Genomic DNA, 140,084 nt, shown 5'->3' on the forward strand with positions numbered 1-140,084 from the left:
GTAAGAAATTATTTATGTTTTATCAGGAAACTTATCTATCTGGCTGACAAAGTCAAATTTGTATGCATGAACAGACTTTGCTTTTGTCTTCATGGAGTAGTCCCTGAAGATATCCCGGTAGTAAGGACTAAGGGAAATACACAGAAAAGTTTGAATTTCCTAATATTCTAAGTATAGATATCATTAGCACTGTGAAGTAGCTATTTGGAAGGATTCATTTCATAAATATTTGTTAAATCTTTTCATTCATTCCATAGATATTTTTTTTAATATCTGCTTTGTGCCACGATCCTGAAAATAGGATTTTTTTTCAAGTTTAATTAATTTGCAGTGTTATAATTAGTTTCAGGTGTATAATATAGTAATTCAACAATTCTATAATTTACTCAGTGCTCATCACAGTAAGTGTACTCTTAATACCCTTCACTTTTTTCACACATCCACTCACCCATCTCCCTTTTGGCAACCATCAGTTGGTTCTCTATATTTGAATGTCTGGTTTTGGTTTCTTTTTCTCTTTGTTCCTTTGCTTTGTTTCTTTTTTTTTATAATAATATTTTTTTATTATATTATGTTAGTCACCATACAGTACATCCCTGGTTTTTGATGTAAAGTTCAATGATTCATTAGTTGTGTATAACACCCAGTGACCGTGAGATCATATGGTATTTGTCTTTCTCTGACTGACTTATTTCACTCAGCATTATACCCTCTAGCTCCATCTATGTTGTTGCAAATGGCAAGAGTTCATTCATTTTTATGGCTGAACAATATTGTGCTTATATTGTGTGTGTATATATATATATATATGCATGTGTGTGTGCATATGATCATATGATCAATATGATTTTTACTATATATATATATATATATCACCTCTTATTTATCCATTTATCCATTCACTTACCAATGGACACTTGGGTTGCTTCCATATCTTGGCTCTTGTAAGTAATGCTGAAATAAACAATAAGCATAAGGGTGTATATATCTTTTTGAATGAGTGTTTTTGTTTTCTTTGGGTAAACACCCAGTAGTGGGATTACTGGATCATATGGCAATCCTGTTTTTAATTTTTTGAAGAACTTCCATACTGTTTTCCACAGTAGCTGCATCAGCTTTTATTCCAACCAACAGTGCACAAGGGTTTTTCTCCATATTCTTGCCAACACTGTTGTTTCTTGCGTTTTTAATTTTAACCATTCTGACAGGTATGAGGTGATATTTCTTTGTAGTTTTGATTTGCATTTCCCTGATGATGAATGGTGTTGAGCATCTTTTAATATGTCCGTCGGCCATCTGTATGTATTCTTTGGAGAAATTTCTGTTCATGTTTGTTGCCCATTTTTTAATTGGATTATTTGGGTTTTTCTGGGGGGTGTTGAGTTGTATAAGTTCTTTATATATTTTTGATATTAATCCCTTATCAGATATATCATTTGCAAACATCTTGTCTCATTCAGTGGATTGTCTTTAGTTTTGTTGATGATTTTCTTTGCTGTGCAAAAGCTTTTTATTTTGTTATTGTCCCAATAGTATAATTTTTTTTGTTTCCCTTGCCAGAGGGGACATATTTAGAAAAATGTTTTTGTGGCTAATGTCAAAGAAGTTACTGCCTATGCTTTCTTTGAGGATTTTATAGTTTCAGGTCTCACATTTAGATCTTTAGTTCATTTTGAGTTTATTTTTGTGTATGGTGTAAAAAAGTGGTCCAGTTTCATTCTTTTGCCTATAGTTGTCCAGCTTTCGCAATATCATTTATAGAAGAGAATTTTTCCCTCATTTTAGATTCTTGCCTTCCTTTGTCATAGATTATTTGACTATAAAAACATGGGCTTATTTCCAGGCTCTCTATTCTGTTCTATAACTTTATGTGTCTGTTTTTGTGATTATTATACCTGTCTGTTTTGATTATTATACCTTTGAAGTATATCTTGAAATTTGGAATTGTGATGCCTCCAGTTTTGCTCTTCTTTCAAGATTGTTTTAGCTATTTGGAGTCTATTGTGGTTTCACACAAATTTTAGGATTATTTGTTCTTGGTTCTGTAAAATACATTTTTGTTATTTTGATAGGGATTGGATTAAATATGTAGATTGCTTCTGGTAATACAGACATTTTAACAACATTCCCCCAACCCGTGAGCATGGAATATCTTTCCATTTGTTTGTGTCATCTTTAAATTCTCTCACCAATGTTTTATAGTTTTTGGAGCATAGGTCTTTTACAAAACTCTTTAGTTAAGTTTTTTCCTAGGTATTGTATTATTTTTGGTACAATTGTAAATGGGATTGCTTTCTTAATTTCTGTTTTTGCTACTTCATTATTAGTGGGTATTTATGCAAAATATTTCTGTATATTAATTTTGAGTCCTATGATTTTGCTGAATTTGCTTATCAGCTCTAGTAGTTATTTGGTGATGGCTTTAGGGTTTTCTACATATAGTATCATGTTATCTGGAAATAGTGAAAGTTTTACTTCTTCCTTTCTAATTTGGATACCTTTGATTTCTTTTTCTTGTCTGATTGCTGTGGCTAGGACTTCCAGTACTAGTTAAATAAAAGTGGTAAGAGTGAACATCCTTCTCTTGTTCCTGATCTTAGAGGAAAAGCTTTCAGTTTTTCACCATTGAGTATGATGTTAGCTGTGGTTTTTTCACATATGGCCTTTATTTTGTTAAGATATATTCCCTCTAAACATACTTTGTTGAGAATTTTTATCATGAATGGATGTACTTTGTCATATGCTTTTTCTGCATCTGAGACAATTGTATGGTTTTATCCTTTGTCCTGTTGGTGTGATGTATCACACTTATTGATTTGTGAATATCGAGCTACTCTTGCATCCCTGGAATAAATCCCACTTGATCATGGGAAGTGATTTTTTAAATATATCATTGGATTTGGTTTGTGATTATTTGTTGAGGATTTTTACATCTATATTCATCAGAAATAGTAGCCTATTTCTTCTGTGTGTGTGTGTGTGTGTGTGTGTGTGTGTGTGTGTGTGTGTGTGGTGTCTTTATCTGGTTTGGGTATCTGAATAATGCTGGCTTTGTAGAATGAATTTGGAAGTTTTACATCCTCTTTTATTTTTTGGAATAGTTTCAAAATAGGTATTAATTAACTCTTTTGTAAATGTTTGGTAGAATTCACCTGTGAAGCCATCAGATCCTGGACTTTTTTTTTGTTGGGAGTTTTTTGAATAATGCTTTGTTTTACCACTAGTAATCAGTCTGTTCAAATTTTCTATTTTTTCCTGATTCAGTTTTGGAAAGTCATATGTTTCTAGAAATTTATCCATTTCTTCTAGGTTGTCCAATTTGTTGGCATATAATTTTTCATAATATTCTCTTAGAATTCTTCATATTTCTGTGATTGTTTTCTATTTCTCCTCCTCTGTTTCTGATTCTATTTATTTGAGTTCTCTCTCCCTCTCTTTCTCTCTCTCTCTCTCTCAAGTGTGATAAAGGTTTATCAATTTTCTTGATCTTTGCAAAGAACCAACTCCTGGCTTTAATGATCCATTCTAGTGTGTGTGTGTGTGTGTGTGTGTGTCTGTCTGTCTGTCTGTTTAATTTATTTCTGCTCTGATCTTTATCAACCCCTTCCTTCTACTAGCTTTAGGGTTTGTCCTTTTTCTGAATCATTTAGGTATAACATTAAGTTGTTTATTTGAGATTTTTCTTGCTTTTTGAGGTCGGCCTGTATTGTTATAATCTTCTTTCTTAGAACAGCTTTTGATGCATCTGAAAGATTTTGGACCGTTGTGTTTTCCTTTTCATTTATGTCAATGTATTTTTTAACTTTCTCTTTGATTTCTTGGTTGACTCATTGATTGTTTAGTAGCATGTTATTTAGCCTCCATGTATTTGTGTTCTTTCCAGATTTTTTCTTGTGATTGATTCCTAGTTTCATACTGTTGTGGTTGGAAAAGATGTATGATATGATTTCAATCTTTTTGAATTCACTGAGAGTAGTTTATGGCCTATTGTGTGATATATGCTGGAGAATGTTCCACATGCACTTGAAAAGAATGTGTATTCTGCTATTTTCTGATAGAATGTTCTGAATATATCTGGTTTAATGTGTTATTCAAAACCACTGTGTCCCTGTTGATATTTTGTCTGAATGATTTATTTATTGATATAAGTGGGGTATTAAAGTCCTCTACTGTTATTGCATTACTATCAATTTCTTCCTGTATATCTGTAAATAGTTGCTTTATGTATTTGGTGCTCCCATGTTGGATGCATAAATATTTACAATTGTTACAGCCTCTTGTTGGATTATTCCTTTTATGATTTGAAGTTTCTTCTTTGTCTCTTGTTACAGTCTTTTTTTTTCCCAAGTCTATTTTGTTTAATATAAGTATTGTTACCCAGACTTTCTTTTTGCTTCCATTTGCATGATATCTTTTCACTTTCAATCTGCAGGAGCCTTTAGGTCTAAAATGAGTCTCTTGTAGGCAGCATATAGATAGGTCTTCTTCTTTTATCTCTCAGTCACCCTACAGCTTTTGATTGGAGTGTTAAGTCCATTTACATTCAAAGTTAATATTGGTAGGTATGTATTTATTACCATTTTGTTACTTGTTATTGATTTGTTTGTTTTTTTTTGTAGTTCTTCTCTGTTCCTTTCTTCTCTTCTCCCTTTCCTTGTGGTTTGATGGCTTTCTTTAATGATATGTTTGGATTTCTTTCTCTATTTTATGCACATCTATTACAGGTTTTTGACTTGTGATTATCATTAGGTTTATTTTTTTTTATTTTTTTTTAAAGATTTTATTTATTTATTTGATAGAGATAGAGACAGCCAGCGAGAGAGGGAACACGAGCAGGGGGAGTGGGAGAGGAAGAAGCAGGCTCACAGTGGAGGAGCCCGATGTGGGGCTCGATCCCAGAACGCCGGGATCACACCCTGAGCCGAAGGCAGACGCTTAACCGCTGTGCCACCCAGGTGCCCCTATCATTAGGTTTATATATAACATCCCATGCACATAACGATCTATATAAGGTTAGTGGTTGCTTATATTTAAGCACATTCTAAAAGCACTAAATGTTTACTTCCACCACCCAATTTTATGTATATGCTGTCATACTTTATATACTTTTATTCTGTGAATCCCTTGAGTAATTTTTATAGGTATAATTGATTTTATTGTTCGTATGCTTTAATCTCCATACAGGTTTTATAAGTGATTAATCTACTACTTTTATTATGTTTGTATTTACCTGTGAAATTTTCCCCTTTCCTGACTTTCTTACTACTGATTGTGGCCTTTTCTTTCCACTCAGTGAATTCCTTTTCATGTTTCCTGGAAGGCTGGTTCAGTGGTGATATACTCCTTTAATTTTTGTTTGGGAAACTCTGTATCTCTCCTTCTATTCTGAATAATAAACTTGGTAGATAGAGTATTCTTGATTGTAGGTTTTTCCCTTTTGCTGAATATATCATGACACTTTCTTCTGGCCTGAAAAATTTTTGCTGAAAAATTCGCTGCTGAAAAATTTGTGGCTCGCCTTATAGGATTTCCCTTGTATGTAGCTATTTTCTTTTCTCTCCCTGCTTTTAAAATTCTTTCTTTATCACTACTTTTTGCCATTTTAATTTCTATGTATCTTGGTGTGGATTTCCTTGGGCTGATTTTGTTGGGGGCTCGCTGTGCATCCTGGATCTGGATATCTCTTTCCTCCCCTAGATCAGGGAAGTTTTCAACTATTATTTCTTCAAATAAATTCTCTGCCCCCTTTTCGCTTTATTCTCCTCCTGGGATCCTTATAATACAAATCTTATTATGCTTAATGGCATCACTGAATTTCCCTAACCTATTCTCATTTTTTATTATTCTTTTTCCTTTTTGCTATTCAGCTTGGTTGCCTTCCATTACCCTGTCTTTCAGTTCACCAATCTTTCTTGTTTTAAAGATTTTATTCATTTATTTGTCAGAGAGAGAGAGAGCAAACACAAGCAGGGGGGTGGCAGGCAGAGGGAGAAGCAGGCTGCCTACTGAACAGGGAGCTCAGTGTGGGATTCGATCCCAGGACCCTGAAATCCTGACCTGAGCTGAAGGCAGACACTTCATGGACTGAGCCACCCAGGTGCCCCACTGATCCATTCTTCTGATTCCTCTAGTCCACTATTTATTCTCTGTAGCGTATTTTTAATTTCAGTTATTGAGTTCTTCATCTCTGATTGGTTCTTTTTGATAGAAATCTTCTATCTCTTTGTTTAAGGTTTACTGAGATGCTCCACTCCTTTCTCAAGTCCAGCGAGTATTATTATGACCATAATCTTTTCATGTACTAAGAAAATCAGCTATGTGTCCTGATCTTGAAAGCAGTGGCTGTATGAAGAAGTCTTGTGGTGCCCTGTAATGTAATATCCCTTGTTTACCAGAACCTGACACTCAGGGGTATCTCCTATATGGTTGTGTGTACCCTACTGTTGTGACTGATCCACGTTTGTCTTTAGTCCAGTCATCTGCAATAGCCCCCTTTGCCTGTTGCAGGCAGGGTTTGGTTGCAGTGATGTTAAGGGGCCAGCCTGGAGCCTTCTTGGTTTGTAGTCGGATCAGACCTCAACCTGTTTGCCAGGGCTGTGGGTACATCAAACTACAAGACACTCCTGCATTGTCTTCTGAGAGACTTTTGTTTGTGGGCAAGGCCTGCAGTCAGACCAGATAGACATCTGTCTGTTGTTGTTCCCAGTCTGTCTGTTGGGGTTACAGTGACCCCAATAACAGGGTTTTCTCCTTGTGCTGCCCCCTGTGAGGTTTTTGTTGGTGGATGGGGCTGGCTGTCAGATTAGTTGTCTGTCCCCTGACCACTGCTGGGGCTACAATCAAATTGTTGTGTTAATCTTCCCCTCTCCCCAGGGCAAGAGTCATTTTAGAGTGGTGCTGGCTGCTGCTGGGGCTGGTTGCAGAAAGAAATATGTCAGGAGCTTCTTTGGAGGGACTTCTGATGAGTGGAGTGGGTTGGATGGGCTGGATCCAAAGGAGAATATGGCTCAGAACTTTTTTCTGCAGGTGTCTGGTTATTGAGGCTAAGGCTGGGAGAGAGAAATGGTGCCCCCCAGGTCTTTTTTCTTTGGAATTATCTCCTAAAAAATCCCTGTTCCTCCAACATACATTCTGAGATTCGTAAACAAATCTTTTTCCCATGTACAGCAGGCATTTTTAAACTGCTGCTTCTATGCTCTATCTGGGCAGGGATTTTGTTTTACTCGGTCTTTAAGGGCGGAGACTCAGTTTCGTATCACTCTCTGGCTTTCCCAAAGCTAAGCCCACTGATTTTTAAAGTACCCAGAGTTAAGCACCTCTGGTTGTAAAAACCTCATGGAGTTCAGCCCCACTGGTTTTTAAGGTCAAATGTTATGGGGACTCATCTTCCCAGTGGGGGTCCCTGGTGCTGGGGATGCCTGCTGTGGGGTCTATTCCTCTCCTTTTTCTGTGCTTGTCTTGTCCTTCCTGATTGTGCTTAGTCTTGCCAGGAGTTTAATTTCCAACTGCGTCTCTGCCCTTCCTACTCTTTTCAGTGTGAACTCCTCCCTGTGATTAACCATGGAGAGTCTGTTCTACCAGTCTCCAGATTGTTTTCCGGGTGAGTTGCACTGAAGTAGCTGTTATCCTGGTGTATGTTGCACTGAAGTAGCTGTTATCCTGGTGTATCGATGGAATGAGGTGAGCTTAGGGTCCTCCTATTCCACCATCTTCCCAGGATTCTCCTGAAAATAAGGTAATTCCTGAATTTTTACTGAGAAAGCAGGTTCGGTGCCAAACAATGCATTTAACCTTGAAAATAATATTGCACAATATCCAGTGTAAATTTAACTACTTTATAATCTAAATCTTCATCTTCTTGTATATTTATAACTGAATCTCTTCCTCATTTAGACTTTATCTTCCCAATAAAGCAAAGTATGCAAAATACATAGTGTGCATCATGGTCCATTAGGGATAGTATACTTAGCAATGACTATATTAGTTAAAAATTCTGGCATCTATGGAACACTGCCATTCTGTCATGAGTTGAGCTAAGTGTCTCACACATTTTTTACTTATCTCAACAGCCCAAGTCTGCAATTGTTCTGTTCTTATAAATGAAGCAACTAAAGCTAATACATGATAATAAGCTTGTCTAAGGTCCATAGGATGTATTATTGGGTGGTATTAGGACTTAAATAGATGTTTGCCCTCAAAGGTGGTTCAGTGCGGTGAGCCCTGATGGTCATCCACATTTCCTGCCACTGCTTACATCAAGGCAGCAATGAAAGCAGAGGCCTTTGCTTGTCTGGAGCTCCTTTTGTCACAACTTAGGGGTGATGGTGGCTGTTGGGTGGACTGACTCTCCAGTAGAGGAGAAAGAAAGCACTCCTATTGCACTCAAAGCACAATGGAAAATTTCATGGGAGAATCACCTCAAAGGAACACAACATACATGTAGAAGTCTTGTTTGTAATGGTAAACAACAGGCGTAGAGACTCCAGCTCCAACTGATCACTTCTTTTACTGACAATTTGTCTATAATTCCAAGTAATTAAAATTCAGCATAACCCCTTCCTTATTATCAATATCTTCTTTAAACAAAAATAATTTTCCTATCCCACTAGTGATTTTTTAAGAAACATCAGACAATTACAAAATAGTACATTTATCAATATTAAGTTTTATTAACAAAAAAAATTTACACAGAAGGCTAGAATTTAAGTTCAGAGATGTTGGTCCTTTTCATTAGTATGAATTAACAGCATGATGCAAATCACTAAATAGCATGCAATTATTTGGTAATGAGTTATAATCATAAGTCATCTCCCAAAGAGTAAATTAAGTATGCATTAGAAAAAGTAATCACTATTAATTGCATTAATCATTTCAATTAAAAGATAGAAAATTCGTTTTTATATGAAACTGGAATATTTTAGTTTCCATCTTTGGAAAGTTTCAGTTCTCTGAATTTTTCTTTTTTCAATTCTCTGGATTTTTAAAAAAATAAAGAAAAAATGAACATATGGATATTTATATACATTTTATTTCTACAATGTTTGAAGACTAACTGAAGCGATTTTTGTGGCCGTTATTAGTCTCATGTGAAGTTGTAGAACCTAGAAAATTAATTCAATATTTCCGGAAAAAAATATAAAATCTTTTTCTGTAACCATACAATTGTTCGTAAGATATATCTCTCACATTTTAACATTTACATCTGTATGATGAATGACATCCAAATTTCCACAGTACAATTTTATGACAAACTGATGGTTAATTTTGTGTATCAGCTTGACTAGACAATGGGATGGTCCCTGATATCTGATAAGACATTTTCTGAGTGTGTCTTGAGAGTCTTTCCAGAGGAGACTGGTATATGAGTTGGTGAACTGAGTAAAGCCGAGTGCTGTCCCTCCTGTAGCCCTGAGTGTTTAAATAGAATAAAAAAGTGGAGGAAGGGAGGAGTTGGTCTCCTTGTCTGAAGGTTGAGCTGGGATAAAGATCTGCCTTCAGCACTCCTGGCTCTCAGGCCTTCAGATTCGGACTGGGATCCACACCTTTGGCTCTCCAGCTTTCAGGGCTTTGAACTATACCACTAGATTTTCTGGGTCTCCCACCGGCAGACAGCAAGCAGGTCTTGGGACTTCTCAGCTTCCATAATCTAATATCTATGTGTTCCGAATTGGTTCTTTAGTATGACTAGATTAAAAGGCATGATGATCATGGCATGATATGGCAATAGTGACATGGGAAATATCTGCACAGGATACTCCTAATATATCACTTATCAGAAGCAAGGTGACTCTATATATGATACTTTAGAACATTTAGTAACAAATATAATGATGTTGGTTGATTTCTCCTAATGTTTTGAACAAAGTGGAGAAAGAAAAGGATGAGCTCAGGGATTCAAGTTTCTAGCTCAAGTGCCATATAAATGACCTGAAGGCCTATGTGTACCCTGAAGGAAACCCTTATCTGCAGGACTAAAGTGGTGAAAATCCAAATGCAGAATCCCATCTGTGATTGGTTGAATTATATGTAATCTGAATTTTTAGCCTTGCAAAGTATCTACTATTAAAGAAAGAGCATTGATTGGAAAAGAATGGGATTGGGGTGCCTGGGTGGCTCAGTTGGTTAAGCATCTGCCTTGGGCTCAGGTCGCGATCTCAGGGTCCTTGGATCGAGCCCCACATCAGGCTACCTGCTCAGTGAGGAGTCTGCTTCTCCCTCTCCCTCTGTCTCTGTCTCTCTTTCTCTGGCTTTTACTCTCTCTCTCAAATAAATAAACAGGGGGAAAAAAAGAAAGTAGAGAGAAAAAGAAAGAAAGAAAGAAAGAAAGAAAGAAAGAAAGAAAGAAAGAAAGAAAGAAGAAAGTAAAGAAAGAAAGGAAGGAAGGAAGAAAGAAATCATATAAACTGCAGGAAGACCCTAATGACGCTGAAGACGTTGAGACCTTAAATTTCAATGAGCCTTCTCTCTCAGGGGAAGTGGCCTCACTGCCACCAGTGGCAATGGCATCCCCACAGGCAGTGATATCAGATGTCTTTTCTGCCTCTGCCTGAAGTATCTGAGGGGATTAACCCTGTATTGCCTGAGGAAATGGTAATGGACTCTCCTGAGGCAGTTCCCTTGCAAGATAAGACTGGTTCTTCTCATGATGCACCCGACCCTGCCTCTCGACCCATAAGGAGGTGGGCTACACTCAAAAAGAGCTACTTGAGTTTAATTTACACAGACAGGAATCAAGAACATATGTAGAAATGGATATCAAAGGTGTGGGTTAATGGTAGAAGGACATATTGATAGGGGTTTACTAAACAAAGGTTCTGCATTTAATGGGCTAGCTTGGTGAGTTAGAAAGAGCTCTAAAATTTGTTTGGTTGCCTGAAACATGAACCAAAAGGTGGCCTATAGTGAAAGAATTGGAAATCCCCTGCAGTTTAATGTAGAGAAAGGGATGCAAAGGCCTAGGGAAATTGGAATATTAGAGTGGATTTTTCATTTAATACCTGCTCACTTACATTAGGAAGATCCGGAAGATAGGCCTTCTGTCACAATTGTGAGAAATTAGTGTGTGAGGGGTGCCCCAGCATCTTTGAAGAGCGCCATGATCCTTCTCTGTAGGTGAGATTTCAGAATGGGAACTCTAGCCACTCAATTGGAAAACCTAAATACAGGGAGGGTAATTTGATCCTGGGTTCAGGGGCCAAGAGGAGACACTAGGATGCCAAAGGCAGGATACAGGTGATGGACTGCAGAGTCAAAGCAAACCTACAGTGTTTGCTAGTTGATCGTTGTATTTCAAGAAGTGAATGAATATGATGCCTATTAAATTCTTACCTGATCTGTTTAAGCAGAAACATTCTAGCAGACACCAAAAGTCTATGCTGAATCATAAAAACAGATGACCCCTCAATTAATTCTCAAATTTCAGCCAATTTATAGACCCAGAACCCCTTGAATAAAGGAAAGGCTGGGTTCCTTTGAGAAACAACCCTGGTACACTGCAGAAAATTTATACTGTTAATCTTCTCAGTTTTCCCCAAAGGGACTCATAATCTTTTACCAGAGTAAATATATATTGGAGAAAAGGAAAAACAAAAACAAAAAAACAACAACACAGGACTTTAGGGGAATTCTGGACAGTGGCTTTTTTTCTTTTTTCTCTTTTCTTTCTTTCTTTCTTTCTTTCTTTCTTTCTTTCTTTCTTTCTTTCTTTCTTTCTTCTTCCTTCCTTCCTTCCTTCCTTCCTTCCTTCCTTCCTTCCTTCCTTCCTTCCTTCCTTCTTCCACTTCAGGAATTCATTCAATTTTTGAGTTCAGTTACATGACAGTTTTTAATTGATACAAAATTTACATAATGCTAAACTGACCACTTTAAAGGGAATAGTTCAGTGAATAAACCATAGTAAACTTACAGTGTTTGTGCAGCAAACATCAGATCTATTTAGTTCAAAATATTTCTATCACTCTGAAAAGAAACCCAACACCTCTTAGGCAGTTGCTCCCCCTTCCTCCCTTCCCCTTCTCTCAGTGACCAGTCTGCATCTGACTGTATGGATTTGCCTATTCTGAATATTTCATATAAATGGAATCACAAAGTATGTGATGTTTTGTGTCTAATTTCTTCCACTTAGCCTAGTTTTTTGAGTTTATCACATTATACCATATATCAGTACTTCATTTATTTATGGCTGAATAATAGTCTCTTATCTGTATAGAACACAATTTGTTATCCATTCATCCACTGGTGGGCATTGGGTTGTTTCTACCTTTTGGCTGTTCTTAATAGTATTTATTAGTTTTCTTTTCTTGTGGGCATATACCTAGGAATGGAATGACTGGGTCATATGGTATTCTGTTTAACTTTTTTTTTTTATTTCAGTATAGTTAACGCACAATGTTACATTAATTTCAGGTGTATAACACAATGACTCAACAAGTCTGTACATTGCACCATGCACAAGTGCAGTGACCATCTGTCACCACACAAGGCTCTTATAATAATACCACTGATATTTCTATGCTGTACGTTTCATCTCCATGACTTATTCATTCCATAAGTGGAAACCTGTATCCCTCCCCATTATCCATTTTACCCATCCCCACACCTCTTTCCCATCTGGCAACCACCAGTTTGTCCTCTGTACTTACAGGTCTGATTCTGCTTTTTAATCGTTTATTCATTTGTTAACATTTTGAGGAACCATCACCTGCTTTCTGCAGTGGTAGAATGTAGGACAGTTCCAATTTCTCCACACCCTCACCAACACTGGTTAGTTTCCATTGCTCTGAACTGGAGTAATCTTTCAATGCTAAGTCAGACTGCAATAGCTTTGCCTTGGCCATTACCTCCTGCTTCTGGAGGGCCCACGTGAAAGCCTAGAGTCCTCTCCATTTTTTTCTGAACATCTACTGCTGGGCATGCACATTGCATTCCCTACTTCCCTGGTATAAATCACCTGGTGGTGATTGCTTTGAGTCTTTATTCCTTCAAAAGACTTCTTTCTCTGCCTCTTTCTTCTCATGCTTGGATATACTTGGTTTTTGCATTTTGTATTGTTCCTTGACCTATGTGGGCAGGAATGGTATATGTCTATAAACATTTTGACAACCTGGGCTACTGCTTGGAAAGCTGCTCTAGTCTAAGGGAGTGGGGAGGAAAAAAAAAAAAGAAAAAGAAAAAGGTCAGTTTCTGTGCCTGTCCCTCAGGGAAATGCTGAAAGGTCAAAACACAACATTCTAAGTGTATGTGTTGTAAGAACCACAAAATTTTAAGAACAAGGTCCATATTAACCCCTGACACCAGTAAGCCACATCAGGAACATAGGTCGTCATACCTATAGCTACAGACACTACCACTGGCTGGAGAATGGGTAGGCAAGTGAACACAAATGCTACTACACTTTCTTATCAAAAATTACCACTACCACCACCACCACCCCACTTTCTTTTAATTAAGCAGTTCTTTGGTTGCAGCAAGTTTTGGATTCAATTCTAGAGTTCCAGAAAATTTATTCTAAAATTCTTCTTTGATGTGAAATCCTCTTTCATATCCTTAAAAATTTATTCTTTGCTTTCAAGTTTTAAAATTAACTGACTGAGCTGAATTCTTTTTTTTTTAAAGATTTTATTTATTTATTTGACAGAGAGAGAGACAGCCAGCGAGAGAGGGAACACAAGCAGGGGGAGTGGGAGAGGAAGAAGCAGGCTCCCATGGGAAGAGCCTGACGTGGGGCTTGATCCCAGAACTCCAGGATAACGCCCTGAGCCTAAGGCAGATGCTTAACGACTGAGACACCCAGGCGCCCCTGACTGAGCTGAATTCTTGTTACCCTGCCCCACAAGTCAGGTCTTTCTAGGTCTTGCCCATCTCAGTACATGGTAATTTTATTTTTCCTGTCTTATTTGGTTTTGGTTTGCCTTATCCTACTGGAATATAAGGTATATAAGATCAAGACTTCTGTTTAGTTCATTTCTATATGCCTTACATTAGAAAATATGAGAGGCATTCAATACATATTTGTCAAGTAGATGTAGAATTAAGTTTTCATCTTTTCACAAACTTTCACCTGAATTCTTCTGATGAATAAATCACTCTTCTTCACACTTTAGTTTATTTGCCTCTTATTGCATCTTATTACAAACTGCCTCATTCAGTTGTTGTGTATGTTTTTAAGTAACTATAGTACTAGTCTCCAAGTGCCTTGAGAATGAGATTTTGTTTACCTAACACAATACCTTACCAGGAATAGATGCTCAGCTATTATTAATAGCTTTTTAAATCTCCAGCTGGATTCTTTTAGAATCCAAGTGGGTTATTTATAGCAAAGCCATGAGTGGGCATTATCTAAATAGCACAGCTTGTCCTCCAGAATGTCTCTATTCTAGTCATTTAAAGTCAATCTATGTTCATTTATTACTAGATTCTTAATATTAGTAACTTTTACTACTTACTCTTCTCCCCTCATAAAATAGGTTCCAACAGAGTGCTATTATATTTATCAACTTTTGTCTATTACTACAGCTACATTGCTTGTGTACAATAATTATTGAAAATAATGAGGGGTCTGGGGGAAATGAAGCAAAAATTCATTTCAAGGGAACTAGAATATAAATGATCTTTTCCCTTTTTTACTTGTAGAGTTCTATTGTTCAGAAACACCACAGTCCTTTTTATGGGCTGAGAATAGAACTTTTATATTGATATTTAAACCTTTTTAGTCCTCTTTTTATTTTTGATGGCTTTTCAGTAGTAGACTGGTAATAAAGGAAAAACAAATGCAACTAAGACAAAAATGTAGTTAGGAGAAAATCAGAAGCAAACATTTAGGAGCACGTATTTTTATCTATCACATTATTATTAGTGGGATAAAAATGAAAACAAACATTTACAGTATGGAAATTGCCAATAAACATTGATGACTGATATGAGTCTTAAATGGTGTATTTTTTAAAAATTGAGTTGTTCGTTATATAATGTTAATTAAAAAGGGATCAAAATCTAATGTGTTTTGTCATACGTATTTTGTTTGAAAATTTCCAACACTTAATAAAATTGGAAGAAAATACATCAATAATTTTAACAGTACTTCAGGGACCCTGAAAATACAGATAACATTTATTTCATAATTTTACATTGTTAAATTGCCCAAATCATCCATAATGTATATTCCTTATTTTTATTCCTGTCCATTTTCTGTCCAGTGCTTTGTCCATAGCGAACACTCTAATACCAAGTGGGGCCCGGGATCTTTACATTCATTTTTTACTGGATCTTGTGCACTAAATGAAGACCACCCGAATGAGAACAGAGGCTATGTATGCAGAGCTCACTATTTAGCAAGCCATGCCACTTGCATTGAGCAGAACCTGAAAGGTAGAAGAAGAATGGGAAAGTTTTAGAATTAAAAAAAAAAAAAAGAAAGAAAGTTTCTGATGTGCTCTGATTGGAGGTCATTGACATAGGTAAACAGGGAGTGGGCTAAGTAGAAGCAACTTTTGGTTTAAGGAGTGTTTCGGGCTTCCTATGGTTGATCCTGAATTGGACATAGTGGCAAAAAATAGGAAAACTGGCAACTTTGGACCAAGGGCTGATCATCTTGGACTGGTTGCTACAGAGGTTATCGGTCAGATTTCCTATTATCACATATGATCTATCATTGTCCATTTGTGTGTATAGTGTCTCAATCTTTACAACTAAAGGTTCGTTTTATATCAGGTATGTTTTATGGCACAGATATAATGTACATTTTTATTTTTAAAGAAAAAATATTCAAAAGAACCAATATATGTACTTGTATGGGTTATTGATCTAATCTAGGTAATCCTGTATTAAAAATGTAAAGGCTGCTATAAGCCTTGTTATGCCCATGATTTATCTCTTTATTCATTCAATCTAGCAAATATTTTCTGAATATGTAAAGTGTGCCAGTTACTATGCTAGATGCTGGGGCTATATTGTTGAGAGAGATAGACATGAACCTGCTCTCACAGACCTGCATTTCTCATGACCCTTAAAGCCTGGCCTATATCCTTCACTGGTTCACCTGCTGGGATGTGTGCACTTTAAGGCAGGCCTAAGCTGGAAACAGTTATATGTCTAGTATTTGACATTGGCAGATTTAGTGGCCACGTGATTTTTAAATGAATATATGAAGTAGTATTTTTAAAATTCTCTAATTCAATGCAAGTTTTCAGGTCAAAACTGGCCACTGATGGAATCAGTGGGAGGTAACACCTGCTGCAGGACTTCTTAAGGTGCCAACTCTGATTTTCTTGCTGTGAAATGAACTTGTTTTTATGCTGTTCTACTATGATAGATAATGATAGATAAGAAAGCCAGAGTGAGGGGCACCTGGGTGGCTCAGACAGTTATGCATCTGCCTTCAGCTCGGGTCAGGATCCCAGGGTCCTCAAATGAAGCCCCACATTGGGCTCCTTGCTCAGTGGGGAGTCTGCTTATCCCTCTCCCTCTGCTTGCTGCTCCCCCTTCTTGTGTTCTCTCTTTCTCTCTCCCTCTGTCAAATAAATAAAATCTTTGGAAAAAAAAAAAGAGTGAGTAACTGAAATATTTTGGCTTCTAGTGTTATCAAATTTGAATTAAAATAATATTGGTTTTTAGTTTTACTAAGTTTTAATAGAAATGTTTCTTTAAAGATTTTATTTATTTATTTATTTATTCGATAGAGATAGAGACAGCCAGCGAGAGAGGGAACACAAGCAGGGGGAGTGGGAGAGGAAGAAGCAGGCTCATAGCGGAAGAGCCTGATGTGGGGCTCGATCCCATAATGCCGGGATCACGCCCTGAGCCGAAGGCAGACGCTTAACCGCTGTGCCACCCAGGCGCCCCTAATAGAAATGTTTCTTAAATTATGTTTTAAAAACATTTAATAAAGTAAATTAAAATATATTTTAATAAAATACAATGTTAAATACATATTCAAGAGTTACTTTCCTTCTCCTTATTAAAGTGCTTTTGGAGTAACTTAGAAAGGAGCAAGCACTGCATTGGAAAGAACGACCTTGAAGAGATGGCTTGGTAAGAGAAAGGTTCCTGCTTCTGTGTTTAGGAGCAGAAAGATCTGAGCTCAGGTCATGAGGTGGGACAACCCTGTACGCATCCTGTTCCTTCAAGTGGGTGTGAAACCCCCAGGACCATGGCTTTTTCCAGCACTAGTATGGCCGACGTCTGATGGAACCATCTTCATTAGTTATATTCATCAGGCAAGAAATAAATGCCCAGTCCTGGCCCTGCACACAGCCTGCTTCAGACCTAGATGGGAACTTAAGAGAGCTGGTGACTGGTGCTTCATTCTTGTCCTGCTTTGGTTTCTTCTCCTTTTTAAGAACCTGATGCTAAGTGGACTCGATGTAATCAGTAAATGACTGATGAGCTCTTTCCCCTTTTCTTAACTCCTGTACTAAAGCGTTGGCAATGATAAAAAATGATACTTATTAAAACGTAACACATATTTAAAAAGTAAAATTTCGAAACTTTTTGTAGCTAAACAAATTAATTAACACAATTTTTAAACATCAGAATGAAGAAAACTGCCCCCCCCCCGTCATCTGTAGGATTGGTAGGAGCTTGGTTTTTGTTAGTATTCCCCTAGTTTACGTGCCTTTCGTTCAACTATAAAGAGGAAAATTTATTACTATTATATTGTTATAGTTCTGAACACATCTACAATTCCAATCAACATATTTGATTTAAGGAGGGGAAGCAACCTGCATTACACTAAGACCACAAAATCACATTTCAACACTGATAATGAATTATAAAAATGTATATTTTGTTTAACCCTTTAGTAGTAACAATCAAAACCTGGAAACAACCCAGATGTCTTAGACAGACAAATGGTAAAAAAAAAAAAAAAAAAAAAAAAAAAAAATTCATCCAGGGGTGGCTGGGTGGCACAGTGGTTAAGCGTCTGCCTTCAGCTCAGGGTGTGATCCCGGCATTCTGGGATCAAGCCCCACATCAGGCTCCTCCTCTGTGAGCCTGCTTCTTCCTCTCCCACTCCCCCTGCTTGTGTTCCCTCTCTCGCTGGCTGTCTCTATCTCTGTCAAATAAATAAAAAATCTTAAAAAAAAAAAACCTCATTAATCCATACCATGGAATATTACTCATTGAGGAAAAGAAACAAATTATATATACATGTAACAATCTGACTACATTTCCAGACAGTCATATTGAAAAGAAAAAGGCATGTCCCAAAAGTTATAAATTCTATGAATTTATAATTCTATAACATTTTATGAAATGACAAAATCTAGAAATGGAAAGCAGATGAGTGGTTGCCAGGAGTCAGATGTGGGGGGAGGGTTGGTGGCAGGGGGAATATCGGTGTGGCTATACAAGGGCACTGAGGGAACCTATGGTGATGGACATGTTGTATCTTACTGTATCAATGTCAATATCCTAGTTGTTAGTTTTACAAGATGTTACCAATGTGGGGTGGAGGGGGAAACTGGGTAAAAGGGTACATAGAATCTCTCTGTAGGATTTCTCACATGGCATATGAACTTATAATTATCTTAAAATAAAGATTTTAATTAAAAATGTAATGCTCTGGATCTGAAATCAATGAAAATATGTTTTAACCCTGGTAAATCCATTAGCTATAGATAATAAGAACTTTACTTAAATTCTCTGGGTCTGAATTTTCCCATCTGTAAAATGAGAATGTTATAGGCCATGTTGACATGATTAATGAGATTATTGATGTAAAAACTAGATCTTAAAATATTAAAAGTTTAGGTGGAGTGATGGGTGAAATAGGTGATGGGGATTAGGATGTGCACTTGTGATAAGCACCGGGTGTTGTGTGAAAGTGTTGAATCACTACACTGTACACTTGAAACTAACATTGCACTATATGCTAACAAGAATTTAAATAAATACTTAAAATATATATGTAACAAAGACAGCATGGTACTGGCACAAAAACAGACACATAGACCAATGGAACAGAATAGAGAGCCCAGAAATGGACCCTCAGCTCTTTGGGCAACTAATATTTGATAAAGCAGGAAAAAACATCCAGTGGGAAAAAGACAGTCTCTTCAATAAATGGTGCTGGGAAAATTGGACAGCTACATGCAAAAGAATGAAACTTGACCACTATCTCACACCATACACAAAAATAAACTCCAAATGGATGAAAGACCTCGATGTGAGACAGGAATCCATCAAAATTCTAGAGGAGAACATAGGCAGCAACCTCTACGACATCGGCCAAAGCAACCTTTTTCATGATACATCCCCAAAGGCAAGAGAAACAAAAGATAAAATGAATTTATGGGACTTCATCAAAATTAAAAGTTTCTGCACAGCCAAGGAAACAGTCAGAAAAACTAAGAGGCAGCCCACGGAATGGGAGAAGATATTTGCAAATGACACTACAGAGAAAGGACTGGTATCCAAGATCTACAAAGAACTTCTCAAACTCAATACACGAGAAACAAATAAACAAATCAAAAAATGGGCAGAAGATATGAACAGACACTTTTCCAATGAAGACATACGAATGGCTAACAGACACATGAAAAAATGTTCAAAATCATTAGCCATCAAAGAAATTCAAATCCAAACCACACTGAGATACCACCTTACACCAGTTAGAATGGCAAAAATAGACAAGGCAAGAAACAACAATTGTTGGAGAGGATGTGGAGAAAGGGGATCCCTCCTACGTTGTTGGTGGGAATGCAAGTTGGTACAGCCACTCTGGAAAACAGTGTGGAGGTCCCTTAAAAAGTTAAAAATTGAGCTACCCTATGATCCATCCATTGCACTACTGGGTGTTTACCCCAAAGATACAGACGTAGTGAAGAGAAGGGCCATATGCACACCAATGTTCATAGCAGCAATGTCCACAATAGCTAAATCATGGAAGGAGCCGAGATGCCCTGCAACAGATGACTGGATTAAGAAGTTGTGGTCCATATATACAATGGAATATTACTCAGCAATCAGAAAGAACGAGTTCTCAACATTTTCTACAACATGGACGGCACTGGAGGAGATAATGCTAAGTGAAATAAGTCAAGCAGAGAAAGACAACTATCATATGATTTATCTCATCTATGGAACATAAGAACTAGAATGATCAGTAGGGGAAGAAAGGGATAAAGAAAGGGGGGGTAATCAGAAGGGGGAATGAAACATGAGAGACTATGGACTATGAGAAACAAACTGAGGGCTACAGGGGGGTGGGGGAATGGGATAGGACAGTGATGGGTAGTAAGGAGGGCACATATTGCATGGTGCACTGGGTGTTATACACAACTAATGAATCATCGAGCCTTACATCGAAAACCGGGGATGTACTGTATGGTGACTAACATAATATAATAAAAAATCATTATGAAAAAAAAAAGAAAGAAAGGGGGGGTAATCAGAAGGGGGAATGAAGCATGAGAGACTATGAACTCTGAGAAACAAACTGAGGGCCTCAGAGGGGAGGGGGGTGGGAGAATGGGATAGGCTCGTGATGGGTAGTAAGGAGGGCAGGTATTGCATGGTGCACTGGGTGTTATACTCAACTAATGAATCATCGAACTTTACATCAGAAACCAGGGATGTACTGTATGGTGACTAACATAATATAATAAAAAAACATTAAAATAAAAATAAAATAAAATAAAATATATATGTAGTTGCATAAATTCAAAATACATAGATTTTGAGGTAATTTTTTAAAGAAAATACAACATTTTTCAACTTCTATATTACAAAAATGTTTGAATGCTCACATCTGTAAAAGATATAATAATTTATGATGGGTTTTTAACACTTGTCGGCAGGATCCCAATGTTTCAGAATTCCCATAGGTTGACTGAGGGCTAATATTGCTCACTTAGCTTCCTTTTCCCTAACGCAGTAGACTCTGAGGCTCTAAAATAAACACTTCAAAAATTACTGATTTATAATATGTAATATCACTGTTTAAAACATGTGAGAAATACTATTTAAAGCCATTTAGACTCAAATTTTAGGTTGGTACAAGGTAAAATGGTATTGAATGTAATTTGAATTTTAAGTGAATTGCAACAGGAACTTTATATGGATTATCTCATTTAATCCTCAGAGCAATTTTATATAAAATTGGTATTATTCATACATCCATGTGTAGATTTTTTAAAAAGACACAGAGAAGATAAATAACTCTTCTAAGTCAAACCCCAGTGAATGAAAATGTGTTACTCAAATCAAGCAGCCTTAGGTCTCTGTATGCATTTCTAAAAGCAAAGTGTACCACATGATTTATTGAACTTATAATTTTGGTTTCTTATTTTTACATTGAAATATCTGTGTTAACTGAGGACACCCTTTTGTTACCCTTGATTTAATCTGCCTAATGACTTCAGTGGAAGATGTTGTAAAATGACCAGTAAGCAGTTTATTTTCAAAGACCAGTTTAACTTCTATGACTACAGTGATAGCAATTCATTTAAACATGGAAAGGCACTGTAATATTTATTTATTTATTTATTTATTTATTTATTTATTTATTTATTTATTTATTAAAGATTTTATTTATTTGACAGAGAGAGACAGCCAGCGAGAGAGGGAACATAAGCAGGGGGAGTGGGAGAGGAAGAAGCAGGCTCCTAGCGGAGGAGCCTGATGTGGGACTCGATCCCAGAACGCTGGGATCAACGACTGCACCACCCAGGCGCCCCAAGGCACTGTAATATTTAGATGGTTGGTTTAGGTAGCAGCAGAGAGGTCAATGTGACCACAGACACAGAAGATCAAGGCTTCACAGTTTCCTCATCTCTCTTTCCTGAAATCTGTGACTCCTTCAAGATTCAGTTCTGGCCTCAACAGCCCCTTGGTGAAGACTGCCTGGCCTCACTGGGGTAAGTGGCCCACTTTTTCCAGGGAGTCCCTACTGCATTTCAGTTCCAACTTCCATTAAACCAAAATGCAAAGACTTCGTGGGAGAATTGCTATTTGCTAAATACTTTTACTGATTGTCTTACAGGACATTTATCTGTTTACATGGATCTCTCTCCCAGTTCACTGGAAGCATCTGGAGGGTAGAAGTAGCCAGCATCTTATTTATCTTTCTATCCCCAGCGCCAAGCAACTGGTGCCTGGTACATAAAAGTTTCTCTGCAAGTGTTAGTTATATGCCATTGGAATTTCAGAATGATTATACAAGAGTCATTCAACTGGACCTGTTATAACTCAAACTTTTCCATTTTTAAAAATTTATTATTTATTTATTTATTCATTCATTTATTTTTTATTATTATGATATGTTTAGAACTTTTCCATTTTATTAGACACATGACTTAGTCTTCTTTGGCAGACATGTTATTCTTGTGTTCAGCTCATGTACGTATTGCACATGTATCAGATGTACTTCAGAATAGTCTGACACTATTCAGTATCATTAATTATAAAAAGTAATTACTATCTCTTCATCCAAAGAGAAAAACAATTGCCTGAAAAGGTTTGTCAGTAGATAATTAGATCTCTTAAATTACTGCCCATGAGTTAGGCACAATGTGGGTATTTGTGCAAATCATCCAGGCAATTTATTATAACAGTGTTTTTTTCTTTCTAAGACATGGCATCACTATTGGTTAATCATCAATATCTTAGCAGGGAATTCTAGTTAAGTATTTTTAACTGTCTAAATTTTTCAGATAAGCAATATATAATTGTTGCATCATTGTTATTGCCTTCTTTTTCTAATGTAAAGTGACACCCCCTGATGAATCACTGGTAAATATTTCATACTAGAATATGAAAATAAAATGAGGCATTGCAAGGACAAAACTTAATTCATTAACTGTCAAGACTAAGTTTAAACAACCTGAAGATATTCATGACATTTCCTGACTGCTATCTGAACATTCATTTACTCATGAATTATTGAACTCACATTTTAAAACACTTTTCCCAAAACTAGAATAAAAGATATCTGCTCTATAAAACCCCAAATTTTATAAATGGCAATTTAATGCAGTACAAAGAAAGACACTTTAGTGACAAGAATGAGTCATTGATTGAGAAATGAATACAAATTCTATAAAATATTACATTTATTCAATTGGAAATATAAAGCCAGATGAAAAATCTGATACATAGAACATGAATATTCCAGAGTAAAATTACATTATGTTACTAAGCAGTATCAAGATTTTATCATTAAGTGATTTAATAAACTTTCAAAGCTCCAACATAGTAAGCATGTACTAACAGGATGTAATGTTTTAGATAAAGTACTTCACAAAAATCTTCTAAAGGACTTAATCTTGATTCATTGTTGAAAATGACTTAATAATGAGATAGTAAAAAGGAAGAATCTTTTTCCTATATCCACGAATTTGTGGTTGGGAGTAAGTCAGTATTAAAGGATCTCATTAAAGTAAATGGAAGTTATAGGCATTCACTTATTTGAAGGAAGAGAAAGAAAGGGCAAGAAAACACTGGATGTGACTGAATCCTATCTTCATGCAGAGATAAAAGATCAAGGGGGAGCGTTAAAAAATTAATTGATTGATTCATGTCACAAGAAATGATATGGATCAAGGGTCTTTATTTTAAGTTCACAGATTTGAGCTTAGTATACAGCTTACACTTTATCTGTTCTTGGGAGGGGAGATTTTGGTCTTTAATGATTGTCAAAGAGCAGTACTGGTGGAAGAAAAAGTACTGTAGCTGCTTGAACAGGCTTCAAACACATAGTAAAGAGACAGCTGCTCAATTTTCTGATTAAAATCATCTTTGGATATCTGAGCCCAAGAACCAATTATCCCATGAAGGGATAATGATCTCCCTATGGGCTCTGACAGAGACCAAGTAAATGTGACTATCAGCTTTATTTTCTTATCCAATTCCATCCACCTTTGAGCAGTAAAAATAACTTCTGAATTCTGTTGACAAAGTGAATGTGTATTGTGGTTTTCTTTCTTTACATAGATTTGGAGATAGACTGTTAGACAGTTATGTTTTAGTAGGGAAGCCCCCAGATTTATACACACATCATACTACATTCAGGGAAAATAGAGATGAACTGAAGAACAGAAACTTGGAACACTGGTAATAGAGAGCAGCAGAGAAAAAGCCTCAAGTTAGCAGTGAAGGTCCAGGAAGGGGTGTCATATATAATGTAGGTACACCTTCTGATTGTGCCTGACAGCCAAGCGGGGAGTGGTGGGGAAAATACCACCTCAGTATAGAATAACACATTTGAGGGTATCCTTGAGACCAGAGACTAAGGCGGAAGTTATTAGAAAAATGGAATAACACCAAAATTAAAACAATGGATGGCCCTGAGGAAGATCTTTTGACTAATGAAGGTAAAGCAATAACAACATATTATTAAAGAAAATATTTCTGTCTTAAAAAAAAAACACTATGAATTCTGAACAAAAGAGCTCACTCGTTTGTCAGTGAATTAGCCTAAAAAGGACTTGTATCCAAACATTTCCAAATGGGCTCAGAGAGGGCTGAGTGACAAGGAATTGTGACTCAGTAGTTCAGTTTTCAGAAGTTTATATTTAATGGTTGAAGTCAGCAGAAAAATTTCTTGGATATGGAAGGACTCTGCCTGTCTTGTTTTAAAAGAATTAATGGAAAACATATTCCTTATGGTCATAATATGAATCTAAAGGAAGGATTTAAGAATTTTCAGTTACATTAAAAAACTGACAATATTCACAGTGAAAACAGATGTGGGCACTGCACTCAGTTCCTCATTTATTTACTTATTTACTTAGTTGGTTACTTAGTTATTTAATTATGTTCCGTTAGCCACTGTATCATTAGTTTTTGATGTAGTGTTCAATGATTCCATTAGTTACATATAACACCCAGTGCTAATCACAACACATGCCCTCCTTAATACCCATCACCCTGTTACCTTCCCCTCCTCTGAAACCCTCAGTTTGTTTCCTGGGGTCCATAGTCTCTCATGGCTTGTCTCCCTCTCTCATTTCTCCCCCTTCAGATTTCCCTCCCTTCCCCTATGGTCCTCTGTGCTATTGCTTACGTTCCACATATGAATGAAACATATGATAATTGTCCTTCTCTGCTTAACATACTTCACTTAGCATAATCCCCTCCAGTTCCATTTAAGGAGTGGTGAGTCCTTGCTTCCAACTCTCGGGGCTACCTGCTTCCTTCCACAGTGGACATATCCCTCTGCTTCCTTTATGCTGTGGTCCTCACACTTATTTAGGAAAAACCCACACTTTACTCACAGAGGTTAATTTCACCTTAGGGGCCCTTCTCTTTCCTCACTTCTGGGTAATTCACAGATTTCTAAAACAGTACATTTTTGAAACCCTGTCATTCAGAGAAGGGAGAGTAAGGTAAGAAAAAACAGTCTAAGAGAAATACTGTAGCAATATATGTCTCGAAGTTTCACCACTACAATGAGGGCAAAGTTTGCTTCAAATCCACGGAACCATATAGGCGCTTCTGAAATCAAATGCACATACACACACACACACAGCCTTCATGAAGATAAAATAGAATTTTCACTGACACTATAGATAAATCCATAATAAAGACAAAAAAAACATTTTCCTACAGGCAACAAAATCTGCAAGCATTTCCCCCACCAGCAATGCACTAACCAGACAGCAGAAAGCACCTTTGTGATTAGTTTTCTTTAACATGGCTGCATCTGAGAGCTTCTCCCACCAATCTCCATAGACGGAAGAGGAATATACCTCCAACACCTTGAGAGATCATGAGTTGCTTCTTTATTTGTTTTCAGTTATGCATTAATACAAATAAACCCAACACAAACTAAAAGGTGGCAAGGTTATAAAAGAGGTAAAATGCCAACAGTTCAGTAAAGATCACTTTCTTCTGCTAATAAAAAGGCTGCTCTGTGTTTATCGCCATATTAGGTACTATAAACTACTTGTCACCTGTAGTTCCTTTTATGATGCCACTTGTGTGACATTTTTGCCAAGATAAAACTAGAGAGACAGAAAATAGCCCCGTGGCTGTCAGGGGCTGGAGACCCAGAAAAGGCTTGGCTTTAAGGGGCCTGAGGGAACAAGTGGTTTAACATGACGGACTTCTTGTGGAGACTCTATAGGTTTATCAAAACTCACAGAACTGTGCACTAAATGAGTTAATTTTACTGTATATAAATGATGGCGTAATAAAATAGAGAAAAAAAATAAATATAAGCTATGTAAATAACAGAATTATTTATATATAGGAGGAAAAAGAAAGTAGTAGACATAGAGTTGTAATGTAAAGCTCAATGTTTAAATTCCACAAGAAAAACAAAGTACTAATGGATCACAGAATGGGCAAAGATAATTTATACCGCATTTTCTTTTTTTAATTTATACTCACACAGAGTGGTAAAAAGTCTCCACTCACAGATACTGTTTTTGCATGCACAGAATTTGGGTTACAAACCACATCCAAATTCTGTATTTAAAAACATTAGCTTTTTGTGACCTAAGGAGATCACTTTTTAAAAATTGCTTTCAAAAATTAATTTCCCCTATTATAGTAACCAAGGCACCTTCTCTAACTTTGATCTACCTATCATAAGTCTAATAACTTTTTTGTATTTACTAAGTTAAAATTTAAAACTATGTATCTTCCATCACTATAGTTTTTCATTTTATTTTTATTTATTTTTTTTTAGGTATAGTTGACATATAACATTATATGAGTTTCTGGTGTATAATGTAATGATTCAATATTTGTATGTATTATGAAATGATTACTATAATAAGTCTAGTTAACATCCAACACCACATATAGTTACAATTTTTTTCTTGTTCTTGTGATGAGGACTTTTACTCCTTTAACAACTTTCATATATACAATAGAGTATTATTAACTATAATTATCATGCTGCATATTATTTCCCCATGACTTATTTTTTTTTATAACTGGAAGTTTGTACATTTTGACCCTTTCACTCACTTTACCCACCTCACATATCAGTGAGATCATACAGTATTTGTCTTTCTCTGACTTATTTCACTTAACATAAATCCCTCAAGGTCTATCCATTTAGTCACAAATGGCAAGATTTCATTTTTTTATGGCTGAATTATTTATATGGCTGAATTATATATATATATAATATATTTATATAATATATAATTATATATATTTATATTTAATATTATATGTGTGATTATATATATATATAATTGATTATGTGATATATATATATATACACACACACACGCACACAATCACACTTTCTTTATCTATTGATCACTTAAGTTTCTTCCATGTCTTGGCTGTTACAAATAGTGCTGCAATAAACGGGAATGGGTTTATTTCTGACCTCTCTATTGTGTTCAATTGGTCTATATGTCTATTTTTATGCCAATATCACACTGTTTTGATTACTATAGCTTTGTAATATAGTTTGAAATCAGGGATAATGTGATGCTTCCAGTTTTGTTTTTTCTCAAGATTGCTTTGACTATTCAAAGTTTTGTGTGGTTCTATACAAATTTTAGGATTGTTTTTCAAAATCTGTGAAAAATGACATTGGAATTTTAATAGGGATTACACTAAATGTGTAGATTGCTTTGGGTAGCATGGACATTTTAACATTTTACATTTAACATTAAACATTTTAACAATCTTCTTTCAATCCATCAGCAGAGAATATCTTTTATTTATTTGTGTCTTCTTCAATTTCTTTTGTTAATGTCTTAACAGTTTTCAGTGTATAGGCATTTTACCTCCTAGGTTAAATTTATTCCTAGGTATTTTTTTTATTCAATTATAAATGGGATTCTTTTTTAAATTTCTCTTTCTGATAGTTTCTGGTAGGTCAGAAAAAATTCTTGATATGATTTCAATCTCCTAAAATTAAGACTTGCGTTTTGGCCTAACATGTGATCTATCCTGGAGAACATTCCATGTTCAATTGAGAGAGATGTGTATTCTGCTGCTTTTGGATGAAATGTTCTGTATATATATCTAAGTCCTTCTGGTTTAAAGTGTTGTTTAAGGTTGATGTTTCCTCATTTATTTTCTGTCTGGATGATCTATCCATCGATATAAGAAAGGTATTAAAATCCCCTACTATTGTTGTATTACTATTTCTCCCTTTATGTCTGTTAATATTTGCTTTATATGTTTAGGTGCTCCTATGTTGGGTGCGTAAGTATTTACATATGTTACATTCTGTTGTTGGAATGGTCACCTTATGTAATGCTCTTCTTTGATCGTTATTCGAGTTTTTGTTTTAAACTCTATTTTGTTTGATATAAGTGTAGCTATCTCAGCTTTCTTTTTGTTTCTATTTGCATGTAATATCTTCTTCTACCCCTTCAGTTATGGTCTGTGTGTGTCATCTGAAGTTAGACTCTTACGGTGATTGAAGAGAGTGTTGCCCTTAGAGGTAAGGATGGCTGGAAGGTATATTAATGGTGTGACATGTGAGCAGGTATCTGAGTGGCAAGATGCAGTCAACCATATGCAAATTTTGAAAGTTTGCAAGTTCAATGGCCTGAACTTCAGTGTCAGGGACGATGTTTGCTCTTCCACCATTCTCCTCAGTGCCTCCCACTTCCAGGAACAATGTTGGTGCTCAATAGACATGAGTTGATGGATTTATTCACTGTGTCCTTTCTGAAGACCTTCCTCATCAGTCAGAGCTAATAATTAATAACTGGGTGATGTCCACACATATACCTACTGCTGATTGACCACAACACCTACAGCTCTCATTTCCTTTCTTGCTTGCAGATACAGCCCTGCTCTCAGGGAAGGAAGTGCCAGTTACCTTCTCAGCCTGGCTCCTAGCTAAGGCATAGCTATGTTAATCACTCCTGACCTGAGGTGGTACAGGGCTCCTGGTGAGTATCTTCACCCCTTACCCTCATCTACTTTGCCAATAAAACCGATGAGATAAGAGAAGAAAGAGTATTGCTTCACAACCCTGGGAGCTTCCTGTGTGTAATCTGAAACTGACTCCTATATGCAAAAGGCAGGAAAAGGCCAAAGATAGAGGCAAACCATTTCAAACTAGTAAGCAGAAATTTTAATAAAAGTGAGGGAATTTGCATATGAGGCTTGACTTGGACAGTTACAAGTCGAGTAGATCTCTGCACCTGCCCACCAAGTCTTTAAAGTTTTTTACAGGCTTTAACTGCACAGCTTCTGAGAATGGGAAACAGGAATGGAACACACATTCCAAAGATAGAGGCGGGGGTGGGGAGCTTCTAACTGAGCAGGTCCAGCTCTCCATTCAACTGGTGGTCACATCTTTTCAATGACTTCTCCCAACATTTCACTTTTTGTAACTAGCTCTTTTCAATGACTTCTCCCAACATTTCACTTTTTGTAACTAGCTCTAAAAAGTAACCTTATCTTCGCAGCAGCTGGCCCATCAAGACCCAGAAATCCTTGCTTCCAGATTCGTTGGAGACTTGTGCTATCACTAACCCCCACTAATTAAATCTCAATCTCATATGCCCCCTTTTTTTGTAATGTGCCCTGAGCAGTAAGCAAGGAGTTACACTAGTACATAGGTGACTCATTTGGTAGCTGTCTGGCCACATTGGAGTCAGATGCCACAGCAACAATATATGCACATGTAAGAAAAAACACAGATTAAGGCGGTAATTCCCAAAATCAGTGACAATTTTTTAAATTCAGAGCCCCATGATCTGAACCATTGGTTTACTAAGTCCCCTAGGCTGGGGGTTAGTTTACTGGGGGCATTCATTTTTGTCTTTATAAAATTTAACAAAGACAAAACATCAATAGATTCCTTTTTTTTTTTAAGATTTTATTTATTTATTCGACAGAGATAGAGACAGCCAGCGAGAGAGGGAACACAAGCAGGGGGAGTGGGAGAGGAAGAAGCAGGCTCATAGCAGAGGAGCCTGATGTGGGGCTCGATCCCATAACGCTGGGATCACGCCCTGAGCCGAAGGCAGACGCTTAACCGCTGTGCCACCCAGGCGCCCCCATCAATAGATTCCTTAAGTATAAACACACAGCATTTTGTTGGGATGTCACAGATGTCCCCTTGTGAGGCAATAATAATGTCCAAGGCCATTTTATTCTGGAAGACCGCTTTTTAAAATTAGAGACATTTCAGTGTTTAGTAAAGATAGGCTTTGTTGACTATCATTTGAGACTTGCTGGATTTAGTCAGGGCTATAATGTCCTTCTTCCAGGCCAATGGAGAGAAGAAAGATGGCAACCAAATGATGGTACCAGTAGGAAACAGAACATGCCCATTTGGCAGCTTTAGAAACTTGACCTGGTTGTACATACCACATATGTTGACGGGGGGAGGCAGCATTATCAGGTATGAGTAGATAGTCTGGGCATGGGATATGCCAGATCAACACCCCCACTTTCTCTCATTCCATTCCAGATATAGTGTGTTTCAACAGGTCCAACTTGCAGTGGGACTATGGGATCCCAGGCAAGACTGAGTAGTTTGCGTTCACCCAATGGTGTAAAGTAACTTAACCATCTTGGTCGGACATCTCATTGTAAATTCCATTAGATAACTCTTTCCCCAGGCATGACAGAGCTTGTTATTCTCAGCAGCATAGTGCTGTTGATCCAAGGTGAGAGGGCAATGGCTGTTTCCTGCAACTTCCATACCCTTAATGCATTGTGTGTCTTGGCGATGAGGGAAAAAAACACAAAAGAAACGTAACTTAAATTAAAATCTCTTCACAGCTCAAAGCCAACTGATACCTGAAACATGCAGAGGCTGACCTTCCTCATGGAACTCATGCCTACCTTAGTGCCTTAATGTTTAAAAGTAACCTTATCTTCGCAGCAGCTGGCCCATCAAGACCCAGAAATCCTTGCTTCCAGATTCGTTGGAGACTTGTGCTATCACTAACCCCCACTAATTAAAAAGTATACTGTCAGTCACTCCTTTCAATCCCAGCATAGCTCTTTGCCCACAGGTCCTGTCCTGTGAGTAGGGAAGGAGTTAAGTCATAAGCAGGAGAGATAGGAGGCCCCTGACTCCTCTGACTAGACTCCAGAACTATTCTTGGCAGGTGGAGACACTGAAACAGAGCAGAACAAGAGATAAGGGAGCAAACCAAGAGGGCTCAAGAATCTCAAGGCCACAGCTTCCCAGGTAATTCTCAATGAAAGAGTGCCACTAAAACCCTTCAGTGGCAACCCATTCAGGACTCCTTTCACTCAGAGAGTTTCCTTCTTTCCTTTCTGTTCTCAACTTCACTTAATAAACTTTCATTTCACTTCACCCTTTTGGGTCCATGAATTCATTCTTCGACTCCGTGAGATAAGAACCCTGCAATCCTGCAACATTGGCATGGGTCCCCAGGCTAGCATATGGGTCAATAAGCTCTGCAGATTGGTTATTTAAATGTATTTGAGTCTGGAACAGCACTTTAGTCCACTCAACCAAGGTGATTTTACCTGTTAGTAACTTCATCTGCTGCTTTATTATTTCTCTTCCTTTCCCTTCCCTTCTTTGCCCTTTCCATTTCCTTTCTTTTCTTTCCTTTCTCTTCCTTCCCCTCTTCCTTTTTTCCTTCCTTCCTTTCTTTCTTCCCCCTTCCCCCCCTCTTTCTTTCTTTCTTTCTTTCTTTCTTTCTTTCTTTCTTTCTTTCTTTCTTTCTTTCTTTCTTTCTTTCTTTCCTTCCTTCCTTCCTTCCTTCCTTCCTTCCTTCCTTCCTTCCTTCCTTCCTTCCTTCCTTTCTTCTTTCCTTCCCCAGGCATTATGGGGCTTTTTATCCTCAGCAGCATAGCACTGTTTATCCAAGTGAAAGGGCAATGGCTATTTCCTGCAACTTCCATACCTTTAACATATTGGGTGTCTTGGTGATGAGGGAAAAAAAGACAAACGAAACATTACTTCATTATGTTACATTCTCTCTCCCTCTCTCTCTTTCTCTCTCTTTCTCTTTCTTTCTTTCTCTTTCTCTGTTTCTCTTTTCTAGCCATGTTGCTTGCAGGTTAAAGGGGAGATAGAACTTCCATTCAATGTCATGTTTCTTTGCCCAGCCTTGTATACCATAAGCTTTGAAATCTCTATCTATTCGAAAGGGCTATCCATACATGATACTCATCCTTTTTAATCTCCTAATGGTAGCAGTCTGATCTGCACAGTGACAGGGGAAGTGTGGGTTAAGCCACACAAACCAAAGGCATATTTAGAGCCCTCACTCACAGATGGGGGGCCAATATAACCAATTTGCCAATCTCTTACCAGTTGAGAATTCTGATGAATGGTCCTAAACTCCTTCGGCATTTGCCATGGACATTGTTTAGAACATATAGGACGTGCTGTTACTGCACTAACTGAGTCACTGTATTTTAAGGGCGATCTGGCATCCTCAGCATCTCACCTAGGCATTGCAGTGGCCACACGTTCTATGTACCCAATCCACTGTGTCTACTGAAGGGTCCATGCTAGGGCTCATACTGGAACTAGGACATCAGCTTCCTGATTGTCGGGTATGGGGTGTCAGTACCTTATAAAGTAGGACATGGAAAACGGTAAGGAATGTCTCCGGCTCTTGCAAGCAAACCCAAATCTCCCCTATGCATCTTGACCCCATAAGGGCCTACTCATGAATCATCTATTCCTCTGCTTTCCATTGTCTAAGTGACAGGGTGAATCTCTTTGGAGCAGCCCAACTTCAGTGCAAAGGGTTCATGGTCAGTGCTCATGAGCAATCACCAGACAGACCACTCTGAGTTCAGCCCATCGGCTGCTGTGGTTCCTCCCCGAGAGGCTCCATCTGAAGTAGCACTCTGCACACTGCTAGGAGCTTTTCCTCTATGGGTGTATATGGAGTTTGTGTCCCCTCCTAGAGCTGGGGCCAAGACCCTAGGGGCACTTTCCCTTTTGTTGTCTCAACCTCAGTGCCTGACCCGTACCTTCCAGAGTCGCAGACACATCTAACTTAAATGGTAGCTCTTCTTGAGGGATGCCCAGAGCTTTCATCAGCTTCACTGGTATTTTTGCCTTCTCAGAGGTGGTTTGATGCTCTGATAACTCAGTTCCAAACATATCCTTTTTTAACCAGGTGGTATTAAGAGAAGAGGTACCATGGCAGGTGGGGAATAAAAGTCCTTTAAAACCCCAAAATCCCTACACAGGCTTGTACTCCTTCACATTTTTAGGGCTTGGATAGGCTTATATAAAAACCTTCTGGAAGAACATGTGTCTTACCCAACCACACAATTCCCAAAAACCTCATGGCAGTGCCTGGGCCTTGAATTTTCTGTGGGTTCACCAATCATCTTATTCCTTGCTGATGTTCCAGCCAAGTCTTCAGGGTGTCAACAGTCTTCATATGTTGATATTACATCGTTCGTGTAATGGACCCATTTTACTGATGTGGGGAAGATGAGTGGGGACAGGTTCTGGGTTAATATCTTGTGGCATATGATGGGGCTGTGTAGGTAGCTTTGGGGAAGCACTTGAAAGTTTCATTATTGTCCCTCTTACATGAAAAAGAATTGATCTTATCAGGTTATCAGAAACCTGTCAGTCTTTCCCATCAATTTCCTTAAAGAAGAAACACTTTTGAAGAAACTCTTTCAATTAAAGCATCAGAGTGAAATAATAACTGTAAATGAAAAAAGACTTACAAATGGTCATCATTAAAGAACTGATAAGAGTTTATTATAATGCAATTGACAAGGGAATTTTATTATTTCTGTGACATGTTTTAAAATTATGACTGATAACATTATATCAGAACATAATGGATTTTTAGGAATTTTATATAAATATACTCTACAAAAAGTTTAGCATCGCTTCTTATTTGACTATAATTCTAATTAAATTTAACATGTACAAAAATTACATAGTTGAGAAAGCTTAGCCTTTCTTTTTAATTTTTTTTTAATAGGGAAGACTCGGGTTTTCTAAGTGATCAAAGACCTGAGAAAGACAAGAAACAGAATATTTGTCTCCTTGGCAGATTACATTAAAGGCATAAAACTCTGCCTATTGCTTTTTATTAAAAGCAGACCAGTGATCTAAGAAAACCTTGTTTTTTTAACAGAGAGAAAACCAAATTCTATTTTTATACCAGTGTACTTTTATACCAGTGTACTTTTGATTTTAAAATTTTCTTTTCTTAACTTAAATAAATCTACTTTAGTCTTAGCTTAACTATATACAAAATTTCTTTTAAAATATTTTCCAGACTTTTTGCAATTTTTTATACCAATTTAGCTTTTGTCCTTTTTAAAAAGAATCCTATAATATTTATTTTATTTTATGATAAAATTATTTTTAACCAACTCCCCTCATACCTTTTATATATTTTGTTATTAAAAAAACACATTTTATTTTTCTTAACCTACTTTGCATTTACAGTCATTTTTTTTCACACTTATTATAGTAGTTTTGTGAAAAATCTTAGCTCTTTTACAAATCAATTTTGGGAATACCCTCTGGAGGAAAAAAAATCATTGCATATACACAACATACATCATAACAGACACAAACAGAAAAGCCACGGCTTTCATTTTAAAAGTACTATCCATGAAGTAGGTACCCACTCACACGGCTAAAGCTTTTCACTGGTTTGTGAACTCATGCAGGCTGTGGACTAGGCTTTTTGGGCAAAGGAACTCCTACTGCGGTCTGTATTTTCAGAAGTACTACCCTGTCCCTCTCACACCGCCTATGCCACACTTGTCTTTTTTTTAAGTTTCTGTGAGCAATGTTTTGGTTATCTGCTGGGGTGTTTATATTTCAAAGACAGGATAAGATTTACAACTTCAAGGGACAGAGAAGAACGTAAGTTTTTTCCTAGGTGTTTTGGGGTAAATGTTATTTAATGTAATTTGTGTCGGAGGTCAGACAGCATGGGGTGTTGTCCATTCCCCCATCAATCACCATATCATCTCCCCTTCTTTTTCATCACTTTTCCAACTTTTAGTATCCCAATCAGGCTTTGTCACACTGCCCAGATCTTAATCTGAGGCAGCCTGTGTGCTCCTAGCCTTGCAAAACGGCACAGTGAAGTCTCTAAACCTATCCTGCTCTCCCACCTTGTATGAACCTCAAATCTAGCAAAGTAGTGGACATCTCATGTCATTCTCTAGTCTCAGCTCTTTTACTTGAGTTTCAGCCTCTAGTTGGGTATCAGTGTTTAGTGGAACTGCCCACAGTAGAAGCCAGCCCCCTCCCCCACATCTAGGTATGGTTTTCATCATGGTGTGGTATGAGCAGTTCCTCAAACAAGTGCATTAAAGCAGCCAGCATTTCCAGGGCATCCCCATACTCACATGGTGGCCCACAAGCATCAGACATACCAGCAACCCCTCCCCACATAGAGGCTAATGGCCAAAGCAGGGTGTCCTCCACAGATGCCCAAAACCCTTTTTTTTTCCTTTTTTTTTAACCAATTATTGCTTCACAACCTGAGAGCTTCCTGAGTGTAATCTGAAACAGGGCCCCATGTGTGGGGGCAAGGAGAGACCACTGAAAGAGGCAAACCGCTCCAGATTGGTAGGTGGCAGGTTTAATAAGCAAGGAACTTTTTTATGAGGCTTGTCTTGAGTGGCCACAAGACGGGTACATCTCTGCATCCACCTGCCAGAATCATAAAAGCTTATATAGAGGTTTTACCTGGGTTCAGTCATGTATGGTATCCAGGGAGTCTCAATGCCACAGTTCCATCTCAAGGCTATGTCCTTGGGGGAGCACCTGGGAGCAGGGAATTTAAGTGGAATGCACATTCCAAGGACGAGCAAGGTGGGGTGGGAAGCCTCCAATTGCTTGGGTCCAGCTTTGGGGTCAATTGGAGGTTATATATTTTCAATAACCTCCCCCAACAGAGAACTACTTTGGGTATTATTATATCAGAAGAAGATACCTGATACCACTTCTGTCCCCACACAAGTAGGAAGAGAAGGCCTGCAAAATTGCATTGCGGGAGACCCACCACTGAGCCTCTGAACAGACCTGGAATTGCCTAACCTGAGCTTCCTATTAAATGGAAGAAATAAACTCTTGTAAGTGTTGACCTTTTTATTCAGTTGTTCAGCCAAAAGCAACATAATACACCACATAACTGTACAGAGAACTTCTCACATTTCATTAGTGAGATTTGTTGCTCATTTTCCCCTGTGTGTCTTTAGCATCTGATAGAGGAGCTTATGGTTATTTATCCTTGTATGTCCATAACTATGTTAGCAGAGTGAGTGAATCCACACATTTTCCCTTTGGGGCATTTTCTGATCCTAATTCTTTCTGTCAAATCACGTTGCTCTTTTTCTGTAAAATATATCTCAAGGCACCAATCCTCCCTGCAGTGCTGCCTGTCTAACCTGCCCTGCAGAACCACAATGCCCTGTCACATATCCCCACAACACTTTTTATAGCACTTACTTGTGGATTTAAAACACCTGTACCTTTTGCATAAAGCTTGCAGTCATTGAGGTTTCCTTGTTTGTTTCCAGCTCCACTCTGCAGATTGCAAAATGAGGTCAAGAATATGGAGGAAACAGTAGGGGCCATTTGGAAAGGATACAAGTTTTGCACTTATTCAACACATAGTGAATCAGGCAAATAGTGAACAAAACAGATATTTTCTGCTCTCAAAGGATCTACTTTTAAGTCAGTTATGCAAATATAGAACATCTATTCATCATTACAAGGAGTTCTGCAAATGATAAAGTTTAGGCTCTACAGGAATGTACATTAGCCTGACTGCAAGGAAGGTGTCTTAAAGACCTAAGGTGTGGAAGTTGAATTAGTGAAGAAATAGCACCTAAGGCAGAAATAATAGCACAAACAGAGACCCTGAATTTAAAGTATACAACATCTTTGAGAAGCAAAGAGTCAGATTATACAGCGCCAGAAATTCCATGGAAGAAACTTGAATTTATCCTAAAAGACAAGCATTTATAGTTCTTCAAAACAGGGTGGGGACTCGAAGAATGGAAGAAAGGGTGGGGTCATCTGATCAGATTTGTGTTTTGAAGTGAAGATACTAGGAGGGAGTGGATGAAGGTAATAAGACTGGATGTTGCTACTGTTGTAGTTCAGGGATTTCCAACTTGAATAACTTGTGTGGATGGTGGTGCCATTTTGCAAAGCTAGAAGTCACAGGAGAATTGTGTGGGAAGGCCATGAATTCAGATTTGGACCTGTGGAATATGCAGCCTCTGTGAGACAATCCCAGGAAGTCATGTGGTCTGCAGCCTTTAAAAATGGATTTGCCTAGGGTTGCCCGGGGGGCTCAGTCAGTGAAGCCTCTGATTCTTGGTTTCTGTTCAGGTCATGATCTCTGGGTCCTGGAATCAAGCCCTGCACCAGGCTTCCAGTTCAGCAGGGAGTCGGCTTGTCTCCCTCTCTCTCTGCCCCACTCTTGCTCACAATTTCTTTCTCTCTCTAAAATAAATAAATAAATAAATAAATAAATAAATAAATAAATAAATAGGTCTTTGAAAAAAAGATGGATTTGGCTAGGGGGTGAGATCTTAACTGACATTGCACTGCGAGGTCATTCACCTGTGCCCCTTCATTAGAAATCCTGCAAATACCCCTCCTAATGAGTGTTCTTATGCCTCTTCAGCTCAATATCTTCTTTCTCTTCTCTTATCAGCCCTCCTACCAAGCCAAGCCAATTGCATATTTTAAGCACTACCCTAGCTCCTCAGTTTTATTGTTTCTCTATGAATTAGTTATGATAATCTAAGTCTCCTGACAAGTAGTTATAGACCTCAAATCAAAACGCACAGTGGTTCAAGCATAATATAATTATTTCTTGCTCACTAATGGCATCTACAGTGAGCAGATTTTTACTAGCCATTCTTCACTTTGAGGTCTCAAGATTACAGAAGCCCTGTCTTCTTTCAAGGTGACTTTCTCCATCCTGGGTAGCTGGAGGGGGAAATGGGCAGAGAAGGGCATGAATGGAAAGTTGTCATGAGCCAGGAGTGGAAGAGATTCACATTATCTCCTTATCTTCCCCCCTGATTTTAGCTTAGTCACAGAGATATACTGAGCTTCATGAGATCTGGACAATGCAGTCTGTTTGTTGGCTGCTAGGAAGAAGTGAACAGAGATCTTGGCAGACAGCTAGCAGGCTTTTCCATAGTCAATCATATTTTAACAGAAACTTCATTTTCTTCTGAAATGTTTCTTCTGTAAAGTGCTCTTCATTGGGTGCTCAGGTAAAATGGAGTCCAGAGAGCCAATATGAGTTACCCAAACTTCCCTCGCTTCTTGCCTTGTGTATGACCCAACACAGTTGAAAGCCAGCCATCAGGGGAGCCCATGTGGTGCAGTCTACACAGTAGGAGACAAGGGCAGAAGATAGATATAAAGCACATTCATTGCCTTTGGACTTTCCTTCACATATATAGAAATTGTTGTCTATTCTTCTATAATATCCTGGATACTTTAAATATCCATTTTTGTCTATGTATACAAATCATTTAATAGCTTAGTTACTCACCTACTTGTCTTCCTAATTTGCTGTGATATTCCCTGATTCCCTATTTTAAGAGACCACACCCACAGTCTTCTGCTTGTTTCTATCTGATTTGTCTTCCCACACAGGAATGCTAAGTCCATAGGGACACAGGGATTTCTATTTATCTTGTTCTACTCTGCTGTCATGTTTAAAAAGTGATCAATATTCCTTGACAAATAAATATTTATTGAAAAAAATTTTTTTGTCAAGATTATGGGTAGGGAATGGGTTTGCAATAATTAAATAGCATAAGAAGAAAGTGAAGATTTGGAATACATGCTGAAGGTAGTAGAAAAGGCAACTCAGTAACAAAAAATAATTATGGAAAGACACGGAAAGAGAAGCTAGTGTTTAGAAATGTAGTAATTAACCTTTTAGAATATTTTTTTCAGAGTTAGGAAACCTGAGTACAGTAGTGGACATAAAGCATTTTTGAATTGACTTTTAAATTCTGTTTTTTTGGAAAGTTGAAGAAAAAGCACAGAACTGGAAGCAATTTGAGGGTTTTGATCATGGGCTTAAGTAATTGTTCTTAGAGTCAAACCTGATTAAAGAAAAAAGTGATATTAAAAAGAGACTTTAAAGTGTCAATGTCTCACACGCACAGAAAAACCCCATAAATATCAAGGAGCTGACCCAGATTAGAGGAGATAAAGGAGCCATGATGACTAACTGCAACATGTGACCCTGGATGGTGCTGGGCTAGAAAAATGACACTGGTAAGTAAGTGATGACATTTGAATAAGGTCTATAGATTAGGTAATACTACTATATCAATATTAATCTCCTGATTTTAATAATTGTCCTTTGGCTTGTGCAAATTGTTAACATTTGGGGGACTTTCAATATATACAAAAATCTTAGCATCATATTTGCATCTGAAATTATTTTTAAATGGCGATTTTAAAAGAGAGAAAAGAAAAACCTCAGGGATTCATAGAATATAAAAATAATAAGAAACTGGCTGTTTTCAAGAGAGCTAAAAAAAGGAATATTAAAAATAAGTGGCTGCCATTATCAGAATAAGAAGTTTCATAAGATAACATAATCTTAGAATTTACTATTTCAGTTAGAATGTATTATTTTTAAAGTAAACTTTTTATTGCATAATGGTGCTTATTACTCTCTATTTCTGTGTAACAATGACCAGATTATGAAGTAGAACATTCCATTTTGTAGTTTATATTCTCCCAAAAAGGAGAACTAGCAACAAGGATTTGTATGCAGATAGTTCAATTTGAAAACTTATCACAGAGAATAGAACTGGGGGGATTTGGAATAGTAAATAAGAAAAGGAAAGCCAATCCAATGGTTGAAAACTGAGCTAGTTATCACTGTGGGTAAATCAGCCTCAATCCTACAGAGGACCCTCTGAGGAACTGTGATCTGATATACACATAGGAGAGATTTGTCTAACACACCTGTTTCTACACTGGTCACGGTCTGCCGAATCTGAAGACTTTCATATTTGTGCATATGCTTGAATGGCTCAGCAGATTCTTTTATTTATTTGATTTTTAAAAAAGATTTATTTATTTATCCAAGAGAGAGAAAGAAAGCATGAGCAGGAGGGGCAGAGGGGAGAGGGAAAGAGAATCTCAAGCAGACACTTCACTGAGCATGGAGCCAACGTGGGGCTCGATCCCACAACCTTGAGATCAGGGCCTGAGCCCAAACCAAGAATCAGACCTACCGACTGTGCCAACCAGGCGCCCCTCAGCAGACTCTTTTAGGTTCCTTGTGTGACAGTAAAAATGAATTTCCAAAGCAGTAAGAAAGCGATATATAGTAAAATTGAGGACATATGTTCTCAGCCTATACTTGTGCTCAGCTGACGGCTGTAGCAATCACCAAATATAAACATTAAACCAATCCATGTTCCACCCAGTCCTTGAACTTTTGGTACCACTTATGCTCTTCATTAAGGAAGTCAGGACCATCACAAAGTTTGCAAGGTGGTGGATGGTCACAATCTCTATAAATAATTTAATACAAAAAGAGCAGTAAAATAATTATAGACCCACCAAATATAACTGGTCTGAGATTATAATTTGTATTCATAATATCCATTCTCTACTATCCATTTTAGATTTTCCTCATCCTGGGCAGAGAGACGAATAGTCCAAGGGATTGAAACCTTTTGTTCCCTTGCCTTTATGGGGCCACAAGTGGAGCAATTGCCCATTTACAAAATTATCGCTGGACATATAAGCACCATAAGATAAATCTGTGAGTATGCTGGATTCCAGATATAACCCTTCCTGTCTCCATTGCATAGTATCATAACTAGATCTTCATAATAATCAGTTTCAATTAACTCTACCAATGTAGTAACTTACTTCACTGCTTACGGGTCAACCAGCACGGGTACCCCAAAATTTTCAGGGAGGATCACAGTTTTCACTTCAGTGGTACTCTTACTGTTTACCCATAGGGAAGCTACCCCTCTCCCCACCCACACGCATATACATACTGGATACAAGCACTTCTAATTCAATGTAACTGTGGACACATAAAGTACAAACTTCTCTATTATATAACTGGGAGTGATGTTAAAAAGACCTCCCTCTAAGGCTTGGTGTTAAAATCCATGCATTTCAGTTACTATAGACACTGTACAGCATTTTATTTGTTGGTTCAGTGCATATACTGTATCCTGCAGACAGTTCCCAAAAACTAAGCAGACACTTTAGCTGAGCATTTAATAAGCATTCCATCACTGTACTAGGCTAAGTGTCTCCAAGTAATGCCAGGTATGAACAGAGCACTTAGTTAAGTGCCTATTGTCATACTTCCATCATAAAAAAGTTCCTTAGTTTAAGGTGATGTTAATCAGGGTCCCTTGTAAGTCAAGTATTCTGTAAGCCCCCAGATGGTAGTATTGATAGAACTATTTTGAGCAGGGAAGGCAAGTCCATATCTGGAGTTGGTATTAATCACCTTATTCCCTTGCTAAATCTCCATTACCATCAGGATGGGAGGTATCCAACATAATCAGCATGCCCCCAAGAAGCTCGTTCATCTTGCTGAGAAATGGTGCAGTATTCATTTCGGATCTTCATAGATTGGTCCCTCAGCAGTAGTGGCATTTTTGGTGGCCTCTGTTAAAAGAAGTCTATACTTTTGAACCAATAATAAGTGCCATTCAGTCATCATAAGCACTCCGTAAGAAAGCCCATTGTACTTAGAATGACTTGCTAGATAAGGCACCCTCATCACCCATAGGACAAACCATTCTAATTGTTGAGTGTTACCTCTGCACACTGATTTGACATAATGGTGAACAAGGCCAAACTCTATCTTAAAAAAAAAAAGAGAGAGAGAGATTTTATTTATTTATTTGAGAGAGATAGAGAGAGAGTGAGAGAGAAAGCACAAGCAGGGGACAGGGAGAAGCAGACTCCCCGCTAGGCAGGAAGCCCAATGATGAGCTCAATCCCAGGACCCCAAGATCATGACCTGAGCTGAAGGCAGATGCTTAACTGACTGAGCCACCCAGGTGCCCCAAGGCCAGACTTTTTTCTCCTCACACACAGTGATTCTGGTAAATGGCTTCAGCTTCCTTTGGAAGATGATTGAAGTAATGTTGGTGGTACACATGAGGTAGCACTTAAGATCCTTCCCCAAACGGAACCACCTTCTTTTATTGTAAGTGTCTTCTTAGAGCATTGGCTTAGATTTGGAAACTTGGTGAAGAATTGCATTTTTTCAGGGCACCTGGCTGGCTCAGTCAGCTAAGCATCTGACTCTTGATTTTGGCTCAGGTCATGATCTCCAGGTTGTGAGATCAAGCCCCACATCAGGCTCCAAATGGAGCCTGCTTAAGATTCTTTCTCTCCCTCCCCTCCCCCTCTGCTCCTCCTCCCCTCCCTATCTTAATTAATTAATTAATTAAAAAATAAAATTAAAAAATTGCATTTTTTTCATTTTTATGGTTGAATTCAGTCTTCTGCTTTTAAGTTATTGTTATTTTTCTCTGTTAAGTCAAGTAACACCTTATTTTCTTACCCATCTGTCTCTTTCCTTGTATCACCTCGAATAGGAAGTACATCCATCTTGCCTTTGTCACTTAAGTGCTACCATCTGGCCTATAATAGGTGGAATCTTATCAACTCCCTGATATTGCCATGGGAAACATGTCAAAGCAGGGTGTTCTCTCTCCCTGGACATTAGCCCCTCTTACGATTACATTCTGGACCTAACTTTTAGCATATTCCAGCCCTAGCTGAAAGAGAAGAGTCTTTTTAAATGCTGTCATGGAAGATCTCTGACTTTTTCAGGGTGAGCAGAATGAATAGTTGGCAAATATCAGTATGTTATTTTCTTCTTCTAGGCTTCTAAAACCTTTAATGCAGGAAACTGTCAGGATCATTATACTATTTAAGTGCCACACCAATACTTAAACCAGTGCTTCGTTTTTTATGTGTACTTCATTATAATCAACCACTGGTCAGGTCTTAGTAATTGCAATTTTATTGTACTTGAGGGTTTATCAATTCTCTGATTTTACCTGCAATCAGGTGTGACTCTCTTCGGACAAATAGTATTCCCATTCTAGACTCACCCTGAGGAATTTCTTCCAAGTGTACAAATATATTTAACTTGGGTTTCCCCCAAAAAACAGAACGTGAGACAAAGGAATGTGGGCAAGTAATCAAGTATGAGAAGAATGAGAGGGAACATAATTGCAGATACTAAAAACAGTGAAACCCGTAAAAAGGGATATATAATTCAAGAGTGCATGTTAAGCTAATTACTGTGGTGGGTAATTGGGGCTCAGTTTAGTTGGGGATCTCTGAAAGGCAATTGTGAATATACCTCAGAGCTGTCTTCATGAGACAAAGAAAAGAGAAGTACCAGCAACTGGCTTCTGTCTCATATTGGCAAAGGCGAGAAACGGTAAAGACTACCTTGCATTTACATATTTGCGTAAGTTCCAGAATATCTGAGGGGATTCCTATAGCTATCCCATGTGGCAGCTGCAGAGAAGCTCCAGACAGAAGAGAAGAAACACACACAGTCCAAGTGATACAAATGTAACCAGAGAACACCTGGATTCAACACAATGTTACAGCCATGGCTGAGACAAAAAGGATAGGCTGAGACAATGCAATCCTGGTGGTAGAGATGACCCTAAATCCGGACTCCACAAGTCTTTCCTGTGTCCCCATCTGGTCATTACCCACCCCAAAGATTACTACTTTTCTGACTTTCAACACTTTGGATTATGACTGCCAGTTTTTGAACTTAATAGAAATGGAATTATAAGATATAAATTGTTTGTAATTAGGATGTTTTTCACTCAATGGTGTATTTGTTAGATTCATCTATGTTGTTCTGTTTGCGGCAGATCATTCATTCTCCTTATTATATGATGTAAGTTTATGTGATTATAGTACCATTTATCATTTTGCTGCTGATGCGTATTTGGGTTATTACCACGCTATTGCTTTTATGAATAGTGCTGCTATGAGCTTTTTTATATATGTCTTTTGATGCACAATTGTGTGCATTTCACTTTTGAATGGAACTGCTAGATTCTCAGTATAAACATATTTGCTTAACTAGATACTTCGAACCAGTTTCCAAAGTAGTTGTACGATTGTCATTACTAACACTAGTGTATGAGGATTCTAGTGACTCCATTTCTTTGCCGATCCTCATACTAGACATTTTCATTTTTACTGTTCTGGTAAGCTTCAGTAAAATTTGAGATTCTAATTTGCATTTTCCAGATAATAAATGAAGCTGAGCAGGTTCACATGCTTATTGATCTTTTGGAAATTTCTGCTTGTGAAGTACCTGTTCAGATTTTTGCCCTTTATCCATTGATATAATGATTGTTTCTTTCATTGAATTATAACTATTATACCTGTAGTTATTTGTCCCCACCCACTCTGATATTGGTCACTTAAGGTTTGTTTATGTTGTCTGTTTTGTCCTTTATTTATCTTATCATACTTATTATTTTCTCTAATGATAGCTGGGAATTTTATATGAAAAATTGAAGAGGCTATCGTCTCCCTTCATAGAGGATTTATCCTATACTTTGGCAGTTGGGCAGGGAACAGGAAGGAAGATGACCGCTGGGGCTGATTCACTGTTGGTTTATAGTCTTTGGAAAATGTCATCTCCCTTTGTTTCACCCATGCTCTTATGGTGTAGGACTCCCGAAGACATAACTGACAGTCAAGGATGATTCTTCTTTTCTTTTCTTTTCTTTTCTTTCCTTTTCTTTTCTTTTCTTTTCTTTTCTTTTCTTTTCTTTTCTTTTCTTTTCTTTTCTTTTCTTTTCTTTTCTTTCTTTCTTTCTTTCTTTCTTTCTTTCTTTCTTTCTTTCTTTCTTTCTTTTTTTTTTGAGTCCTGTAGTCTATTCTTTCTCCTAGCAATTTCATTTTGCTTTGTAACATTTTTGGTGTTTGTTTCATTTTTCTTTTCTTTTTGTTTTGTTTTGCTCCTAGTCTTCTGCATTATATAGATAACTCTCATACTGTTGACTATATAGATAAATGTGGGCAATGTCTCAAGGGGACAGCAGGCACTAAATATTCATTGAATCTCTGCATCTCCCTGCTTTCTGAGATCATGACCCCTGAAGTCCTGTTGTCCTGGTGCATTAGCTCCAACTTTTTATTCTCTCTGCAATGTGAGATTGCCCAAAGTCTTGTAAGCACCTCTTCTTAGCATCTGCTTTCTGCCTGGCTTTTTAGTCTCTTTCCCTATACAAAAACTTGGCAAATGTCTGAGGGGAAAAAGACTTGCATTAACATAAACTCCCCGATGCAACCTTCCCTTTCTCCATCTGTCCTTGTACGTCTTGGACATGGTAGACGCCCTCTATTCTTTCAACCAATTTTTGGTTTGTTCAAACCATTGTTCTCAGTGGGAGAATTTATCTGCTTCAAGCTTCTCTATCAATATCCAAAAGTGGAAATGTCCAAAATTATAACCTTGCTTGTATTTTTCGTTATGTCCTCCAATAATTCCCTCTAGTAAGTGTTCCCAAGTTCTCTCTTCCTTGCACCTTTATTTTTAGCCTCTTTCTCTGGAGTAGAACCTTTCCTCTAGCCCTAAACATCCTTACTTTTCTGACAACCAAATGAAAAAATTTTGACCTTGTCTGACATTTGAAAATAGCCCTTTTTCTTTTCTAAGGCAAGTTTCTTTTTAAAAAAATCTTTTTTCCCCCTGCTATCTCCATTTTCTCGTATCCAATTTCCTCCCCAAACCTTTACCTCTGAAATGTATTACTCCATCTCACCACTCTGCTAAAATAACTCTAGATTACATGGACATCTCCATTCAATTCAAAATCTTTTTTTTCCCTTTCTTCTTACTTTACTGAAACGCTCAGTTTCCTTTCTTTCTGAAACTGGTTGTCCTTTTGGCTCTCTGCCCCACCTCCCCACGGCTGGTATTTATCCCACTTTCACATTTGTCTTCATCTGTCTTTTTCTGCCTGTATGTTTAATGCTTATATTTTACAAAGCCAGCGCATTGCTCTTAATTTTCCTGATTTCCTGGGGCAATTCCATACTTGTTTTTGGTTTCAGCTGTCAAAATGCTGGTTACTTAAATCCATTTCTTGATACCATAGCAATCAAGAATAAGGATTCTGGAGATATCATTCCTGGCATGTGAGTCTTGTTGATAATTACTATTTGCATAAGTTTGAGCAAATTAATTGACCTCAGGAAAATGGGAATATAATAAAGTACCTTCTAGAGTGTGGAAATTGTTCTATGTAATCAGTATAAGACCACCAAGGACAGATCTTTAGTCGAATAAAGTCAAGTTTTTTGACTCATGCAATGAGGGTAACAGTCCACCAGAGGTTCCATGGGATGTTACATGAAATAAAGGAAAAGATTGAGCTGTTGTTAGCTTGGGGAAGGATAGAATATAAACAAAATTTAAATGAAGCCATGTAAGTGTATACAGGCATGTGGAGTGTGTGTGTGTGTGTGTCTGTGTGTGAGTGTTACGGGAAGATTCAAAGTAGAGTACAGTGGTAAAAAGTTGAGCTTGAATCCATTCTTCTTGATTCAATCCCAGTTCCACCATTTACATGCTCTGTGACCTTGGGAAGTTAGTCAACCTTTCTGGGTCCAGTTTCCTCAATCATAAAATGGGATTATTAATATTTCAAAAGATCATTTTGATGATTAAATGATTTCATTAACGTGAAACATTTTGAAAAACATTTGGCACATGGGAAGACTTTTGTTGCTAATATTGTTGTCATTATTATTACTTGGTATGCGCAAAGAAAATGCAGGAAATGCCTGGTATATAACTAAAAATATGTATCTGTCATAGAGAATGTACTAATTAATAGTGTATAAAAAGCATTTTAAACAAATAGCTGCAGAATATTATTTTAATGTAAGTGTCATCAAATTACAATCTAACTGGACTTGTATCAATTTCTTTAGGTTTAGGCATTAAATTAGTTTTGGAGAAGATTTTTTATTAGTTTTTCCTCAAATTATTTGGAGGCAAAGATACAGTTAAAAGTTTGAGAAATCAGGGCTTCTTGCTGGCTCAGTTGGTGGAGCATGCAATTCTTGATCTTGGGCTTGTGAGTTTGAGCTCCACACTGGGTGTAGAGATTACTTAAAAACAAAATCTTAGAAAAAATAAGTTTGAGAAATCTTCGTCTTTAATAATAGCTCTTATTTACCTAGTATCTTTCCTATGAATATTTTAACACTTTCCATATACATATATAAATAAAGAGAGAAGGTAGAGGGTAAAGTGGTTTGAGAAGAAGAATCTTACCAATACTTTAAAAGGAAAGTTGATATTTTTTCTTATAAAAACACTCTTCATTAAATAAATTTGGAAATGTAAAAGTAGAAAACATTAAATGATATTCATAATCTCACCATGTAAAGTTAATTATTTCAATGTGTGGGTACATTTCATTCTGTATTTTCGTAGGTATTGGTTTTGCTGCTTAAGTGTCCTTATCTAGATGTAATTTTATTTAGTTGGATTTCTAATTTAATAATCAATAGCACTTGAGAGACACTTTTAAGAAAATATCTTAGCATAAATTTACAGATTATTTGCATAATGAGGGCTAATCATTTCTATCAAATGGTTTTCTCTTAATTTTTATGCACTATTTTGAAAGGAGATGTCAATACTTTCACTCACTATAGTGGCTTTTTCATCCAACTGATTGTCTGAGGTGCTGAATCTCGAGACAGAGTCTTTTCAGGACAAGTCACACAGTTCATAACAAACTAGGCCTTTTGTTGGTACTTTTCTCATCTGCCAACTCCCTTTCTCTCAATCAGAAAAGGACAGTTCCTTGTCATTGCTTGATTGGTGGAGAGAATGAAAATAATAGCTTTCTTTGCTTTTTCTATCATCTTGTTCCTAGATATAAGAAGAATGAAAGTAATGATAATGGCAACCATTATTGCAATTTTGTTGTTCTTTTCTCAAACTTTTTTTAAAAAGTTACTTTTAAAAAATAACATTTTTATTCTAATATTTAGGTTATTTATTTTATAACAAACAGTAATTTTCCTTCTTTCTATTCCATTTCTTGTGTCTATTAGTGATGATAGCCCAAGACTGTGTTATCTATTTATCTATCATCTAGCTGTCAAAATTAATATATACATATATTACAATAAATTTGAAAATATGTTAGAGTAACAAACTAAAGATTCAGGGTTATGTTCTAAAGAAACCAATATACTCAGAAAATATCACATAGAGAAGCCACTAATGAAAAATAACTTCTTTTTAATTTTTAATTTTTTTTAAGATTTTATTTATTTATTTGTCAGAAGAGAGAGAGAGCACAAGCAGGGGGAATGACAGGCAGAGGGAGAAGCAGGCTCCCAGGTGAGCAAGGAGCCTGATGCAGAACTCAATCCCAGGACCCCAGAATCATGACCTGAGACAAAGGCAGACCCTTAACTGACTGAGCCACCCAAGTGTCGAAAAATAACTTCTTTTGTATATCAAGAATTATATTTGATTATTTGTAGTAATAATTTATCAACATCTTTTCTCTAGATAATAGAGGCATTACAGTATCAAAAAATTACTGTACCGTATACAGTATTATATTCTGTATTTTTAAAAGTATTTGTCAAGGTAGAAAGGTATCAGTAATCATAGACGTACACTGATTGACAAAGTCCCCTAGGTAGAAAATCATTAGAACTATATTAAGGACTATATTTTGATTTGTTTCATGTCAGTATCTTTGTTGTTGATGAAAGGAATTTTTTCAACTTAAAAAATATTAATTGATTATGGGTTGAAATTTGAAAGAAAGAGTTTACAGCCTGTAGTTTATTCATTTCTCTCAATAACTTTACTTTTAATATTTGTATCATCCTTGGTAATTTGGAAAATGATCCTAGTACAGACACAGAAAATTCACTAGTATACTAAAGAGAGTTGATTTTACCTATGAGGGCTTGCTATTTTTGTACCATTAGTGGAAATTGGATATATAAATTACCCACATAAAAAGAAAACACATAAGTTACGTATAAGTCACATCACTAAACACAGTGCAATTAAAACAAACAAATTTAAAATGAAATTGCAACATTTTACCCATGTAAAATCCCCTAAATTCCTAGATATTCACTGGAATTTAAATGCTTTATTAATATTTTCCAAAAAGCACAATGCTTATTGTATGAATATAGGAAATTATTTATTTAGCATAATAACAAGTAACTGAGCAAAGGCTCAATGATTACATAGTATCTGCTTTTCAAAAATGTAATTATATTATAACTTCTGGAAAGACTAATGGAAGAGGATAATAGTATGCATAATCGAAAAGAAAAGATAATCCCCAAATAATTTCTTTTCTCCTTTGAACAGGTTTAGGTTTCTACTTTCTGATTATATCTGTTTTTTACACTATTGCTAAAGCAAGTAATATTAATTTTATTAATAGCTTTATAAACAGATGATTTAATGGATTTTAGTGCATCCATAACAACAATCTAACTTTAGAATATTTTCAGCACCCCCAAAAGAAGCTTCAGGAGTATCATTCTATTCTGTACTCCCAGCTCTGAGGAACAACTGACCTGCTTTCTGTCTCTATATATTTACCTGTTCTGGACATTTCATGTAATGGAGATCATACAATATGTGACTTATTGTGACTGGTTTCTTTCACTTAGTACAATGTTTTTAAAGTTCATCCATGCTGTAGCATGCCTTAGAACTTTATTCCTTTTTATGATGTAGCTCATTCTTTCATCTGTTGATGACGTTGGAGTTGTTTCCACTTTGGGGCTATTATGAATAAAACTACTATGGACATTCAGGTACAGATTTTGTGTAGACATGTGATCATGTCTCCTGGATATGTGCATAGAAATGATGGATCATAAGCAAACTCTACGTTTAAAAATTTGTGGAGTTGTTGAAGTGCTTTGCAAGTAATTACACCACTTTACAATACAGCACACGCATTTTAAATTTTGATTAGTATAATTTACCAATTTTTTCTTTTGTCATGTGCTTTTGGTAACATGTCTAAGAAATCCCTGCTTACGCCAAGGTCATGAAGATTCATCCTATGTTTTCTACTAAGACTTTTATAGTTATAGCACTGACACTTAGGTCTATGGTCCATTTTGAGTTAGTTTTTTGTCCGTGGTGTGAAGTAGAGACTCCCACTTCATTCTACTGTATATGGACAGCCTCTTGTCCCAGCAGCATTTGTGGAAAGGACTATTTTCAACTCATTAAATTGTCTTGATGCCTTGTTAAAATTTATCAGTAATAAATGTAAGGGTAAATTTTTGGACTCTTAAATATATTCTACTGACCTACACTATATTCCATTGATCTACCATGCTATCTTGCTTACCATAGGGACATTAAAATTGGGAAATGTGAATCTTCTTTTTAAGATTGTTTTTTGCTATTCTGGATAATTTGAATTTTCATGTGAATTTTAGTTTTAGCTGTCAATCTCTGTGGAAGTTCGGTTGCAATTTTGACAAGGATTGTACTCAATTTGCAAAACAATTTGTGGAGTATTGCCATCCTAACAATATTCAATCTGCTGATTCATAAACATAGATGCCTTTCCATTTAAGATCGCCTTTCATTTTTTTCAACATTTTGCAGTTTTCAGTATACAATTCTTACACTTCTTTTGCTCTATTTATTTCTAAATATGTTATTCTTTTTGGTTTGTAAGTGGAGGTTTTTCTTAATTTTATTGTTCAATGCTACTTTATAGAAATATAATTTTTATAATGATCTGTATCTTGAAGCCTTGTTGAACTTACTATTAGTTCTAACAGCTATTTATTAGTGGATTACTTAGGATTTTCTGTCTATATGATTATGACACCTGCAATTAGACATAGTTTTACTACTTTTTTTCCCCCCTAACCCAAATGTTGTCTTTTTTCCCTGGTTAATTGCTTTGGCTAAAACCTTCAGCACAAAATTGAATAGAAATGGCCAGAATAGACATCCTTCTTTTGTTCCCCATCTGTCACCATTAAGTAGGATGTTCATTTTGTGGTTTTCCTAGATGTCTAGGATATTTTTCACCTTCTTTTGGATGGAGATTTTCTAATTAAACTCTAAGCAAATAGTAAGTGCTCACTACAGACATTTAGGCTCTGTGTTGTTTTAGCAAGGAAGATATTTGAAGGCATTTGTATTTTCCTTTGCCATTAATTATACTATCTGAGGGAAACTTTCAGAAAAAATACAGCAGATCTCTTAAGTATCTCATTTTCACAAACAAATATTCATATACAGTGTTTGCAAGTCCCAGGGACACTATGAGTTGGCTATCACTTAAAAGCCAGATTGCTAGCTAAATAGTAATCCCAGCTGCTAAACTAACAGATTAGACATTGTTGTTATTTAATTTGAGGTTATAAAATTATCTGCTTACCTCTTTTGGGTTTCAGTACTAAATCTGAGAGGGTTTTTTTGTCTTCTATTTCTTTTGTTCTGTTCTCACAACTAGTACCAACATCAAGAGTACTGGGTACAGCATAATATACCAGGGACATACAGGATTTTTTTTTTTAATCACTGCTCCTGCCATTGCCTCTACATTTCTATTATATGAATTTCTGTTAATACATAAAGCAACATAGTAAAAAAAATTTTTCTTAAACTTCTTACTTTCACTCCCTCATTTTTTTTCTTGTTTTGTTCCTCAAGTGACATATTAGAAATACTGCTTCAAGACTAATAGTCAAGAAGGATGTTTAAATCAAAACCCAAGTTATAATCAAAGCTCATTACTTTTCACAAAAGGGAGGAATGTGGCCATCAATGCAAGGTTTCCTTGAAAATTATGAGCAATTTCTCATTCATTCACTTTGAACTTTAATATGCACATGCACATGTATTTTTTAAAAATTTACCTAACTTAAAATATATCTTCTGAGGAATATATTTGCATAGGAAAAAACCATAAAATACAAGTTTTCCTGCTGATTGAAACACACTTAATAAGGTCCCCTGCTGCATTTCTGTGATTTTCATGAATTTCTCAGAAGGGCCTGAGGAAATGGTATTTTCAGCTGTGTTCGCTGTTTAAGCAGGGGTAGTTGGGAAAAATTCAGGTTATCATTATTCTTTTTTCCATGAATTAAAAAAGAAAGGTTATTCTGTGTTGGTTCCCCTGTTGGTACGGGTAGAATCTCAGTAGCTGGTTGATTAAAGACTACATAACATGACTATTATTAGATCAAATAATATTTCAAGGAATTTCATAAAGAGAAAGTCCTATAATACATTTTGCTTGCCTTCTAAATATTCTGTTTTCATTGTGTGGAAACTTAAGGGTACATGGACTACATAGACTACTTTGTACATATGTGCAAAGTAGAACAAAATATAATCAGTCTTTAGTTATCTTCTTGGTTATCATAGACTTTTTATTAGTCATCAAAGACTATTATTCCATTGTTCTCATTTGTCTGAAAAAGGGATGCTTTGTTTTAGTAATTAATAGTTGAAAATAAGGCCATTTCCTATTTGAGCAAATAAAATTGTGTTTATTGAATATACACTATTTTCATAACCGTTGGGTTCTTCCCAAGAAAACTCCATCCTGATATCAAATACAAGGATGAAGATACAGAATTTCTGGAAGTTGACGTCTCAACATCAATTTCACTTGATGAAATGTAGTAATGAAATTTCATCCTCAAAATAAGCCATTCTTCATAATCCCTTTGTCCTCCAGAGTGATTGGTTTAAGAATAACCATGTGACTTGAAACTATAAAGGAAATTCTTGGGGCGTGGTGCTGCTGGTGAATGCTTCCTAGTTGCCTTGTTTTCTGGCTGCTAATGGATTTGAGGGTTGAAACTGCAACAGTCTTGTTATGAGACTTAAGATGAAGCCAACATACCAAGGAGGACAGAGTCAAACATGCAGAGAAGTGAATCCAGAGCTCTGCCGTGTCATTTTTGGAGCAGTTCTATTTTCAGACTTCTTGTTTGGGAGATAATAAATGTTCTCACTATTCAAATCAAAAGGAATTGAGGGTTTCTTTTCCTTACAGTCAAAGGCATCTCATCCAATATATTAGTTAAATATTTTATTGCAACTAACATTGTACAATTTTTAATTATTTCAAAAAAATTAAAAGGCTTTGTTACAGAGCCATTTTTCAGAGATGGGCTTTATTTCTCAATGTATAAGATACAAGATTTGAAAAAAAAAAAAAACAAATCGTACAACCTATAGATATAGTCCTACATTACCTCTGTTAAAAAACAAAATTCAACCAAGTAAATTTGAAGATCTAATTATTAAACAATTCATGAATCAGACAGCATCCCTTCTAGCAAGTAGAGGGAAACTCAAAGGAGCTGTACAAAATGGAAGGTGTTTATAGGAAGGAGGGTGGGTCAAGAAAGTTATAAGCAAAAGACAAGACAGGATTGTTCCAGACGGTCATTATCCCTTAGGGGAAAGTACAGAGTGTCTTATCATGCAGATTATGTCATCTTCCCTTGGGGTGTGGAGATGGTCACGTGACAGACTCATTGGTGCCCATTAAAAAATTCTGACAGGTCAAAGGTTACATTCGTGGGAGCTGAAACTGCGGTTAGTTTAGGTATTAAGTCTTGGTTTACTGACTTAGGACCATAACCTAAGTGACACCATTTTAGGCCTGGAGTTTTCTTTTTAGCACTGCTAACGTGTACAAGGAGCTTATGTTTTTAAAAAATTTATTTAACCTAAAATATATCTTCTGAAGAGTGTATTTGCATAAGAGAAAGCCATAAAATACAGAACACTCCTGCTGGTTGAAACACACTTAATATAGTCCCCTGCTGAATTTATGTAAATTCTGCAAATCTTTCAGAGGGATCTGAGAGTAGTTATATTTTCAGCTGTGTTTGTTGTTTATGGAGGGGCACTTGGGGAAAGCTCAGGTCATCATTTATCATTTTTTAGGGAATTAAAAAAATAAGTCATTTTGTGCTTTCTCCCTTTTGGACACAGGTGGAATCTCACTAGCTATGTGTGTAACTTTTACCCCATTCTTCCCCAAAATTTAGAACTGAAATGTACAAGTTATAAAATATACATCATTGTATATTAATAGGGGGAGTTTTTAAACATATACGTTTTTAATGTACTGAAAGTGGCTTATTATGTCTTAGTGGTGAAGCTTTTTATCTGCACTACTAAAGGCAACATCAGCTTCTATCATCTGTAAGCATACTCACTACCACTTTGGCAGCTGGAGAATTGATGATGGGGCCATGATATGTCAGTGTGTGAATAACAGACATCACCTTGATATTGTAATCATAATTTTACCACCTTCTGCTGCTTTCCAGAGTATTTTAGGAATTATTTTCTGAAAAAAAATAGCATCCTTTTCTTTTCTGTAAACATTTAATCTTTGTGAGCATTCAAATTCTTGTATTATTAGGACATTATTTCCTATTAATTTATGTAATGTGGACATTAGCATTTGTTCTCCTGGTATTAAATTCAACTGCAGAATTACAAAACCTTAATAATATTATTGACACCCAGGTTAGGGAAAAAAATATATCTCATACAAATTTTGTCACATACTTGAAAAGAGGGAAAAAACCACATGGTAAGTGGTTTTGTTTGATTTCCTTTGTGGGTGTGCTGATCTTAAAATTATAATTAAATTGTTCTTACATAAATTTAATTACAGAGTTTCTGTTATTTTTCAAGGATTATGCTTTGATTTTCAGACTCTTATACATATACGTTGTATTTCCTTTAAATAGTTTGTTTCATATGTAGCCAATATGCAGGCATCATGTTTATTTTTCACACCCTGACTCCCCAGTTATTATTCCATTATCAGTGAGAAAGCCCCCAAGCTTTAGGAACTGTGGCTGGTGGAAGAAAGAAGTCAATGTTGCAATTAGTTTTGCAGATAGAATGCCACACTACTAAGTCAAAAAAAGCCACTTTGAAAACTACATAAACACATCTGTTTAAACACTCCATCATTTTTATCATTCACACGCTGAATTGCTGGAAAGAATGGTATTGTAGAGTTGTGTAAAATTATATTAAATCCTCCCTTGGAACAAGTTTATTTATATAACAGCTGTTTTATTTTATTTTAAATGAGAATATATAAAAATAACTTGTACGTCTTCTCTTTATAGTATGCCGATACGAAATATCTAACAACATTTTTGCTTTTGTTTTCTTGAAGATGGCAGGTTGCCCACTTTTAATTTCTTCCATAGAAAAATGTCTTACATATAGATTTTTTTTCTCTTTGTTTTTCTTCACATCAAGTGGAGAAAATTGGTTGAAATCATCTTGTGCTTTGGGACACAGAAAATAGGTTGAGGATCGGGACAACCTGCACACAGCGTGCATGCCTTGGACTCTCATCGCCTACAGTTTCTTTCACTAAGCCTGCACATCCCATCTGAGTATGTGGTCACACCTGTTGTCTTTCTATTGTATTTCTTTCAACTATCCAAAGAATGTGCCTCTGGAACTTTTTACCTAACACATCTGATCCATCAAATGCATACTGATCAAAAATTTCTATCATAATTTAGGAGACTTGTATGCTGAGTTTTGGTTTGTTATACAACAACTTAGAATTCACTAATAATTATCAAGCGAATCAGTTTGCTAAAAGGACATTTTGAAATTTAAAAAATGGGACACACAGTTTCTTTTTGTTCTATCTTTATTAGGATTTAAATAAATACCCCAAATTTATGCCAGATTCCTCAGCTCTGTGGCTGAAATATCAAAATTCCATCCTTCCCCCCCCAAAAATATATTATTTTCATGGTTTATAGAGAGGACATAGGAAAGTACAATGACCTCGACCCCATGTCATTCTTAATGCATGTCGTCTTCAGCAACTATCCATTCTCCAGCATAGGCACTAAAGGTATCTTATTTAAATTAAAATTAGAGGACCTCAAAACAACTTTGTATATTCACCGCATTCCCAAGAAGTCATGGGTGGTCAATCAGATACATTTATAATAATTTATTTTTACCGAAGAAATGTGAATCAATAAAATTATAAAGGACTATCATGTGTTTTCCCAGGATTTTTGGAAAAGAATTAGAAAATGAAACCCATACACTTGAAATTAATAAACAACATAAAATGTGAGAGTCCTATTTGCAAAGCAATCTATCATAGAAATACACACAAATGAAACATTTTTGATATTAAAAAGGCAACTATACTCTACAAGATTATTATAAAAATCCTGGCCTGAGCTGATGGCACTGTAATAATAGATAACAGAGAGTTAGGGAGTTAGAATTTTTTAGTGTTTATTCAGCTCAGTTGGAAAGCAGAAAAGTATCTTCTATTCTGCCCTCAGACATATAAATTATCATGATCATATATTTAACATGTAGGTGAAACTGTTTTTAAGTTGTAGTTTAAAAAATATTAAAGGAGTACAGAACTGAATATTTGAAGTTAGTAATATCTCCTAAAATCCAGACAAATGCTACCCTAGGAACATGTATGTGAAGCATGATATCAGAAGGAATGCTAATTCACATACTTTGAATTACTTAGCAACCATGTTTTGAAACCTAAGTCCTAATAGATAATCTCTGTCAACCCAAAAAGAAACCAGTTTAAGAGGCAATGTTTATATTGAGATCAAAGAATTGCAATTCAGAGTATACAGATTTAGGTAAAAAAACAATAGTGTCCCAGTTACAGGAGGTAGACTCAGGACATATTTTATGGGGAAAAAAAATTTAGCTAAGTTTTTTTTTTTAAGATTTATTTATTTATTTGAGAGAGAGAGGGAGGGAGGGAGGGTCAGAGGGAGAGGGAGAGAAACTCAAGCTACGCTGAGCATGGAGCCCAACACAGGGTTCAAGATCACGTCCCTGAGATCAGACCTGAGCTGAAGCCAAGAGTCTAATGCTTAACTGACTGAGCCACCCTAGGTAAATTGTTTTTAAGAAGAATTCATTGGTGAAATGATAGAGAAAGACAAATAACATATGATTTCACCCATGTGGAATTTAAGAAACAAAATAGATGAACACAGGTAGGGGAAAAAAAAGAGAGAGAGAGAATGGCAAACCAGGAAACAAACTCTTAACTATAAAGAACAAACTGATGGTTATGAGAGGAGAGGCGGGTGGGTAGATGGGAGAAATATGTGATGGGGATTAAGGAGTGCCCTTGTGATGAGCATCCGGTGTTGTGTGGAAGTGTTGAATCACTACGCTGTACACTTGAAACTAATATAACACTGTATGTTAGTTAACTGGAATTTAAATAAAAACTTGAGAAAAAAAAAGAAAAGTTCATTGGTGCTGAGAAGCACGGCTAGATTTGTACTTCATTCATTGGTCAAGCTTAGAGGTCACTAGGCAAAAGGTCATTTTTTTTTGAGAGAGAGAGAGAGAAAGAGAACAGTGAGGGGGAAAAGTACTGAGTTTTATTCGTTGTACCTGTCAAAATGACACCTTGATGGCAGGGATTCTTTCCTTGGATTCTGTTAAACAATAGTAATAATTAATAAAATAAGAATTCATGAAAGAGATTAATATTTCCTTGTAGGGAGTCTGATAGCATTCTGGAAGCATATATATTATAACAATATATAATGTAATATTACTATATAATTATATGTATTATATTGTGTTATATCATATTTCTATATTTTTATACTCTTCTTCTTGACTGCTGCTAATCATGAATTATTGTCATGAGGGAAACTAAAAATTATTTAGAGCTATCCTCTTGACCCTCAAGGTATATGCAAAATCATTTTTCCTTAATTATCTGGCTTTTAAAATTTCCTTAAAACAAAAGAATAAAAACATTACCATCATGACCATTCAATATGCCATAGATTGTAAGACTTATCATTATTTAAAGGGTTACTATAAAAACCTGTAGAATAAATTACATTATACTATTTTGTCATTTGTATATTTTATCTTTAAGAATTTTCAAAATTTCAAAAATTCCGTGCCTATTTAAACATAGATTTTTTTCATGTCACTCATGTATAGAACTTAAAAAATATATAAATAAATTGATTGTGTTTCTTAAAAAAAACTTTGTTTTTAGAACCCAACTCATTTCTATAACTTTTTTTTTAAAGATTTTATTTATTTATTGAACAGAGAGAGAAACAGAGAGCACAAGTAGGGGGTAGTGGCAGAGAGAGAGGGAGACGCAGGCTCCTCACTGAGCAGGGACCCCGAGGTAGGGCTCGATCCCAGGACCCTGAACCAAAGCAAAGGCAGATGCTTAACCGACTGAGCCACCCAGGAGCCCCCAACTCATTTCTATAACATTTTAATTCATTTTTAATTTGATATCCATGTTTTCCTACAAATTATTCTCTTTTGTGCTATGAAGAGCTGAGGTGATGCAGGTTTTCTGAAAAGAAAGCTCCTCACTGGCATTTTCTTCCACATCACTGACCTCTGTTATGCAGGTTTTGATGCTGGTGCTTTCTTGATTATACCAAAATATGTTATTGGAATGTTTTCAGATAACAGTCTATTCTTTCCTCAAGTGATTGTTAAGAGGTTCATTTACTGATATGTTGAGGGGCTGCAGCCAACCACACAAATCACTAGGAATAGAACCATTTGTCACATTTTCAAATACCTGCCCTTGAACTGCATTAAGAACAAAGATATTTGGTAGCTTGGTATCAGGCTCTAGGATCTTCATTCCGTATAACTTCCAGCTAATTCTCAACCAGCTCACCTAACCTCCATTTGAGTGTCTGTGCATGTACAACAAAATTACCAGGGAATCTTTCATTCTTAAGAATTATTATATGGGTGAAAATTAAATATGGAAGCAATTTTTAGTGACCAGCAGTAATTTATAACTTCATGGTGACATGACATGGTGCTTTTCATAATCAGTATTCATGACCTTGACCTTTGCAGCATTGACAATTCTAAAGCATGTCAAAACTGTGGATAAACCACTATTTTATATATATATTCTGATCTGAATCACATTAGAAGTTAATTAAATTCTGGTCTACTAAAGTAGATAGGAAATTTCTAACACATTGATGTTCAGTGCCTTTAAAACAGTTCTAGATTATGCATGAGTCAGACATGCGAGAGTTTTCTTGCTGTGGATTTCTTATATCTATTATAAAGAACTTGGCAACATTTTTTTGCCCTAAATTCACATTGCGTACCATATGATAAGCAATCTTTTTGCAATATATTCCTAGCAGAACATAACACAGTGACCAGAAAGCTTCTTGGATAAAGCTGGGTTTTCGATTCACAGTTCAACGTACAATGGTGCTTATTCCTCCAAATGATGAATATTTATCAAATTTATTGCTTATAAGCTTTGTTAAGATTCTCTTTGTTTCCAGTCTTCAGTGCAATGTTGAAATTTAGTGTAACTTTAGAGACATATTAAACACCAGTTAAGCTGAACACATGTACAACTAGCAACTCACATTTCTCAAAATAAATGACAAGGTGGACATCTATATCCAAATTTGTACATGGACATGCATTGAGAAATACTTCATTATAGTTGCCTCACTGACAGCAGTTTTCAAACACATTGATTGGAAGATGTGCTCAATTACAAAGATGCTAAAATGTGGAAATTTGCATCTTAAAATAGATAAACATGACCTTTTGTAAGAGTATATGTTTTAAGATTAAAGCGATCTATTATCTATTTCTATTTGATGGGAGACCCCAGAGTGATTCACTCCTGGCTCAGAAACAGATCGTAAATATATTATAACTATATGTGAGAAAATCATAATGGATTTTATAACAGTACAGCCTGAGACTTTTAAAATTATGGCCTTACAGTATAATATTGGAACTGTGGACATGGCTTTGTTATTCAAAAATTTCCTACCAACACTAAAATTTCAATCAGAAAATTTATAGTGGCAAGATATTATCACTGAAAAATACCCACTAAAATAATATGAAACCCCTTTTGTATACTATGTTATGTACCCAAAACAAAAACCTGTGTTGCGATTTTTGTTTTCTTTGAGACAAAACGAAATTCAACCCACAGAGAAGTTTTTTTTAAAGAAAGGTCATCAAAAATTCATGAGGAATAATAGATCACTTTCTGAAGTATCTAAAAACCGAGGACAGCTGTCAATAAGAAATGTCATAACTACACATCATTTCATTTTCTAATGTAATTAATTCTTGAAAAGAGTAAATTTCGATGTCGAGATTAGCTTCCCAACTAAAGTACGCCTACAGGATATATACTGTTCTTTACCTGTGACAAATACCTGCAAACATTTGTCCTAAGAGGGTAAGTTCAAAGGTTAAATTAAATCCTCATTTTATGATTGTAAGATGTCAGCTACAAGAAAACTAAACTATTAACTAGAGTAGTTATAGTTTACCTTTTATAGATTAGCTGAAGGAGGTTAAAAGTACACTTATCATGATGAGCATTGAATAATGATTTATACAATTGTTGAATCACTATATTGTACACCTGAAACTGATATAACAGTGTATGTTAACCATACCGGAATTAAAATTAAAAACTGAATAAAAAAAAAGAAAAAGAAGAAGAAAATAAAAAAACAAAAAATAAAGATTAGGTACTTATAACAATTAGAATGGAGTTCAGTTTAACAATATATTACAGAATAATTTTTTAGCAACTTGATTAGGGTGTTGAGTTGGACATATTTGACAATATTAATTAATCAGAAACTAGGTTACCTAAGTGTTTCAGTGTTTTTCTCCATATGAGTGTGAGTGCATACACATATGTTTTTCTTATCAGAGAACATTTGAAACACTTTTTTCCTTGAGGAATCTAAAAAAATTATTTTGCTATGCATAGACTAGAGATAATCATTCCTATTAAACTGATACTAGCTATATTCGCTAGTAGAAATAGAGATGTATTGAAAATAAAGTTATATCAAAGTGGGACAAGCTCTTTTAATACTATTTTGTCACTTATCATAGTACAAAACTGATTCATTTACTGATTATTTTTCAAACTGGAATGAACATTGTTGGATCATTTGATATGATCCAAGATCATATCAAGTCATGTAGTGATTTTAATTTAACTTCTAAGGTTTATTATTAATAATCAAATAGAGCAATCCAGAAACTATTTTTTGCATATTGCAAGTTTAAGAAAACTAATACATATATCAGTATTGTTGGAGATAAGGCTGTGAGGAGAGTGGATATGCCAATCTCAAACTGTGCCAGTGTGGCGTATTGATTATAATTAAAGTTACTTAAGAAATAGCTGGTGAGAGGACATTTTTGTAAACAGAAAGAGTTAGGGGTCCCCGAAAAAAGAAAGACAAGACAGAGCTATCTTGACATCAGAAAAGTCATTTTAGGTCCCTAACCATTTTGTGATCTTTGCCTGAGGGACACTGCTTGCCCAAGCACATTTCTCGCAAAACTTCATATCAGGTGTTGTAATTACAAAAGAATGCAAAAACGTCGGTACGATTTTAAGGAAACAAAGAGAATGCAAAAACTTAACAGTCTCTACCAGGCCAGGAGACAGTCTAACCCTATCAGAGACAATAAATTAGTGGTAAAATTCCCAGGTCTGTTTCAAAAATTAAGATTGACCTAATGCACATTTCTGAGTCGTTTTTGCAGGATTTAAACTCCTCTGAGCACTCAAACCCTGGACTAACTGGATCCAGAGAATTGTTGATGCTGATCTTTGCTGGTCCCTGTGACTTCAATCAACCAGGCCCTGGATTCTGTTGACCTAGGCTGACTTTGGCCCCAATTCTACAATGAACTTTCCTTCGCCAAAAGCCTCCATGGATATGCATGCACCCTCAGCTTAAAACATCCCCAATTTTGTTGTTGGGGGGGGGGGGCTGCTTTGGGAAATATTCCTGATGTTTCCTCTACTTGTCGCAAATAAAATCATTCCTTTTCCTACTCTTTGTCTTGGTTGTGCCTTTTGGCTCCACACCCACCAAGAGGTGAACCCAGTTTCAAGTAACACTGACCCTTCTTTGGCCCCTTGGAATCAGGAAGTACAATACCCGTGTGAAAGGTACTTTCCATGTACAGAAGTACAAGGCATCCTTATCACCAAAGAGGGAGTTTAGGGCCAAGAAGTCTGTTTTAAAAGACTTATTACTCATTCACTAATTTACTACCCCAAGCCCAAACCCCTTCGTCTTGTCAATTCTTCACAAATTTATTGTTTCTTTATCTAAAAGGTCTAAGAGCTTCTTGCTTTGGTTACTTCTTTGAGACTCATATTTTTTATGGGACTCCCATATGTATGAAATTAAATTTGTTTTTCTCCTGTTAATCTGTTTTATTGTCAATTTAACTACTTACTATTAGACCAGCCCAAGAAACGAGAAAGGAAGAAGGGAAAAGTTTTCTGCCCCTAGAGATGTCGCAGTGGGGAAAAAGAAGATGGGAATACAAAATGGGACGGCAGAAATTTGAACAATACAAAATACCTTAGTAGAGTGTTAAATAAAATATAATAATCAAATAACAATGATGTATCATGACCAAGTGGATTCTATCCTAAGAATAGAAGATTGACGTAACATTTAAAAATAATTCAATGAAACTCACTTATTAATACAACAGATTCAAAGGAAATAAAAGCATAATAATCTTTTAGTTGGGCCGGCCCACTAAAGTGTGAGCTAAATTCAGCTCACCAGTTTCTTTTGTAAATAAACTTACCCACAGCAGATTCATTTATTACCGTCTATGCTGCTTTTGTGCTGTAATAGAATCGTTGAATTGTCACAAAGAGAGTGTACAACCTAAAAACACTAAAATATTTTCTATCTGATCTTTTACAGAAAAATTTTGCTGACTCCTGACCAAATACATATGGAAAAATTGCTTGGCAAAAGTTAATGGCCATCAGTAATAAAAATGAAACTAAGCAAACCAGGTATAATAAGAATTGTTGAAACATAACCTGAGGCATATTACAAGTTTAAAGTTTAAGCAAAAATTGATTCCAATTGAGCAGCACCAAACTGGAAGTGATTAGGAGCCCTCTACCCACAGGAGCAAGGGAAAGACTTTTAGAGAGAAGATGTGGAAGCAAAGCGAGGAAATTATTTGATTGGCTCTATAAACAGTTGTCTTATTTCTGAAAGTCTAGTTGGCTGTTTGTGACCGATTGCCCTTCAGTTTTGGAAATGTTAACCTTGAGGCATTTCAGGCTTAAGTTTTTGTTTGCTTAAGCAAACTACTAAGGCACTAGATCTAGTGGCATTTTTGTTTAATTAACTTAACAGAAGGATCTTTATTAACTTGATAAACAGCAATTATGAAAAACTACAGTTAGCAACATACTTAATGGTCTATGACTTAATGTCTTCTTCCTAAAACTGGGGAAAAGGCAATGATGTTTTTTCTTATAACCTTCATTCAACAGGGTACTGGAGGTCTTAATCAGTGTTAATAGTGCAAAGAAGAGACATCAAGGATTAAAAAATAGGAAGAAAAGGTATAAGTGTCATGAGTTGCAGATGAAATGATCATCAATACAGAGAATGCTAAGAAAACTACAAAATAGCTATTAACAGTGACAATGAATTTAGTCAGAACACAGAATATAAAATCAATATAAAAATCAATTTGTTCTCAGATGTCTCAGTATTAACTTTGAAAATGCTCTCCTCCATAAAAGTAACAGCAAGAACCAAAAAAGTGGCAAAAATTGTCAGAATCAACATTTTCAGAATCTGAAAATTAACCCCAGATTGTTGAGCATTTAATCACAACAAAAAACAAAAAAACAGCTGAATCTCGGTTAGAACAGCAAGCTCTGTGGCTTTTTAACTTGGTCAATTTCCACTCCCCACTTCCAGATTTGAAAACCAAGAGCCCAGAGAAGGGTAGCAGAATATGCCATCCCGAAATCTTCTTTGGTTTAAGGATTATTTTGAGTTCATTACTTTGAGAAACTGAAGACAGAAGAGACACTCTGAAAACAGAGTTGACTTTACTCTATTTTAGGTGCAATTTGCATTTGTAAATTTCCGTTTGAAAGGGGGCCTATAGGAAGGGAGCTATTACAGAGATGACTTTTTTTGCCTGAGAGACTTATCTGCATGACAGCAACTTACATTTCCTCCTCTCACTGTCCCAAGAATTGTCTTCCTTCCACCTCCAGGTCCCAGACCCCTATCATTTTCCTTAACTCAGGATGGTATATGAACCTCAATCTTCTGGCCACCTTTTGAGATTCATATTTTTGTGAGGCTCCCATGGTTATTGAAATAATTTTTCTTCTCATGTTAATCTTCATTAATGAATTTACTTCTTTGACCAGCCACAGAACCTAGAAGAGTAGAAGAGAAAACTTTTCTTCTCCTACAGTTCCATGTTAATACCAGCAGCCAGGCAGTGAAAACTGGCCACCTGGCAGGCACCCCAGAGGACAGGATGTAGTTGGCACTCCTTCAAAGCCTCAATCTCAAATGACTGTAATCATTTGACCTGTCAGATGTTTCCCTGGAAGACCTCATGTGCTATGCTGTCTTTACTTCAACTGACTAGACATTTGCTCAGTGTAAAAAGCCTTTACCCTGCTTTTTTTCCTAAAAACAATTACAAGCACTGTATTTAAGTACAATTAATTCCAAGAATATATTTCATAACATCATTTAGAGTAGGAGAACATTCAAATCAATGTAAGTGTTATCAATAGAGAACTAGGTGTATGTTACGTGATGTATCTACAAATGGGGACTTTCAAAGATATTGAATAAAATGCCACAATTAAGTTTTAAAATATACTTAGGTTAAAAAAGGTGGATTGGATAACATTCTTAGAGATCATTGTTATTGGGGAATGTATTTGACATTATAATATTTTATATTTTGAAAACCAAACTATTATTTTTGTAATGTAAACCAATGAAATTAGAGTCTAGCAAAATCTTCCTGGGTCATGGGATCCCCATAGTAGGAAGTGTGCAAATGGGTTAGCAGGAAGAAAGCAATTTTGTATAAGATGAGAATCATTAGCATATCTAAAGGGTTTTGATGCCTAGATTTATCAGAAGTGAGCATGAATTTAAAAAGAGTAAGAACAATCTTATAGAATGACTGGATATTATATTTTCTAAAGATTAGAATGAAAATCTCTATTTAATAAGATTTCTGGGCCCTGACATTTATTTAGGCCATTTAGTTATATTCAATACAATACCATTTTAATTGAATGGAAAAAAATGGAGCATCTATTAAAGTTTACTGGAACTGGATTTAAATAAACATCTTAAAAGAAGAGCTTATTTAAGAGTCTACATTACAATGGATAAAGCATGATATTGCATGGGGATTTAGGGATTATAAAGATAAAATGCAAAACCCAGTTTTGAACTTTTATTATTGCAAAAGAAAATAAAGAAGAGGGAAAAATGAGAACATGGTGAAATAAAGCCTCAACTTCTTACACAGTCATGTTTGTATGTTGGAAAATTTGACACATTTTTGTTAATTGACAAATTAACGCCTGGGTCCCAGGCCTAATCTACCCCATGTCTCTAAAGATTTGCTTACTCTGGATATTTTATGTAGATGGAATCATATACTATGTGTTATTTTGTAACTAGCTTCTTTCACTTAAGATGATTTCACAGTTCACCCATGTTGTAGCATGTATCATTACATCACTTATTTTTATTGCCAAATAGCATTCTATTGTATAGATATGCCATATTTTGTTTATCCATCATAAGTTGATAGACATGTTGGTTGTTTCCATTTTTTAACTGTTAGGAATAATGCGACTATGACTGTTTTATGTGAGTTTTTACAAAGGCTTGTTTTCATTTCTTTTTTGGTACCTACCTAAAAGTTAAATTGCTGAGTCTGGATAGCTTATTGTTGAGAAAGTGCTTGGTCAGAGGTTGTGCATAAGCCTACGTGGTAGTGGTACTTGAAATGAGGAGGGGAAAGGAAGATTGAAAACCCTGGGCTAGAGTTTACTACAAGAAAGCACACTTGGGGTGGAGCTTCCTTCCTATAGGCAGAGCCAGGCTGGGGAATGGAGCCTCAGTCTTTTTGGCTGCACCCAATCAGAGTAGGGCTTCTGCAACACAGGGCCAAAAGGAATGAAAAATGCTGGTGACTCAACCCTCCTAGAGGTGAGGGAGACCAAGTATTTTGGGCCATAGAGTTTCTATAACACAGAACTTGGAGTTAAGGAAGTGTATATGGCTCAAATGCCAGAGATAATCTCGGTTCTTATAGATACTCATTAATTTTAATTGAATAAATATATATCCATTAGCTGTATGTTTTTAGGATAATTTCCAAAGACTATAATTTTTTTTTTATAATTTTCACCAATTAAATGGTTGTTTTGCCAAGAAGAGGGCTCATTAGGCTCTTCACTCAATTATTCAGGAAGCCCCAACTCTCTAGTGTCATGTTATTATATTAAAATGCATTCTACAATTCACATTCTTTCTACTTATCTATTATCTTATATTCCTTTGAACAATTTAAATGTGAAGGGGAGAATCATTGTTTTGAAAATAGTCCATTTTTTTCTGCTAAGGGCCACGTCATTTCTATTTTTGAGGTTGTGTTCTGTACATCTCCAGTGGGCATGGTACACATAGTGATCAGTTTGCCCTGATCTTAGTGACCCATGGCATCTGCAGGTGTAGAAGTTGGAGACAGGGCTTCCTTTGGGCCTGGGTGTGGGCCTGTGGCTCATGTTCATTTTGCTGCTGTGGTGCTGCCTGGTGCTGAACCATACATGCAACTTGTACCACTTCACCATCCAGGGTTGCATAATGTGTCAGGGCACCTGGTCTACATGTGCCTGGCACTAAGTGCAGATGATATGACAGGTGCTTCTTTCAGCTGCTTCTGTGCTGACACAAGCTGAAGCATCAGGTGTCAGTGCAGATGTCAGAGTGCCAAGAATAAATGAGCCTGGGCTTCACTGTTGCCTGAAGCTCAACATCAACCCTTAGAGTGTCTGGCCACATCAAATCACCATGTGGTCTGCCACTGGCCACCGGGGGCCACATACGCTCTAGCCATAGTGCTGCGCAAGATGGGTGTGGTTGACAAACTGAGTTTTCAGTCTGATTTGAAAGTATGAGTCCACACCAACCCCTCCACCCCACTTCCAGGAAGGTTTCTTCCTGCCCTTCCAACCTTCCACCCCCAGTTCACCCCAGCTTTCCTCCCAATAAAGCTGCCTCTTGTCTCTTGTTTAAAAAAAAAAACAAAAAAACAAAAATCTAACAACCTTGGTCAGTGAGCCTGACAAGATGACTTTTGTGTGAAAATAAATAATTTTTAAATGTAGAGTGGATTTTTTAAATTATACATTGTCTTGAGGCACGTGAAGAGCGATTCGAATTCAAACTCCACAAAATTAACATATTTCAAACTCAGGATGACCATGATAATGTGGATCTCCTTTAATCTACTATATGTATGAAATTCATTACTCAAAAAATGGGTATATATTTTATTATTCATTTTTGTGCATTTTATACATAATATTTATAATATATTAATATAATGTCTTTTAATGAGAAATTGTCCAATTTTTTTTCATGATTAGATATACTGGAGTTACATGTTTTGGGAGAAAGAACTACAGAAATTAAGTACCATTATTGTTACATTATCTCAAGGGTACATCCAATCATCATGAGTTATCCCTGCTGATTATGGACATGATCACCTGGCTGAAGAAGTATTTGTCAAATTTCTCCATTGTAAAATCAGCATTTTATATCCTTCCCACTGTACTCTGGAAGGAAGTCACTATGTGTAGGCTACACTTGAGGAGTAGGAAGGACCAAGGAATGGCTCCATGGTCTTGAAGTATCTACACCGATTATTTGGAATTCTGCATAGATTTGTCTCCTTTTCTGCATTTGCTTATTGTATCATTTATTTGAATCAAATAGAGTAATGGAGATGAATAGGCAGAATTGGAAGACTCAAAATTGTTTTTTTAGGGGATTTTTAGGACAGTGAAAATGGTTTGTATCATGTTATAATGGTAGATATACGTCATTATACTTCTGTCCAAACCCATAGAATGTACAACACTAAGAGTGAACCCAAAGGTAAACTAAGGATTTTTGGTGATTATGATGTGTCAATGTAGTCTTATCAATTTTAACAAATGTACCATCCTGGTGGGTGATGTTGATTATGAGGGGAGCTTTGCATGTTGGTGACAGGTAGGGCTGTGGGCATATGGGAAACCTATGGATCTTCTGCTGTTTTGTTATAAACCTAAAATTGCTCTATGAACAATTAAGTCGTGTGTGTGTGTGTGTGTGTGTGTATTTTCCTTTTTATTTCTTTTCATCTATCATGGAACATGCAGTTAGCGTTTTATCAAGGAATTCATTATAAAACCCCAAACCTCACAAATTTTCTCTTCTTTTGTCTTCTGGGAGTTTTGTATTTTACATTTTGCATTAAGATAGATGATCCTCTTTGAGTTAACTTTCTGAAGGATGTAAGATCTGTGTTTCGGTTCATTTTGGAGGGGGGATTATATAAACATCCATTGAATGGCCTTCATTTCTTTTTCTAAGGTCATTTGAATATATTTGTGTGGGTTTAATTGTGGTTTTCTCTTCTCTTTGATCTATGTCTATTCTCTCCCTTCTTTTGGTAACTGTCTTGATAACTATAGTTTTATGATAAGTGTGGAAATCAGGTTGCATTAGTCCATGAACTTTGTTTTTCTGTAGTATTGTATTGGCTATTCTAAGTTTTTGCCTTTCCAAAAATTTGGAATCAGTTTATTCATATCTAAAAATGTCTTGTAGAGATTTTGGTATTGCATTGAGTCTATAGTTCAAGTGCTTAAGAAAATTTGATATTTAACAATTTTGAGTTTTCCAATGCATGAACACTGTATTTAGATCATTTTAAATTTCTTTCCTCAAAGTTTTGTACTTTTCTACATATATATCATGTACATATTTTGTTAGATTTAGACATAATTTTTTTAGTGTACTATTATAAATGGTATGTTTTTAAACTTCAAAATCCAATTGTTCATTGCTAGGATACAGAAAAGCAATTAAGTTTTGCATATAAACCTTATATCCTGCTATCTTGCTATATTTGCCTATTAGTTCAACAGTTTTTTGTTAATACTTTGAGATTTTCTATATAGACAAAAATGTTGTCAGCTTATAAGGACTGATACATATCTTCCTTTTCAATCTGAATGCAATTGATTTACTTTTCTTGTGTATTGCCCTAGTGAAGGCTTTGGGAATAATGTTGAATAAGAGAGTACATTCTTGTTCCCAGTCTTGCTCCCAGTTTCAAACCATTAGTTAGATGCTAGCTCTAGGATTTTTCCAAGTTGAGAAAAATCCAATATATATTCACCCATTTGAAAGGTACAATTCAATAGCTTCTAGTATTTGCACAGCATTTGGAGCTATCATCCCATCACTTGTAGGACCTTTCCATCATCTCTTCAAGAAAACTTACACCCTTTAGTAATTACCTCTCACACTCCTTTTGCCCCAGCCCCCTAAGAAATCAGTAATCTATTTTCTTTTTCATTATTTACCAAATATCAACATTTCATACACATGGAATCGTATACTATGTGGTATTTTGTGACTGGCTTGTTCACTTAACATTATGTTTTAAATTTCATACAAGTAGCATCATATATACATAATTTATTCATTTTGGAGGCCAAATAGTGTTCCATTGCATTGATATACCACATTTTGTTTATTGGTTCATCAGTTGATGGACATTTGGAGTTATTTTCCACATATTAGCCATTATAATGCTGTGATGAACATTTGTGTACAAGTTTTCATTGGACATATATTTTTATTTTTATTGGGTATATCCCTGGAGACAAATTTCCATCAAAAATTGAAATTATTTTTAATTTTCTGGAAAACTTATAGTCTGTTTTTTTAAGTGACTGTACTCTTTTACATTACCGCCAGCAGTTTATGAGGGTTCCAATATCACCACATTCCCATCAACAATTATCTAATTTTTATGATTACATTCACCCTACTGGGTGTGAAGATTTATCTCATTGTGATATCTATTTGCATTTCTCTAACCAATGATGTTGGTTAGAGATGTGCTTATTGGCTATATGCATATCTTCTTTAGAGAAATGTCTATTCAAATCATCTGCCCATTTTTAATTTTTTGTTTGATTTTTTATTATTAGGTTGTAAGCATTATTCTGGACACACATTTTTTATCAAATATATGATTTGCAAATATTTTCTCCCATTCTGTGGGTTGTCTTTTCACTTTCTCAATGGCATATTTTTAAGCATAACAGTTTTTTAATTTTGATGAAGTTAAACAATCCAATTTTCTTTTGTGGGTTGGCTTTTGATGTCACACCTAAGACTCTGTTGACAAATAAAAGGTCATAAAGATTTACCCCTAAGATTTTTATAGTTTTGGCTCTTATATTTCCACCTCTGTATCTACAATTATGTTTTTGTTTTTTGTTTTATTTTTTTTTAAAGATTTTATTTATTTATTCGACAGAGATAGAGACAGCCAGCGAGAGAGGGAACACAAGCAGAGGGAATGGGAGAGGACGAAGCGGGCTCATAGCGGAGGAGCCTGATGTCGGGCTCGATCCCATAACGCCAGGATCACGCCCTAAGCCGAAGGCAGATGCTCAACCGCTGTGCCACCCAGGCGCCCCTATGTTTTTGTTTTAAAGTCTATTTTGTCTAATATTGGTATAGCCACTCCAGGTTTCTTATAGTTGTTATTTGCATAATATACATTTTTTCCATCCTTTTAGTTGAAGCTTGTCTTGTTTTGTTTTGTTTTTTTCAGTCTGATAATCTCTGGCTTTAATGGATTCTTTAACCTGTTCATATTTGACACTATTAGTATACATAGATATACCTGCCATTTATCCTTTTGTTTTTTTATATGGGCCATCTTTTATTTTTTCTTTATTTCTCTTTTACAGCTTTCTTTTGCATTAAGTGAAAATTAATGTAACATTTTCTAATTTCTTAAATTTTTTTCATTTTATTGTACTAAATTATTCTTTTCCTTAGTGACTGCTGTAAGGCTTGCCATATACACTTTAACTTACTAAAATTTACTTCATTTTTTTACTATATATTAAGCTATTTACAATGAGATTCAGATACGTTATTCCTATATAGCTTAACTTCTTTTTCCTTACTTTGGGAAGCGATAAGATGTATTATTATGTATGCTACATTATACATATGTCATAAACTCAATAATTCATTGTTATAATTATTTAAACAATTTTATGTCTTTTAGCAAGCTGAGAGAGGAAAGGATAGCAAGTATATATTTAATAGCTTTTCTCATATTAGCCTTCTTAGTCTTATTCCTGTTTCTATTCATTCTTTCTGTGGCTTCAAGTTACAATTGGAACTATTTCCTTAGCCCTGAGATCTTTGCTCCCACCCTGGTCCCTAGTGCTGTTATTGGCAAATTCTTTACATTTTTATATGTTATAGGCTTAACAATGTAACTATATACACATTGTTTTATATAATTGTTTATAAAATCACTTAGAACAAAAGCAAGGAAATATGCACTCATACTGTCTTTTAAAATTACAAAATTACCTTCACTGGTGCTCTTTTTCTTCATGTAGTTTCCAGTTACTGTATGGGTTACTTGCTTTCAGCCTGAAGAACTCCGTTTAGTATTTCTTGAAAGCTGGTTCTTCTTGCAACAATTTTTTTGTTTTTATTATCTGGGAATGTCTTTACTTTACTTTTATTTTTAAGATAAAGCTTGCAGAATATAGGATTTGCTATAGACTTAATTGTATCCCTTCAACATTTATATGTTAAAGCCCTAACTTCCAATGTGACTATTTCTGGAGATTAAATCTTTAAGAGGTAATTAAGGTTCAGTGAGGTCATAAAGTGGGGCCCAATTCCATAGGACTTCTGATCTTGTAAGAAGAGGAAGAATTCTCTATTGCTTTTTTTTTCTTTTCATACATGCAATGAGGAAAATATATGTGAAAACTTATTGAGAAGGGGACCATCTGCAAGCCAAAAAGTGAACCTTCCCCAGAAGCTGAATCTGCCAGAACCTTGATCTTGCACTCTGGCCTCTAGAACTCTGTGAGAAAGTAATCTCTGTTGTTTAAACCACTCAGTCTGCAGTACATTGTTCTGGCAGCCATAGAAGACTGATACAGACTTCTTGGCTCCAGGTTCGTTTTTCTTTTCTTTTTTTTTTCCCTTTGAGCACTTTGAATATACTATCCCACTGCTTTCTCCATCCATTATTTATGATAAGTCATAAACTCTTAGTGTTTTTGAAGCTTCCTTCTAAGTGATGACTTATTTTTCTTTTTGCTGCTTTTAAGATATTCTCCTTGTCATTGGCTTTCATTATTTTTATTATGATACAAGTTTTGGATCCTTTTGTGTTTCTCCTACTTGGAGTTTTTCAAGCTTCTTCAATGTGTAGCTTAAAGGTTTTCTTCAAATCTGGCAACATTTTCCCCCATTATTTCTTTGAGTGTTTCCTCAGCTCCTTTCTCTCACCTCTTTTCTGGCACTCCCATTAGTGTATGTTGCTATGTTGTTATGATTCATGGAGCCCCACTTTTTGCTGAGATTGTTTATTTTTATTCCTTCTTTTTTTCTCTGTTCAGATCTCATAATCTCTGTCAATCTGTCTTCAAGTTGCTAATGTTTACTTCTGCCTGTTTAAATCTACTGTTGAGTCCCTTAGTGAATTTTAATTTCAGTTATTGTGAATTTTCCATTTGGATATATGTATGTATATATGTTTCTATCTCTCTGTTGATATTCTCTATTTGCTGAGCCATTATCATCACACTTCCCTTTCCTTTTTTAGGCACGCTTTTTTTTTTTTTAGTTCTTTGAACATATTTATAATGGCTACTTCAAAGTGTTTGTCTATTACATCCACCATCTAGTAGTTCTCATTGGCAGTTTCTGTTGCCTTCTTTTCCCCTCATGTATGTGTTACACTTCCCCTTTTTTCTGCATGTCTCATAATATTTTGTAAGGGATTGGACTTTTTAGATAATATATTGTAACAACTCTGAGTACTGTTCTCTAACTCCCCCCTCCACGGCTTGTTATTGTTCATTCTTTACTTGCTCAGTCACTTGATTGCTTGCTTTAATAAAGTCTGATTCAGGGCACCTGGGAGGCTCACTTGGTTGAGCGTCTGCCTTCAGCTCAGGTCATGATCCCAGGATTCTGGGATCAAGCCCCACCTCAGGCTCCCTGCTCTGTGGGGAGTCTGCTTCTCCCTCTCCCTCTCCCTCCCACCTTCCCCTGCTTGTGCTGTCTCTCTTTCACATTCTTTCTCTCTCTCTCAAATAAATGAATAAAATATTTTAAAAAAATAAAAAGCACATTTAATATTAAAAATAAATAAATAAAGTCAGATTCTTCCTTGCTGTGTGAAGCCTCTAATGCTGCCACTTGGTGGGTGCAGCCTTGGGAATGTATACAGTTAACTTGAGACAATAGTGGTATTTGTAGGGTTTTCTTTGCCTCTCTGTTTTCCTCAGGACACCCAACTGTTAAACTCCATTCATTTTGCAGGATTATTCCTCTATTGTTTTCATAATGCCCTGGGATATTTTGTTCCACAAAATGAATGAACTAAATTAGGGCTCAATTTTGAGGCCAGTGTTTAAGATTTGTTCTGACCTCGGGAGGCCTCTCCTTCAGCTTCTCTTTCTTTGATTCCCTGTGGTAAATAGCTCGTTTGGGGGTTACCTTATGTCTCTAATATATCTACTAGTTTCTTCCTAAATTGTTTTTCACTACAATCTCTAATAATTTTTTATATCATCTTAAGCTTGAATTTACAAACATTCTGTTGCAAATGAAATTGATTCTTTTGGGAAAATCTTTGGCTTGCCTCCCCCTGGGCAAAATCTTTGAGCCATGGCTCTAGAACTGGCAGCGCGGACAGTGGCATGCTTCTCTCTGCTTGAAACCCATGCGGTTGAGCTGGATACTCGGCAGAGTGTGCGCTTGGGGTTCAGTAAACTCTGGTCTTGTCTCTCCCAGTGTGGATCCTCTGCTTTACAAATTAACTTGTGCTAGGGTTATCAGGGCCTTTCTCAACATGCTACACCCAAAGTGGAGCCTGCAACCAATGAGTGGGAGGTGGCAGAAAGGGAACCCTTACCTCTCAGCTCCACTCACCTGAATTCAGCCTCTGCAAGAAATCACTGGGGCAGACTGAGAATTGCTATTGTCCTGTGCCTCCTGGGAAACATTGCACCCTTCTGACCTAGAGATCAGGGAAGAAGGAGCCCCGTGTTCTCAGCTACATTCATCTGCAGTGGAGTTTCTGTCATGCTGGGCTGGAAGCTGGCAGGGATCATATCATGATTTAGATGCCATACACTCTCCCTTCTTCTACTGAGCTTTAAGGAAATTTTCTTGAGTAAATGTGTCTTCATTTGCTGTATGATCTTGGAACCATTGCTACAGATTCTAAGTGGTTATTTTCTAAAATACTTCTCACTGGGAGCATGTCTGCAGAATATCTCATGTTGCCAGCAGGGAGTCTAGGTCCTGAATTTGGGAGTTTTTCTTTTTTCCCTTTTCTTTACCAATGAGCATGATCCAACAGTTTTCCTCTTTTAGTTTTGACATAGTTGATCCTCTTGGTTAATTTTTGAATGTTGAGCCAGCCTTGAATATCTTAAATAAATCCCACTTATTTATTCTTTGTTGACGCTGTATACATTGTGTATATATATATCTTTTTTACATATTATTGATTTCATTTTGGTAATATTTTGTGGAGAATTTTTGCATCTATGTTCATAATGGATATTGGTTTGTTATTCTCCTTGTTGTAATGGCTTTATACAGTCTTGGTAATAGAGTAATGCATCCCTCATAAAATACATTAGAAAGTGACCCTTTGCTTTGTCCCTCTCCTGCCCCCTCCCCACCTCGGGAAGGATCACATAAAATTTGGTATTATTTCTTCTTTAAATACCTGGTAAAATACACCAGTGAAACTTAGGTTATGTTGCTTTCTTTTGGGGGATCATTAATATTGATCCAATTACTATAATTGATATAGGCCTATTCAAATTATTGATCTATGATTGTGTAAATTTTCATAGTTGTGTGTTATAGAGATTAATAAAGTTCATCTAAGTTACCAAATTTGTGATAGACATTCATACTATTTTCTTTTATTGTCTATGAGGTCATAGTGATGACCATTCCTTCTAACATTGATAATGTCTTTTTTTCCCCCCCTTGGTCAGAGCCTAAGTGCTTATCAATTTTATTTATCTTTTTAAAGAAGCAGCCTTCAGTTTTGTTGCTTTTGTTTCCTTGTTTTCAATTTATTTGTTTTGTGGTTCTTTATTATTATTATTATATTTTCCTTCTACTTATTTTATACTTAAATTCTTCTTCTTTCTCTAATTTCCTAAGGTGGAAGCCTAAGTTACTGATTTTTAGATCTTTCTTTTTTTCTTATACATGCTTTTATTGATATAAATTTCTAAGTACTGTTTTTGCTGCATCCCACAAATTTTGATAAGCTGTTTTTCATTTTCATTTGAGTATATTTTTAAATTTCCCCTCAAACTTCCTTTTGACTCATATATTATTTAGAATTGTATTTACTAGCTATCTTTCTGTCACTGATTTCTAGTTTATTTAATTGCAATTACTATCTGAAGTCATACTTCATATGAATTCAGGTTTTTGTGATTTGTTGGGGTTTTTTGGGAGACAAGAATGTAAATGTTACATGTAAGTATGAGAAGAATGTGTATTCTACTGTTGGGGGAAGTATTCTGCCTATGTCAATTAGATCAATTTGGTTGATAATATTCTTAACATTAGCTATACCTTAGTGATTTTTTTGTCTGCTTGATCTATCAGGCTTTAAGCACTTCCCTGTTCCCTTCTGGGCAACCTGATAAGAAAGGCTGATGCGTATAACACCCAGTGCACCATGCAATACGTGCCAGCCTTACATCGGAAACCGGGGATGTACTGTATGGTGACTAACATAATATAATAAAAAATCATTAAAAAAAAAAACAAAAAAAAGAGAAAGGCTGATGATTTTTTCATTTGTTACTTTGGGAGATTAAACCACACAAGCTCCTGCCCATGTGGAGAATCCCCCCACCCTGACACACTCCCTAAACACAATGAAAATTCTGAGTCAGCCTCCTTTCCTTCCTTTCTCAAACAATTTTTGAAATCTGCTTGGGAGGCTATCCCCAAATAGCTCCATATGTAAATAATAAATCTTTCTACTAACTGATTAGAAGCCACTAAGCATGGTGTGTAGCATGGCTCCACTTCTTTCTGGCAAACTTGTGCTTGAGTTTTGCTGTACTGAGCTACATTCATTGAGCTCTGTAGAAACTTTATTATATATTTATCTGACCTAAGTCAGAATTTTCAGTATTTGGTTTTGGAAGGACAGTCGTACATGCTTGGGGCCCTCGTTAGTGGCCCTGAGTTATTCATCTCAACCTGGAAATATCTGTGTATTTAGAATAAAACTCATTGACAATAGGTTTAGGGGAAAGAGTCTGACCTGTTACCAATTCATTGTGTGTCTCAGCCAAGTTTTGACCTCTGTTCTGTAATGTGCTCAAAGGCCTGTACCCTATTGCAACATATGGGCACATCAGCTGGTCACTTGTGAAACAGCAGTCACTAACGAATTTTAAAAAAATAGAGAGAAAAAAACTGCAGTCATTATCTGGAATGTTGAAATCTGTATATCTAAGAGCACAAGGCTCATTAGGATCTGTAAATATACTTCTGCTGCTGCTGTCTATGTTCTGTTACAACAAAGATCTTGATCCACAAGATTATAGAGAAAATCACTCATGTCACCCCTGTGGCACAATGAAGAGGTTAATTCAAACCCCAAATAAGTGCAGCTTCAATCCTATGAAGCAACCATTGCCATTGGAGAGACTACAAACCCTGGAGATAGTAATTTGAGGATATCTGGAGGAATAAGCTCATATATATGAGCAAGGTAGAGAAGAATTTGTCCGAAGTATATCCAATAACAACAACAATTTCAAAACAGAAAAGAAGGATAAAAGAGAAATAGAAACCTGGGTACAGAAAACTGAAACAGTGGTCATCAATTTGACCTAATCCAAAATTTACTAGATTATTTTATATAACAAAAGATAAGAGGCTACTGATTGACTTTTGTGTCTCAACAACTTTGTGTTTTTTTTTTCTTTTTAAATATGGAATGCTTCAAATATTTACATTCATCCTTGCACAGGGTCCATGCTAATCTCTGTATCTATCCAGTTTCAGTATATGTACTGCCAAAGCCAGTACTCAACAACTTTGGATCTGAATTAACCTTAATATCTGTCAAAATGTACCCACTGGCAAATCTTCATGGTTTTAATCTTCAGTCTAAGGCTCAAAATACAGATATACCCAGGGATTCCAAAATTTAAGCAAGGTACTTCTTATACTCTTAAAGGACTTACAAAATATAAAATAGAGTACAAATACATGTGCCTCTGCTTGACCATCAGAACTATTGTCTTGCCTAAATTCTTCACTACTGTAGAACTCATTACAGTGAAATACCTCAGAATGGGCATTACTGTTACCCAAAGAGTAGTAAGTTAAAATTAAATTGGTCTTTGGAACTTCAAGTCGTCTTGCTAAAATAGGACCCCATAGATCTTCCCGCGGTTAATATGTTATGGCCCAATGCAAATTAAACAGATTTCAAGCATTAAAACCCACTATTATCCTCACTGCTTCTTTATTCAGTCTGATTTGGCTTGTTCTTAAACAGAAAGAAAAAGTGGCTCCTTAGAGTAGACTCCTGCAATAATGCTGTGGCTCCTACTGAAACCCCCATACACAATATCATTGAAATTACTGACTCCATCTCATCAGCAACTGGTAAAATTTCTGTTATAGATTTCGCTAATATGTTCTGCTCAGTGTTCTTTCAACAGCCCCTTAACTGAAGTTTTCTTTCAATTCTGTCTGCCCATGGGTTCTCTCAAAGCCTTGACACCACACAATCTTTGCAAGCAAGAGCTTAACTTCACTCAGCTTTGTCCAGGAGCAGAGGCATGACATCACACTCATTCAGGGACATTCATTTGATATACTCATTCAGGACATACAACCACTCATAGAGAACTCACAAAAAACACGGATATACATTAGGCTTTACAAACTTTGTTAAATCTGTTTTGGTAAATCAAGGATTGTGCCATACTTGCCATCACTGAGAAACAGTTGTTGGTCCTGTCAGTGCTCATGCCATTAAAACAAGATCGACAACTTTTCCTCTGTTTCAGCTTCTGAAGACAGCCTGTCCATCACTTCCAAATTTTACTTAAGTCCTTATATGTTTTTACTTGCAAATAAGCCCTCCTTAACTGGGGACTCTAGAACGGCTCTAAAATATGTCAAAATTGCAATACAACAGTCATTCCCTCTAGTGCCTCCTCAACAAGAGAATTCTTCACTAAGGAGGCTTTAGCAACCTCCTCTCTAGAACACCCATGATAGCTGTATTTTGACTATGAGCTTCTGATGCAAGAAACTGCTTGTGTCATTAGTGTGGAAAAACTGGCAACACACCATTCTTCTCAAAATAGAGGTCCAGAGGCTGTAACACTTTGTACCCAGTTGCCTATTGTGCCTTTGGTCAACAAAGGAGCATGCCTATCATTTAGAATGGCCACCAAGGCCTGCTTATGAAGGATGGAGCCAAACTTGGGCCCTATATCCCCCTATAGGAGGGAATTGTCTTCCCTTTCCTCAGTACCTTGCCATGCACCACACTCTAGAAGGTAGTCATGTGTCTTCCAGACTCCTTGGCTATGGGATGTCCCCTGAGGTCAACTGAATGAAGAGTAATGGGAGTTCATACATGTTATGGATGGCTGCATAGCACTACTTGAATAATTTTATAGATTCCTGGTCCAGTATTAATGTTCTAGATGTCTGGTCTGGCCAATGGCAGCAATAACAACCCCTTGTCCAAGGTCACCCCACTTGGGGTAAAGAGTTCTGGGAATCTCTTACCTAACAGACAACCAAAATATAAATCAATATATTAAATAGTAATCTACATGTACTAAAGTCACAATACAAGGCCTCATCAAGGCACTCCATGTGGCCCTCAGAGTTCCAGACATCAGTGATAGTCTCACTTCTCAAAATACATAATGCTGAACTTGAACACGATATTCAATGTAATTTTCCCCTCTTTTACCATATTTATGCTACAGAACTTATACTCTTGTCTTTGTTCTCTGTAGGTTAGGTGTTTTTCTTCCATTTTCTTCTTTCAAAGTCATCTTTTTCTTTAGTTTTCTGCAGTTTGAATATAATTCACCTAGGTCTACATTTTTGTTTTTTAAAGTTGGTATTTCTACTGTTTGGTGTTCCTTGATCTTCTTGGGTCTGTGGTTTTGTGCCTATCATTCATTTGGAAACTTCTCTTTTATTATTACTTCATAACATATTTTGCTCTATTTACTTTTCTTCTTTTTTTTCTGGTATTCCCATCATGTAATTATAAAATGGTGAGAAATTTCTTGGATGTTCCAGGATTTTTTTTCTCTTTTTAAAAATCTGTTTCTCAGTTTGGGAATTTTCTAATAACCTGTCTTCAAGCTAACTTCTTTCCTTGGTCTTGTCCGGTTGAGTGATGAGACCATCTAAGGCATTCTTTAATGGTTTTGAGTTCAAACATTGCCTTTTGATTATTTTTTGAGTTGCCTTGTATTGGTTGTTTTCATCCATTTTTAAATGCTGTGTATTTTTCCCCTTATAGCCTTTAAGGTACTATTCTAGTTATTTTAAATCTGCTGCTTGACAATCCCATCACCTATGACATATTCTATCTGTTTCTAAATTTATCTCTTTATACATTGATTTTCTTGCTATTTGGCATATCATGTTGAGTAATTGGAATTGAGTTAAACAGGTCTTTAGTGTGAGGATTTATGATAATACATCTAGAATTTCGGCTGTGTTTAACTTTTGCTGTAGGTATAGGTACCAGAGACTTCAAATTCTTCTATTCTCCTCATTTTGATTTCCCTTCTAGATTTTGGAGTCCCTATGTATGTTGGAGATTGATGATAGGATGGTACTAAGGATAGGGAATATAGCAACAGGCATATGGATATATGGGTCTTATTAATGGTTCTTAGATCTTGGATAAATTGGGAATCACAACCATTTATCTTTTAAATTGAAACAACAAGGGTAATACAAAAGCTAAAGGAAATGATAATTATTCCCTTCAGGATGTATGTGGATACAATGAGCCATAGTCCTTTGATGACTTTAGGTTTTAGCAGGTACTGGGTCAGTTTCAGTAAAGTCATAGATTGATCAAAACTATAAAATACACCCTTCTTTAAGTGTCACACATGTGAACTATCATTTGTGTGGAGAATATTGGGGAGAGAGTCAAGGTCTAAGTTGTCAATAGAGGAGGCATAAGGTAGCACACAATCAATTTGTGCCGTCATCAAATTATAGGTTGGAATTTTAGAAAGTAAATCTGGTCTATAATTAATAGTGGCAGCCTGCTTGTGAAGTAAATGTCATGTTAACAAATTCACTGGAATTAATTCACTAAGCAGAAAAGAATGCTTTAACTACTGAGAGAGACCAGAGAGATGGGAATTGACTGAAACACACCCAGAATCTGAGAAGCATTGGAGACTCCTACTATTGAAACCTTGACAGAAGAAATGGTGGAAAAGTAGAGAAATATGGTGGGGAATATAAATGATATTAAACAGAAATGCAATATTTTGGTTTTTGCAATTGTATATAAATGTCACTCTTATGTATTAGAGGCAATGTTGATGAGTGGGGTTGCTTTCTTGAAGGGATAGATTGTCCCTTTTCATTTTAGTTACTACCTTCCAAGCTAAAGCAAGAAAATTGTTCTACTAGTGTCCTTTTTCCTTTTGATATGGACAGGTTTCTTTGCCTAGACAGCACATGGAGTGTCATTGTTCTTGATCTTATTATATTATTGATACTAAGATTTATTACTTTGTTTTACAATTTTTCTTGTAATGAAACACAGCATCTTCAAAGGACTCAGGCTCATTAGGCCTAACACCATCATTGAAGAAGGGCGGTTACAATGTCCTCTCTAATTGAGACCAGAATATTCTCTGACAGAGGTAAAAGTGGTTTCTAAGGCCTGGACTGATTTGTTCCCCCCCCCTCTATTTACATGATTAGGTTTTCAAATTTCAGTAACCATAAATCAAGTTTAGAACATTTTATGGGCCAAATAAAATCTCTCATGACTATATATAGTTAATCCCTGTTGTCACAGCCAACCATAAGCAACAACTAATCTACTTTATGTCCCTATAAATCTTCCTTTTCTGGACAATTCATAAAATAGATTCATACAATATGTTGTCTCTTGTGTCTGGCCTTTTTGCACTTAGCATGTGTTTGAGATTCATCCTTGACATGACAACACGTAGTTTATTCCATTATTGTTAAATACTATTCCATTGAATATTGCATCTTGTCTATACATGCAATGGCTAATGGACATTTAGGTTGTGTCCAGTTTGGGGCTATTATGAAGTGTTGCTATAAATTCATGTATAGTTCTTTGTATGGATGTATGCTTTATTTCCCTTCAATATAAACCTAGGAGTGGAATTGCTGTTGTATGGTAGTTTTATATTTAACTTTTTGAGGAACTGTCAAACTTTTCCCCAAGTGGCAGCACTATTTTACAATGCTGATGACAATGTATGAGCTTTCTCATTTCTCCATATCCTCATGAACATTTGTTATTATCTATCTTACTTGTAGTAGTTACTTCAGTGGAAATGAAATGATATCTCATTGTGGTTTTCATTTGTACTAATGATTAAAAATATCGAACATCTTTTCATGTCTGTATTAATTATACATATATTTTTTTGCTCTTTTACATTATATTTTGGTTTTTATTTCTGACTGGATTGTCTTTTTAATATTGGGTTGTAAGAGTTCCTAGTACATTCTGGATTCAAGTATTATATATGTGTTTCAAACAACAGCAAATATTCTCTCAAGTGTTTGTCTCTACATTTCCTTAATATTAAGTGTCTTCTGAAGAACAAATGTGTTGAATTTTGATGAAATCCAATTTATCAATGTTTTCTTTTATATACCATACTATTGTTTTCATTGGCTTATGAAATCTTTAGTTAATCCACAGAGATAAAGATTTTCTTCTAATCTTTAAAATTTATTATAGTTATTACTTTTAAGTTTATGATTCATTTTAAGTTAATTTTTGTGTATGATTTAAATTAAGGGTGATGTGAACATTTTGCATATAGATATCCAATTACCCCAGCACTATTTTCTGCATATACTATCTTCTGGCCAATTAATTGGCGTATCAACTTTTTTCCCCCAAAACTCAAGTGATTAGTTGGTATGCTTCAGGAAAGGCAGAGTAAAGATATCCAAAAAAATGTGCTCAACATCGTCTATGATTAGCATAGTGCAAATTAAAACAATGAGATATTACTACATAATTATTAGAATGCCTGAAGTCAAAAAAATGACCTTATCCATTGTTGTTATGTGAAGCAACAAGAACTTTTGTTCAGTACTAGTAGGAATACAAAATGATACAACTATTGTGGAAGACAATTCGGCAGTTTCTTACAAAACTAAATGCAGAATTATCATACAACTCAGTAATTATGCTCCTTGGCATTTCCCTAACCAATGTGAAACCTTACATACGCACAAAGCAGCTTTTTATCATAATGGCTACAACTAGAAGTAACTTAGTTGTCCATCAATAGGTTAATGGATAAGCAAATGGTGGTACATTCATGCAAAGGAAAACTATTTAGTGATAGAATACGTTACAGAGCCATATAAAAACAAAGGGGAATTGTAAATAAATATTGGTAAATGATAGAAGTCAGTCTGAAAAGACAATATACTCTATGGTTCCAATTATATGACAACCTGGAAAAGGCAAAATCATAGAGATGGTAATAGGTCAGTGGTTGCCAGAGATTTGGGCAGAGAGGGAGAAGATTGAATAAGTAAAGTATAGGAGACTTTTAGAGCACCTAAGTTATTTTATGTGATATTGTATTGCTGGATATCTGATGCTATTATCAATGGAACTGTAAAACACAAAAAGTGAAAACTAATAAAAACTATGGACTTTGGTTAATAATAATATATTAATATTGGTTCAACAATTTTAGCAAGTGCACCACATCGATACAAGATGTTAATATTAGAGGAATCTTTGATCATGGGAAGGTGATGTATGTGGGTACTCTTTGTACTTTCTGCTAAATTTTCTGTAAGACTAAAACTGTCTTTAAAAAGATATGTTAATTTTCAAAAGCAACAGAACTTAAAGAAAAGTAGACTTCAACACTTCTTTTTAAAAATACATTGTTGGTACAGCCACTCTGGAAAACAGTGTGGAGGTCCCTTAAAAAGTTAAAAATTGAGCTACCCTATGATCCAGCCATTGCACTACTGGGTATTTACCCCAAAGATACAGACGTAGCAAAGAGAAGGGCCATATGCACCCCAATGTTCATAGCAGCTCTGTCCACAATAGCTAAATCGTGGAAGGAGCTGAGATGCCCTTCAGCAGATGATTGGATTAAGAAGTTGTGGTCCATATATACAATGGAATATTACTCAGCTATCAAAAAACGATTTCTCAACATTTGCTGCAACATGGACGGCACTGGAGGAGATAATGCTAAGTGAAATAAGTCAAGCAGAGAAAGACAATTATCATATGGTTTCTCTCATCTATGGAACATAAGAACTAGGAAGATCGGTAGGAGAAAAAAGGGATAAAGAAGGGGGGTAATCAGAAGGGGAAATGAAGCATGGGAGACTATGGACTCTGAGTAACAAACTGAGGGCTTTAGAGGGGAGGGGGTGGGGGAATGGGATAGGCTGGTGATGGGTAGTAAGGAGGGCACGTATTGCATGGTGCACTGGGTGTTATACTCAAGTAATGAATCAATGAACTTTACATTAAAAACCAGAGATGTACTGTATGGTGACTAACATAATATAATTAAGAAAATATTATTAAAAAAATATAAAAAAGTTAAATAAAAATAAATAAATAAAAATTTATAGAAAAAATGAAATAAAAGATCAGATATTACTACAAACTCTGTAGACACCAAAATAATAACAAGGGAATGCTACAAAAATCTCTACACATATAAGTTTGACAATTTAGATGAAATGGACCACATCCTAAAAAACGAAAATTAGTACAACTCACCTCATATGATATAGATGACTTGAGTAGCTTTATAACTGTTAAAAAAGTTGAATTCATCATTAGAAATGTCTCTCAAAAGAAAAAAAAAGAAAGAAAAAAGAAAAAGAAACAAAATCCAGGGCCAAAGGGCTTTAATGTAGAATGTTCCCAAAATAATTTAATTCTACATAATCTATTAAAAAAATAGAAGTAACACCTGTAAATTTATTTTCTAAAGTTAGTCTGACCTTGATAATAAGACTAGGAAAAGATGATGCCAAAAAGGAAACTACAAATCAAAATCTGTTATTAACATAGAAGCAAAAATCTTTAGCAAAATATTAGCAAATCATATTCAGTAACACAAATAAAAAAAGATAATACACCATGACTATGTGGTGGGGGGTCTAGCATATTAACAAGCTGAAACAAACAAACAAAAACCATGACCATATCTATTGATGTAGAAAAAGCATATGACAAAATTTAACATACATTTATGATTAAAATTCTCAGCAAACTAGGGATAGAGTGGAACTTCTTCAAATTGCAAAGAGCATCTACAACAATGCAGAGGTAACAGTATACTAATAATGAAAACCTGCATACTTTCTCCCTAAGATAGAAAATGATTAAGGATGTCCAGTCTTACCAGATTTGCCTAATATAGCATTCAAAATTCTACCCAATGCAATAAGACAAAAAAGGGGGGGCATATAAATCAGAAAGTAAAATATAAATTATTTCTATTTGTAGATAATATAATTTATGTAGAAAATCACTAAGAATCTAAAAAACAACAAAAATAACTGACTAATAGCAGTTCAGCAAGATCACAGAATACAAAATAAACAAAAAAAATTATGCTTTTATACACCAGCAATCAACATGTGGACATCAAATCAAAAGTATAATAGCATTTAAAATCAATCGCTCAAAAAATATGAAATACTTAGGTGTGAAGATAAAAAAACATGCACAAAACTTGTATGTTGAAAAGTACACAGCACTGGTGAAGAAGATGAAAGAAACCCTAAAGGGAGAGACATACTTGTGGAATGTAAGATCCAACATAGATCAATCCTCCCCCAAATAATATATAGGATTTATTAAAATTCCAGAAAGATTTATGTAAATATGACAAAATTCTTCTAAACTTTATATGGAAAGACAAAGGAACTAGAATAGCTAAGACAACTATTGAAAAGAAGAACATTGTGGAAGGAATTACTCTACCCCATTTCATAGCTACAGTAATTAAGACTTCATGGTACTGGAAGAGGGATAGACAGATCAATAGAATGAAAGACAGAACCCCAAAACATGTATCTTCTATATACAGTGATCTGCTGAACTGGTTTTCGACACAGGTACAAAAAAAAATTCAATGGAAAAAAAAATAGCCTTTCCAACAAATGATGCTGGAGCAATTAGACGTTTAGGTGAAAAAAAAATCAACCTCTATTTATTACAACTTGTACAAGAATTAACTCAAAATGGATCACAGCTATAAATATAAAAAATGATAAAACTTTTAGAAAAGGAACTTTGGAGAGAATCTTTGGGATCTAGGTTTAGGCAAAGAATTCTTAGCCTTAACATGAAAAAACAAGATCTATAAAATGAAAAAAAGTGTGAAATCAGACTTTATAAGTAAAAACAGTTGTTTCATGAAAGACTTAAGAGGATGAAAATAAAAGTTACATACTAGGAGAAAATAGTTGCAAAGCACATGCCCAACCAAGGACTTGTATCTACCATATGTAAAGAATTACAAAACTCAACAAACAAAAAATAATGCAATTAGAACATGAACAAAAGTCATGGATACACATTTCACTGAAGAAGATACACAGATGAAAAATAAGTACAAGGATAGATTTCAATATCATTAAGTATCAGATAAACACGAATTAAAAACAAAATGAGAAATCATTATGCAATATCAGAATAGCTAAAATAAGATATATATGTATATATAGATATGGTGGCAACACCAAATGCTGGGAAGGGTGTGGAGAATATGGATCTCTCCTACATTGCTAGTAGAAATGTGTGAATAAATGACAAATGTGTAGTAAAATGATACAGCCACTCTGGAAAATAGTTTGGCTCTTTTATTAAAACTCTAAGTGTAAAATTACCATTCAACACAATTCCTCTCTTGAAGCATTTATCCCAGAGAAATAAAAAATTACCTTCACAATAATTCTATACGTGAATGTTTATATTTGATTTTTTTAACCATAAATAGAAAGTAGAAACAACCCTGATATCCTCAACAGGTGATCAATAAACCGTGGTACATCCATATCATGAATTACTATTCAACAATAAAAAGGAACATATAAAACTTGGATGAATCTCCATGGATATATACTAAATGGAAAAAGCCAATCTAAAAAAGTTAAATACTTTGTAATTCCATTTGTACAACATTTTTGAAAAGGCAATATTTTAGAAATGCAGAACAGATTGATGTTTGCCAGGAGTTAGCAACTGAGCAGGCTTGGCTAAGTTTGGTATAGTTATAAAGGGAATCTTGGTAATGGAATTGTTCTGTTTCTTCATTATTTTGGTGGACAAAAAATGTACACACCTGATGAAGTTTTATAGAGCTAAATACTCACATGCACGTATAAATGAATACAAATAAAACTGGGGAAATCTAAATAAGTAAATTTTATAATATCCTGGTTTTGATATTGTCCTATACTTTTACAAGATATCACCTTGGGGAAAATAAATAAAGAGTAGATTGGATTTCTCCATATGATTTCTTGTGACCACAAGCAAATCTACAATTATTGCAAAGTAAACATTTAATTTAAAATATATTTCAAAGAGAAGGTTACCAGAGGGGAAGCTGATAGGGATTAAAATAATAATAATAATAATAATAATAATAATAATAATAAGATAAAATATGTTTTGCCAGAGCTTCAAATGTCTGGTTCTATTGACACAATAATAATTATACATGTAAGAAGCCAGACAGTAACTTGGAAATTCAACATAGGTATTCTATTACTCATGCTATAAAGTTGGGAGTAATCAATACAGATAATCAGGTCTTCAAAATCTCAGCACTACAATTGCACCTCACTGGTCATATCCCTGAGTAAAACAAAACAAAACAAAAAACAGAAAACGAATAAAATTAAATATCCTGTCTTATTCAAAGACAGGAGGGAAAATTTTAAAAAAAAATCTATGGTACTCAATGCACAGGAGCAGATAATATGTTAAGAGAATGACTTAGCTGTCTAAATACTAGGCCTCTGAGAAGCATCTCCAGGCTATTCTACCTTGTTAAAGTGGATGCAGTGGCGTAACAAAAGGTCAAAACCTCTTCTGAGTCATGTCACTAAATAATGTCACAGAAATCAACGAGATCACCGGTAGGCATGCTTCAACATGAGAACCACTCCAACAGGGTGTACTACCCTGGGAAAGAAAGGAAATCTTGTAGGGCTTTAGCAAGAAGAGTCAGCCTTAAGTTCAGCTAGTTTAAGACATAGTGTTCAAACATGATTCTTCAAAGGAAGAGTCATTGTTCTTATGACTTAGAAGTGCTGGTTAGAAAATTTGAGTTTATAGCAAGAGGTCTGGTGAAGAATACTTGTGAGTTAAGGCCATATGAGGGTCACAGCAAAATATTTTGCTCCTTCAGAGTATCTCAAAACGTAAAAGAGGATTACAATCATTCCTGTTTTCCTGGTGGAGTGCCATTGGTCCCATTTTCATTGGAAAAATGAGACTAAACATAGTCAAACAATTTTCAGAGTAATTTTAGAACACTAAATTATTTTGAGGTTTCTCATGTTCTTATTTAGTAGAATATTATGAATTATCAATTTGTTCCTTTTACATGATATACTAAAGTAACTCAAGGCACAGTTCTGCTCTGGCATACCTGAACTCTACTTTGAAGTAACTGGTTTTTATATGGATGAACTTTCCCACAGCTGATAAGGGTAATGATTGCTATATAATAAGGTGGTGGTATATGCTGAGTTATTTAGAAAGTGAAACTGTATATTTTTAGTGTCAACTTTTTGTAAGCATTAGTAAATTTTTTTCTATGATGATAGTACAAATTATTGTTTTTCAACATAAAGAAAATAGTATAATATTGTCCTGAAGCTCTTCTAGTACGCTGTGCAATTTATGGACAGTGTTTTTTTGTACTATAAATTACTGAGCATATGGGATTGTAATACAGTCACTGATTGAACCATAGAAGAAAAAATAGAAACACCAAAATAAAACTACCAGGATATACGTTCAGTAAAGTAAACCTAGACCACAATTACACAGCATACAAATAACTAATTCTGCCTTCAACAACGTTGACATGGAAGCATTGTGATAGATGTTAGCAATTTAATCAGCAGTAAGACACTTCTCACCTTCAAGAATTTCATAGTCTAAAAGAACAGACAGGAATATACCATGAAATTTGTCATGAGAACATGAATCCATATTTATTTTTACTACCCATCACTCCAATGTCTGCAAAGACAAGCAGTAGCAGCAGCTGGATGTTAGTGAGCCTGTGGCTCTGGAAGTACCCAGTGTGGATCCACAGTTCTGTAGAGGTAGGACCGGCATTAAGACTAGACAACTGTAATGTTTTTTTCTGGCCCCTGGAAGTTTAGGTGAAGATGTACAGACAACTGAGTGTTCAAGGAAATCAGAGAGAATGGGCCCAGCAAAGACAACTGGGAATATAATTTGAGAGGAGGATAATTTGTGTAGGTAATGAAAACCTACTTCTCAGAACTTCTACTTTGGGAAGCACAATTGACTAATGCCTCTAGCTCCTATACTCCGAAATTCATCACTATGGTTCCTCGCAGAGTTCCTTCCAACTCTCATGGGCTGCTCTAAGTCAAAGACTAGTTACGGCAGGGATACTAAGGCAGGCTGGTTCCCAGGAGACAATCTCCGTTAATGGGAAACTTTGGCCTGAGGGATTTGCATTTGCCTTACTAAACATTCTTAAACCTGCACCACAGTTTTGTTTTCCCTAAAATAATCATCTACCCAACTGTCCTCCCTTCGTAGTGTCTAACAGGATCCAGATCTGCATCACTGTCAGTCAGCTATACCACCCTTCTCTGGCTTATCCACCATTTCCTTCACAAGCATTTCCCCTAATAAATCTCTTCACATCCAGTGTCTCATGTTGACACCTGCTCTTCAGAGCACCTAGCTTAATACACAATTCTTTATCTTCACTCACATTTTAGATTGCTGATGTGGTGCCCCAATAATTTCCTTCAATCACTAGTGGGCATACAAAACAGAAAACAAATTGACAGCGTATCTAAGGGAACCTAGAAACTACGTAGAAGATCAAACACAATAGATGTTCGAAACGAAAAAAATATGGTTTCTTGAGGAGATGTAACTTGAACAATAATTTTAAAATTGAATAACATAATGGAAGTACTTGAGATTTAAGCACAGTATTTAAAAAAATTATAACTGAATCTTTATTTTTTAAATTTTATTTATTTACTTGTTAGTTAGTGAATTAGTTCAATTAGCCAACATGTAGTACATCATTAGCTTTTGATGTACTGTTCAATGATTCACTAGTTGCGTATAACACCCAGTGCTCATCTGATCTGAATCTTAAATTTTTAAACTTGAAATTCAGTAGGTATTCTCAATGGTTACATTTACATGTCTTAGAAGGTGGAGAGGAATACATACTTCTAAGCCCAGGGCAAAAATATGATAGAAAACTTACAAAGAAGATAAGATGATAGGTATAGATCTTATAAGTAAATAAGATATTTAGAGATATAAAAAGGGCTGATAGAGAAGGGAAATTATTAAATCAATAATAAAATATAGTGTTCCTAAGCTGAAGAAAGACATACAATTTCATATCCCAAAGAGTTCAAGTTCTAGCGTAGATTAATTAGAAGAGAAATATACCATCCATACAGGGATGGTTCCTACAAGTTCTCAAATTCCTACATTTCAAAGATAAGAATAAAATTCTGCAGGTAATCTTGGGAAGAACATACTATCTATTAAAGAAAAAAATAGGCTGGTATCAGTGTTCTTACCTGAATTATTGAAATAACATCAACAGAATATTAAGAATAAAGGACTGAAATTAATAAAATGATGTATACAAGCAAGGTATTTTGCCTGCTGGAATTAAAGGGATATTTGCAGATATGCAGGAATTCAGAATGTATATCATCCATATGACCACATGTGAAACAAACTGTTACTGAATTCTTCTACAGAACTATGATTTTGCTTGCATTTACTATACATCTTTTTATTTACATTTACAATTCTGTGAGATAGATTGATTCATTCTGTTTTTATATGAAGATCCATGGCTCAAAGAGGTTAACAAATTTGGACAAAACACAGAACTAGAACACTATCTTTGGATAAAAATTAAATGGTTTTGACTCTATTTACTGTTTTAAAGCATCATTTTTCTTCAGGTATCTATAGCTGTAATAGAAATTGAAAGTACTAGTTTCACATTTATTGTACTATTTTTTGACTGGAATGAAATGCTGTATTTTTCGTTTTGTTTTTCTTTTGTTTTTGGTGAAAAAGAGAGACTTCTGATAACCTGCTAATGCCTAGCAGATTACAACATGCAAAAACTATTAATAATTTTTAACTTAAAATGTGTATATGTGTGTATATATCTTTAATATCCATATTTAAGGTTAATATGCAAGATAAATGCCCAAGAAAACTTATAGCTTTGCAAGTGTTCAAAGCTGATGTTCAAAACTTGATCCTTGTCACGTCATTGGCATCCCTTGGATGGAAAAGTGAAACATAGCAGCAGTTTTACAGATTTTGAAATGCTGTGGCAGACTTCTCAGCAAACCAGGAGAAACTATTGAGATAGAAATTTTGTCTGCAATCTGATAAATCTAGTGCATTTCATCTTTGTATTTACATCAGCTTTTAAGGTAAAAGTATACCAGGGTATTACATTAGTGAAATGTAATATAAAATATTGTAAAATGTTAAATTGCTCCCAAGGTGCTGAAAGAGTTAACAAACTTCTGATACCTATTGACTTATTGTCAAGGAACACGTCAGACACTGGGGAGAACTGACGCAGTGTTATTTCCCCTGAGCACACTCATAATGAAAGAACAGGGCTTTGACCTTTAAATATTCTTTAACAGAAGTTCCAGTTCACATTTTGTACACTTTCTGCCTCTCTGTGACTGTTCACTGTAGTCTGTCCTGTGTACAATGAGTTCTGCATTATAAAGGCTTAGTTTATATGACAGACTTCAGAATGGCTGGGAATCAGAAATATGTGTTATTTTTTTGCCAAGTAGAGAAAAAAAGGACTGATCTTAAGAATTCTAAGAAAGTGTCATTGTTTTGATGAGAATTGCATAGAAAATGACAATATTCCTAAATTATTTGCAGTGAAAAAGAAGGAATGTATTATTAAAAAGTATAGCCCCATTATATCAGTGGACTCTAGAGAGAGAAAAATCTATAAGGATAAAAATGAGAATCACATATCACAGCTTTAAAGTCAATTGAATGTATTCAGAGTTAATGTTTAAATTTATGAGGGAATGAAATTATTTCTAATGAAAGCACTTAAAGACACATTAGGTGTTGAACATTTTTTTTCATACTAATTGTTAAACTAATGTGTTAAAATGTTCACAATATTTCTAGCTTCTTGTTTGGCTACCTTAAATGATGTTTTTATTAGCTTTGATTATGGGCTGCTGTAAATATGATACTAAAAGGTGTTCTGGTCAGTTATATGCTGGGCAGTTTTATTATACTCTGGTTGAAGATGCTGGCAGTGTACCTTTGTTTGAAAGAGATATAACTTTTATTTGACTTTAATGCTTGAACCCTATGACCTGACTGATAAACCAAAGCAGTAGATAACCAGTTTTATTAGATACTAAATATTGTTATAATGACAATTACGTTTCACCTGTTTAACAGAGACTAAATGCTCAGTATATCTTCAGCCTCTCAGACATTCCACTTTGTTCTACAGTGGATTATATGACTGCCTCCTTACTAGGTTATTCAATGAAAACACTGAATTAAAATTATTATAGTGTAGTTATAAATCATTGCAATAAATTTTATTGCCTGTGTTTCTTAGAAAGCAGCTGAAAGTCCCACATGTTAACCATTGACTCAGTGACTTGTGCAATTAAGATCCAAGAGCAAATTGAGGTGGAAAGTAAGAAATTACATTTCTATTAAATGAAGTAACAATAGAACAGATCATTCAGACATAGTATTCAGTGTTGCTCCAACACAGACACACACAGACACACACACACACACACACACACACACACACACACACACACAGAGGCAGCACCTGCAATGGGCAAACCTCTCACAGATCTGAAAATTCTACTTGTTATCATGTGCAGAGGCAAGTCACCGAGCTTTAGGTTGCAGTGTTTGGTGATTAAGGAATTGCTAGATGAAGGAAATATTACGTACTCGTACTACTTGACAAAAGCATTAAGAGCCTTATAATGTCAACAATTGAAAAAAATGTATATTTTTTTCATGAAACATGATCCTTTAATAAACACTTAATTTTCAAATTATTCTATATATTGAAAAGAGAATCAGACATTTTGTTTTTAATCATAAAATGAATCATTATTTCCTACTTAGAGTAAGATCACTGTATTTTATTCAATTTGATAATCCTTTAATGTAATAATCCTTAACTTTGAGTACCTTGAATCTTTTATATGAAGTCTATGAAGGCAAATATGTTTGTAAACTAACTGGTCAAGAAAATAAAAAGGGGAAAAGCAATTAAATTCAATGATGGCTTTGGGTTAAGTTTTGTGGTTATATTAAATACATTAATGCAATAAATGTTAGCAATTTCTGATAATAAAGTCTGTGTTGAATTTAATTATTCAACTTTTTCAAATATGTGTAATAAACACTTATTTAGTGGACGATGGACAATATACAATTATTGCAGGGAACAGATATTCTACCCTCCCACCCCAAAGAAGGTTGTCTGTTTCAGAAGAAAATATATGAATAAGTTAACATTTTAATTATTTCTATGTTGAATATTGTGTAATATAATATTTAATTATTTAGCTGATATAAATCATGCCTATAAGATAAATAGTTTTAAGAAAATGGACAGGAATGAGAAACTGAGTTGCCTGTGAATTTAAGAGGGACTTGATAGAGGTAGTAATATTTCACCAAAGACTTTTATGGTTAATAGAAATTTGGAAGGTACATAAGGGAAGTGATGAGTATGTTCATTGTAAATTTAAAAAGTACACTGTAAATTTGTCTAGAAGATAAGATTCTGTGAACTTTAAATAGAAAAAGATGAAGCTGGAGAAAGGAGGTTAGAAGAAAATTTGGGAACTCTTTTATTCTTGGCTACATAATTTGGAATTGTTTTCATACAGAAGAAAGAATCATCAAGAGATGTTTGAGAACTGAAATTATATGAACAGATCCTTGAATTTATAAAGGCAAATATTTAAAGAATATAAAGTGATGATTCTCAACCCTAGTTTCATTTTTGAATCATGAGAGATACATTTAAGAAAGAACGCAGTGAGCTTGGAAGTTATCACTCCTGTCTGTACCACAGAAAAAGCAGAGCCAAATGAAAATCAATTTATTTTTCTGGACCCATTCAAGAACTGAGTTGCCAAACAAACAGCTACTCCAAAATTGGGAGAGGCAGGAAATCCAGAGTCACAGCCAAGATCTTACCTGGAGCAGAAGTTGCCATAACCAAAAAGGAGTAGGAATACTTAAATGGTAATTTTGTCTAATTGACAGAGGCTGAGTATGGACAAGTTTTAAAGTGAGAAACTCCTAGGGACCAGAGTTACTAGGAGGTCTCTACACTTTTCAGAAGTGGAGAAACCTGACAAATGCTACCCTTGCCAAGTGACCAAGGTCAACATCAACAGTTATAAATCATGTTGACAGTATTTATCTTTGATGTGTAATGAAAAGGGCACTTTACTTCTCTGGTTTTCCTCCCTAAAACCTATAAACCCAGTCTTATTACCAGAAAACAACAAATTCTGTCATGGTAATCAAAACAAGGAAAGCTTGAAAAAACTCATAAGCCAAAGGGAGTCTGTTCAGACAGGACTACTCAATATTAATATTGGTTTATTAATATATCATTATAAGATCTTAAAATGGGGAACTAGCTATACCATTGGGATCAGAAAGAAGAAAATGCTGAATACATGATTGGACTCACTATAATGTGGTGCTTGATGGAGGGAAAGGACAGCACAAGGGATCAAAATTGGAATTGCCAGGAACAGTTTTTCAGCATGACTGTGGGGTTCATGTGGAAAGGGAATGTAGATGCAAATCAAGCTTTGTGGAAATTAAAAGACTTGTTTAGGACAGAAAGTCATGATCCTCTAACATTCAAGGCCATTGTACATAAAACATTTCATTAGAATTTTATCCATAGTCACAGTATTACATTATTTTTTCAAGCTACTTAATTGCTTGATCAATTTCCTAAAAGTATGTGAATTTTTATTATACTAAGATTAGTTTCATCTTGATAAATCTTTTAATATTGAATAATTTAAACAAAAGTTTTCACAAGGCCAGGTTTCATTTTCTGTATAAAAATTTACAAGGCATGGCTTCAGTCAGTGTTAGCGTACTATTATGGCCATTATGTCTACCAAACCCAAATTTCCATGAGCAAATTTTGCAAACCTAAATTTTTTCAAGATCTAAATTTAATCTCCTTTCAATTTTGACTCAGTGAACTCTACCACAGACAATTTTAGTCATTATCAGTTTTTACTTGAGGCTGTTCATTTTCACTGATGTGTTCCTCATATTTGGAAATTGTGAAAGAGAGATTAAGGCAAGGATGTGGATGGAAAAGGAAATGGCAGTTATTCTGGAGAATTGATTTAAATTCAATAAAAGCTCCAGTGGAATCTGTTAGAGGGTCAAATGGCAGGGTAAATGCCCACAGCACACTCAAATTTACACATGCATGTACTAAAAACATTGACTAGATCCACACTAAATTTACGTTAATGACTGCCTCTAAGAAGAAAGGAGAAATAGAAAGAGAAGAATTTCCTGCTTATTTTACTATTTTTGTCATCTTTTATAATATCCATAAGTAGAGGTTACATTAGTATACATTAAGTGGTATATTTTGAAAATGTATTTTTATTTTTTATAAATACGTAAATTTTAAATAAAATTTTATTTTAAATATAGTTTTATATTTTAATTTTAAATTACTTTATGAATTTTATAAGCAAACATATTTATTTTCTTCATTTTTAACCCAAATATTGTTATATCCATATTTGATTTGCCTGTTTTAACTGTTGCATATCATCTTCTCAAATTAATATTTGGAAATTTATCTGTTCTAACAATGATGGAATATAGAGTTTTGGCCAATAGTTTGTATTCTAAAAGAAAAAAAAACGTGGTGCACTACTTATCTTCCCCCACCAACATAATTTCTTAACAAATATTTATCCAAGACTCAGAAATGTGGGAAATGTTACTTCACATGTCCAAGTGTGAGGTTGAACAGCCTTGTTCATATTTACTGACCATATGGCTTCTCTTCCATGGAATTGCCCTTCAGGGATTTTCCATTTTTTAATTGTGTTTCCTTTCTTTCTTTAAGCTGACTTTAGAAACATAGTTTTACCATGAAAAAGCAATAATTTCTCCCTAATATATCGATTGTCCCATAATTCCCCTCTTACTTGAGATATCATTGTACAAGCATACCTTATTTTATTACGCTTCACTTTATCGCACCTCACAGAGACCACATTTTTTACACATTAAAGGTTTGTGGCTACCCTAAATCAAGCACATTTGTCAGTCCCATTTTTCCAGTATTTGCTCACTTTGTGTATCTGTGTCACATTTCAGTAAGTCTTGCAATTGTTCCAACTTTCTCATTATTATTATATTTGTTATGGTGATCTGTGATCAGTGATTTTGGATGTTATCATTGCAATTGTTTTGGCATGCCGCAAACCATGCCATTGTAAGAAAGCAAACTTAACTGGTATGCTGTATGTGTTCTGACTGCTGCAGCCACTTGTATTTCCCTCATCTCTCCCCCTGTCCTTAGGCCTTCCTATTTCCTGAGGCACAACAATATCTAGAACACTAAAACTTTCTCCATATCAGCAATAAGGCTGTTTCAGTTTCTTATCATTCGTGTGTTCACTGGAATGGCACTTTTGATTTCCTTCAGGAACTTTTCCTTTCCATTGACTACTGGTGCAAGAGGCCTAGCTTTTGGCCTCTGGACTTTCAACGTGCCTTTCCCCATAAGCTTGATCATTTCAGGCTTTTGATTTAAAGTGAGAAATATATGACTCTTGCTTTCACTTGAACACTTACAAGCCATAGTAGAGTTATTACTTGGCCTAATTTCCAAGTCATTAGAAAGTAATTTAGAAATCTGTGTAATACTTTATACCCTTTTAAAGCACTACAACATTGTTGGAGTTCCAGTTTATTGCATCCTATTTTATGTAATAATCATACTGAAAGCTCTATATTCTCATTGTTTTAGAGAATCATAAGAAACCAGTTTATCAATGGCCCTAGGAATCCTTTATTAAATACATATATTTAACTTTATTCCAGATTTCCCAAATTGTTTGACCAAGAAACTCTACAGGCTACTCATTTAGCATCTATCAAAATAATAACCCCAGAAATTCCTGAAACAGATTATTTGGTGTTAAAAATCATGAGGTAAAGACGTATTTCACATCCTATTCATTTCAATAAATATGTGTTTTATGCTTAAAGTGTTTCTACCTCTGACCTGACTATTGGAGTGGATTGGAATGCATACACAAAAGCACAGAATCAAAACATACCAGGCTGTCTGCATAGAAACTATAACAGTATCCAGGTCAAACATAGAGGGTGCATGCAATGAGACTGAAGATGTGTACTGTGGTAATATCACCCACCACCCTGTGTGTCCGAGGGATCATGGGCTACTTTTTTTAAGGTTTAAGCTGGGTGGGATTGTAGATGAATTTATTTGTGCATGGAAATTTTTGTAAGATTAGTTTGAAGGGACATTTTTGAGGCAAAAAGATAATAACAAAATGACTGGAGCTATCCAGGGAAGACAGGATGAAGGCATGAAAATTATTTAGGGTTTGTAGCAGGAAGAGTAGAACGCAGAGTCAAGATAAATATAACAAGTAAATTCAGCAGAACTTGGCACTTAGGTGGCAGTTAGGCGTGAAAGACATGATGATGTCACGTTCATGTTCCAACAAATGAGATTTCAGAATACCAGAAGTGTGTTAGAGAGAAAAGATGAATTGCACTGTGGCCCTGTGGGGTGTGAGCTATCCCAGGACATTCAAGCTGATATGTCCTACAGGTCGTTGGAGGTCTGTAGCTATAATCTGGCTAATCCCACTTGAGGAAACCTCCATTGGAGAATTTGTAGAATGCAAAGAAAGGGAACTGAAGATTGGCCTCTTTCCCTCCGTCTTGATGTAGCGACATGAGAAAGACTTCATTTTTAGGAGCATGGAAAATGAGGGCATCTGGGGTACGTTTCAGAAGAGAGTGGAGTTAATGAAGCTGGTAAGGCACGAAGTTTCAAAACACAGTTTGACTCTGTGAAGAGAAGTAGTGTAAAGGTTGAGAAATGACCCTCAAAATCTGTCACACTTGGGTCCAGATCTCAGCTCAGTCATGAATTGTTGTCATCATTGAATAAGTTACTGGGTTTTGTGGGCATTATTTTTTTAATGTAAACTTCATTTTTGAAAACAGTTTTAGGTTGACAGAAAAATTGGGGGAACGGTATAGAGATTTTCATATACTCTTTCCCCCCACAAATGCAGTCTCCCCCATGATCCACATCCTTCACCAGAGTGTACATTTGTTCTAACTGATGAACCTATACTGACACATGATAATCACCCAAAGTCCATAGTTTACATTACCTTTCACTCTTGGTGTTGTACATTCTATAGTTTTTGAATGAATATATCATGACATATATCCACCATTATATTATCATACGGAAACTTTCCCCTCCCTAAGAATTCTCCGTGAGCATCATTTCTTCATAAATAAAATATGTTTAAAACCATGTGCCTTGGGGCGCCTGGGTGGCTCAGTCGTTAAGCGTCTGCCTTCGGCTCAGGGCATGATCCCGGTGTTCTGGGATCGAGCCCCACATCAGGCTCCTCTGCTATGAGCCTGCTTCTTCCTCTCCCACTCCCCCTGCTTGTGTTCCCTCTCTCGCTGGCTGTCTCTGTCAAATAAATAAATAAAATCTTAAAACAAAAAAAAAAGCCAGGAGACTGAGCTTTAAAAAAAAAATGTGCCTTGTAGTGATGTTGTGAAAGTCAAATCATGTAATGAGTATAAAGCATTTAGCCTAGTGCAGATTTCAAAAACGATATAGTAAGCTGTGACAATTATAAAAATAATAACATGACTGAATATTTCCATTGCATCTGATATTCAAAAATATCATTGACGATTTTTGCAAAATATATAGCAGGAGAGTGGTAGGGGCATGAAAGCTGTATGGGACTGTGATGTGAAGGCATGGAGACAGTGGCTGGACTATGCTTCTGAGAAGAAGAAATTCATTAGGAGAAGAGCAACTGGAGTCAAGATCAAGGAGTGAGCTTATTTCTTCTATTTGCTTCAGAGTGGACACACTTGAATATAGGCTTCTAGGAAATAGTAAGACAGAAGGAGAGGTTGATGATGTAGGACAGAGGAGATTAAGCGGACCAGTTGTGCTGAAAACAGTACCTGGCCCATAGTAGACTGTTGATGTGTGTTTTGGTGTTAATCAATGAATCGGATTTAATGAATTAGGGCACCAGTAGAGTGCTGGCCTTGAGCTGGTGGCAGATGCAAAATCTAATTTTGCTGAATGTTGTCTTTTATAAGTACTTTTTATTTGCTTCTTCGTAATACTAACAGAATTGATGTGTTCAAATCCCATCTAAATTTAAAATACTGTAAAAAAATGAGATTTCTTTCATTTTTGAATGAGAGAATGCAAAAATTTTGAATAAAAAAAGTCATTTCTTATGGTCCTCTTTATAGTAGCCATTTCTGAAAGAAAAATTCCACATGAAAGATAATTGTAGTAAACCTCAGTCAGCAAGAGAGCTCTCCTGTGAAAATATTCACTACCTGGTATAATTCTGGTTAGAAATATGACATTTCTATATAATGCAAAATTAACGTTTCTGATAGTCAGGAAATGTTTATAATAAATTCAAGATTTCATATAAAAGAAAAACTGCTACTGATTGACTATGAAATTGATTAGTATGTGGCATTTTAACTTAAAACACTTATATGTTAAATGTTAGATTTAAAGATTTATGAATTTGCATTAAAATATTTCTCAATTAAAATATTGACATTACAGTTGTCACAAGAAGTGAATACCTAGAGAAATAATATATTGTACTTTATATACATACATAATCATTGTACACATCCTCAATCACCTCTGAATTTCTCTTTAAACTTGCTAGTCTCTTATTCCTTAGTGAATTACTGTTACCTTCTAGTTTGGTTTCAATGAACCATACCCCGGGCTCGCTCTTAAAAGTGGTGAGTGAGATAAATAGTACCATTTTCTACCATAATCAAAACTGAAAGAGGCTATAGCGAAAGCAAGCCTTTCCTTGTTCCCTGCTGTCCCACACATTACCCAGTTGGTACCACAATAAATAATCGTTTTTGTAATTGTCAACTGCAGCAGCTTTCACCTGGAATACATTACATTAGGAGCTTACCATATTGCCTCCTGCAGAGCTGGGAAATTTCTTTTGTCACCTCTGCATCTGATATAGTAGCAGCAGCCTTTTTATCTTTTACTTTCCTGCAAGATTTCAAATGAGGATTGGCTTTATTGTTTTCCCAGGGGCCTGTTAGCCAAATTGGCTTTTAAACATTTTTAGGGCACAGCAGTGTCTTCCCATTCACAAATTTTCTGTTGGCGCTGCAGGAGGCTTCAAAGTTAGTCCACCTGTTTAGCCCTGGCCACACCAATTCCCATCTGAAGTGCACACACACACACACACACACACACACACACACACACAAATACACACATGAAACAGAGATAGAAAGACAGAGACAGAGCTGGAGTTAGGCAAGTGGGCTTCAGAAAAAAATAAACCTCATTTTCTTTTGTTTTCCATATTATTCCCTCCCCTACATTTGTTCTGGGTTGTTTTTAGTTTATCTTGCTGGCATTCTTTCTTATTTTGATGAACAATTTCAGATTTTTGATGAGCAACTATTTATTCTTTTTGTCTTTGGTTTTGATTGTTTCCAGCAGAAGTAATTGAGATGTTCTAACGAGAGAGATAGGAATTCGAGGCTTAGTACAGGGAAAACGATTTTGTTTTGAATAATTTTTCAAGTTAATTAAATCAGGATATAAAGCAGTAGTTATTTGGATCACCTAATTGCATGTGGGAACATCTCTTATAGTTATAACCATTGTTAAAGTAATGCCTTGATGACATGGAAATGCAAACATTTGCAGTTCTGTTTACCTACCCACACCACCTGTTTTGGGGTCCTAGTAGGTTATGGGGCTGGCCTTGAGCTCTGGGAGCAAGGGGGATCCTGTTGGAGGTGGAGAAAGAAACACTCCTTACTACTCTAACTTATCATCTCAGACAAATGTATCCTCACAACATTTAGGAGAGGTGTTTTCAAATATTGGGCTGTACAAATTGTAAACCAAATTCAGCAAGAGAAAAGGTGAAATTAGTCACTGAGGAGGAGAAAGGAAAACTCTTGCTCAAAAACCTTACTTAAAATTCCCCAGTGAACCAGAAAACACATTGCACTATAAGTTCATTAAGAGAAATTTTTTAAAATATGTAAATGTATTTTATAAGTTCCAAGGAAAACTATTTGTATTTTGCCATGCTTTCATCATTTTGTCCCTATTACTTGGATTTGCTTTTTAAACAATTTAAAGCAAACTGTATCTTGCTTTTTCCATATAATTGATCAAATATGTTAGAATCATGTCCTAATAAATAATACTCAAATAAAATTAAATTTATCTAACTTTTTCTAATACTCATACATGTAAAATGGTTCTATTTCTTCACAATTATAACTTATCTCTATGAACATTTTTCAAGTTTAAGTCTTCTCTCTAGCACAAATTCCTCATATTGGGATTATTAGTTCTTAAGCATTATTAGTTTATAAATATATACTTATTTTTAATACATTTTTAAATTTATTTACAATTTTTGGGATAAAGAGAAAATGAATTTCAAATTTAATAATTCCATAAATTTTACATTAACATATAATCCAAAGTGTTGAATACTTATCATAGAAAATCATAGCACAATTAATAAAAAAATTTAATGACAAAATATGATTACTTAACTTCTAGTCCATATTAAAATTTAGTGACATCACCTTATATCAGTTCATAGAAGACTCCTACATCTTTTTTTATTACTATATATTGTGTGCCTTTGCCACAGTTTGCACAAGCAACTTTTTATACATCGGTATTTGGAAAATTGCTGAAATCATAATCTCAGAATAGAAGTCAACATGTTAAATATATTTAGCTTTGTTATAAATTTGCTTTAACCTTTTAAAATAAAGTTAAATTAAATTAAATTTTTCATTTTACTGTGGACCATAAATATCTTTTCAAAGACCTGTACTAAACTGTGGACCAGCACTTATAAATGAATATATCTGTATACTATCTAATACCTTTGCCTTTGAAATGTTTATGTGATCAAAAATGAATGTACCTATTACACACACACACAAACACACACGATGGAATATGCACATAACAAATCATTTAAATTAATATAATTAATGAAACCGTTATTCTCTTATAAGATTTCTAAATTTAATAATTAACATTGGCTAAGTAGGGCTTTTGTGAACATTTTGAATTGGGGCCCAGAATCAAGGTTATCCCAAGGTTAACAGCCTGTTTTGTTCAGCTTTTAAACAAGGGCAGTCTTCCAGGCTTGCTTTTCTCTAAATTGAATATCAGACAATGTATTTATTCTGGGCACATGTAGTTTCTTTCAGTGCAGTGACACAGGATGCTTCTCAACTGTTCTTAATAAAAGAACAAATCATGTTCGTCCTTTTCATTGCATGTCACGCAATGTGTCTGTAAGCTGAGCAGTTAGAACCTCATGCAGTTTCTTCATTTTTTGTGTTCTGAAATACAGATGGTGTAGTTATGTGGCATCACTCTGCATAGGGACCTGATGTCAGCTCTCACCTACTTCAGTACATACACATATTTCTATCCCACTAGGGGTTCCCATGATCCAGTTTTCCCCAAGTATACTTCTTCTTTCACCAGGGGATAGGTTATAAATAATACTTGATCATAATTTGCTCACTTTTTTGTTACCCCTTCTCTCCCATCACCCAACTTCTTCTGCCTCACAAAAAACAAGCTGTCTCTATAAAAAATTTGATAAGCAATCTTTTGCTCAAAGCTACAGTTTCCACAGCTGACATAAGTGAGTTTACTTTGTATTTTTTTTAAATGGCCCTTGAAGGCCCTATAAAGGAGAGACATGGGTCATTTGTCCTATAGTTGTGTTATATAGTCTTGGCTCTAACCTTGTGGCACCTGTGATCATGTCACTATAAATTAAATAACTTCATTGAACTATGGATGTGAAGACAGAACAGCTGTTCACCTGGCACAAATAGAAAACTATACTTACTTTAAGTATTAAAAAATTTGAAAAGACAGCTCCTGATTGCTACTATTTGTCCTCTGGTGGAAATAAAGAAATTGATCCCATTTACAATAGCATCAAAAATAAAATGGTTAGAAATATTTTAAGTAGGAAGTGAAAGATCTCTACTCTGAAAAGTACAAGACACTGATGAAAGAAATCAATGAAGATAAAAATAATGGGATGGTATCCTGTTAATGGATTGGAAGAATATTGTTAAAATGTCTATATACAAAAACATCTATAAATTCAGTATAATCCTTACCAAAATTATGTGGCATTTTTTACAGAAGTAGGAAAAACAATCCTAAAACTTATATGGAATCACAAAAAAACAAACAAACAAACAAACAAACAAACAAACAAAAAACAAATAGCCAGAGAAATCCCAAGAAAGAATAAAGCAGGAGTCATCAAGTTTTCTGATTTCAAGCTATATTATAAAGCTGTAGTCATTAACATCAACATATAGTATGATACTGGCATATAAAAAGACAAGTAGGTCAATGGAACAGAATTGAGAGCCCAGAAACAAACCCAAGCATACAGGGTCAACTAATATTTGATGAGCCAAGAATACTAAATGGAGAAAAGACAGTCTTTTCAATAAATGGTGCTGAGATGATTGGATATTCACATATAAAAGAATAAAACTAGACTCATATCTTACATGACTCACAAAAATTAACTCAACATGGATTAAAGACTCAAATGTAGGGGTGCCTGGGTGGTGCAGTTGTTAAGCATCTGCCTTCGACTCAGGGCGTGATCCCGGCGTTATGTGATCGAGCCCCACATCAGGCTCTTCAGCTATGAGCCTGCTTCTTCTTCTCCCACTCCCCCTGCTTGTGTTCCCTCTCTTGCTGGCTGTCTCTATCTCTGTCAAATAAATAAATAAAATCTTAAAAAAAATAAAGACTCAAATGTAAGACCTGAAACCATGAAACTCCTGGAAGAAAACATGGGAATGAAGCTCCTTGATATGGGTCTTAGCAATGACTTTTCTGGATATGACACTTAAAGCACAAACTACATAATCAAAAATAAACAATTGGAACAACAGATTGACCACATATTTCACCACGATATGAAGAAAATATTAGATCTTCTGTTTCTATTTATTTTCATTCTGAAGATAAGGCAGTTAGTAAGCTTTTCTGTCATTTAATACAAAGATTGGCCTGGTACCTTCACATGTAAAAAGAGATGCACTGGCCGTAAGAACAAGCAAAGTACCAGTGTTACATTAAGGTTAATTTAACAAAATTATCCACACTAAATTTCATAATATGTGGAAGTGAGTAAGAATGTATCTTGCAAAGAAATCTTGAATTGACTACATGAATAAAATAACTACAAATGAACAAAAATTCTGACACTTCTTATATTAAGAGCTTTTTTGTTTGACTATTTGCATGGGAACAAATTTATTAATCTAATTATATCTTGCCAAATAAAAGAGAAAAAAAACACAATTATTAAAGTGAAAATCTGAAAATAGAAATGTATTTTCTAATATAGCAAATGTTGAACTAGCTAATGGATAGTGTGTACATGGCCCAGAGGTACTCTCTACTGGTAATTTGAAGTCATACATATAGTGAAAGAATGTTTAAAATTATTTTATCAATACATTGTGAAATCAGAAAATGTGGAGATAGTGGAGTATCATTTGCAGACAGTCTAATCTTTTGTTTAGCACCTTCACCAGCTTCTGTTTGGAAGGAACCACATTCAATCCATATCTCCTTCTATGCAGCAGTAATAATTGATTTTCCTTAACCAGTAATGGAGTAGTATTTTCCTTGGCATTAACAATTCTAAAACCTTCACAGAACTGCACAATTGTAGCCTGATCCTTTCCATCACTCTCTTGCAGAAATCAATGAATAGTTACCCTCAAGCAAAGTAGGCTTTAAAGCAGTTAATCGCACTATAACCACTGACTGGATTATAGCTCCCTGTTTTAAGTGAGCTCTTCCATTTTCATACTGTCAGGCAAATTAATTAAATTTAAGCACAGGTCTGGTGCATTGGTCTGGGATTTTTATATGATGATTTTATATTGTATCCTATTTATGGGTATGATTTAAAATAGTGAAAAAGACATGGTTCTTGCATAGCAGTGGAGGGAGATGGATACAAAAACAGACATTTTTCAAAGAGTGGAGTAGATTCTCTGACAAAGATAACTAAGGGGTTCTCTAAAAACCCAAAAGATGTATAAGCTTTAATATGTATACTTCATCATTTTTAAACTCTACAGAGATCTATTTTTTAAGATAACCTTGAGAATATTTTTAAACAAAACTGCTTATTTATCTCCAAATGTCAGTGGGATGTTTATGGAGTAACTATCACCCTGAAGATAGCTATGTAACAGAAGCCAATTTCAAAATCATTTCAAATCACCTCAAGCATGGCAGCCAAAAAAAAGTTTCCCAAGAGAAATTTGAATCCTAGTGTTCCCACCAGCAAAACAATGGTATTAACAGAATTTTTTGAGATTACCTTCTCTGGTTTGCCAAACTTGTTGTTTTTCTTCATATGTTTCTTTACACTGGCTTGTTACTTTACATATTCTCTAGATTTTTGTTACTATTTCCACTCAGGTCAGGGATGCTCTATTTACAAAATTCATATCTTAGAACCACACTGACTGAGCCAGCCTTAGCAAAGTTCTCATAAAAGGAAAAATATCAGACATAAATACATTTGAATGACAACAACAATAATATAGTATAAAGCACATTTGCAACTACAGAAAAAAAGAAGAAACATGGGAATTGAGGTAACTATTTAGAAGGTGATTAAGAATGTAGGCTATTCATGATCTAAACTACTCTTCCTGTTTTGCAAATAAAGCAAAAGTATCCTTTTGAGATGATAGCATGAATGGTGGTATTACTTGGATGATAGCAGTAGTGGTGGTATAAATACTTTTAAAATTTTCCAGAATCTCTAATTCAGGACTTCAGTTACATAAAAGCTAAGTGACAAGATATCCTTACAAACCTCAAACTATAAGTGGATGGAGAAAATCCACCAACAGTCATAACACTTGCATGCTGTCAATGTCTGTGCAGAAAGAATCAAAAGAAATACATGAGGCAGATGATAAACCTGAGAACAAAACAGCGTACAGGTAATTAAATAAAAGTGGGGCAGTAGAGCAGCTGAAACTAGGGTCACTTTTGCTCAATCTTAAAGTTCTTTTAGCACAATGGGTCCAAGGTAGGAGAGATTGAAGAGCCCAAGCTCTCTAATTTCTGTGATCTCTGACAACTGATCGGCAAGGACAAAGTTTCAGGTTCCCACAGTAAGCAGGAAGTACTCAAGGCAGAAACAAAAGTGAGTAGGACTAGAATCTTAAAACAAAGGAAAGCAAAATCTCAGATAAAACTAATGGAGGTCCAGGGAACCTCAAAAACAAATGACTAAACAACAGAAGAGAGTGCTTTGAGAAGTTAAAATGTTACACTGAATATTGCCTCATGTTGACTTCAGGAAAACTAGTTTTACATAAAATGCAAGCCACATAAAAATATTAATATCTAATTCCACACAGACTCATCAAGAATGACTGAAGAGCAGCACAACATTCCCACTAGCAATGAAAGAATACCAGAAAGACTTTCCCATAAAACAGATTAAAATGTCACCTACTGTTTCAAACCATAACAAAATGCACTTACAAAATGATAGAAGAAATAAAACACAGCAAAATTAGAAAAACTCAGGAATAAAATGATATATTTCAGACAGAGTTGGAAATTTAAAAACACACATTTCAGCATAAAGAAAAAAACTAAAAGGAACACAAAAATGAATAATGGATAATGGCTAAAAAGAAAAATAAAATGAGAAGAAACAATTGTAAAAATTTTAAAAAGAAATTAAAGGGAACTCCAGTTCTGAACAGTGTGTAATAATACATTAAACAACGAGAAATTTGACAAAATATGTGGAATATAGTTTTCAGGTACTAGACAAAAGATAGCACAACACTATATTCCTGGAGAAAAAAGGAAGAAACAAGGTCAACCCAACAATAGCTTCTGATTTATGCTAGAAACAAATTTTATTCTGCAGGGTAGGGAGGGAGAACCTAAACAGAGCCTACTAATCTCAATGAGTTGAAGAGATGCAGTTCAGATTTCAGGGAGGACAAGGCAGCTAGAATGGAGGCTGGAGTTTCACAGGGAGACAGAGCTCCAGAGATCTACAAAGGTTTCCCCATGATCTTTTAATTGAGTACTGATATGTTTATACATGAGAAAAATGCTTGACTCTAGGCAGAGAGCTGCCATAAATGAATAGAAAATTTCTAATGTCATAACAGGACCAGCAGTAGTTTGGGTCCACACAAGAAAGGGTGGATAAAACCTCTAAGGCCATGTTACCTGTATGGACATTACCAACTCTTGAAAGCAAACCTCAAAGAGATCCAACGGATTCGAAGTAACTTAACTATTTGTCAAAACAGTTAAACTTTTTTTGAAAGAAATACAACAACCAACAACATAAAATTCTAATGTATAGCATCCAATAAAAAAATGTTGAGGCATTAAAAAAAACATGAAAATAAGACCCATAAACAGATGAAAAAACAATCAACAGAAACTTATATAGAGATGATAAAGATGAAGCTATCAAACAAGAATTTCAAAAAATGAATTATAAATATACTGTATATGTTTAAGAAGGTTGAAGAAACCATAACAATCATAAGGTGACTAACGGAAGATATAAAGACTCAAATAAAACGCTAAAGATGAAATATATAGTATATGACATTAAAAAAAAAACAACACCCAAAAAACTTGGGTGAGATTAACTGCAGATTAGTTGATGCAAAACCAAAGAGCAACATACTTGAATTCATAACAATAGAAATTATCCAAAAATTTTTCCCCAAAAGAAAAAGAACTTAAAAATTGAACAGAGTAACAGTGACCCATGGAACCGTATTAGGTAGTCTAATATAGGCATAATTGAAATTCTTGGAAAAGGATATATATCCAAGAAATTCAATAAACAAAAGGAGAATAAACAGAAATATAACTATATGAAAATATAATGAAATTTCTGAAAACTGATGAGATATAATCATAAAGAAAACCAGTGGAAAAATTGCCCATTAAATATGGAAGAATAATAGCTGCTGATTTCTCCTAAGAAAAATTATAGGTCAGAACAAAATGGAGATATGTTTTTAAAGTACTGAAAGAAAAAAAAATATACATAAACTAAAATTTACCCACCAAAGATGTTTTTCAAAGTTAAAGGCAAAATAAAGACTTTTTCAGATCTATAAAGGCTGAGAGATTTCACTGTCAGGAAACCTACACTAAAAGAAATAGTAAAGAAGTCTTTCAGGAAGAAGAAAAATTATATGAGGGAAATTTAAATCTTCACAAAGGCATGAAATTGGTAAAAGTATAAGTAAATTTAAAAACTTTTGTCATTTATTAATCTCTTTAAAAAATGATTGACATTTTAAATTAAAAAAAGCACTCAATGTAGTAAATTAAAAAAAAGCACTCAATGTAGTGTGGAGCTTAACAGTGAGTAGAAGTAAAATATCTGAAAATAATTGCACAAAGAATGGGAGGTAGAATTCATATATATTCCTGTAAGTTGCTCATATAATAAATGAAGTGGTATAACAATATATTAATTAAAGATAGATTTTATTTAGTTAACTTAGAGCAACCACTAAACAAGAGAAAGGGGAGAACTGATAAAATACTAGCAGAGATAAAATATAAACATTAAGGAAATTAGTCCAAGAGATGATTGAGATATAGGAAAAAATAGAACAAAGTACATATAAGACAAATAGAAAAAAATTAAGATGACAGATTTAAGCTTAACCATGTACTCACATTAAATGTAGATGGTTTAAATAGACAAGCTTAAAGACAGAGATTATTGGGTTGGATAGAATAAAGAGTCAACTATATGTGGTCTGAGAGAAATCTAATTTAAATAAGAAATCAAATATAGATACAAAGTGAAGGACTAGTGGATGAAAAAGATAAACCATACAAACATTAAGTCAAAACTAAAAATAAATAAAACAGTTGAATGACTATATTACCACAGAAGAATTAGACTTCAGAGAAATGAATATTACCATAGATAAGAGGTCCATAATGAAGAAAGGACTAATTGGTCAAGAAAACATGACCATCCTAAAGCCTATGGACTTAAAACCCATCTTAAAATTGTTTAAGCAAAATATGGAAATGTAAAGGGAAAAATCCTCAAATATATATGGAGATTTCAACATTCTACTGTCAGTAATTGATAGAACAATTATATAGTAAATTAGTAGAAATATACAAGACTGAAACAATATTGCCAACCAACTTGACCTAATTGGCGATTATAAAACATCTAATTAAAAATAGATGAATACATTCATCTAAGTGCACACGAAATGCTCACCAAATGAGAACATATGCTGAGCCACAAAACAAATCCTAATAGCTTCTAGAAGATTTATATAATACTATCTTCTCTGACCACAACTGTTATTAAACTGAACATGAATTAGAGAAAGATACTTGGAAATATAACTTTTATCACTATTATTCAACTCACCACTGTAATAAAAAAATGTCCTTAGATTATAGATAAACGGGGGGGGGTAGTGGGCATGACAATGTTCCAATAAAACTTCTTTTACCAAAACTATCAATGGTACAGATTTGACCCACAGCTATAGTTTGCCAATCCTTCCTCCAGACCAGTACTATCCAGTAAGAAATAGCATATGAGCCATAAATGCAATCCATATGTGTAATTTAAATCTCCTACTTGCCACAAAAAATTTTTAATGAGATTAATTTTAGTCTATTTTGTTTGACCTAAATATACAATTTTATCATTTTAGTATATAATCAACACAAAACATTATAAATAATGTTAATAATAATAAGGTACTTCACATTCTTGTTTTCATCCTAAGACTTTCACATTCCAGTGTATAATTTGCATTACAGCATCTTAATCCAGACTAGTAACATTCAAGGCTCAGCAGCCACATGCAGCTAATGGCTACTTTATTGGCTAGCACAGCTGTCAACATTTGAGTTTGCTACTTGAATCTTTCAAGGCACCTGAAGATATTCTAAGGGGAGGTCAGGTATAATCATTTGATCGTTGGCTCATGCTTTTCTTTCCTGGAATTACTACCTTGCAGCATATCTGAAGAGCATCAACATTTTATTGGTGTGTGTTTGTTTTACAAACTTTCTGGATTCGATGTTAATCTTTTTGCTAAATATTTCTTCTGCCACTGGTTTGTAGTCTGTTTTTCCATCTACAGCTATTTCTATCAGGATAAATTCTTTCTTTTCTCTACACTTTGAAAAGACTATCTACACATATAATCTATACTATATGATATTTTGGGAAAATGCACAGAAATTTCAGTACTCAATAAAATAAGCATGAGAAAATAACAGAGTGCTGATTTTTAAAATGCAAGTATGGTATTTGGATACAGTTGTATACAGATATATGTGGAGTAATAACATAATAAAAATAATTTAAAGTTATATTTTTTCTAATTAGGATTTGTGACATCTATGACTTAAAGTTTGAGACACTTCATTCTCAGATTTGTAAGGGTGACAAAAGCCCTTAGTAGCCTCTATGGAAAAAGGCTAATGAAACAGTTTATATGGGAAAGAGGAGAATTAAGGTAAATTAACCTGTATTCAAAAGCATTTTATTGGGGAAAATTGCCCTCTATCTTCACTAAGGATAGAGCTGAAGAAAATTAGCTTCAACTGTAATAGAAGCAATTCAGCCTAGATATTACAAAGAAACTTTTTCAACATGAGGGTTGCAAAAAAAAGTGTTGCCATGGGAGTCCTTGGCATTTCATTTTCTCAAATATGTATGTTTTAAAGGATAGGGTAAACATAATAATTTGAGGGTGTTACTGAAATATAACTTTCCCCCAGCGTATGAGGAAGTGACAGAGAAGAAATAGTGATTCTTTTCATTCCTGTAATCTGTTTAGAGATAGAAATATTACTCTCAAATGAAAAGACAAAGAGATTTGCTAGAAAAGATGAGGACCTTATGCTGAGTGTGCAGACCAAAGTCTTATGTGATTATTATCTTTTAGGCTGTTATATTTTATTTTAATAACAAATAGTGAGAATCACCAAAAAACTCTTTTTTTTTCTATGTTTCTTACCTTGCAAGAACACAAAACTTCTCTTTAACTCTAATGGGAATTTTGTTTTGTTTTGCTTTTTTTCTTTAGGCATCTGTTTCTAGTGTTTATTTAAAAATTTAATGAGCACATCTATTGACTAGCTCATCTTCCTGTATATGTTTTCTTATTTTTTTATAAATATGTCAGAGTGATCAATTTTAAATAAGTTGAACATTATTTCTCTTATATGGAAGTTGTTTGGCATACAGGTGGTGACAACCACATAGCTGCTTTCATTGGTAGCTGTAATTGGGAGTGAGGTTGGATAATATGAGTAGGGCAATGGGTTCAAGCCACACATATATCATCATTGCTATATTCTTGGTTTTCTGTTCTCCCCTCAATTAATTATCCTTCCTAGCCCCAGAGTTACTGTTTGAATGATGTATTATGATGTATCAATGAAATTATACTTCATAATATGTACTTTGTGAAAGGTTTAAAATAGTGAGATCCACTTCTATATACTACCTTACTCTCATTCTCTCAGCATGTAGCATTTTTGTTTCCATCATTAAAAATATTCTTTTGACAATGGGTTACCCTCTACCATCCTATGGTCCTTCATGGTACCACCCAGGTTTACATATTATGTACAATTCATATATACATTTACTAATTAACCCACCACATTTTTAGTTTCTAACCATCTTCATCTTGACTATTTGGTGGCTTTTTGCAGGACTGACCCTTTTATGGGTCCCCTTTACTGGGCCTCCAGAAGCATCATTTGCTTCTGAACTACATTCTTTCTCCCTGACTATGCTATATCATTCATTTCCACAAGATCTATGCATGTATGTTAAATATTTATGTTCCCTTTTCATCTCTCTGAACACATTTCTAGAGAATCTTACACATTGTGCATCTCCAATTACTTCATGCTTTCGATGAATTTCATCAGCCATTCATATTATTTGCATTGTCCATTCATATGTATGTATCACCCATGCATATATGTTTCTGATACCTAATCCAAATAAGCTATTATCTACCAAATAACTTTACCTGAAGAGTGTATGGGCTCTTATAGGACAAGTGAATATAGCCTATTTTCTTTTAAAACTTTTCTGTCTTTCCTCTTTTGTTAAGACTTACCAGCCAGTCTGCCTGAACTAAATATCTGAGAATTATGCTCTGATCTCATACTCATCAGTTACATCCAAATGATACCAATCACCAAATATTATTCTAACTCCCTGATGTCTCTTAGAACACCATCAATACATGATTTTTTGAAGAAGGATGAAATTAGTGAGGGATGTGGGAGAGGAAGCTGTATCAAGGAACAGACTTATGGCCACTTTCAACTAATCTTACTACTCACAATGGCTCATATGTCCTTCCAAGGATCATTGATTTCCACCAAGAACATGTAGTCATCAAATCTACACAACTTTGTATTGCTTGAAATGACCACCTAGCTGTCTTTCCCCATGGCTACCACTATCCAATGTATGCTTTGTAACTCTGCAGTGTTTCCCTGTTGACACTTATAAAAGCATATGTTTTTAATTATTTTTCTCCATTTCTCATGCCTCTGGTTGATTTCTCTTACCTGATTGCATTGGTTAATAGCTCCAGTACATAGTTAAATTATAATAGAAACAGTGGTTATTCTTTCTTTCCTGTAGATTTTTGTTAAATAATATACTTTACTACTTACAGTGTTTTTAAGTTTCCAGAATAATGAGCAGAGGGTACAGAGAGTTCCCATATTTTACAACCCACCCTATTTACCTACCAGTTTCTCCTATTATTAACATCTTGTATTAGTATGGTACATTTGTTATAATTGATAAACCAATACTGACAAATGACTAGTAACTAAAGTCCATAGTTGACATTAGAATTCACCTTTTATGTTATACAGTTCCATGTGTTTTAACAAATGCATAATATCATGTATCTACTATTACAGTGTAATGTTGAAAGCTTCAGTGCCCTACAAAATCACTTCTCTTTCTGGTTTTAAGATTCTCTGTTTTTAACTTTCAATAATCTGATCATGTTTCTCACTTGTAGATTCATAGATAGGGAAATTGTGGCCATTATTTCCTCGAATACTCTTTCTACCTATTTCTTCAAATATGCTTTTGCATCTTTATTTCTCTCTTCTTTTGGGACTCCCATTGTGTGCATAGTGGTATGCTCAGTAGTGTTATACAAGTCTCTTAGAATCTTTACTTTTTTTTCTTTTTCTTTCTACTTCTCAGTATGGGTAATTTCAATTGTTTTGTTATAAAGTTTCCTCATTCTTTCTTCTGCTTTTGAACCCCTTTAGTGCAATTTTCATTTCAGTTATTGTACTTTTCAACCCCAGAATTTGTATTTGGTTCTTTTTATGAATCCTGTCTCTTTATTCTTATTCTCAATTTGTTAAGACACCATTCTCTGTTTTCTTTGGTTCTTTGGCCATGTTTTATTTATTTTTTATAGTTTCTGGTCATATATAAAACAGTTGATTTAAAGTCTTTGCTAGTAAGTCTATGTCTGTGTCTCCTAAGGGATAATTTTTGTTGATTTTTCCCCCTCTAAATGGTCTCTACTTTTCCTTGTTTTTTCCCCTAATGTTCCTATAGAGACACAAGCCCGTGAAACTCCCTACTATACCATTTCAACTGAAATGACTATTCTTGCCTATTCCTGACTTTAGTGGAACAATAAATAAATAAATAAATAAATAAATAAATAAGTATGATTTTGTTTTTTAAGCTGACAATATCTTTTACATGGTAAGAAAAAGATGCAGGAATTCTTATTTCATATAGCTTTTGGTTGTTTATTTAGGGTTATGTTGTGTCAAATATTTTTTGTGCAAGTATGTAGATTATCACATTATTTTTTCTCTCTTTTAAATTTTTCTCTTAAGATTTATTAATATAAATATATGAATGTCTATCTTAATTATGACCAGTGTTTCATTCCTAGAATAAATCCCATTTGGTTGTTATGTGTTACTATTTTAATGTGCAATTTACTTCTGTTTGTTTCTATTTTATTTGGGATTTGTGTACTGATGTTTCAAGTAAGATCGGCTTAGAATTGTCTATCATGTGCAATTTTTATAAGGTTTAGTTAAATCCCTGTTTTTTAGAAAGAAGTTGAAATTTCCCCCTTCCTTTCAATGCTGTGGGGCAATTTAAATAGCCCTGGCATCATGTGTCACCTTCAGGGTTTTAATCACTATTAAACTTAATATTATGAGGAAAATAGTAAAACTAGCTTAACATAAGATATTAAAATATATTTTCTTTTGAGGTTTACTTTTTTTAGGTCACTGGAAAAAAATGAAACAGAATGAATCGAATATGTTATTCAGTACCTTAATGTCAAAGAAAGAAATCTATCTATCAGAGTAAAATTAAAAAGTATTACTAAAACTACTTGTACCTATCCACATCTTAGCCTACAACACTCCCTGACATTTATAAATAGAGAGACATATAATATAAGCTAACCTTCCGCCACCAGGATGAAAATGGATCAAACGTGTCAGGTGCCTAATTTCATTATTTGAATAAAAACTTCCTTCAATTACAAGGTGTCAACATAAATGTTAATCTTCCCTTTATCTTCAATAAAACTGTTAATTAAATAGTTCACAACTTTTTGACTGCTTTTATCAAAACTTCATAGGATAAAATTCCTGAAGCAGTCTCTAGGCACTAAGAAAATTATTAAAGAAAATACTGTGTTTGCATCTCAAATTTGAGGAGAGAGTGGGCCAAAAATACATATTTTATGAGTGGGGGACCTGGGCTTCGAGGATAAATTCTTTTTTTTTTTTTTAAAGATTTTATTTATTTATTTGACAGAGATAGAGACAGCCAGCGAGAGAGGGAACACAAACAGGGGGAGTGGGAGAGGAAGAAGCAGGCTCATAGCAGAGGAGCCTGATGTGGGACTCGATCCCATAATGCCAGGATCACGCCCTGAGCCAAAGGCAGACGCTTAACCGCCGTGCCACCCAGGTGCCCTCGAGGATAAATTCTTAATAATATTATTTAGTGGAAGAAGAGACATATGTGAATTATGAATTATTTATAAAATAAGACAAAAAGATTTGAAGTGGAAATGGTACACATACTTTTCAAAGAAAAAATGTCATAAAGACTAAATGTAAGTCTCTTTAACAAGACTAAATATTTATTTAATTTTTCCAGCAAAATTTTCTTCCAGATAATAATGGACAAGCATTCTTTAAATAACTGGATTCTATGCATTTCATTTAGAAACAAGCTTCTTTTATTAAGAAAAGTCAGAAGCTCCTGATATATTTACATCCCTGAAAAATAATCTTTTACTGAGAATGTCAGATATTTCAAAAAGCACCTAGAAAATTTTTGATCCAACATCTTAAACCGGGCAAACTATCACCACAAAGCAGGAGACAAATGAATATAGAGATAAAAATTTGTTTAACTGGAGCAAAAGTCACAGGAGGTAAAACTGATAGGAACACTTGAATGGTAACAGACTGAGTGTGAACTAGTGTAACAGTTAACTCATAGAGATCACAATATTGGTGAGTGGCACACTTTGGGCTTTATCTCCAGAACCGCTTTAGGTTCTTCATGGGAAGCTTTCCTCCCGGCTCTGGCAGAGGAAAAGAAAAGTAAGCACTATGAAAAACATCATGGGGTGCCTGGGTGGCTCGGTCGTTAAGCATCTGCCTTTGGCTCAGGGCATGATCCCAGGGTCCTGGGATCGAGCCCTGCATTGGGCACCCTGCTCTGCTGGGAGACTAACTTCTTCCTCTCCCACCCCCTGCTTGTGTTCCCTCTCTTGCTGGCTCTCTCTCTCTCTCTCTGTCAAATAAATAAATAAAATCTTAAAAAAAAAAAGAAAAAACAAACAAACAAAACATCAGTATTAAAAAAAAAAAGGTCTAGATTATAGGGGGAAAGAAACCAGATCCTAACTCTGAAACTTCATCCCAGATTGGAGAAGGGTCATCCCCCACACTCCTGTCTTCTCTAGCCTTCTTGTATCACTTGGAGTGAGGGTAACTCTCAGGAAACAAGAGTGAATGATTTAAGGAAATGCATTGGGAATGCTGCAAGCAGGGAAGGGAGTAGGAGCCAGAGGGCAGAAAAATAAATGATTCCACTGGAGAAGCACTCAAAAAGATCAGGGACCAACATACAGGTTAAATAAAACCCTGAGATTTAGTTAGAACATTATAGAAAGTCCCTTCCCACAACCTTACCACACCACCCAAGGAATTCCAGTATAGTATAAGGGGATTACAACTGAAAGATCTGTGAGATACAACTTCTCTCTGAAAAGAAGTACATGTGTGATGTTTACTTTTATGTGTCAACTTGGCTAGGCTACGGTGCCCAGATATTTTGTCAAACATTATTCTGGATGCTTCTGTGGGAGTGTTTTTGGATGACATTTACATTTAAATCAGTAAGCAGATTACCTCCATAATGTGGGTGGGGCTCATCCCCACATCATAAATAAAACAAAAGAATGACTTCCCCTGAAGAGGTAATTCTGCCAGGAAACTGCCTTCTTACTTACTACAAGATTGGCTCTTCCTGGGTCTTCAGCCTAATGGCCCTCTCTGCTGATTTTGCACTTGCCAGCCTCCATAATCGTGAATATAGATAGATGATAGATAAAGAGAGAAAGAGAGAGAGAGAGAGAGATGATAGATAGATAATAGAGAGAGAGAGAGAGAAATGATAGACAGACATCTTATTCATTCTATTTCTCTGGAGAACCCTAATAAGCACCTACCACCCTAAAGAAAGGCAAAGACAACAACATTAAAGAAATCTGAAGATTGTAGTACCTACCAATACCTAAAATAAAAGTAAACACAGCCCAACTTGTAGCCAGCCATATTAATGTAAATACTGACACTTGAGGCCTGTTTACTTTAATTCTACTATCCGATACAAGATATCTTATTTATAATAAAGAAATTATGATGTAGTCAAAGTCAAGAGAAAACACAGTCCGAAGAAACAAGCAATCATCAGAACCAGATTCAAATATAATACAGATGTTGGGATTATGAGACAGACAATTCAAACAACCATGTTAAGAGCTCTAATGGAAAAAGTGGATGACATAAAAGAATGCAATGTACTGTAAGCAGATGCTAAGGAAGAGTGAAATGGAAATGTTAGAGAATTAAAAGCATACTCTGATTAATGAAGAATATCTTCAATGCTCGTTTATAGACTGGACAGGGCTACGGAAATAACTAGAGTTCTTGAGGCTATATTAGTAGAAACGTCCCAAACTGAAATGAAAGGGGCAAAAAGAATATAAAATAAAAAGGAACATCTAAGTACTATGAAACACTATCAAAATGTATAACTTGGGAGCACCCAAATATATTAATTAATTGATAACAAATATAAAGAAACTCATTGATAACAATACAATTATAGGGGATTTTAACACCTCACTTACAATGAACATTCATACATGAATTCAGCAAATTTGCAGGATACAAAATCAACATACAGAAATCTGTTGCATTTCTATATACCAATAATGAAGCAGCAGAAAGAGAAATCAAGGACTTGATCCCATTTACAATTGCACAAAACCATAAGATACCTAGGAATAAACCTAACCAAAGATTGAAAAGATCTGTACTCTGAAAACCATAGAAAGAAATTGAAGAAGATGCAAAGAAGTGGAAAAACATTCCATGCTCATGGATTGGAAGAACAAATTTTGTTAAAATGCCTATACTACTCAAAGCAATCTATACATTTAATGCAATCCCTGTCAAAATACCACCAGCATTTTTCACAGAGCTAGAACAAACAATCTAAAATTGTAGGGAACTACAAAAGACCCTGAATAGTCAAAGCAATATTCAAAAAGAAAAGCAAAGCTGGAGGCATAACAATTCCATACTTCAAGCTATACTATAAAAGCTGTAGTCATCAAGATAGTATGGCACTGGCACAAAAACAGACACTTAGACCAGTGGAACAGAATAGAAAACCCAGAAATGGACCTACAACTATATAGCCAACTAATATTCAACAAAGCAGGAAAGATACCCAATTGAAAAAAGACAATCCCTTGAACAAATTGTATTGGGGAAATTGGACAGCCACATGCAAAAGAATGAAACTGGACTACTTTCTTACACCACATACAAAAATAAATTCAAAATGGGTGAAAGACCTAAATGTGAGATAGGAAATCATTAAAATCCTAGAGGAGAACACAGGCAGAAATCTCTTTGATCTCAGTTATAGCAACTTCTTACTAGACAGATCTCCAGAGACAAGGAAAACAAAAGCAAAAATGATCTATTGGACTTCAAGAAAAAAAAGCTTCTGCAGAGCAAAGGAAAAAATAAAACTAAAAGGCAACCTACAGAATGGCGGATGTTTGCAAATGACATATTTGATAAAGGGTTAGTATCCAAAATATATAAAGAACATATAAAACTTAACACCCAAAACAGGAACAGTCCAGTTAAGAAATGGGCAGAAGATATGAAGAGACATTTCTCCAAAGAAGACATACAAATGACTAACAGACACATGAAAGAATGCTCAACATCACTCATCATCAGGGAAATACAAATCAAAATGACATGAGATAGCACCTCACACCTGTCAGAATATCTAAAAGTAACAATATAGGAAAAAACAGATTTTGGCAAGGATGCAGAGAAAGGGAATCCTCTTGCACTGTTAGTGGGAATGCAGCCACTCTGGAAAACAATATGGAGGTTCCTCAGAAAGTTAAAAATAGAACTACCCTACAACCTAGCAATTGTGATACTAGGTATTTACCCAAAGCATACCAAAAATACTGATTTAAAGGGACACATGCACCCTGATGTTTATAGCAGCATTATCAACAATAGCCAAATTATGGAAAGAGCCCATATGTCCATCAACTGATGAATAGATAAAAAAGATGTGGTATATCTAGAATAGAATATTATTTAGCCATAACAAAGAATGAAATCTTGCCATGTGCAACAAGGTAGATGGGGCTAGAGTGTGTTGTGCTAAGCAAAAGAAGTCAGTCAGAGAAAGACAAATACAATATGATATCATTCATATGTGGTGTGAAAGAAACAAAACAGATGAACAAAGGAGAAGGGAAAAAAAGAGAGGGAAGCAAACCACAAAAGACTCTTAACTACAGAGGACAAACAGGGTTGCTAGAGGGGAGGTGGGTCAGGATGGGTTAAATGAGTGACATGTATTAAGGAGGGTACTTTTGGTGAGGAGCACTGGGTGTTATATGTAAATAATGAATCACTAAATTCCACTTCTGAAACCAATATTACACGATATGTTACTGTCTAGAATTTAAATAAAAATTTGAAAACAACAATAAAAAAACCAAACAAATAAAAAAAGTAAGTGAAAGGCTGAAAAAAGATATCCCATGCAAATTTTAACCAAAAAAGGGCTAGGGTGACCAAACTAATAAAAATTAAGCTAGATTTAAGTTAAAAACTGTTACAAGGGACAAAGGAGGAAATTGTATATTGATAGAAGTGTCAACTCATCAAGAAGACTAAAGCAGCTTTAAACCTGAATGCATCAAACCATAGAGTTCAAAATACGTGAAGAAACATAGACAGACTTGAAGGGAGAAATACACAGCTCTACAATAATAAAAGGGAATTTAAAAAACAATCCCTGGTGTGATAGTATGCAAAAGAATAAAATATCTAGGAATTTATCTAAGGAGGTAAAATATTTGTTCAATGAAAAATACAAACATTACTGAAAGAAACTAAGGGAGTCTTAGATAAATGGAAAACCATTCCTGGTTCAAAATTGGAAGAATTCATATTAAGATGTTAATACTACTCAAAGCAATTTAGAAATTTAATGCAATCCTTATTAAAATCCCAATGCCATTTATTTATCTGTCTACCTATTTATTTCTAGCAAAAATGGGAAAGCCAAACTCTAAATTCACATGGAATTTTAAGTGGCACTTGAAAAAGAAGGACAAGTTTTGGGGATCCATATTTCTTGATTTCAAACCTAGTATAAAATCACAATAACCGGGCACCTAGGTGGCTCAGTTGGTTAAGTGTCTGCCTTCAGCTTAGGGATCGAGTCCCACATGGGTATCCCTGCTCAGCAGGGAGTCTGCTCCTCCCTTTCCCTCTTCCTCTGCCCCTTCCCCCACTTGTGCTCTCTCGGTCACTCTCTCTCTCTCAAATAAATAAAAAAAAATATTTTAAAAAAAATCACAATAACCAAAACTATGGTGTTGTCATGATTATACATATATACCCACTGGAATAGAATTGAGTATCTAGCAATAAACCCATACATCCATGGTCAACTGATTTTTGAAAAGAGTGGGGTTTTTTTTAGATTTTTAAAAATTTTTAAATTTAATTTAATTTTTAAAAATGTTTTATTTAAGTTCAATTTAATTAACACATACTGTATTATTAGTTTCAGAGGTAGAACCCAGTAATTCATCATTTGCATACAACACCCAGTGCTCATTAATTTAAGTGCACTCCTTAATGCCCCCATCACCCAAACACCCTATCCCCTCCCCACTCTCCTCCCCTCCAGCAGCTCTCAGTTTGTCTCCCATAGTTAAGGGTCTCTTATGGTTTGTCTCCCTCTCTGTTTTTGTCTTATTTTATTTTTCCTTCCCTTCCCCTATGTTCATCTGTTTTGTTTCTTAAATTCCACACATGAGTGAAATCATATTGTATTTGTATTTCTCTGACTGACTTCTTTTGCTTAGCATAATACCCTCAACTTCCACCCATGTCACTGCAAATGGCAAGATTTCATTCTTTTTGGTGGCTAAGTAACATTCCATCGTATATATATATATATATACACTACATCTTTTTTAGCCATTCATCAGTTGATGGACATCTGGGTTCTTTCCATACTTTGGCTATTGCAGACATTGCTGCTATAAACATTGGTGGGCATGTGCCCCTTTGAATCACTATGTTGGATAAATACCAAGTACTTCAATTGCTGGGTCATAGAGTAGCTCTATTTTTAACTTTTTGAAGAACATCTATACTGTTTTTCATTATTTATTTATTTTAATGAGATGAAGAGAGAGAGAGTACAAGTTGGGGAAGGGATTGAGGGAGAAGGAGTGGGAGAGAATCCTCAAGCTGATTCCCTGCTGAGTACAGAGCCTGATGTGGAGCTCAATGCCCGGACCCTGCAATCATGACCTGAGCCAAAATCAAGAGTCAGATGCTTAACCGACTGAGCCACCGAGATGCCCCAATACTATTGAATGGAAAAATAAATTAGTCTCTTCAGTGGTGTTGATATTACTAAATATCTGCAAGTAAAGAAATGAAGTTGGAACTTTACCTCATGCCCTATATAAAAGTAAATAAAAACGGATCAACCACCTATATAAAAGAGTTAATAATATAAAACTCTTAGAAGAAAACACAAGGATAAATCTTCATAACCTTGGATATGTCAATGGACTCTTAGATATGACTCTAAAAACAGCAGCACAAAAGAAAAAAAATAGATAAATCTGACTTTATCAGTTCTAAACTGATACTGATCAGTTATAAACTTATATACTGAGACTTTGTGCATCAGAGAACATTATCAAGATAGTTAAAAGACAATCTATAAATGAGAGAAAAAATTTGCAACTCATATATCTGATAAGGACTAGAATCAAGATTATAAAGAATTCTTACAGCTAATAAAAAGAAAAGACAAAAAGTCTAATTAGGAAAAATGTGCAAATGACTTAGATAGACATTACTCCAAGGAATATATGCAAATGGTCAACATGCACACATAAAGATGCTCAACATCATTATTCCTTAGAAAAATGTGATTCAAAACAACAAGATACCATTTCACACTCACTCGGATGACTATAATAAATAATAATTTTTAAACAGAACAGGAAATAAGTTTTGGCGTGTTAAAAGGAAATTTGAATCCTCACAAATAGTTGGGGTGGGGTTATAAAAAATGTTCTAGCCTATGTGGAAATAGTTGGTGACTCCTCAAAAAGCATAGAATTATCATATGCTCCCATAACTCCACTCTTAAATATATGATCACACAGTTGCAAAGAGATACTCAAACCAGATACTCAAACCATGCATTCATAAGAGGATGATTGATTCACAATAGTCAAAAGGCAGAAACAGTCCAATGTCTATCAATTGTTGAATGGATAAACAAAAAGTAGCATAGGAATACAATGGAATATTATTCAGCCATAAAGGGAAATGAAGTACTGGAATATACTACAACATGGATATATGCTATAAAGCCTGATATAAAATTTCACATATTTCATTAATTCTGTTTATATCAAATAACCAAAATAAATAGAAGACAGAATGCTGATGGTTGGATTCATGTTGCCAAGGGCAGACATTGGGGAGAGTGGTAAAAATTGAGAAAAGTTTATTAATGGATAGGGGTTTTACTTTGGATTGACAGAATTATTTTCAAATTAGACAGGGGCAGTGATTGCACACATTCTGAATGTACTGAATCTACTGAACTGTTCATACTAATTTTTAAAATTTGAATTAGAGGGGCACCTGAGTGGTGCCGTCGTTAAGCATCTGCCTTTAGCTCAGGGCATGATCCCAGTGTTCTGGGATCGAGCACCACATCAGGCTCCTCTGCTAAGAGCCTGCTTCTTCCTCTCCCACTCCTCCTGCTTGTGTTCCTTCTCTTGGTGGCTGTCTCTCTCTGTCAAATAAATAAATAAAATCTTTAAAAATAAAATAAAATACAATTTGAATTAGAAAATATAAAAAATAAAAAACCCATATTGAGAAGACAGTATTGAATTAGATCATTAAAGTAGAAATACATTTAGTGCCCAACCAGTTTTTGGGTACTTTAAGCATGTTTGGTTGGTGGGACATAACTGAGATACTGACAGTTGCTAACCCTTCTGAGTGACAAGATGATTTGGGCCAGAGGTTGAAATCAATTTCAGTACATCAATGTTGGTGTATCTTTTGAAATTAGTGTTCTATAAGAGTAGTGTTTTGTTATATAGTTCAGACTCATAATAAAATATGAAACCAGAGAAAGCCAAGGGGAAAAAGGCTTTAATTTTTAAAGAAGATATGAATAGCATGAAAATATGATGCCTACTTCACATAATGAAAAAAGCATTATTTTGCTATATCCCTGCTAGACAAAATGAGTTTACTATTCATATATTTTTGAAATTGTAATTAAAATCATCTAATGAGGTGTGATACTTGAAGCTGTTTTTGAAGCACTTAAAATCAGATGCATAAACAAGAACTAAATTGAATATACAATTGGACTTAAAAAAAACAAAAGTAGAGTTTACTAATATAAAAATAAATTCCTAATGCTATTTCACCAGTCTAGGTGGTGTGTTTTGAATCCTTTATCACCTTTCCTTCACTATTATCAGAAAAGAAAAATTAAAATAGAAGACATAAGACTATTTTCAGGACAGGAAACTATTTTCCTGTTTTACATTTTAAAATTAAAGTGCTATTGGATACTATAGAAAGTATTATTAGAATGAAAATAAGAGAGAGGATATATCTGAATATGGAGATGTAAGAAACATGTGCATAGGTGTGGTATTGGGGTTACCAAAGTAAAGAAAACAAAAAGGGTAGCAATTCAGAGTCAAAGGAACACAACACATCTACACTTAAAGGGAAGGAAAAGGATAGTATCCAGTGTCTAGTTAGAGAAAGATTTGTGATACTGAAGCAATATGATAACTATTGTGTCCATCTTTCTCCATTGGTGATGGAAATTTCTTCTCTCCTTCTCTACTCACCTTCACTGTTGCAATCTTTTTGCCACCCATAAAACCCATGACTACCCTAATGTTCCTTTTCTTTACTTGATTTGTGTTTTTAATCCATTACTGAATAAGTGAATTATGGTTATTTATTTCTTAATTACTGCCTTGTTTTAAATTTTCATTTAAAAGTTATTTGCTTGGGTGCCTGGGTGGCTCAACCAGTTAAACCTCTGCCTTCAGCAGGTCCTGGGCTCAAGGCCCATATCAGGCTCCCTGGTCAGCGGGGGAGTCTGCTCCTCCTTCTCCCTCTGCCCCTCCCCCAGCTTGTGCTGTCTCTTGCTCACTCTCTCTCTCTCAAATAAATAAAATCTTTTAAAAAAAAGTTATTTGTTTAGTGTAACATTCCCTGCTGATAAGCCTGATTTAGATTCATCTTTTCTGACAACTACTAATCTCTTTATTATTTATGTATTTGATAATCTGTGGACAGGTAGGAAAATGTTAAATCCTAAAGAGGTAAGTACTTTGAATGGATATGGAGGAAATGATGTAGAGAAGAAGGCTTTCTCAGGGAAGAATCTGAAATATTAGCTTTGACTGTAAAAACAAAAACAAAACAAAACAAACCTGTGATAAACCTCAGTTTACTTGAGATTGTTTCCCTGAGACACAAAGATGGCAAAGATGAAAGTCAGATTCAATACCTGTAGAGTTTAAAGTGTCAGGTGGGGCAAATATAAAAAATTATATGTAAAAGCACAAGCAACAAAAGCAAAAATCAACAAAAGGTACTATATCAAACTTAAAAGCTTCTATACTGCAAAAGAATAACAAATGAAAAGACAACCTAGTGAATGGGAGAAAATTTTTGTAAATAATATATTGGATGAGGGGTTGATATTCAAAATATAGAGAGTACTCACAGTATTCAATAACAAAAAAACACACAATCTAATTTTAAAAAGCAGCAGAGGAACTAAATGAACATCTTCCCAAAGAAGATATCCAAAGGGCCAACAGGTACATGAAAAGATGCTCACCATCACTAATCATCAGGGAAATGCCAATCAAAATCACAATGAGATATCACCTCATACCTGTTAAAATGACTATTATCAAAAGACAAGAAATAACAGGTGTTGGCAAGGATAAGGAGAAAAGGGAACATTCGTTCACTGTTGCTAGGAGTTTAAGTTGGTAAAGTCACTGTGGAAAACAGTATGTTGTTTCCTTAAAAAAATTAAAAATAGATCTACTATATGATCCAGCAATTCTATTTCTGGGTATATATACCCAAAGGGAATGAAAACAGGATATCAAATAGATCAAAGAGATATGCACTTCCATGTCTATGACAGCATTATTCACAATAGCCAAAATATGGGAACAACACACACACACACACACACACACACACACACACACACACACACATATATATATATAAAAGTACATGTATATATATGTATGTATATGTATATAATGGGAATATTATACTGCCAATGAATGGATGAATGGATAAAGATGTGAAATATATGTGTATATCCATATTTATACCCACGTATATGAAATACTATTCAACCATGAAAAGGTAGGACATCTTGCTATCTGCCACAACATTGATGGAATCTGAGCACACCATGCTAAGTATGATAAGTCAGACAGAGGAAGACAAATACTGTAGGGTCTCACTTTTATGTGGGATCTAAAAAAGGCAAACAAATAAAAACAGGAGTAAATGGTAATTACCAGGGCATGTGTGGAGGAAAGATAAACCAGATGTTAAGGTTACAAATAATGCAGTGAGTAGAAAATAAGTCCTAGAGATCTAATGCACAGGTTAGTGAATATAAATAATAATATCGTATTATAATCATCAATTCTTGCTAACAGGCTAGTACTTAACTACCCCAACCAGTAAAGAGAAATGATAATTATGTAACATGATAGAGGTGTTAATTATTGCTACAAGGGCAATTATATTACATTATATAAATGTATCAAAATCAAAATAGCATGTTCAACAACTTACATTTACACACTATTTTATGCTAAATATATTTCAAAAAAATTACCGCAGAAGAAAAAAATATATTTTCAGAATGAAAAACAATGAGGTTAAGACACTAAAAAAAGAAAATGAATTCTACACCTCATAGTTATTTATAGTTTTTATACTAATACTGAGGAAAGTATAACATTTACATTTTAAATTTATAAATGGCCTTATCAGCTTTAAATATTTATAGAAAATAGCATTTCATAAATATTAAGTTATGCAATTTTATACATCTATTGGGTTTTTATATAAACAAATTTGTGATAATTAGCACCTGAGCTAGTCATTAAAAGTCAAAAACTAAAATATCAAAAAGAATGTTAATGCTCACTCTACTTGGAATACTAAACAGTGTAGCTGCTCGCTTGTTTTTTCCTACCACGGTTTTCACACGAGTGTTCCACTAAGAAAGGTTATGAATAGAGGCCTAAGTTTGAAGATTAATAAAAATAAATGCCATTTTAATTGAATTTTTAAAGGTGTTATGCATTCTTATTAGTGCATTATGCATATTTTTAAATATTAAAGAGTTTTCTGTATCAGCCCCACCCTACTTAAAAGATAATAAAACTCGAAGAGAATTTAAGGAATTTGCCCAACATCACTTGTAAGCTTGTTTAAGTCTCAGTAAGAACCTTATCAAGCTACTCCTGGAGATTCTACCCTTAACCTTTACTCGAAACTGATGTGCATATGAATCACTGATCCAGTAGTCTGTGTTAGAGCTTGAGATTCTGCATTTCTAATGAGTCCCAAGTGATGACGATGCTGTGAATCCAAAACCGTACTTTGAATAATAACATTCTATTCTAGATATCCTCTATTCAAGAATGGCAATTATTATATTTGTGAGTCATGGAGTATCTTAACTGATTCATTATAGGTCTTAAAATAATATTAAAGAAAGGGAAAATTACCTTAACTATCCAAAACAAAACTATTTACTATTTTCCTGTAAGCAGATGCTCATATTTTCTTAGACATAGTTTCTGTGTTTTTTGTTTTGTTTTATATTTGTATTCTCTTATTGTTTACAGACCTTTCAAGATCACACTCATCACCAAGATAATTGTATAACTTGGGTACTACACAGCTGTATGTGGCAGCACTTTCCAAATTTCCTTTGGGAAAATTCCTTCTTACCTTCTCTGGTTCTGATTGGGCTTCCAATTATCACACCTCATTAGCTTGTTTAGTTATTTATCCTTGGGCGTGCCTGTGATTCATTCAGAGAGAAGAAAGCTGTGAAAACAAAACTATTTTCGATAAGGGATCACCCACCAATGATGACATGACATAATCCTGGGGAAGTCTGTAGCCATTTCCTCCTTCTAGACTTCCCAGCCCCTGCATGGAGGAAGCATATATTGTAAAAGGGAAAGTGAGATTAACAAAGAAAAAAAGGGAAAAATTGAACCAAGGACTTAACGTAAGGGGAAAGAAAGATTAAGAGTTAGTTGATATCCTCTAAATCTCTAGATTCTCTGTAGAGGCCATATTCCTAGATTATAGGAACCAATGAATTTTCTTGTCTGCTTATTTAAGAATTATTTGGTGTTTCACTGTGTACAACTTAAAATGTACTGGAATCATTATGTCTATTTTTGTGTTTCAGTTTTATTGCTTACCAGCTTTTTTGAACGTGAGAAAGTTGCTTCCCTACTAATAGCCAGTACTCTCAAACAGCTTTGAGGATTAAAAGATATAATGCATGCACAAAATGAGCAGTTGGTAGACAACACATGTAATTATAAAACCATATCATGCAGTTCAAAAGAAAAGCCTGTTCAGTATTAACATTGGTGGGAAAAATATGTGAAAAGATGAAGAGAAGACAAATACTGATTCTTTACCCCCCCTTAATGTGCCCTACTTTATCCTTTCCTCAGTCACACTTATCACCATCCACGTACTATGTAATTTATTTATTTACCTATGATTTTATATCTGTCACATAGGATAAAAATTCCACAGGGCCAGGGGAGTTTCTCCCTGTTGTTTACTAATGCATCAAAGCACTTCGAATGGTGCTCGGTTAGGTTCTAAGAGACTGAGAACAGATGCTCAATAAACACCTGTTGATTAAATTCATAGATTTAAAAAGGTTTGCACTGCTGTTAAGGGATTGCAAGGAAATGTTCATGGCTTTCACTTGGTGCTGGTAGAAAAAATAGAAAATATCCCCTTCGGAATCTGTAATCAAAATCCAGGCTTTACATGGGTTTGGAGACTGAATTCAAACTATCTCTGTTTCTGGAAACCTCAGTAGGATTTATTTAAAGGTAGATTCAGGTCTATAGTGCCACTAGGTACTTAGCAGAAAGAAATGCTAATTTTTTCCTAAAGAAATGATCTGCAGCTCAGGACTCAAGAGTTCCAAATGTTCTCCCAAAATATGAGCTCACATATTAAGCAAAGCAAAACAAAATTTAAAATAACAATAATAAGATATCATTAAAGCCAGAAAAAAATGCTAGACATCAGAATCACAGATGCAAAACCTTTGAGTAATGGAAATTTCACAGTGAGAAATAAATCAAAAGAAATGCTAAAAAGAAGAGAGAGAAACTGAGAGAGAAACCTAGACAGAAGTTCCCTAAATAAGGTAGCTATAAAGCCAAACATATTACCAACCATAAATAATATAGGGATTAGCTACTTACTGAAAAATTATATATTGTCAAATTAGCTTTTTAAAAATCCCACTTTTAAAGCAGAAAATAGAATGCAGAATACAATTAACCAGGCCTATAGAAGTGAAATAAAGTTGTATAGCTATATTAATGTAAGAAGAAAATAAACTAAAGGAAAAAAAAGCATTACGAAAGATAAAAGTGGCTGCTACATGAGGACCAAAAAATCAATTAATGAAAAAGACATAATTTGCAATTTCTATCCAATGAATACCATTGCCTTAAAATATGTAATTTGCACTCTAACAGACCTACAGGGAGATATTGATAGATCTGTGACAATAGAGAGGGATTTTTTTATCACTATTTCCCAATTATTGATGATACATAAAGTTTGTGAGATAGTTCACTAGAAAAATTAGTTCAAAAATGTTCAAAGGAGGTTGTGGAGAAAGGGGCACCGTCTTACACTGTTGGTGGGAATGCAAACTGGTACAGCCACTCTGGAAAACAGTATGGAGTTTCCTCATAAAGTTAAAAATAGAACTACCCTACAATCTAGCAATTACACTACTAAGTATTTACCCAAAGGATACAAAAATACTGGTTCAAAGGATTACATGCATCCTGATGTTTATAGCAGTATTATCGACAACAGCCAAATTATGGAAAGAGCCCAAATGTCCATTGACTGATGAATGGATAAAGATGCCGTGTATATATACAGAATGGGATATTACTCAGCCATAACAAAGAATGAAATCTTGCCATTTGCAATGACATTGTTGGAGCTAGAGAGTATTATGCTAAGCAAAAGGAGTCAGTTAGAGAAAGACAAATACCATATGATTTCATTCACATACAGAATTTAAGAAACAAAACAAATGAACATAGGGAGGAAAAAAGAGAGGCAAACCAAAAAACAGACTCAACTTTAGAGAACAAACTGATGGTTACTGGAGGGAAGGTGGGGGGTGGGATGAGCTAAATGAGTGATGCATATTAAGGAGGGCACTTATTGTGATGAGCACCGGGTGTTGTATATTAAGTGATGAATCACTAAATTTTACACCAGAAACTAATATTGCACTGTAGGGTAACCACCTGGAATTTAAATAAAAACTTGGGAAAAAAATAAAGTTACTTGTAGAAACACACACACAAAAAATGTTCAAATGAAAAAAATGATTGCAATAGTAACAAACTGTAAGCAACACAAATATTTATTACCAAGGAAAGAATAATTTACTGTGATATACTCATATATTGAATTTGTGGGTATTTACCCAGGAGAAATAAAAACATATACATAAATATTCATAGCAGCTTTAGTTAAAATAGTGAAAAACAGGAAACAAGTCAAATGTCCATCAACAAATAAGTGGCTAAATAGATATGGTACATCAATACCATGGGATACTATACAACAACGAAAAAAATACAAAGTACTGATACACGTAACAACTGGCATGGATCTCAAGGGGATACTGCTGATGAAAAAGGCCAATCTCAGAAAGTTCAATAATGCCTGTGTCCATTTCCATAACATTCTGGCAATGGCGAAATTATAGAGGTGGAAAATAAGTTAGTGATTACCTGCAGTAAAGTGGGGGGTGGAGGCAGCTCTATCAATGGGTAGCACAAGGAATCCTGTGATGAAACTATTAGGTGTCTTCACTGTTTAGTATGTTGTGTGGTGGTGGGCATACTAATACATATGGTATTTAGTAGACCTAATCTCACACACACACACACACACACACACACACACACACACACACAAGTGCAAGTAAAAATGATGAAATTTGGACATATTGGTAGATTGTAACAATGCTGATTTCCCGGTTGTGATATTTATATCATTATAAATATGCAATACATTACCATTTTGGAAAAGTTGGTGAAGAGTATTATGAGACCTATATTATTTTTACCACTGTACGTGAATCTATAATTATCTCAAAACAAAACAAAACAAAACAAAAAAACAAATGAAGTCAGTTGCACAAGCAGAACACATTTCCTTAAACTGAAATTTCTATGTTTGTCTGGGTATATGTGTGTATATCTGTATATTTGTATTTTGCCTTTGAGTAGATACTATTTCAACATTGACCTTTGAATATGTTAAATTAGTTGTGGTCAGTGGGGACCTCGATAAGACTGTAAGGTGTGTACAAGGCATTCAGGAATTATTACTGAGGCTGTAATTCTACTATTCTTTACGTACTTTAATCATTTCTACTACTCTTTGAGTCTTCGTTGTTAAATATGGCCCTTTTTATTCAGCACAAAATAGGAAATAAGTATGTGCATAAAATATGAGAAAAATGGGGAAAGGTAAGAAACATTTTTGAGTACGTGGGTAATAAATACTAATTAATTATCTAAGCAAACTGAAAATGTAACTGATATTTGGAATCCTGGCAATTCCAGTCTTTCACTGAACAAATGGCGGTTTAGTATAGACAACATCTTGAAGATTTTTATGGCAACCATTGTCAGAACCTCATATTTAGAAATAATCACAGAAAGGACAATGCTGTCAACATTCATTGTGTGATCATAATACCTGATGTTAAGATTATCTGAATGATTTCCTTATGGCTCTGGTAATAGCTGATTGACTATGACTTCAGCATTTTGTCTTATAACAATAGAACTGTATTTTTCTGATTTCACAGTGTTTTGCATTTAAAATCTTACCAATATGCTATCAATCCCAGAAGCAACAAACCAAAAAATCATCAATATGCACTATTTTCTGCAGTTCCTAATGTGACTTCTTGTCTCTAACAACAGAATATATAATGGCTTGAAACTTAGGAGAATATCACAGTGCTTGATTCAATGTGTTGCATCATTATTTTGCAGAATTATTACATTTACCGATGTGAAATCAGTGTGACTTAAGGGAAAAAAAAAAAGCTTTACAGTTATATTTCCCTCCTGTTTACATTTTCTGTTCCTCTTTTCCTTCTGTTTAGTCAATATCATAGGTTGAACTGTATCCACCCCAAATCCATATCAAGTCCTGGGGCATCCATTGAAGTCCTAACCCCCAATAACTTTCATGTGACTGTATTTGGAAAGAGGGTCTTTAAAAAGGTAATGAAGGTGAAATGAGATCATTAGAATAGGACCTGAGTATGCCTGGTGTCCTTATAATAAGAGGAGATTAGACACACAGGACACAGACACATACCCACAGAGGAAAGACCATGTGAAGACACAGGAAGACGAGAAACACCCACAAGCCAAGGAGAGAGGCCTCAGAAGAAACCGATCCTGCTGACACCCTGATCTAGGACTCCTAGACCCCAAATGTGAGAAAATAAATTTCTGTTAAGTCACCTACTCTGTGGTACTTTGGTTATGTCAGCCTTAGTAGACTAACACAGTCAGTGCCATAGGAAATACACATGAAGGAAGCTTATGAATGAGCTTTGTTTAGTCTTAGTTTTGCACTCAATGTCACCTCATGGTGGGAAGGGCCCGCAACTGAATATGTTGAAATGACTGAACAGATCATTAGTACCTGAAAAGATGGACTAGTAGAGTTAAGCTAGTAAATGAGTTTGACAGAGATAAAACTAAGATCAGTAATTGGGGCACAAAAAATATTGGACAATGACAGTCTTCATTGAGTGGGTCTGGGACTGAAGGAAGATAGCTAACTGACAGCCACATTGAACGGTTTCCAAGTTTAGTTTCTAGCTCTTGTTCTCTAAATATCTGGCTTCAAATCCCAGCTTCCTATTTTCTGGCTATGGAACTCACTTAATCTTTCTCAGCCTTAATGTCCTTTTTCTAAAATCTGAGTGATAAAGTAACTACCGCTGGTGTTGTAAGGATTAAGAGAGTTAATACAACTAGTGTATTTAAAGCACTGACTTGCACATGGTTCATACTCAGTCAATATTGTTATTATTTCTCTTAGTCCATTTACTACTAAACCCTCAGAACCTTCTGAATATTTTACTTTCTTATTCCATTCTACATTCTCTTATTGTATTCTATATTATCTGGGCAAAATATCCACAGACAACTTGAGGTTTATGTTGTTATACAATAAAACATTATTTTACCATTTATGAAGCAATTTCTATAGAATACAAAATTTTCTTCTTAATATATATGTTAAATGTAATAAATAGATATTTTGTGAATGAATGTGTCTTTGACAACTGACCAATCACCTTTCATAAAACTTTTGATCCAGCCAAAGTCTGAGTGCAGAAAGGGTGATGGGTAGAAGCTGTATTCCAAACATAACATTATTATGGTTTTTTTTTAATTAAAATTTTTAAAAAAAGCTGTGTTCCATAAAGGTGAACTTCCAGAATTTGTGGTCAAAGAAAAAAATAAAGTTATACAATAAGTTGTATATTATTAACTTAGGCAGTATCTGTGATGGCTTCCAGTGAGCCCCAATAAGCATACCCCTTTGAACTCCCTCTGCCTTGAATATAGGCTAGACCTCATGAATCAATTTTAATGAATCTCAAAGTGAGAGTGTCACTTTTAAGATTAGGTTTGGAAAAAGACTGTGGCTTCAGTGTTGTGTACTTCATATTGCTCTCTTGCTTATTCTCACTGATGGAAGCTACCTTCCACATCATAAGGTGTGCTATAAAGAGATCCATGAGTCAAAGAACTGAGGGAGGCCTCTGGAAAATTGACCAAGTAGAGTCAAACCTGGTTGTCAACCACATGAATAAACTCTGAAGTGAGTCTCTCTCAGTAAGACTTCTAAGTAAACAGCCGCTCTGGGATGTAATGCACATAAAATCATGCTCATGCATAGAATAAGATATGCCTGTTGTATAAAATTAGTAGCACAAAAGGCCATTTTGCACATGAGTCTTTTGAGCAAGCAGTGGAGTGTCTGGGTCATCTTGCGCATCTGAGTTTTGGCCTTCCTCTAGTTTGGATGCCTTTTCATGAGCAACAGTATAAAATGTGAATAGCTTTATATACTGTGCTAGGTCCAAGGGGTCCATTCACATATTTCTCCCTTAATCCTTCTTGTCACCAATCTTCTAATCTGTTGCTTTCCTACCCATTAACCGCTACTTATACATCAATATGTACCCAAACTGCAAGCCATCTCTTCTTATCAAGGTCAACAAATCCTGTTCATTGGTATGATTTTCTTTCTCCATATTGTTTGGGGTCACCACTGGGTATGGATATAATTCAGTGGCCATCCATTTGTGGCCAATATCAGCACATGATGTGAATTCATCCCTCAATCAGGCTTATGTGTTTTCCTCTTCTATTAAGTAGAATTCCCCATGAACTATAAACATGAATTGATGGAAAGTGATGAAGAATTAGAAGCTGGTGCCATGGAGAAGTCTGAGACACTTGCTTCTATGGGATACTTTTACTTTTAGGTCTGTTCAGTACCAGTCTCTACCTAGACCTGCAGAGGCAGGGGAAGTACTCAGCTACTAGAAACAGAGCATATTGGGATCTTTATAAGGGAACTACCCAATAGAATTATAGTATTCCACTGAGGAACACAGCCAAATGGACCTAATCAACAGTGAAGTACATGGGATAATAGACATTTTAACCTCTTTCTTTCTACACTTCATTCCCTATATCCTAGTATAATCCCATGGGATAAACCTAACAGGAAGCCAGAAAGCAGTAAAGCTGATAATGAAGTCTATAAAGGTCAGCCTCTTAAGGCACAGAGCCAAGTGGTGAACAGTAGAGAGTAAATCCAAAGGAATAAGCAAAAATGTCCAGAACACTTGCTACACTGTGCCAATGAAAAGATTACATTTTATTTATGGGTTCAGAATGCATGCTCCCTCAATTCTGATAATTTCTAAGCTTCTGTCACATTGACTATCGTACCCTCTATTCTGTCCTTTCTATCCTTCAGTAATCAAGTAAAATATATGCTATACCTTATTAGTTTTTAATAATATAATTTATAATAAAATCATAATTCATTAGTTTTTAATAAATTTGTCTGATATAAATCATTTCCCAGAACTAAAAAATGTCAGAACTTAAAAATTAGATTTTTGAGACAAAATTACAAAACAATCCCAAACCAAAGCTAGAAGAGTAAATTGGAAATCTCAGAAACCCAGGGAAAATACACCATTATAATTGAAGTTGTAGTAGAAAATAGACATTAAATCTCATATACTCCCTAATCAGGGGAATTCAATCTTTTGGATCTTATATTCAAATAGCATGAATCTCATCACAGTGGGTATTAGATTTGTTTTTAGTAAAGACATTTAAGTGTCATCACATAGTCTGGAAAGGCCATTGAAGTTGGAGCAGTGCTGTGGGGATAAGTCTCTGACTTGTGAACTCAAGGCATATTTTATAAAAACTTGTGCCTACCATGCATTTCCTAAGGTTCACAGAATTCAGTGAGAATGTGGTCAACTGAAAACAGTGGTTCACAACGAATTTTATGTTTCATCACACCTAGGGTATATTGTCCACTCTTAGTGTTACTAATGACTCATCTGCATTGGATATAGCTTAGAGTGATAGAATGAGGGAATACAGAGAAAAGATCAGATGGAGGAAAGTTAGCATAGCACTAGGGAGCAAGTGGAGAAGAAAAGGTAATGCAGAGCTATCTCACTGTCACTAAAGGGTAACCCCATCCTTTACTCACACTTTCCCTGCCACATTACAACCTTTGACAAAGAGGTGACATGCTTGGGGAATTTTCTTCTTGAATTGTCTTTTAATAAATGTATTAAAAGGATGTTCTTCATTTGTCAATAACATTCAGAGTGTAGGGCAAATGAATATGTCACATGAAAATCTCAACTAAATAAATCCAGTACCCAGGAATTAACTGAATATATATTTGGAAATAAAAGCATCAACATTTAGTCTCTGGGACCAATGGGCCCTTTTTAATTCTTTATACTTATTTTACTAATTTTATATGAGTAAGAATAAAGAAATAATGAAAAGCAACTTATAAGAAACTGTGGTAAAAAATTAACCATAGCAAACTCAAAATTTACTTCCTTATATGTAACCAAAATGGGTCATGTCTTCTGAATGTGAATAACTGCTCATCAATTGTCATGTATGAATCTGGAATATATCCATCTTGTAAATACTAGAATGAGATTCCAAATATGTCGATTCCAGCCTATCACCACTAGTGATTCTTCTTGAAACTGCCCATCAAAATACAATACTCAAATAATTTTTGAAACCTGTGATGGCTAATAATAATCTTGAAGAGAAGAGTACCATCTTTTTTGCTATATTACTACCTTTCAGTTTTTAATTATAAGCATCATTTAGAATGACTTATCATAAATTTTCAGTACCTTTTTAGTACATCATTTATTTCCTTCCAGTCATCTTTATTATTCACTTGCCTTCATCATTTGTCCACTACCAAAGAGTATCAGAGTACCAAAGAGTAAATTTTGGCACATAAACATAATGAAGAATACAAAATTTCTCTGACATATCTTTCTAACCAACTGGAATGGGCCAGGATCTTGTCAGAAAATATTGTTTAATGAAGTCCTTCCTGATGAATGACTAAATTGATATGAACATCACATTTCCTTTCTAACTTCAATATACATTGTCTATTTATAAATTCATGAGTTTGAGAAAATTCATGTAGGATACTGTCATCTGAAAATGTATCTGATATTTCAATTATATAATCAAATTATCATCTTCATTATAGTCTCAAGTACTGCTTTTTGCTTTCATCTTTAGATTTTTCTGATAATTATGACTTTTCTCTGCCCTTTTCTCTCTTTGCCATTATCGGTGAAGAATGAAAAATTCAATCTCAGTTGTGCTAAATAAATTTAAAAATAGTCTATAAGTATGGTATCTTCAGTCTTATACATTTTTGAAAAAAACTCTGGGAAATGCAATAAGACAACTGAATGATAATGCAATAGTTATAGTTTATTGTATTTTTGAATCATCTTTTAAACCAGGGGTAAGCAAATTTTTGCTGTAAAGGGCCAGATGGTAAATATTTTTAACTTTCTGAGCTATACAGTCTATGTCATCTTGTCTCAACTCTGCCTTTGTAGTGTGAAAGCAGACATAGACAATACATAATGCATGTGCTTGGAGGTGATCCCATAAATCTTTATTTATAAAATCAGGAGACAGACTGGATTTGGCCCATAGCTGCAGTATGCCACACCTGTTTAAAGATTCCATGATTCTTTTGTTTCCCTATTATTTCAGTATATTTTAGCCTAGTTGGGAATAATTTCTATGCAGCAACAAATATCTAACATGATTCGGAAGCAAAATAGCAAATATAGAAATACAGCCTATAGGATATAGAAGAATAAGGTCACTAAGATTCCCTATTCTGAGATTTATAAAATGGCCCAATAATTCAACATAAGAATTGCAAAACAGAATTATTATATTGGAAATTAGTAAATTTTATTTTTGGTATTTGAATGATATAAGTAAGAATAAAATGATAAAATACCAAATGTTACAAATGCTTTTAACGGTACAAAAATTTCATAAACTAAAAGTTTAGTGGCTGATGGTAGACTGAAGATCTTTTTATATAGAAATAAATGAAGGTCCTGAATTGGGATAAAAACATGGACCCTCTCATCACCTTCTTTTCCAAACCTATTACCTGATAACAAGTATCAATGACAGTTACCAATAGTGGATGAAAAGGATTATGCAGACATGAGCACCAATAGGAACACTCTGATCCAGCAGTTAAGCTTTGCATTAGCAGCCAGATGAGAAAAAGGGAACTTCTGTAAGTAAACCTAAGATACATTAAGAGAAAAGGACTCTAGACTAGTAAGTCTAAGAATCTTGAGGGGTACTACATTGGTCCAGTTTTGGTAGTGATTTTTGCTTCCCATAAAAAGGAATACACATTCTCTCTGCAAGAAAGCAGGGCCAATGTAAACCCTCAGGGCATATACCAACTAAGACTGAGCACATTTAAGCACACAAGCAAAATCTAGTGTACAAGGAAATAAGCGAAAAGGATGAGGGTCGGCAGAAATGAAAAATAGAAACATCATCCCAGTAACTTTAGGTCCTCGAGTACTTTAGATGTTATATTTATTATACAGTTGATCCTTGAGCAACATGGGTTTGAACTGCATGGATCCTCTTACACAGGGATACTTCCAATAAATACGGTACAAGGCTGTAAATGTATTTTCTCTTCCTTATGATTTTCTTAATAACCATTTTTTGTCTAGCTTACTTTATTGTAATAATATAGTATATAATACCTGTAACATACAAAATATGTGTTAATTGGCTGTTCATGTTATTTGTGAAGCTTTCAATCAATAGTAGGCTACTAGTAGTTAAGTTCTGGGGAAGTCAAAAGTTACAGTTGGAATTTAGACTGCATTAGGGTTGGTGCGCCTAACCCCATGTTGTTCAAAAGTCAACTATATAAAAATATAAAATGCTTATAAAATAAAAAGCAGCATCACAAAAGCACAGAAGTCATTAAGTAATAGAACATCAAAATGATCCAAAAGATTTGAAAAAAAATTCTCTTTATCTCTTTATATATATATATCCTTTAATCTTTGTACCTATATGTATAATCTATATAATCTGCTCTTAATAAATTTATATATTTTATGATTTATAAATCTCTATATATATACTTCTAATCTGAATAACCAAATCTAGTTAATTTTTCATCCTAAATTCTTATCTCTCTTTTTTTCTCCATTGTACCATCATACCTGCTCCTAGGTGGCCATCATCTCTTATCTGGACTTCTGTAATATCTTCCAAACTGACCTCCTAATATCAGTTCTTATCTCTTTACTCTCACTCACTATAACTAAAGAGATTTTATTTTTAAATGCATATCTAGTTATGTCATGCATTCCATTATATCATGATTGCCTACCACCACCTGCTAGGTTTTGCCTCCCCACCACCATGTTCTCTGGCTTATCTCCATGTCCTCATGGAAGAATCCTGTACTTTCCTTTCTGGGGTTTTTACCATTATAATGTAAAATTATGGCACTTTGTATTCCTACTTGATGGCACTTTAATTAATTAATTAATTAATTTTAAGATTTATTTATTTATTTGAGAGAGAGAGAGTGCAAGTGGGGAGAGGAGAAGAGGGAAAGGGACAAGCAGTCTCTGCACTTGAGCATGGAGTCAGATGCAGGGCTCAATTCCAGGACCCTGAGATCATGACCTGAGCCAAAATCAAGAGTCAGATGCTTAACCAACTGAGCCACCCAGGTGCCCAATAGTACTTTTAAAAAGTGTAACTCTGATTACCTGAGTGACTCTTTTATTAAAGTCCATCTTTCCTCCCAACTGTAGACCCCGATGGAAAAGGATGCAAGGAGCTGTTTTTGGTTTATTATGAGCGCCTGCCATAATGCCTGTCATGTTGTGGTTTTAAACATATATTTGCCAAGAAAAAAGATTGAATAATTAGCCTTTATGATGAAAACATAATAGGTCTAAGAAAATGTGATGATAGTTACTGTCATGTGAATATTAGTTTGTTAAATGCAGACGATCAGTGTGGCATGGCAGGAATATAAAAATAAACAAAATGGAACAGAGTAAATAGATTTCACACTTATTATTTTTTATTATGCCTAGCACAAGAAGCATCACTTGTCATTGAAAATTAAGTGGGTGTTAAATAAACTGATACTTACATTACCGATTTGCATTTTTAAGTGAGTACACTTAATTCCCATACATATGGCTATAAGAGAGAAAAAGAACACTCATTACTTTTGACAATAATTCAATCCTGAAAAATTTATCCTAAAGAAATTATCTTAACTTTCCTCGAGATGACCTCGACCTTGTCCATCTGTCTGTACTAGGCTGTCACACAGCTCTCAGCCACTCCCACAGTTACAACTGTATGATATGTATTTTGAGTTCACTGTAAGATCTCTCTTGCCTCTAGTTCTGATTTCATAGCTGTTTTTAAAAAAATATTTTATTTTTTAAGAGTTTTAGATATACAATAAAATTGGGATACAGGTACAGAGGTTTCCCATAAATCACCTCTATTCATCCACAGCCACCCCCCCAAGATCAATATCACACACCAGAGTGGTACATTTTTTACCAAGGATGAATCCTGCACTGACACATCATAATCACTCAAAATCCATACCCGAAGTTCATTATGTACAGTCTTGGCATTGAACATTCTACAGGGTAGACAAATTTATAATGATATGTATCCATCATTATACTATCATACAGAGTGTTTTGGCTACCCTAAAATCCTCTGTGCTCTGCTGACATATCTCTCTCCACTGCCACACCCCTTGCAACCACTAATCTTTTTACCTATCTCCAGAGT

The 140,084-nt window shown here is 35.1% G+C and overlaps 1 long non-coding RNA gene and 1 other non-coding gene across 2 annotated transcripts; one reads left to right on the forward strand and one right to left on the reverse strand.

Moving 5' to 3' along the window:
• Positions 1 to 7,546: 7,546 nt before the first annotated feature.
• On the forward strand, positions 7,547 to 61,765 carry LOC148109500 (uncharacterized). Its single transcript, XR_015725656.1, has 5 exons — positions 7,547 to 7,735; positions 28,708 to 28,817; positions 39,025 to 39,136; positions 40,507 to 40,646; positions 61,551 to 61,765. It is a non-coding gene; the product is annotated as an uncharacterized LOC148109500 (long non-coding RNA).
• Positions 61,766 to 77,169: 15,404 nt separating this feature from the next.
• Positions 77,170 to 77,272, reverse strand: LOC123786837 (U6 spliceosomal RNA). Its single transcript, XR_006778060.1, has one exon. It is a non-coding gene; the product is annotated as a U6 spliceosomal RNA (small nuclear RNA).
• Positions 77,273 to 140,084: the final 62,812 nt, after the last annotated feature.

Source organism: Ursus americanus, chromosome 9 (genome assembly GCF_024610735.1).
Source record: "Ursus americanus isolate L20-20 chromosome 9, mUrsAme1.1.p, whole genome shotgun sequence".
NCBI lineage: Eukaryota > Metazoa > Chordata > Mammalia > Carnivora > Ursidae > Ursus > Ursus americanus.